This window comes from Sus scrofa, chromosome 15 (genome assembly GCF_054392235.1).
Source record: "Sus scrofa isolate SSC_HxYL_T2T_F1_AM1 chromosome 15, Sscrofa_HxYL_maternal_Yorkshire_Landrace_v2.0, whole genome shotgun sequence".
In the NCBI taxonomy this organism is placed as follows: Eukaryota; Metazoa; Chordata; class Mammalia; order Artiodactyla; family Suidae; genus Sus; species Sus scrofa.
The window spans coordinates 69,419,950-69,564,128 of NC_139397.1; the positions used below are offsets into that span (position 1 = coordinate 69,419,950).

General features: G+C 43.0%; 1 long non-coding RNA gene across 1 annotated transcript in view; it reads right to left on the reverse strand.

The window, feature by feature from the left end:
• Positions 1-142,734: 142,734 nt before the first annotated feature.
• The window catches only part of LOC146395899 (uncharacterized), a 4,592-nt gene continuing 3,147 nt past the window's right edge, over positions 142,735-144,179 (reverse strand). Inside the window, exon 3 of the long non-coding RNA XR_014830393.1 lies at positions 142,735-144,179. This exon is cut by the window's right edge and continues 922 nt beyond it. This is a non-coding gene — a long non-coding RNA (uncharacterized LOC146395899).

Consider the following 144,179-nt stretch of genomic DNA (forward strand, 5'->3'; position numbering starts at 1 on the left):
TGTTTCTTTTAAAATGTTTTATGTACTCAAAATGTCACCCAATGGTATTTTGCTAACAAACCATAGAAACAAATGGCGAAATTCTTAAATACAGCTCCAAAAAAGTTAAATTCCATCATGCAACACATATAGAATAAAATTTCTACCTGCAACTACTTTTCAGCTGAGGGTGGTGGCTTGTTACACAAATTTTGAGTAGGTTCTCCTGAGAACAGCAAACAGGCCAGTAGTAAACTCTGCACTTTTTCAGGGTGACTCAAGTACATCTTGTCTCAATGGAGGGGATCTTGTCACAGCTGGTCACGCAAAGGCCAATGATCCTGGAGTGCAGAGAAGGCAAGTGGAGAGAGATTTCAAATCTGTCTGTTCTGGTCTATGAGGGAAACATCTGCCTATGAATGTGATCAAAGGCTGACTTCCTGGAGCAAATTGTTCCTCTTCCTGTTGCTTTCCTAGGGGGCCATTCTGGATACTTCCTTATGTGTCCATCTCTATGTCTAATTGGCCACCCGATCCTGTAGAACCCACTTCTCCGTAGCCCTGGACTTTGCTCCTTCCTTCTCTCCTCACAACCATGGCTTTAGACCAGGCCTATGGCATCATCTTCTGAACTTGCTGCACTCACCTCCTCTGCCTTGCCTGCTCTAGCATCACTGCCTTCACTTCTTCTCCTTGCTGCAGCCACAGAGAGCTTTCTGGAATGAAGAAACTAAAAACCTTTAGTTTAAAAACCTTTAGTGGCTTCCAGTTCTTGTAGAGATGGACTAAGCATCTTATAGAGATGGACAGCTCCGTGTCTCCCACTGATTGCAGTTAAAATCCCTGGAGAAAATGCATTGAGTAGCTACTGAAGGGCACGGAAAAGTAAAATGATAGCAGGCAGATTGGAGAGGAGAAAAACAACTCCCAGGACCACAGGACTGGTAGCAGAAGCAGTCACAGGAAGAACTTGACAGAACAGGGAAATGAAAGCCCTGGATTTCTAGCCAGTGGACCAGAAAGGATGGTGCCTGGAAGCTAGAAAGTTCCAAGAAGATCAAGACACTGATCCTTAAAGTTGTGTATGAACTCCTGGCTCAACCCTGAGCTGCATACACATAGATTTGACCCCAACTGTTGGACAGGAGAATTTTTTTTTTTTTTTTTTTGGTCTTTTCAGGGCTGCACTCATGATATATGGAGGTTCCCAGGCTAGGAGTCAAATTGGAGCCGTAACTGTGGCCTATGCCACAGCCACAGCAACGCCAGATCCAAGTCACATCTTCAACCTATGCCACAACTTGTGGCAACACCTGATACTTAACCCACTGAATGAGTCCAGGGATCGAACCCAAATCCTTATGGATTCTAGTTGGGTTCTTAACCTGCTGAGCCACAGTGGGAACTCCTGGACCTGAGAACTTACCAAGAATTTGGGGGCCGAATTCTCTGAGCCATGAATCCAAAAAACCCATGGTGAAAGTTGCCCAGCAAGAAATTCTTGGACAGGAATTCCCTCTGTGGTGCAAAGAGATCTGTGGCCTCTGGAGCACTGTGACGTGGGTTTGATACCTGGCCTGGCCCAGTGGGTTGCCGCAGCTACAGTGAAGGAAGCAAACGTGGCTCAGATCTGATCTCTGGCCTGGGAACTCCATATGCTGCAGTGTGGCCTAAAAAAAAAAAGGAAGAAAAAAAGAGAAAGGAAAACAAGTTATTGGACAAAGAATTGTTAAGAATATGTCTAAAATTTAATTTGAAGCTGTTTTGCCATTTTTAATGGGATACATTCAAAATAGGTTTTATCGAAGTTCCCGTCGTGGCGCAGTGGTTAACGAATCCGACTAGGAACCATGAGGTTGCGGGTTCGGTCCCTGCCCTTGCTCAGTGGGTTAACGATCCGGCATTGCCGTGAGCTGTGGTGTAGGTTGCAGATGCGGCTCGGATCCTGCGTTGCTGTGGCTCTGGCGTAGGCCGGAGACTACAGCTCCAATTCAACCCCTAGCCTGGGAACCTCCATATGCCGCCGGAGCGGCCCAAAGAAATAGCAAAAAAAAGACAAAAAAAAAAATAGGTTTTATTTGCATAATCTAACCAACCACCTCTCTAGGTGGTAATAAAACCCCTTTCCTACCTTCTGTGAAATAAAACTACCTTCTGTAAAAACTGCCACTCAACATCCTTGAGTGAGGGGGAAAAAATCACAAGGTGATGTGTTTGTGGCAAAGATGGCAAACTGTCCAATAAAAACTACTCACCCTTCCACAGCACAGAGCTATTGCTGGGAATAGGTTGCCTGACCTAGAGTCCATTTCTCAGCTCCTCTTGATTCCAGGTGGGACCATATGGCTGGCTGGTTTTCACCAAGGGAAGGCGAGCAGAAGTGATGTCAATTCCTAGGAGGCAGCTAAAAAAGCAGGTGTACGTCTCTATTCCACTACCCTATCTGCCAACTGGATGTAGAAATCTCTTTGAACCTGGGAGAAGGGAGGTGTCCTTGATGATCACAGGGAGGAAAGCTGCCTGCCAGCCAGTGACATTCACATTCAACTATTACTTGAGAACAAAAGAAAGCCTAATCTCGTAGACTTTTTTCTATAGCAGCTAGCATGACCCTAACCACAACACGTGAGCATTTGGCTGGGTCACTGACAGTGATGGCAGAGAAGAGCTTGTGGATGGGGGAAGTGGAAAGCAGTGAGGCCAAGGGTTCTATTCAAGCCAGAAGGAGCCTTTAAGACAGAGAGCCCTGGAAAGCCATAGAAACTTTGCTGTGGGCATAAGAGGGCCTACCAGTCACAGCCTAGGGAGTTGCAGCTAATTTTATGTAAATCTCCATGGACAGAGTGGCCTGAGCTAAAATGCAGCTCTTCTCTGTTGCTTTTTGACAGCAGAATGCACTTTGCATTCCAAAGCTGGCCTTATACCTGGGGTACGGAAGGACTCTCTCGAACGCTATTTGGAGGCAAAGATCTTTTGCAGCAAATGCCTGTGCAGAATAAAAAGATCCTTTTGTAAGGTGAATGAGTGTTGCCTAATGTGTGTGTTTTGGTAAGCTTACGCCACTTTTGTAAAGTGGGGCTCGCCCAAAATGAGAAAAAAAAAAATCTCATTTTAAGAGCAAATATAATTGAACCTTCTTTTTTCTTTTTTTCCTCAAATTTCTACCCGCAAGAACTCAGGACAGGGATGGACCCAGGGAGAACCACATTCTTCTCTTTTGCAGCTTGCTTTTCTGAAGGGCTGTTGAAAGAGTTCCTTCTTTGACCTTGATTCACACTTAGGAAATTACTTTTGCTATGGGAGCAGTGGACCAGCCCATTCTCTCCCATTCATCTGGGAAAGTATTCAATGTCGGTTCCAGTGATTTATGGAGGAAATAGATGTCACCTGCCCTGGAGCTAGAGGACAGGCACTGACCTGGGAGCAAATAAGGGGAGAAGGGCGAGGCCAAGATGCTGCCGCATCTCCCAGAGGATCCCTCACAGAATCTCCCCAGCACAGCAGGGACGCACACCAGCCCCCAGGGACGGGGCTGACCTGGCCCCATCCACAGGGCTCCTGTGCACTGACTGGGTGACACCTGGTGGTGGGACATACCCAGGGCCAATAGAGCCTCAAGTTCTTCCTTCAGCTTCTGAATGTACTCACCTCCACGTCAATTGCAGAATCTCTGTTTCCATAGCTGACCCCCATTTGTTCCCGACACCTGAGTAATCACTTCACATCTCTGCTCCCAGAGACCCATGGCCCTCCATTGCTAAAAAGGCTCTTGGACGTCAAACGCGCACATTTTTTGCCATGTGGTATGACAGGAGATTCCTCTCCCTGCTCCTCCTTTTCCTCCTCCTTCCCCCTTCTCCCCTCCATGAACATTTGTGTAAGCTATGCCTTCAGCCTCTCATTTTCCTGTGTTCTTTGACTTTCCCACTTGGAAGGTCTCTGCCATCGAGCATGCTCAGGCCCTGGAGTCCTGCTTGTTTATGCTCTTCCTCTGTCTACCCCATTCCAATCTGATGCTCATAATTTTTTTTTTTTGTCTTTTTAGGGCCACACCTACAACTTATGGAGGTTCCCAGGCTAGAGGTCTAATTGGACCTACAGCTGCTGGCCACAGCCACAGCAACACCAGATCCGAGCTGCATCTGCGACCTATACCACAGCTCACAGCAATGCTGGATCCTTGACCCACTGAGTGAGGCCAGGGATCGAACCTATGTCCTCATGGATACTAGTCAGATTTGTTTCCACTGAACCACGATGGGAACTCCTTAATTTTTTAAATGTTAAGTTGATGACCGTCTCTTGTGCTCCACAAACTAAAATGAGCCAGGCTTACTATTGATAAGTAAATATTCATAATGATACGAACTATGAGTTTTCAGAACTGTTTTTTTTTTTTTTTTTTTTTTTTGTGCGTATTATGCTTTACTGTAAGAGTCTCAAAATCTGTGCTAGTAAGTTTGCCTTTCCCAGCCAGCCATGTGCTTGTGGTATCAGCAGGTTCTTGTGGTGGGGAAGACAGGAATTAGGCTTCCTCCTCCCAGCGTGGAGGAGGGAAGGAGCTGCTCCCCTCTGGTCTCTCCCTCCTGCTGGCTTCCTGCCTATAGCTTGGGTGCTAGCCCTCTGCTGTGCTCTGAATGGAGGAAAGGCTATCGTGAGCCACGCTGATCCCCAGGCCCCTGGGTACTGGTCCCCTTCGTGCCTACCTCCCACTCTGAGGACAGCCTGAGAGCCACCAGACAACTTCCAGAGATGGTGGCTTTGGCATCGGATGAACTAGGGTTCAGATCCCTCTTCTGCTGCTCATTCTCCTCTCTAGCTGTGTCGCCCTGGAAGGCCGATCACCCTCTCTGGGCTTCAATTTCTTCATCTGCTCAATGAGGACAATCTCTGCAGGCCACCCACCCCACCCCAGTGCTTTGTGCATGGTTGGTGGAGAAGAAATGTTTATTTTTAAAATTTTTCTCTCTTTTTGCCTCCATGGTAACCACATCCCCTCCTTCTGCCCAATCCACCCCCCACCCCGCTCTGGATGGCCTCCTGGGCCACAAACATTCCCTTCCCTTCTCTTCTCTGTCTCTCAGCTGGAGTGGGCTGGCTGTTAGGCTCTCATAGTTCATTAGCAGGCAAATGGACAGGTGATACTTCCTGCTGGCAAAATAAGCAGCTTGGGAGCAAGCAAATGTAAGGGCTTAATGCCAGGGTGAGGCAGGAGGGGGGGCGTCTCGGGGAGGGAACATCAGTTAATATAACCTAAAACAAAGGGGTGTGCTTAACATAACCGCTGTCTGACAGCTTTCCCAGCCCGGAGACCAAAGCAGGTTTGATGGGGATGCGGTTGAACAAGAAGGCATTTGGCAGCATGGGGACCCTCTAGCAGCGCGTGGCTGGGGTCGGTTGGGGGGCGATTGGGTGTAAATAGGCATGTAGTGGTATAAAAAGTAAGCAGAGATCACAGAAAGCAGATTTCAGAAAGGGATGTTGTACCAACTTCTCTTCGTTTGCTTGTGGCTTTTTCAACTGCCATCCTCTCAAAAGCAAGAGTGATTCAACCCCACCCCTACTGGAGTGGGTTCTCCCCTGGGACATGATAAGCCAATCCAAGGTGTCCGCTTTGCCCACGGTGATACTGGTGGGACCAGCAAGGAGCCCCTCTCCTCTGGAGCCAAGACCCCAATCCCACTCCCCCTCTCTGCCCTGGGCCCCGTCTTCCTGGACCCACATCACCAGCCCTGCATATCTGACCACCTGCTCTGTGACTGCCCACCATGGAGGTGGCCCTGTTCTGTTTTGCTTGACAAACACAGGAACAGATGGATGGGGCCTGCCAACAGCCAGGGCCAGCTGTCCCAGCTGCCTTCTCCTGTACATGTCCCACCACCTGACACTCGCTCTGTGAGCTTTAATGGGGGTGGGGGAAGACCCCACGGAAACAGTGACCAGACTGAATGTCTTGCCAACTCCCTCTCCTCCAATCAGCTGTAGACACTGACTTCCTCGCCTGCTGAGCCAGGAAATAGGAGTGTAAGGCCATGGGACAAGGCAGGAGATAAGGGACAATCTTAGACAAACAGAAAGTCTATTGTCCCAACTATTCAGCGGCTTGGTCATTTGTTTTTCTTGCCACCATCCTATCAGGAACATCCCAGGTTTTTCGGGTGTGTGGATATTGCACAGGACGCCCAAAGACCCCAGGGGTCACCCAAAGCCTCCAGCTTTATGGGCAGTGCAGGCCTGTGGAGCCAGGGACTGTTGAAATGAATCACTGATTCTGCTCTGCTCTCCCTCCCCTGAACCCTCCCAGGGTCAGCAGGTCCTTGTTGGTCACAGTCACCTTTGTCCACAAGTACCTCCCCAGGTGCCACTGTCCTGGGACAGCTATCAAGGAATCTTAATAGAATGAACAGAAATGCTTCACTGGTGTCTGGCTTAGCTCCCAACAGCCAAATCTCTGTAGTTTCATCCTGGTTGGAGAGGCCCTGGTGGTGACTTGGGTCCTCATGGGTGTCAATGGCAGTTTTCCTGGGCCACAAAAGCAAATGCCTGTGGGGGTGGCACTCTTCCGATAGGGCTCTTTCTGGCCCTTCCCCCACCTTTCCTCTCCTTCCTCCTTCCTTCGACTGAGGTTTCTGGCACCAGCGTCTGAGTGGATGGCCCAAGAGGACTTGAGTGATGCTGGGTTTGCTCCCTTCCCATTGTTCCTCCCTCAGACCTGTGTCAGTGTCCCAAGACCAAGCTCAGGCTCCTTGACTCTCAGTGCCTGCAGGTCAAATGCCCTCCTGTTGGTCCTTTGTCCCAGAAATTAGGGGATAGTTATAGCTTCCCGGCCACCAGAGACTGTTTAGTTCCTGTGGAAATAAACTCATGACTTGGTCCAGTGGACGAAGTTCTAAGACCCGGTGGAAAAAACCAGTCTGTACAGGCAGATCTTGCTTTATTGTGCCTCACAGATACTGTGGTTTGTTTGTTTGTTTGTTTTCTTACAAATGGAAGCTTTGTGGCAACCTTGCCCTGGGCAAATCTATTGGTGCCATCTCTCCACATTGGCTCACTTTGTGTCTCTGCGTCACATTTTGGTAATTCTTGATATATTTCAAACTTCATCATCATTATTATATTTGTTATGGTGACCCTTGAGCAGTGATTTTTGATGTTACTACTATGACTCTCTGAATGCTTATATGATGGTTAGCATTTTTTAGCAATAAAGTTTTTTAAAATTAAGATATACACTTTGTTTAGACATAATGCCATTGCACACTTAATAGACAGTATAGTGTAAACATAACTTTTCTATGCACTGAGAAACCAAAAAAATTCACATGACTTGCTTTATTTGCTTTCTTGTGGTGGTCTGGAACTGAATACACAGTATCTCTGAGGTCTACCTGTAGATTCTTCTTGTTTAGAGAAGTTTCTTGACTCCTTTAGAGAGTGAGAAATGTTTCTCATCCAAATGAAAAAAGTCATTAACAAATTTAGGGTTGTGTATGGAGTTCCTGTTGTGGCTCAGGGGTAATGAATCTGACTAGCATCCGTGTGGATGAGGATTCGATCCCTGGCCTTGCTCACTGGGTTCAGGATCCGGCGCTGCCATGAGCAGTGGTGTAGGTCAAAGATAAGGCTTGGACCCGGTGTTGCTGTGGCTGTGGTGTAGGCTAGCAGCTGCGGCTCCGATTCGACCCCTAGCCTGGAACTTCCAAAAGCCGCAGGTGTGGCCCTAAAAAGACAGAAAAACCAAAACAAAAAAATAAAAAGCAAATTTAAGGTTGTGCTTTTGTGAAGCTCTTCTTCTTTCTCTCTGCTTCTGTTATGTGAAGAGGGTAGCAGGTAGGATAAGCAAAGCAAGCAGAATCAGACGCTTCTTTCTTAGCTCTCTCAGTTGACAGGACCTCAGGGTATGTTTCCGAAGATGGAGGGCAGCAGGCTGGAAATCCCAGAGTCATCCTTGAAGACTTGGATGCCATAACTGTTCGGGTGAGTTGGAAAGGGCATTCTAACCAGATCAGATGAAAAACTAAGATTAAAGAGACTAAGAGTAAGGTTGGTTAAGACAGGTCCAACATTGCTTTTATACATTTATTTTTATTTTTTTGTCTTCATATTTTAATCATTTTTATTAGAGAATCTTTGATTTGTGATTACTGACTGGAAAAAATAAATGCTTTCAAAATCCTTTTTTTGTTAATTTATTTTTTTATTGTTATTTCTCCCAACACACTTTTTTTTCCCCACTGTACAGCATGGGGACCCAGTTACACATACATGTATACATAATTTTTTCTCCCATTGTTGTGCTGCGTTGTAAGTATCTAGACATAGTTTTCAGTGCTACACAGCAGGATCTCATTGGAAATCCATTCCATGAGCAATAGTTTGCATCCAATAACCCCAAGCTCACAATCCCTCCCACTCCCTCCCCCTCCCTCCAGGGCAACCACAAGTCTATTTTCCAAGTCCATGATTTTCTTTTCTGTGGAAAGGTTCATTTGTGCTGTATATTAGATACCAGATATGAGTGATATCATATGGTATTTATCTTTGTCTTTCTGACTTATTTCACTCAATATGAGAGTCTCTAGTTCCATCCATGTTGCTGCAAATGGCATTATGTTGTTCTTTTTTATGGCTGAGTAGTATTCCATCGTGTATATATACCACATCTTCCTAATCCAGTCATCTGTCGATGGACATTTGGGTTGTTTCCAGCTCTTGGCTATTGTGAATAGAGCTGCAATGAACATGCAGGTGGCATGTGTCTTTTTCAAGGAAAGTTTTGTCTGGATATATGCCCAAGAGTGGGACTGCTGGGTCATACAGTAGTTCTATGTATAGATTTCTAAGGTACCTCCATACTGTTCTCCATAGTGGCTGTACCAGCTTACATTCCCATCAAAAGTGCAGGAGGGTTCCCTTTTCTCCACACCCTCTCCAGCACTTGTTATTTGTGGACTCATTAATGATGGCCATTCTGACTGGTGTGAGGTGGTATCTCATGGTAGTTTTGATTTGCATTTCTCTAATAATCAGGGATGTTGAGCATTTTTTCATGTGCTTGTTGGCCATCTGTATCTCTTCCTTGGAGAAATGTCTATTCAGGTCCTTTGCCCATTTTTCCATTGGGTTGTTGTTTTTTATGCTGTTGAGTTGTGTAAGTTGCTTGTATATTCTAGAGATCAAGCCCTTGTCAGTTGCATCATTTGAAACTATTTTCTCCCATTCTGTAAGTTGTCTTTTTGTTTTCTTTTTGGTTTCCTTTGCTGTGCAAAAGCTTGTCAGTTTGAATAGGTCCCATTAGTTTATTTTTGCTTTTATTTCTGTTGCTTTGGGAGACTGACCTGAGAAAATATTCATTAGGTTGATATCGGAGAATGTTTTGCCTATGTTCTCTTCTAGGAGTTTGATGGTTTCTTGTCTTATATTTAAGTCTTTAAATCATTTTGAGCATGGAACATTCTCAAGAATTGATCACGTATTGGGGTACAAAGCTAACCTCAACAAATTTAAGAGTATAGAAATTATTTCAAGCATCTTCTCTGAACACAATGGCATGAAAGTAGAAATCAACCACAGGAAAAGAAATGAGAAAAAAACCTATTACATGGAGACTAAACAACATGCTACTGAAAAACCAATGGGTCAATGAGGAAATCAGGAAAGAAATTAAAAAATACCTCTAGATAAATGATAATGAAGACACAACCTCTCAAAATCTATGGGATGCCGCAAAGGCAGTGCTCAGAGGGAAATTCATAGCAATACAGGCCTTCCTCAAAAAAGAAGAAAGATCTCCAATTGACAGCTTAACCCACCACCTAAATGAATTAGAAAAAGAAGAACAAAAAAACCCTAAAGTCAGCAGAAGGGAGGAAATCATAAAGATCAAAGTGGAAATCAATAAAATAGAGATTCAAAAAACAATAGAAAAAAATCAATAAAACCAAGAGCTGGTTCTTTGTAAAGGTAAACAAATTTGACAAACCTCTGGCTAGACTCACTAAGAAGAGGAGAGAAAGAACCCAAATAAACACAGTAAGAAATGAAAAAGGAGAAACCACAATGGATACTGCAGAAATACAAAAAACCATGCAAGAATACTATGAACAATTACATGCCAACAAATTTGACAATCTGGAAGAAATGGACACCTTTCTAGAGTCTTTAAGCCTGCCAAAACTGAATCAAGAAGAAATAGATAAACTGAACAGACTGATCACTAGAAATGAAATTGAGTATGTCATAAAAACACTCCCTACAAATAAAAGTCCAAGACCAAATGGCTTCACCAGGCGAATTCTACCAAACATACATAGAGGAACTGGTGCCCATCCTCAAACCTTTTCAAAAGGTTGAAGAAGGAGGAACACTCCCAAAGACATTCTATGACACCACCATCACCCTAATTTCAAAACCAGACAAAGATACCACCAAAAAAGAAAACTATCGGCCAATATCTGTGATGGATGTAGATGCAAAAATTCTGAACAGAATTTTAGCCAACTGAATCGAACAACATATAAAAAAGGTCATACACCATGACCAGGTGGGATTCATCCCAGGTTCACAGGGATGGTTCAACATACACAAATCAATCAACGTCATGCACCACATTAACAAAAGAAAAGTCAAAAACAATATGATCATCTCAATAGATGCAGAAAAAACATTTGACAAAGTCCAACATCCATTTATGATAAAAATTCTCACCAAAGTGGGTATAGAAGGAACATTCCTGAACATAATCAAAGCCATTTATGACAAACCCACAGCAAATATAATAATGGAGAAAAATTAAAAGCCTTCCCACTAAAATCTGGAACAAGACAGGGATGCCCACTCTCACCACTGTTATTCAACATAGGATTGGAAGTCCTAGCCACAGTAATCAGACAAACAAAAGAAATAAAAGGCATCCAAATAGGAAGAGAAGAGGTAAAACTGTCACTGTATGCAGACGACATGATACTATACATAGAAAACCCTAAGGACTCAACCCAGAAACTACTTGAACTGATCAACAAATTCAGCAAAGTAGCAGGATATAAGATTAACATTAAGAAATCAGTCGCATTTCTGTATGCTAAAAATGAAATATTAGAAAAGGAATATAGAAATACAATACCCTTTAAAATTGCACACCAAAAAATCAAATAACTGGGAATACACCTGACCAAGGAGGTAAAGGACTTATATGCCAAGAACTATAAAACATTAATCAAGGAAATCAAAGAAGATGTAAAGAAATGGAAAGATATTCCATGTTTCTGGATTGGAAAAATTAATATTGTAAAAGTGGCCATACTACCCAAAGCAATCTATACATTCAATGCAATCCCTATCAAATTACCCACGAAATTTTTCATAGAACTAGAACAAACAATCCATTTATATGGAACCACAAAAAACCCAGAATCGCCAAAGCAATCCTGAGAAATAAAAACCAAGCAGGAGGCATAACTCTTCCAGACTTCAAGCAATATTACAAAGCCACAGTCATCAAGACAGTGTGGTACTGGCACCAAAACAGACATGCAGACCAATGGAATAAAGAACGCAGAAATAAACCCAGACACCTATGGTTAATTAATCTTTGACATAGGAGGCAAGAACATATAAAATGGGAAAAAGACAGTTTATTCAGCAAGAATTGCTGGGAAACTTGGACAGCTGCATGCAAATCAATGAAACTAGAACACACCCTCACACCATGCATGAAAATAAACTCAAAATGGCATTTACTTTTAAAAATCTTATTCGACTTGTGTTGTTTCAGTATTCTTTAGTAGAACTATTAATTCCACTATGCTTATGATTTATTGTTTAAATGCCTTAATTTGGTTTATAAAAGGATAATTGGATGGAAGAACAAGTGATTAGGAGTTCCCATGGTGGCACAGAGGGTTAATAATCCACTGTTGTCTCTGAGGCTGAGTGAGTTTGATCCCTGGCCTGTCGGGTACAGTGGCTTAAGGACCTGGTGTATTGCTGTGCTGTGGTGTAGGTGGTAGCTGCTGTTCATCTTTGATCCCTGTTCTGGGAACTTCCATATGCCCCAGGTGCAGCTGAAAAAGGAAAAAAAAAAAAAAAAAGAATAAGACAAGAAAAACAAGTGATTATTTTCTTCTCTTCACTACATCAAAGCTACATAGTCTTCAGCCAAGACACTGCTTACATAGTGTAGGCAGGTCCCAACTGCAGAAAGTACCTGAGAGGAAATTGTCAGTTGACAACAGATGCAAACTACATGACTCATCTCCAGTAATAGCTTCAGTGTTATTTGATTTTGCATTATCAGTATGGTTGGTGAAATAAAAATGATTTTCCTCTCCTGCTTGGCTCCAAGCAATTAATATCTGATTAGCTAGCATTTGCTGACTGTCTGGAACTCTATTAATCACTTTCATGTAGACTCTCATTTAACTGATCAAGAACCCTGTGAAGTAGGCATTAGCATCTCTACTGTGCAAGGGAAGAAAGTGAGGCGAAGGAAAACATGAAGTTATTGCTCAAGGTCATGGAGCAGGCCAGTATGGGCTGGGTTTCTGTCCCACAGCTGGCCAGACTCAAGAAGCTGGGCACTCCACTAAGTGAGGGAGTTTTTCAGCTTATGCTCCCATCAAAAGTTGTCCTTTGTCTGCCAGAGTTTCTAATAGCTCCTTCTTAATCAACAATGTACTATTTTTTTAACCATTTGATAGATGATTACATCTTCCCGCTAGTTTAAAAGGTCACTGAATCAAGTTTGATCCATTTCTGTCCCAGAAATGGGACAAGATGTTATCCAAGATGTGAAACCGTTTGAATATCTAAGATGTTAAATGATTCAATGCTTCAGTAAGAAATGTTTTATATGCTGCTGTCCTTTTTGGTCAGGATTACCATTAAGCCTCACATCTCCAATTTGGACTGTGACAATGTCCTTCCAAAGTAGCATCTCAAAGCAAAACAACAAGTCTTCTAATCCTCCAGATTAGTGGGAGACCCATCCACCCCATTCTTAGAAACTACCTCCAATGGCATATTCTAGAATTCTTAGGTTGTACACCATGTCTGAAGATGAGTTCTAATTATTCTCATTTCTTGGCTTGGGCCAGTACTCTCTTTTGCCCTTGGAAGGTGCTGCTGCCCTGTTATTAGAAGAGATGTGGCTTGTTCTCTCTCCCCTCTGGCAGCCATCCTGACCAATATCTAAATGTAAACATAATGCTGCCTCCAGATCTATAATGGCCTGGGTAATGCCCAGCCAAGGACAAGCCTCACAACAGTATGGGCTTCCAGGGTTACACCTCTTTAGGGTTGCGACTCTTGCCTGTCATTCATTCAGCCAATTCCTTGGGGTCCAAGCCTATCCCACTATTGGGCACAGATTCTGGTGCTGGATGTCTTAAAGCCCAGAACCACTATTCCCTCTTCATGTTATGAACAGCCCTCACTGTTCATTGATGCTCTTTGGCATGTATTTATAGCTCATAAGTCTACAAGTTGACTATGATTTGACTGATGTTGGCTGGATCAGCTGAGCTTGACTCCAGGTTGCAGGTTGGTTTCAGATCTCTCCACATATCTGTCATTCTTTTGGAGTCAGTCAACCATCCCAGCCATGGTCTTGTCATGCAGAAGTGCAAGAAGCAAGTGTCAGAGGGCAAGCATATCTCCAGCCTCTGCTAAACATTCCATTGACTGAAGAGCATCACACAGCCATGCCCAGCAACAACGGCGAAGGAAGTATGTTACTCTTTCGGCGTGAAGGGTAGAGCATGAACCCTTGCTGAACAAAATTCAAACTAGCACATCATCTAAATGACTTCACACAGCCTTTTCTGAATTTCTGCCTTGGTGAATGTTATTCCAGGGTATCTAGTGGTCTTGGTAATTTTGAATGCTGAAAGACAGACTTTAGGATCCCAAGCTCTTTCCCAGGCATCTGTTCACCTCCTAGGTACAACTGTCTAACCACTCTTCAGTAAATTCTAAGCTCTTTAATACAAGCTTTGACTCATCACCTGCCTGCCACACTGAAACTCAGGTCTGGTTCAGGCAAAAGGTCATCCCTAAGAGGTATAGCTCAAAAGAGGTGTTGTTGTGATGGATCTGAGCTTTTTATGCCTCTTTATTTGAGCAGAGTCTCAAAATATCTGTGATTATTTTGCCACTTTGCTGCTTGCTACCCAAAGTATCATTTTTTATTTGTTTGGAAGTTAATTAATATGGAGTTGAATTAATTACAGAGGAGTAAAAATTATGGCAGCTCAACCATGTTTATCGTCTATTTGTCAGCCATGTTTGCAGAGTTGACCAGTAGTAGATGATATTTAAACTGTATAACATAATCATATCTATATGTGATCAAGTTAGATATTAATAAGTACATATTTATTCCCATTGGTCATCAAGAGTCTACCACTGATTTAATTTAAATTTGGAAAGATTGAGCGGAGGAGGACATTACTTAGATCCATGACTACAGACAATTCATTTGGTTTAACTAAGTCTGAAGATTGATACTTACTAGTAAATAATTAGATTATGTATATGTCTCTTTTTTCATATGGTAAGTTTGATAAGTCAATTGTAATGTCATCAGCCAGTAAGTTAATCATGCGTGCTACATTACCAATTAATTCATTTACAGTCTCCAATGATTTCCTCCCATAACTGTGGGTGATTCTACTGAGAAAGGTCAAAGAAGATTGGAGGGCAGGCGGTGGTTGGGAGTGGGGGAAGCCCTACCTTGTTCCTCTTCTACCTGCCAAATCAAGATTCAAGGAGTGCTCAGATTTTTAGACTTTCACTCCCACACGGGCAGCTGGCACATGACACAGTCATACAATCATAGCCCTGGTGTCAGAGACTAGGATGTTTGTCCTCACAACACTACTTCTTATTTCTGTGCTTTAAGTCACATAAACTAGCAAATCCTAGATTTTGCCTCCATAATTTATGTGAAATGAGGCCATACAGCTGAAAGTATTTCAGAAAAGGTGAGGTGCCATGTAAATATTTATTTTGGGTCATTCTCAAGATTGTTAACATCCACAGGAAGTTTTTCATCAATTACAGTTTTTAAAGGAATGAGTGCACTTATCTTGTTTCTTTTGTATTTGATTATATTAAAATGGGAAACATAGGAAATTTATGGAAGCTTATTTATATCAAAGCTTTTCTTCTGCCACACTCCCTGCCTGTTTGTGTTAAAATATATTTTGGTCATGGTTTAGTCTTATTCTTATCCTGGATGATATAATTTAGTTTCTTTGGTGCAACAAATGTAAACAGTTTCACATCTCAATAGAAGGATGCAATGGGTTGGCCCCACTTTCACTTATTCTTGGTTTCTCCAGCTCCTGAAATAAGTGGCCCATTGTCAGGCTCAAGTTCCCAGGCCAACCTTGACTCAACTTGAGCAGGGACTGGCCTTAGTGCTATGTCACCCTTGATTAATCTGGCCAGAACAAGGCTTCGACATTGGCCAACTATCCTTTTGAATGTTGAATGTTTAGCTTGCTAAGTGGCCATTCAGTCTCAGTGTCCTCACAGAGCTTACAGTCTTGTGGGAGGAATTAGCATGAAGATGAATTTCTACCATATTAGAAATATGCATGGAGCACTGCAACAGCACAGAGGATGGGGGGCCCTGGCCATTCTTGATGGGGATTATTCTGTGTTCTTATAAACTTGGGAGACAGTCCAAGCCCTCCCACTTACTCCCAAGTCATTCTTTCTTTAGGCAAAACACCCCTTTCCTCCTATGCTGTGTATTCCCTCACTCTCCTCTGAGCCCCTTCCTGTTGGTCTATATCCTCTTATAAGATGGTGTCCGGAGAACCAGAAGCAGCCCCCTGGGTGTGCTGTTTCCAAGGTCAAAGAGAGTATGCCAGCCTCTTTATTCTAAATTCTGTAGGTCCACATATAGAGATTAGGACTGAATTTCTGGCCAACACCCAGAGTGGTGCCTGAGACCCCCTTCCTTGCATTTTCACTTCTCCCTAGGTACCTCACTTCTCCCTATGTTTGTGCTATTGATGTTCAGCCCCAAGGTCAGAGCGCAACTTTTATCCCTATTAAATATCTTCTTGTTATCTTCATCTCTTCATTTCTTCCTGTCAAGATCAGTTTATAGCCTGATTCCGTCATCGAAATATTAGCTGTAATTGACTCACGGATTGGCTGAGCTTGCCTTTTCTATCTTTATCAATATCATCAGGTTTTAACTTTTTCTACCCCAGCATCTGAGAGCTATGATTCTCCTCCATCAAGAACACTGATGACTCAAAGTGTAGGCGAAAAGAGAGGTGAGGAGCAGGACTACCTAAATATTTGGGTGCAGGCACATGTCAGTTGATTCCCCACCACCTTCCTCTCTGACCTCTGCTCAGAATTCTGATCAGCCACTTAGAACTGCTAATTCAAACTGCATTAATGATTATGTTGATACAGTGGTATTGGCTCACCACTCCAGAGTGGCCTCCATCTCCTATTTGGAGAATATGTATGTATGTGTGTGTGTGTGTGTGTATGAATTCATATATATATACACACACACATATAATCATCAACTAACTAATCTTCTTGGCTACGTGGTAATCATAAAACAACTTGTTAAATGCCTTGTTAATCCACAGCAATACACTCACACACACCCCCTCCTCCACAGCTCTTTCATGTAGATTTCAGAATTCAGTACTGGTAACTGCTTTTGAAATGTAGAATTTAAAAGACCCAGAGGGTAGACAAATTTGTTAAGAGACCAGAGCCCTCCTCACGTGCTCTCCCAGCTCTTTTCACAGCCAAAGCAGCATGTGGAGGTAATTATATAACTTCAACATCCTAGAATAGATTTTCATATTAGAATGATTTTCTCTGATATACATGTCTCCTCAAGACTTCTTCTGGCTGGGTTTATTACTTCTATTCCTTTTAGTCAGCTATATGTTAGCCTTTTTCATTTCCTCTGCAAAGTCAATAAAAACATAATTGCAAAAAAGTTCTGGGAGAAAAGGCTATCATCCATTTCATTGTCTAGGTTGCTTAAGAAATGTTTATTTCTGGACCGGGAGTTTCTTATTTGCATTGGCTCTGCCTTTGTGTATATATCCACTGCAAGGCAAAAATCCTTTTCCTGATTTGGTGAGCCTTGGTGGCCTTTGAAATGAATGCCCAGTGACAGATGCTGAACAGGTGGCCACAGTGCCTGAAATTAACCCTTTCAAGCAATGAGTTTGCTCCCTGCCACCAACAGAGCAGGAGGCAGTATTTATCACATGCCCACGTGAAAAGCATCTTTAGATGATGATCCCATATGTTAAAAATATGCCACGTAGTCTTTGGAAAAGGAGAACAAAAAACCCAAGAAGGAAATTTGTTAATCAGATAAATATTTCTTTATTATCTACTACATTTAAAATAACATCCTGAGCCTGAACCCTGCAGCAGTTACCATGGTATGTTCAAGAAAAAAAAAAAATGCCCTTGAGGAACTTAAAACATGGTTAAGAAAAGCTTTATATTAAAAAAACAGTGTTCTGTTTATAAAGATGACATATGTTTATTCTAGAAAACTTGGAAAACATATAAAAATATAAGGAAGAAAATGTAAATCACCCATATGCCACCACCCAGAGGATAGTCACCATTAACATTTGGTATAGTTTTTAAAAATGTGTATATGTTTAAATTTCTTTTTACACCATGGAGATCACATTATACACATTAAATGTGCCTTTTCCACCTCTTAGAATGATACCATTTCCGAAAGTCATTAAGCATGATTTAAAATAATCTATGAATATGAAATATTCCATCATTTGAATACACAGTAATTAATTTAACAAATCCTTTTTGGGCATTATGTTGATTAAAGCCATTGGCTATTACAAATAATATTGCAGTGTATTTTTTGTGTACGTCTATAAGTAGGCCCCTAGGGGAATTTCCTAAATGTAAATTTAATGAACCAAAAAATAGAAATATTTTAAAGGATTTAAAAAATACACATGCAGGGTTTGGGCCAGTATGGTTTTTCTCATCAAAAAAGCTGTAGGAATTTATGCACACCCTGACAATGAATAATGATATTTATTTGCTTCATCTGTAACCCACCCTGGATGTTATCATTTAAAATTTTTTTGACAGTTAATGGTTAAAAATGATGTTTGTTAAAATATTACTATTAAAATTACTATTTCTAAATTAAAATTACTATTTCTTTGCTTACTACAGAAGTTAAACATGATTTCTTATTTATTGGTCATTTCTTTTTCTTTTTTGTAAACTGTGTTTTTGTGTTTTAGTCCCCTGTTCTCATGAGGTGCTCATAGTTATCTTATTGATTTAAATATTTGTGTATACTAATACTGTCATTCTTTTGTGTCTCATATGTATTGCAAATATTTTACCTTTTAAAAGTTTTTTTTTTTAAGCTTTCAGAAATTTTCCATTTTTACATAATCAGTGCTCTCAGAGTGTGAGCCTGCCTTTCTTCAGTCTGGCTCTGTACCTCCACCATGTCTGATGGATCTGCCAGTAACCTGGTAATCATATATAGTCTCTGGCATGTAAATAGCATCTAGCTCTAGGTTCTAGTCTCAATGTAAATGTCTTCTTATTTTTATACTCCTTTTATCATTTTCCTTAGAGTATATAGAGTATATAAAATATACAGTATAAAGTATATACTGCTATTTCAGTTTGCCTTTATTTAATTTATTAAGTCACACATCTGCATTCATCTCTCCTTAGGTGGCAGTGTGAGATTATCATATTTATGTATGCATATATTCAAATTATATGAGGATTTCTAAATGAGTGGGAAAGGTCACTGTGAGCTGGGATGATCACAGGGAATCACAGAATAAATAATATCTGAGTGAAGACTTAAAAGATGAATAGGATTCAAATTGATAGAGTAAATTTTGCTGGAGACTCCTGAGTTGGACAAAAGCATAGAGACACATGACATCAGCTGAACCTCAGCACATTAAAGAGAAGGTCTCTGTGCCTAGGGAGAGGGCGTTCATGGTAGATGAGTTTAGAAAGGTAGGTGGGGACCAGATGATTGTGGGTACTAAATACCAAGAAAGGGAGTTTTATAACACATCAGTTGGAAGGTTCGCATGGTGAAAGATGTGTTCCAAAAGGACTGGGAGCAGCCCCCAAAGGGAAGACGCTGTCTTACCAGTTCCAGGGAGACAGCCAGCTTGGGGCATCTGCAGGAGGGCTGGTGGGGGTGTCCATCAACTTCCTAAATAAGCATCCGAGCCAGTGTACACACACACAGAGCCTGACTGAGACAAAGATGAAACTCTTAGGGAGTACTGGGGGATGAAGGAGACTGCTATAAGCCTGGATCTCAAGAATTCCATTGCTGGTGTGGGGAGGAAGTGGACATTGCTTAAGGAGCAGCATGGAGCCTGTTGCCATAGTGTTCGGAGCAAAGGAGGAAGGAGTTAGAAGGGGACAGGTGGCAGACAGGGACATCCCCATCAGAGGAGACAGAAGAGGAGGCCGTGAAGGGACGTGTGGCTGTTCCAAGGCAGGACATCCTGCACAATTAGAGTTCTAAGTTTCCACAGCCAGCTTTGACATCACAATTACTCAAGGAAGTGATGGAGCAAACTGTCAGTCTTAATCAGCCATGCCCATGCTAGCCTGAGGCTTGGCTCACATTCAAGGTAAATGGAAACATGAGAACCCAGTACTGCTATTTCAGTTTGCCTTTATTTAGTTTATTAAGTCAGATGTATAAGCTAAAATTACTCAGTAAAAGGAATGGCCACACCTCAAGGGGATTGTTTTGGTGTTGTCTTGTAGTGGGAGACTGACCTTTAGCACTAAGCATGTGCCCAAGTAATACAAGTACTTTTACTATAAAAAATAAGAAAATGCGTTGGTTTCTTTTTTTATCCTCTACATAATATGTGCTCATTATGGGACATATAGTTAAATAAAAAAATTATATATTTTCACCACCCTCAAATATTAACATATTGGTATATTTTCTCACTCTTTATATATATGTATAAACATAAAATATATAAACATATATTTATAAATGTTTAAAATATAAAAATATATAAACATTAAGCATGTATACACATAAACAATAAAAATAGGATTCCACTGTACATGCTGTTTGGCAATCCAATAGTAACAGTAGAAATTCAAAGAAGCCAAGATATTCTCTCTTTGGCAAAAATACTAAAAACAAACAAAATGTAATTTTAAGGAACCCTTTTTTTGCAGATATTCATAGCTGTGTGCATGAGGTGAGCAAGGAAAGCAATGCTTCCTCTGTAAGGAAGGTAGTTCTACATTTCACGCTCACCGACTTAGGGAGTGTGCAGAAAGCCATGCAGATTTTTTGCATGACCACAGCTGCCTTGGAAATCATTTCTGTGATACCTGAGAAAGAAGAATGAGGCCCAATACATATTCTGAAAGAACAGCCAGCCATCATAGCAGAAGGCAATAAACTTATAGTCACTTTAAAGTCTTTAAATAAAACGAGAGCCTTAGGAAAGAATGCTTGAATCCATCCCCATAATTCCTGTACCATCACGGATTAGTTTCTAATGAATGAGCTGTACTTTGAGGTCATTCATTTATTTAATGAATAGCAGATACTGTCCTAGGTGCTGGTGTCACTGTCACAGAGCAGAAAAACTTCCTACCCTCTTTGAGTTTACCTTCTTATCACAGGAGGCAAGGAATAAATAAAATATTTGATATGCCAGTTGGTAAAGAGCTTAATGGACAAAATTAAGTAGAGAAGGACATTGGGAGTCCCGGTGATGATGGGTGAAGTTTTAAATACTGAGGGTCAGAAAAGGCCTCACTGAGAATGCGAATTTTAGCAAAGCCCCAAAGGAGGTGAAGGAGAGAGGTCTTGAGGCTACCTGGGTAGAGGGAAGGGCAAGTGCAAAGGGATCGAGGCAGGAGTGTGTCTGGAGCATCTGAGGAACAAAAGGCTACCTTCAGGGGATGAAGCCAGAGAGAATACAGGGAAGGCAGGGTCTAGTGAGCTACTGAGTGATCTGGGAAAGCTCAGAGAGATTTTGGACAGGGGAGGCCAGATGCAGACTTAGGGTGACCCTGGGGGCTGGGTGAAGACCAGAGGGCATGGAAACATACAAGCAGGGGCACTAGAAAGGAGGTCAGAACTGGGAGTGGCAGAGGAACCACTGGGGAAGAGAATTTCCAGGGATGAGGCCACGAGCCATAGGGTCCATTCTTCTCTACCCCTGTGGAAACTCCCTCACCACCCACCCTGGAGGATGGGGCTTGAGCTCTTTACAGCCATGTGCAAAGTGTCTCTTGGTGAGGCTTATGGATGAGTGGAGAACCAAAAAGAGAATAAGGAGGATCCTGATGATGGAGACCCTTGGTCAGGGCAGCATTAGGCAGGCATGGTAAGGGGGAATTTGGCATCCTCACCCTAGGAAAGAGACCAGCACAGGGACAGGCAGCAAACACAGGCATCAGCTCCCTAGCAGGAGGGAGGGCAGCTTGCAGATCCTACATCTCGAAAGGAGCCCTTGACCCTTTGGGGTCCCTATGTCTCTTCTGATCACCTCCCCAACACGCATGCTTCGTTCTGTCATCTGTACCCCTAGGGACAATCTGTTTGATGCTCATTATGGTTTTACTTCTCTATAATTCAGCTTCAGAGCTGGTATAACTCAGGCACGGTATAATTCATCAGTCGAGCTCTCAGTTTGGGTCCTAGCTGCCAAGGCTACGTAGGCAAAGATGTTGCCCATTTTTTTTTCCTATTGCTAAATATTGACCTTTTCTTCAAATTCTTCTCTACTTTCCAAATATCTATATACTTATGTATCTCTACAAGCAAGTATAAATGAGGAGAGAGAGGGAGCAAGGATCAACCAGGTCACATCATAGATACAGCTATGATTCATTTGAAATTGATACAGATTCACTGTATAATCCAAGTCACCTTTCTGCAAAATGGAAAAATAATTCTGTTTTCTACCCTATTGGTCCTTTGTTTCTGAGGGTCTCTGGTGGGCCCTTGAAGCTGTCCAAGAGACAAGGATGGACCCCAAAACACTTTCTTCACTACAGGAAAATGACTTTCTTACTGGTTAGGCTGTAAGTTCCACAACATGACTACTGATATGTGGGATCATTACTACTTTTATATGTTCTTAAGACATCTGTATTAGTTTCCTAGGGCTGCCATAATGAAATCACACAAACTCGGTGGCTTAAAAAACAGACATTAATTTTCTCACAGTTCCAGAGGATGTAAGTCTGAGATCAAGGCTCTGGCAGATTTGGCATATTCTGAGGCCTCTCTTCTTGGCTTGTAGGCAGTCCTCACATGGTTTTACCTCTGTGCAAGCATGTGTGTCCTGTACCCAAATCTCTTCTTCTTATAGGAACATCAGTCATACTGTGTTAGGGCCAACTCTGATGGTCTCATTTTAACTTCAGTAGCTCTCAAAGACCTTATCTCCAAACATGACACTATTCTGAGGTACTGAAGGTTAGTACTTAAACATCCACATTTGGGGGGGGGAGGGATGATTCAGCCCTTAATAAGCTCTAATCATTTATTTGACAAGTATTTGCTGAGCCCTTACTGTTTCTTAGGCAGTTAGCTCAGCTGACCAGGACACAGACAAGGTCAATTTTGTCATGTCAATGGATCACTTGCTTTAGACTCCATGCCTTTCCCTGACCAAGGATAGACAGGAGTGTGGAAGAAAGGGGGTAGTGTTTCCATAACTATTGCTGAAACAGCCCTAAGCAGGAGACCATCTTCAGGAATAAAGACAGATGTGCTCCAGGTAGAAGAAAGCTGCTGAGGTCAGTGGAAGAACCCAGTACTGGCATGGGGTGTCAGAGATGAAGGCTTTCATTTTCCTCTTTGGGTGCATGCCACTGTCCTTGAGCTCAGAGGACACTTGGGGAATATGAGTTTATAGATCTTAAAATGAAGGGGCCATTTGAATACTTTGATAGTGTTGGTGATGACATGGATCAGAGCTTGGACTGACTCAACTGTGGCCATGTGATTAGTAGCTGCTAATGGAATGATGTAGGATGGTGAGTGGAGGGCAGTGTCTGGCAGTGGGTGGGCTAAATGAGGGAGCACCTGAGACATTCAGCGGCAGGTGAGGAGAATACTAACCTAGATGCAGAAGCAAATGAACACAGTGAAACAACACGGGTCACAGTCATGGGCTTACTTTTATTTATCCTAAACTTTTCATATTTATTGTGCCTTGATCTTCCCAACAAACTTATTGAGAAAATAGAGCAGGTGCTATTGATCCAATAAGTTAAACGAGGCAGTGAGGACCAGAGTGGTCAAGTGACAGGCTGAGGCCACACACCTGATTAAACACAGAGCTGTTTCCTGATTTCCTTTCCTGAGCTCATTCCCCGTCAGCACTGAGGCCAGCTGCTATGTTTGTCAGCAGTAATTTAAAAAGGAGCCCAGCCTGTCCTTTTAGGCTTTGTGGGAGAAAGTATTTTTGCTGGGTCTGAACCTTGCCCATCGTATATCAAGAGAAATGCTGTAGGGGGGTGAACCAAAAGTATCTCTTACCCTGAAGATGACTTCTGCCTGGGTCATGGCAAAGCCGAGGAAGCCTAGCCTCCCTTCCATCCTTAATGCCTAGAGTATTAAGACAGTCTCTTGCCTCTAGGCCATACCCTTGGCCTTTCTTGGCTACCTAGACTTAAAGTCTCTCCCAAGTAAAAGACAGTATTTCCAACTTAACTCCAAAGCACAGAGCCCTCTGGGGAAGCTTGCCTTGACCCCCTAGACCTGGGGCAGGTGTCCATTCCTTCTGCTCCATTACTACTAGCACTCTCTGGCACCAACAGCCTTGATTGGCAAGCTGCCCATTGACCTTTCTGAAGTCCCTGCTGGACTGTGTGCTTCTCCTAGGCTGCGGACAGTGCCTCTTGATCACCAGGTTCCCCCCACCCCCCACCCTGCCCCAAGGTAATCACACTTCTCAGAAATACTTACGGAAGAAATAGAAAGAGGAAACAAGAGGGTTCGTGAGAGTTTACAAGATCTTTACACCTGTCTTCTCAAAGTTCTAATCTAGTTGTAGGGGTTGGGTGTGGAATTGATAAGTCTTTACTGGAGCTGACCCATGGTGGCTCAATTATGACTACAATGCCCTAGGAAAATGGATCAAAATGCCAGGTTGGGAGAGGCAAATAAGGACCACCCCAAGGGCTACTTACCTGGAAGGAAGGAGGGATGGGGATTAGAGGCACAGTTTCCATGACGTTGGATGTTAAGTGATGGGAAGAATGAAATGGAGTTCCAGTGGAACTATGGTAAGAGCTATTGGTCATGATGAAGGCTAAGAAGGTTGTCAGGCCTGCTGTAGCTCATCTTGCAGCTACACATGATATGACCTGTGCAGCTCAGAATTTGAGTTTTGAATATAAACTGTTATAAAAAGACCAGGTGAACCAAATCTAAACATGCAGAGTGCAAATTCCTAAAAATTAAAAAATGTGATGACCTTTTTTCAGGCCCCAAGTCAAATGGCATTCCAAGAGGACATTGATATATATGGTGATTGCTGCCATTTCCTAGTTCTAAAATAGAGCTGTTCCAGCCCATGTCACACAGGGCTATTATGTAGAACAAGCCATAAAATATGACAGTAAAGCACTTTGCACAGATAAAATGCTACACAACTGATACTTACTACCACTTCCCATCATTTAATGTCTGAAAATAAATGCCTACCATTTATAATAATTTTATGTGACTTTGATGGCTGTTGGCTCTCACCAAACATGAAAGGAGAAACTGGGCTATGTGTGGAAGCCACCAGTTGCCTTGTAGGTGACACTGCCTTATTATAACAAGTTTATTTAGATTTCTCACATTGAAAAAAATTGTTTTCATGTCTGGCGGGTTTTGAAGGTAAATAAAATGTTTTACTCATGCTTTCCCTCATAGACTCTGTCACATAGTAGTTAATATGATTTTGTCAAATGAATTAATTATTGCATATGGTTCAACATGAACTAAAGCTACAAGCTTCCAGGTAAATGAGAAGCCATCAATATTGTCCCGACCTGTTGCTTTATGACTGGGGTAAGGTCACTGGCATTGTTAGGTAACTAATCCAATTTATTTTAGTGTTGTGCTTTTCTCTAAATAATAGGGCTGTCAGGCTTGAATCTTTGCCCCTCATGCACTATGAAAACTCTTCTTTTATGTTCATGATCCAATTAGCCATTTTCATGGGAAATATCAGCACTATTTTGTTGGTCAGATTAGATTTTTTTTCATGCCGCCCCACCCATAAAAAACACTGCCTTCCATACTGTGGATATCAAATCCCTCATCCCTCAAGAATGGGGTTTGTCCAACTTAATACTCCATGATTCCATCAGGAAACCCTCAGTCTAGTCTGCTAATGGAATAGATTGACTTTGAGAGAAAATCAGAATGGGGAGGGAGCTGCTGAGTGGCCTCAGCCATTTAATACTGTTCTTGACAATGCAGTTCACTTTATGCTCCTTCCTGAATCATAGCCTCCAATATGCTGCATATCCCTGACAGCTGGGGCACCATTTGCTGAGTTGAGGCAAGATACGCCTTTTGCAATCACTCTGTCTCACCCACGTAGGAAACCATTCACCTTCTGCTGACCTAGCAACCAAATCATAAACTCTACTGAGAAACTGGGGGTGGTGAGGAGAGTTAGAGAGGGAAAGAACAAAACTGCTTTCTGCAGGGCCATCATCCAGATTGGCCTATTGGCCAATTCATGGCCCCTGTGGTAGACCCCCATCTGCAGTTGCCTAAGAAGGAGAGCACAGAGATTTAGCCGTGGGGTGATTTGTTTTCATATTTGAAATGAGTGTCTGTTTCCAAAATTTAACTTGCCATGGCTTGACAAAATCAGAGGACCGTTCAAATACTGTGCTCCCAGTAACCAGACCGGTAGGGAGGAGAGAGCTGTAAGTGGTAATACCACACACTCTTACTGGGATCAGGGCCAGTTCTAGCTCTTCATTTTGAGTTTAAAATAAAAAAGATTGACAACATGAAAAATTAATATCTAGCACTAGCCAACAGGTTCATAAAAATTAAGTACTCCCTCTTCCTTCTGTCTTCTCTGAGTGGCTTCTCTTTTTGGACTCAAACCAGATCTCCTTGTCATTAGGCAATCAATACAACCAGTGGCAGCCAGAAATGCTTGGAAATGGCTCTGCTCTGATTTCCTGAAGCTCTCATCCATCTCTCTCTTTCTTCCCTCGTTCCTGCTGAAATAGATGTTTGCTTATACAGAAGGCTAAGATTTGTGGGACAAGGGCATGAGGGCTGTGTCCATTTGGCTTAAATTTAGGTCTGTGGTCACATTCTAATGAGATTTGCTCACTGTAAATCTTCGTTTATAGGACTAACCAAAGCCTGCTTCAGGAGGGTTAACATTGGCGGGTTTCATGAATGTTGGGAAATACAGGTACAGAGCGGGTGTTGAAGGAACTCTCAAAGACAGCAGCCCTCTGATGTGTTGGCTTTGTCAGAAAACGAGGTGGAGAAAAGAATAGGTTTAAAAAAGAGCTCTCATAGCAAGCAGACAAGACAGTCAAGTGTTGAGGGAAGGGGGAGGGAGATGGAAGAGACACTAGGCTTTTCCTTCTTTATTATTGCTTCTTCCCTCCTTGACCCAAGACTAGGAGGCATCATTATGGCTTTGCTCCTCACGTACACTCCCGTGCGCTCTCCTGCATTGCCAGTTCAATCCTGCCTTCTGTGGTTTAAAGTCAGCAGGTGAGCTTGGAATGTCAGAAGTGTAACACCTCCTAAGAGGCAGGCTTGACAGAAGTGACTTATGACAGAGACTCCAACATGAGGACCTTCTTGGGACCACAGGCTTTCCCAGCTGGATGTACTTGCTTCTCCACCTTCCCGGTCCAGCTGAGGTGGATTCTCTGGGACATATGTGAGAAGTCCACAGCAGTGGGATCTGTCAACCCTTGCTCCCTGGGCTCCTAGAACGAGCCTTGGCAATTCTGTGCCCCTCAGATCTGGGTCTTCCTCCAACCTATTTGGTTGGGTTCCTCCTCCAGTTCCAGTTTTACATTTCATTCATTTCCCCAGTGAGTCTGAAGCCCAGGTCTGAACCCTAGATGATTAAGATGGGGCCTGACAAGCCCCTGGCCCTGCCCACCTAATCCCCCCACCAGGGACACGTGCCCCTGAGATGACCCAGATTCAAGGTACTTGTCTCCAATGTGATGCTCTTTCTGTTTATTGTGAGACTCTAAGAACCAAGAAAGAACCACTGAACGGAATCACATCTTATCCAAACTCAGGTGCAAAAACCTCATCCTGTTTTAAAAGCCTCTAGTTCACTGAGGTCAAATATTTCAGGTCCTTGGAAGAGAATATGAATGCTGGTATGAGATGTATCATGATGAGTGATTTCATCTGCTTAATTTGTTTTTCTTCATTTGTCAGCAGAAAACTAAGGTTTATGAATAGGAAGAGGCTTAGATGTCTTTGAGAGGATGTTGCTCTGTTTCAGACATGGCCTCTCAGCTGTGGCAGTGGAAGTGGAGTACTGTCGAGTGGAGGATGAAGGACAGTGCTTGGAAAGGCCAAGAGGATCCTTGAAAAACAGAACCCGAGGTCATGCTGTCCCATTGCTCTTTTGCCCTTCCCTGCCTGGGGTAGCCTCATGAGGCAGGGCATTCCATTTCCTGCTGCAGTGCCATTCTGACGTGCACCGGAGCTCATGCAGAATTCATAGGTGGGGTCACAGTCCCCCATCAGACTTCTCTAAAAGACCCTTGTCACAAGCTCTGGGTTTCCCAGACCATCCACACATCTGATTAACTGGCTACAGATCCCAGGGCTTTCCACTCCCCTCTCAGTTTTGATAATTCATGAGAATGACTCACAGTACTCAGGAAAGTGCTATTCTTATGATTGTAGTTTTATTACAGAGGATGCAAATTAAGACCAACCAAATGAAATGCATAGAATGACGTCTAGAAGAGTCCTAAACCTGAAGCTTCCAGGTCCTCAGGATGCATCACCCTCCCAGCACATCAATGTATGATTAACAACAAGGAAACTGAGCCCAGGTGTCTGGAATTTTTATGGGGATTTTACAGGGGTTCAATCACCAGCCATGTGATTGAACTCCATCTCCAGGTCCCCTCCATGTGCATGTTCTTTCTGGTTTGGCCAGCCCCTATCCTGAAACTATCTAGGGGCTCACCATGATTCATCTCATTAGCATAAACTCAGATGGGGTCCCAGGGACCCATCGGGGACAAGATACTCCTATCACTTGGAAAATTCCAAGGGTTTAGAAGCTCCCTCCCAGGAACCCAGGCCAAAACCCATGAACTCTTTATTGCCTTTCTCCTCTCATGGAAAAGCCTGACAGTCTGGCCTCAATCATTGGCTTTCACTCCTAATTATTTATAAGTGGGCTTCCTTTCACAGAGCCTAAATTCAAACTTAAGAACAGGAGTTTCTAGAGTTCCTGTTGTGGCTCAGTGGAAACGAATCTGACTAGTATTGATGAGGACACAGGTTCGATCCCTGGCCTCGTTCAGTGGGTTAAGGATCCAGTGTTGCCATGAGCCGTGGTGTAGTTTGCAGACATGGCTTGGATCTGGTGTTGCTGTGGTGTAGGCCAGCAGCCATAGCTCCAATTCGACCCCTAGCCTGGGAACATCCATATGCCCTAAAAAAACAAACAAACAAAAAAAACAAAAAAAAGGAAAAAAGGACAGGTGTTCCTACCATGGCACAGTGGGTTAAAGGACCTGGCATTACTGCAGCTGTGGCACAGGTCACAGCTGCTGCTCAGGTTCAGTCTCTGTCCAGGGAACTTTCATATGCCGTAGGTATGGCTATAAAAAACAAAAACCTTAAGAATAGAGGCAAAAATCACATTTATTTTATAAGTTTGCTTTACCATGGGATTCATTTTAGCTCAAACTCTCCAAGGCATTTAACATCCAGTAATAACTCCACTGGATTGTATGTTAGCTATGAGCCCGTCCTGCACATGGAGAGCCAAGTGCAAGGAGCAGACTGCCTGGTTCCAATCCCAGATCCATTGCTTCTTAGCAGTAGGAACTTCCAAGACTGCCCTCGAGCGTGTGGCCCTGGGCAAATCTTTTTTATAGGATGCCATCTATATGCCCCATGAGTCACCTAGAATCATGGTGTCACCGTTTTTCTGGTGTCTGTTAAAGAGATACTCTGCTGAGCAGCAGGCATGATCTGCTTGGTGGGACACCCAACCTCTTGAATGTGGGAGTGGCCAGGGGTCCTGGGACAACAGGTCTATGAGCTCCTTGGGCATCTGGTCTCCACCAGGGAGTGTGTTAAATAATGGGTTGGAGTGAAATGAGGACTAAGACCCCTGCGGGTATGGGAGGACCAAGGCCTGGAATAGATCAGCTTTCCCCTGTGCTCCCTCTACCCATCCCAGCTCACCAGACCTAAGGGTGCTGCTGGATACTGGGCAAGTTACTTAATCTTTCTGTGTTTCAGTTTCTTCATCTGTAAACTGAAGATAATAATAGTACCGATTTTAATAATTGTTAATAATAACCTCCTAGGGTGAGTAGGACAAAGTGAATTAATATGTATAAAGTGCCCAAAATAGAGCCTGGCACAAAATAAGTGCTTCTCAGATGTTAATTCTTTTTTTTTGTCTTTTGTCCTTTTGGGGCCACACCGAAGCATAAGGAGGTTCCCAGGCTAGGGGTCTAATCGGAGCTGTAGCCACTGGCCTATGCCACAGCCACAGTAATGCCAGATCTGAGCTGTGTCTTTGACCTACACCACAGCTCACGGTAGCACTGGATCCTTAACCCACTGAGTGAGGCCAGGGATTGAACCTGAAACTTCGTGGTTCCTAGTCAGATTCATTTCCGCTGTGACATGATGGGAACTCCTTCAGATGTTAATTCTTTTTGCTTGTGGTTGCTGACTTTTTTTAAAAGTTGTTATTTATTCAGATCTTACCACATACATTCTTTATTTGATCTGTGTTGCATGCAGATTTGTTTTGGCTGCACCTGTGGCATATGGAAATTCCCAGCCCTGGGATCAAACTTGCACCATAGCAGTGACCTGAGCCACAGCAGTGACCTGAGCCACAGCAGTTACAATACCAGATCCTTAACCCACTGAGCCACCAGGAAACTCCCTGTTGTTGTTAACTTTTAAGTAATCCACACAATTGTACAAATCACTTTTTTAAAAATTCACCTTTTACTGAGAGGGAAACTGAGATTTCAGAGAACTAAAATAATTGGTCCAGGAGTTCCTGTCGTGGCCCAGCAGTTAACGAACCCAGCTAGCATCCATGAGGACGTGGGTCAATGCCTGGCCTCGTTCAGTGGGTTGAGGATCAGATGTTGATGTGAGCTGTGGTGTAGGTTGCAGATGTGGCTTAAATCTAGCATTTCTGTGGTGTAGGCCTGCAGCTATAGCTCCTATTCAACCCCCAGCCTGGGAACCTCCATATGCTGCGGGTGTGGCCCTAAAAAGACAAAAGACCCCCCCCCAAAAAAAGAAAAATTGGTCCAAAGCCACACATACATTTGGTCAGTGTCTGAGCCAGAGTTTGAATCCAATTTAGCCTGACTCTGAGACCTTCCCTTTTTAACATGTACTCGTAGCTCAAAAGTTTGCTTGGTTGAATTGATATCTTTTAAGAAATCAGGAGTTCCCACTGTGGTGTAGGGGGTTAAGGATCTGGCGTTGCTGTAGCTGTGGCTTGGATTCAGTCTCTAGCCCGAGAATTTCCATATGCCTCAGGTGTGGCCAAAAAAAAAAAAAAAAAGCATTACTAATTCATAAACGTAATTTGTGTGGTCTGATATTAGTATGAAGGCTTTCTTTTTGGAGTGCAGGCTCCAAAAATAAAGCTGGTGGATGCAAATCCTGGCCGCTAGAGAACTTCCTAGAAGCAGGGTCTGAGTAGCAGAGTGGGGCCTATAATGGCAGGCCATCAGCAAGCATGTAAACACTGAGAGAATGACCCTACAATTCTTTCTCAGCCCAGCATCCAGTGCCAAAACCTGCCTTGCCTCCAGAACTATCTGAGCTTCACTTAACCTTTCTCCATAGGCTCTGCCAAACACTAGAGTTTCATTTCTGCTCCCCTGGCCCCCCAGAAATGTTTAACCATCCTTACTCTTCTGCCTTGGCTTTAAGAGAGTGGCATTCAAAAAAGGAACCCTCTGCCGGCCCCTGCCCACCCCTGCCTCCTCAGGCAAGCTGCAGTTTGGGGAGGAATCAGTGTTAGTGGGCAGAGATGAAAAAGAAATAGGTAATTCCAGAAAGAGCCTGAAGGAAGTGTCAGTGAGAGAAAAGGCACTTTAATGTATAGCAGAGAAACATAGTTGGAAGTTACAGGAATCCACCAAAGTGAGCTAAGTCATGTAAATGTGGGATGAGCCAAATTGGGCTTAGGGCCTGGGGCAAAGCTAAGAGTATCTGTGCCAGGTCTGGATTCTGAGCATCACACTGAGGGATTTGGAGCAGCAGGCTAGGGAGAAAGGCAGGGAAAGGAAGTCACATCCACTGCAATGAAAAGCAAGTTTCCCAACCAGGGAACCTCCCTGTTGGAATGATGTCAGGGGCATTGCCACTGAGTTCAGTAGTTTAGTAGCTGAGGCAACATGGCCTATCTGTCATTGAAAGGGTAGCACCTCCACTATGATTCTGACACAGATGGAAAGGAATGAGAATGTATTGCTGACATTGTTTTGTGACTTAGTGGGGGTTTTGCAGTGCAAAATAGTTTCAAATGATTTGACAGGAGAGATGATTCCTCTTCTGAAAACTGAATGTGATAATAACCACAAAAATCCACCCATTCTAGCCTTCAGATAATTGGCGCCCAGGTTAATTGAGATTTTTCACCATGTTAGGAATAGCGTAAGTTAGCGTTTTTGTTTTTGATTCAGAGGTGGTTATAGAGACCTTTTCAAAGAGGTAGGGAATGACGCTGGTGAGAACAGCTGTGAATGGGAAATTTCAGGACACTGGGAGCCAGTGCTAACGAAACAGAATTAAGCTGAGAACAGCAGTAGGTAATTTCAAATGGCTCAGGTCATCTAATTTCCCTCCATGAGGGTGTGACACAGCTTTTCAGCAGACCACAGGATCTGCAGCTCCCACTGCCTGAGGGTCAGCCCAAGGTCATACTGGTCAACTGGAGGCAAAACAAAGACCGATCACTAAATCTCTTACTGATGCGTAGCTGGATCCATTGATGTAATCTAGCCACAAGTTCTGGATGTTTTCCATCCCTCACTTGATTCAGAATTGGGAAGCTAACTATGATATTAGTGATATTTGTCCTTAGGGAATCTTTGCCTCTTCTTTTTAGGTTCCTTACAGGACCCACTGGTGTCTCTGGACCCTGAACACTCCACTGTACAGAGGCCTCCATTCTCTTAAAATCTATTCATTTATCTTCATGTTTTGGTGACTTAATATATTGCGTTCCTATCCCCAGATATATCTTTATGTTGTTAATAATAATCAGGTAGATTATTAAATTAATAAAAATTGTTAAATCAGAAGGGGGAGGGGCAATAAGAGGTACAAATTATTGGTTATAAAATAAGCTATAAGGGTATATTGTACAACACAGGGGATATAGCCAATATTTTATAATAACTATAAATGGCCTATAACTTTTAAAAAGTATGAATGACTAGGTTGTACACCTTTAACTTGTATAATATTGTACATCAACTATAATTCAGTTTTTAAAAAGGAGAAAAAAAATCAGGTGGAGAAGACCACAGGAGGGGATTTGAGGAGGCCTCCTCTCTCTGTTCAAACCTCACAAAGTTAAAGTGCTGAGAACTCTGGATTTGAAGCCAGGAAGTTCAATTTTTAGTCTCTGCCACCAAGGTGCTGTGTGACCTTGGGCAAGACACTTCACCTCTCAGGGTCTCATTTTCCTCATCTGAATTGAAGGAGAAGGGTTTGATCTTTCAAAATCTCTTTAAAAAAAATCTTCCAAATGGCACCAGTTAGCATGGCTTTGGTCCAACCCCACAGACCAACCCAAGGGCTGCAGTTACTTTGCCTTTGGGTTGGAAGGAGACCTAGGGCAGGGCTGGTGAGAAGGAAGACAGGGGAAGCCAATGAGAAACATCACAGAGCCATCCACTCCAGCCCACATTGCATGGGAATGTGGTTGTAGACGTCACAGGCTTTAAAGTGACGAAGCTTTTGCCTTCTCTCATCACACACCCTGGGGGGCAGCTCTGCTTAGCACAGGCCCAGAGGAATATTTGCTGGCCTATGATTCATTCGGAAGCCAGAGATAAAAAGGTTATGAAAATGAATATCCTATTTCAAATGTTCTTTAAAACAAAGTTTGCCCCTCTCCCTGGCCCTAAGGAAATAATACTTTGCTCCTCTAGTGACTACAGATTCCACACCAGAAATCCCTGCTTGAGAAGCACTTTTTCTGGTCGCTATTAGGCATTTTGCAACAGTTGGTGATGAAGTCTTGACAGCTGCTGTTTACATCATAAGTGGAGAGAGGTGAGCTGAAATGGAAATGTTTTTGCTTCTTTTGTCTTGCCATTAAATAGCAGTTCCCTTCAGCAGAACTTTGTCAGGTCAAAGACCTCTGCTTTAACAAAACCTAACACAGGCCCTGAAATAAGACCCATATGAAGGAAGAAATGGAGAACTTTGAACTAAAGAGGAAGGGAGGGCACAGGTGGCTTTGCTGACATATAGGCCACCATTGTTCTTCCTTCACTGGATTCAGAACCCTGCTTTCCCCTGGAAATTACTCAGTGGATGATCTGAAGCACAGCCATGCCTGTGGGGAAAAGGCTTATTATACAGGGCAAGTCAATAACCAATGTCTGTCTTTTCCACCTGGCAAAGGGCCCACATCAGATGCCTCTCTAGGGTGTTCTGAGCAGATCAGGCAGAATCTCAGGCTGGGAGAGAGGACACGCTCTCCTACATCGTGCTTTGCCCTCATGACCTGTCATCTCGGATTCGCCGCTGACTTATTTCTGCTCTTGCTAAAGTCCTTGGGCATGTGGTCCTGGGAGGACCTTTCTCTTCAGCAGGCATAGCCAGGGAGCTGCACAGACGCTCAGGGCCCAAAATAGAAAGTCTGCAGGCACTCTTTGCCCCAAGGGGCCTTTTTCTGCCCGGAAAGAGCCTGCTTGCTCAGATGCTAGAGGGGGCAGGCTTCTCTGAGAAGGCCAGGTGCCTTGTGGGGCTAAGTCACCACCCTCGCAGATCCAGTAATCATTTCAAATCTGCCAACTGCAGTGTTATTCCTAAGCCCTGGCTTCCCCACCCCCAACCTCCAACCCAATATGAAAAAAAAACAAAAAACAAACAAAAAAAAAACGTTGATTGCTTTCTAAGATTAAACAAGCTCAATGCACTGATTTTAGGATTTTAGGATTTCTGAGGGTAAGAGAGGTGCTTGGCTATTATCAACCTCAGACCAAGCTTTTAAAGGGAAAGAAGGGAAAAGCTTTAAACAAACAAAAGCCTCTCTCCTGTTCTGCTAATCCACCTTGAGATTTGATGACTCATGTTGGGTTGCCTTGGTAACCATGACATAAGAAGAGAGAGAGAGAGAGAGAGAGAGAGAGAGAGTGTGTGTGTGTGTGTGTTGGTGGGGAACCCTTTGGTACTTCCTTCTTGTGCTTTATCCCATGGTGCTTAGAGCTGACCCTGCTTGTACAACCATTGCCCTTTTCACACCTGGAATCATTTTGCTATCGCATGGCTTGACTATGGGCTGCTTGTCATTGGCCATTTTCTCTGGGTGAACAGTTCTGATGGATGGGGTGTCTGGAAGTTTTCCCAAGGCATCACAAGTGTGATTAGAGGCTCTGTGAGCCCTTCTCCATCCCTTCTGCAGCTCTCCTGATGGGGATGATGGTGGTCCCATCAAACCTGGCCACTGCAGCCACACAGTGAGTTTGGTTCTTGGAAAGTCTAGTTTGTTCTCTCAGGCTGTGACTCTGCTCCTGTGTTATGGCACCAGGTGGGCACATTTGACCAAAGATCACAGAGCCTGCCTGTCTTACCACAGTATCACTGCTGGGGAGGTAGGGAGATCGATGTCTGGGTTCCCAGCCTGCTTTCTCTGTCTCTAAATCCAAAGAGAAACTCCTCTAATCACTGGTTTTTCCTGAAATGCTGGCTGCAGAGAAGCAGCTCAAACAGTAGCTTGTTAAGATAGACCCTCTCTTTGAAGCAGAATTTGCAGTGATGGCTAACCGTTCAGGTGAAATCACATTACAGCAAATCCTTTCACGCAGAAATGCCTCAGCAAAGCTATTCTGTATCCCTGGAAGACCTCTGGATTCAGCAAATCCTCTGCAATTAATGATCCTGTGCGGTGACCATTATATGTGGTTCTAGTCCAGTAACTGTGAGCAATACCATGAAAGGCTCTGTACAAGGAGATTTGTCGGAGAATAACTTGTATCCAAGAATAAGTGGTGTTAATAAGACGAAACATGGAGCGGTCAAAAAATTGACCACTTGCAAGGAAAGTGACTTTGAGCATGTCCTGAACGCTATGAATTTCAGTTTATTTTATTATTTTATTTTAATTTTATTTTATTTTTTATCAAAGTATAGTTTACAACCTCAGATTAGTTTCAGGTATACAGTACAGTGATTCAGTTATAGTCATTCACATGCACCCGCGCACACACACACATACACATTCTTATTCAGATTCTTTTCCCTTATGGGTCTTACAAAATATTGCCTATAGTTCCCCTGGCTATTACTTAGCCATAAAAAAGAATGAAATAATGCCATTTGCAGCAACATGGATCTGGAAATTATCATACTAAGTCAGAAAGAGAAAGACAAATACCTTATGATAACACTTATATATGAAATATTTTTTTAAAGATACAAATGAACTTATTTATGAAACAGAAATAAACTCATGGGCATAGAAAACAAATCTATGGTTACCAAAGAGGAAAGGGGGAGAAGGGTAAATTAGGAGGTTGGGATGAACATATATATACTTCCATATATAAAAGTTTATTTTTAGGGGTAAGGATAGTATTACCTTTCCAGGTCACAGTGAGTGTTCAGGGAAAAGGGTGTGGGAAAGTGCTTTGTGACCTGAGGTGTGACCCTCCATGGCTTCAGGCTAGATTTGGATTCCTGACCATCCAAGTATGTCCAAACACTAGACCTTGGCACTGCCTTGTCGGGAGACTTACAGTGTCTTCCATAAACGTTATCAAAACAAAAATTGGAATTTTAAATAAGAATCCCATGCCTTATAGTTAAGGTATGTGATTTCTAATCCCTTGGTATCTTGCAAACAAGAGAATGAAGATGTATGAGGAGAAAGAGATAGAGTAATACACTCCCCGGCACCTCTTTCAGGCTGTTACTAATGAGGCAGTCGAGTGTAAAAATTAAGTGTAAGGAACAAACTCTTGGACTTGGAGAACAGACCTGTGGTTGCTAAGGGGGAGGGGGAGGGAAGGGGATGGACTGGGAGTTTGGGGTTACTAGATGCAAACTATAGCATTTGGAGTGGATAAGCAATGAGATCCTGCTGTATAGCACAGGAAACTATATCTAATCACTTTTGGTGGAACATGATGGAGGATAATGTGAGAAAAAAGAATGTATATGTGTATGTATAACTGAATCACCTTACGGTACAGAAGACATTGAAAGAACACTGGAAATCAACTATAATAAAAATTTTTTTTAAATTTTTTAAAAAAGATAAACATAGGGACTTGAGGGAGTTTTTGATGTGGTGCAGTGGGTTAAGTATCTGGTGTTGCCATAGCTGTGGCTAGGGAACTTACCTATGTTGCAGGTGTAGTGGGAAAAAAAAGTGTAAGGGCTTAAAAATCCAATCCCCCTGAGTTCCTGTTCAGCTTTGCTCCCTCCGAGTCTCTGACATTAGGTAAGTCATTTACCTTCCCTAGGCTTCAGTTTTGTCTCTTGTAAATGAGCCGTAATCATGACTCATGGGTTTCTTATGACATTTAAGTAAGCCAACGCATGTAAACACTTACCCCACTGACAGGCACTCAGCAAATGCTCACAAATGTTAGTTATGAATAATTCCCCTAATGGGTTTGTTTCCTAATCCCTTAATGTTTCTTTTAAATAAGGTACTTTAAAGATATCCACTTAGTTTGGGTTTTTTGGTTTGTTTTTGTTTGTTTGTTTGTTTGTTTGTTTTTGCTGTGTGTTGAAATTATTAGAACACACAGAAACACACATATTATCATACCTTTTTCTTTTTTCTTTTTACAGCCGCACCTGGGCATATGGAAGTTCCCAGGCTGGGATAGAATTAGAGCTGCAGCTGCTGGTCTATGCCACAGCCATGGCAACACTGGATTTGAGCCACATCTACCACCTATGCTGCAGCTTGTGGCAATGCCGGATCCTTAACTCACTGAGAGAGGCCAGAGATCGAACACACATACTCATGGAGACTAGTCAAGTTCTTAACCTGCTGAACTACAACTGGAATGCTATCATTTCTTTTTATGATTTTTGAAGTTATGGGACTTTGCACACTTGTGAAACTGTGCCTAGCACGGCACGAGTATTCTAGAAGCCTAAAACACTTTAATGAGGACATACTATAAAGTCTGTAATGCCAGTTGTGTTGGTTAGTTTTATGTGTTAACTTGACTGGGCCATGGGGTGCCCAGGCATTTGGTCAGATACTCAGAGTGTTTCTGTGAGGAATTTGGGGATAGGATTAACATTTAAATTGAAAGGCTGTGTAAGCAGATTGAGGAGTTCCCGTTGTGGCCTAGCAGTTAATGAACCCGACTAGCATCCATAAGGACTTGTGTTGTGGATGCAGCCTTAAACAGACAAAAAAATAAAATAAAATATATTTTAAAAAAACAAAGCAGATTGATCTCCTTGACATGGGTGGGCAACGTCCAATCAGTTGAAGGCCTGAATAGAACAAAAAGGCTGACCCTTTCTTGGGTAGGAGGGAGTCTCCTCCTGCCTGACTGCCTTTGAACTGAGACATTGGCTTTTTTCCTACCTTTAGACTTGAACTGGAACACCGAATCTTCCTGGGGCTTGAGCCTGATGCCCTTCAGGTGGGAACTAAACTGCCTGCTCTCCTGGGCCTCTGACTTGCAACGCACCCTGCATACCTTGGGACTGGCCCACCTCCATAATCACGTGAGTCAATTCCTTATAATAAATATCTGTGTCTCCGTCTCTCTCTGTTTCTCTGGAGAATTCTGACTAATACAACCATGCCCAAGCATTTGGACTGACTCTGGTGAACATTGTGGGGCCATTGATGATCACTGCGCAGCAGAATTCCTGATCCTTTCTGAGCTTTAGGAAGACAATCCTAGAACAGTCTGCAGAATAGATTGCATGGGCGGGCGTCTGGATGCAGGGAGTCTATGGCTCTGGTGCCAGAAATAGAATTGTGGCAGCAAAAATAGAGGGGGGATATTTTGAGAAGCATGACAAAGGTGGGGCCTACAGGATGGATCCTGAAGCTAATTGGAAGCTGGGAGAGAGGGAGGAGTGAAGGTGAGCGTCAGGTGTCCAGGTCAGTAGTGTGAAAAGGTGATGCTGGTGTGGAAACAGGAAGTCAAGGATGAGAAGAGATGGGAATGGAGGACCAAACGTTCATTTGGACCTTTGGGTTTGAAGCGTGAGATTGACTGAGGGATAGTTGTGTGGAAATGTTTATGTAGAGCCCGAAGAGAGGCCAGAGCTTAAGTGAAAGTAAAAGAATTCTCTGGCTCAGTTCTTTCGAAGCCTGGGGCTCTCTGCCTACATCCTGGGTGTGAGGGAGAGGGAGCTCAAGAGAGAGAGTGGGAAATGGGGATGGTGGCATATTCAACTTCCAAGGGGGAGCATTTAGACAAGGGTGAATTGGCTAGGAAGGCATGTGCTGCAAGCCAGGGAGGAGGACAGACTCGAGGCTGCGGATTCGTAATGAGGACCGATCAGAACCCTGTGACATTCTCTAAAGAAATGCAAGGATGGGAAATCAAGGAGCAGGCAGAGGCCTGGGTCCACAAATTAGTCACTTACCCCCTTGCCCAGGTGTGACTGAACATACAACGGCTACAGAGATTCACACCTTTGGAGCAGGTTTGTGTCTTGCCCAGGACAGGACCTTCCCTCCTGGAAGCCACGTGTAAAGGTGATAGTTTACTGAGAGGTTCAAGAGTCAGGAGTCGTGCTTGTGCCCTACTGTGTGACATGGGGCAAATCATTTTTACTTTCAGACCCTCAACTCTAAAGTGAAAAGATTGATCCAGGGTATCTCTAGGATGTCTGAATAAAGTATCATTTTCTTACATTTAAATTTTTCCCTATTGTAGGAACAAAATTCAATTGCTTTAAACAAAAAAGAGTGAGAGAGAGACATCGAAGACCCCAAACCCCACCAAGTCAACTGGGTTTCCTCCCTGGTTTCCTAGCCCAGCCTAAGTCAGTGTCGGGTCTTGCCTAAATCACCATGATGCTTTGTTTCAAAATCTTTAAGACGGAGGAGGGAGGGGGAAAGGAGCGACAGTGCACCTCTTTCCTTTCCTGCTTGTGATTTTATTTGGAGGAAAGGTTGTATGGGTGTACTTGTACATAGGAGGGGAGGAAGGATAAACTTTATTTGATCCTCATCTCACAATAATTCCATGGGGTGTGTAGACCAGGTATTATTTTCCATATTTTATAAGTTAATAATAAGACAGAGACCCAAGAGGTGAAGACACTTCCCTCTACTCACACAGATAACTCATTAAACATTTACACCTTCTGGGCTCAGCTTCCATGGAGACAAAGAATAAAGCATTGACTAGCTGCATGATCTACATGGCTGTGGTTTTATCCCCATTAAAAACAAGGGCACCCCATTCTGTAACTCACTAGGTCCTTGTGTGTCACACATGCTAGGATGCTGTGTCAAGGTCTCTGCATCCTCCTTTCCTATTAGAGGGGAACATTGGAGCCTTTGCCCAGGTTCCCATTGGGCCAAGGGTGTGTGAGCCTCTCGATGCAGAGATCTTGGGCAAGAGATGCCAATTTCCTCTGGCAGGTATAGCAAGAGAGTTGGCTATAGAAGGTGATTTTGCCTCCAAGACCAAGAGGAGGCAGGGGGCACAGTTAGGTGGGAGGGATATTAGGATTCCCACCAGGGTGCTTATTGGGGGGAATTATTTTTAAGCCAGCACCACCTTCAACAGCAAGCTCGCTGTTAGGGACATTTTCAGCATCTTTTCAGCTGACATCTCCCATGGGGGCCCGCAGGTCTATTTGTCAGTTTTCCCCAAACTGTCCTTGCTATTAAAATGCTCATGCTTGTGAATTGAGGGTAAACCAGACTATAAAGAGAAAAGGATGAATGTCAATGTAAAGTGTCTGTATGCAAATTGACAAACCTGAATTTTTGTGTCCCTACTAGGCTTTCCTGTAGGACCGCTCTGCCAGGGTGGTGGAGGGCTTGGGAGCATGGTTGCAGAGCCAGACTGGCTCTGACACTCTTTAGATAAGTGACGTCTTAGCCTCTGTGTGCCTCTCTTTCCTAGCTATAGAATAGAAATGAACCTGCTTCATAGTGTTATTTTGAGGACGGAATGTCCTAATTCACATAAAGTGTTTTAGATCCATGCCTGGCACACCATAAAAACTTAAAATATGAACTGTTAATCGGTGCTTATTATTTATAGGCAATTAGTTCAATCTCACACAATGTCTCCACATCGGTTCTTCGAGGGTCGGTGATTCCGACTGTAATTCAGCCTTCCTTCTTGAGAGCCTGACATCAATTTCCTTAGACATTTCAGAGGCCACCAGGGAAGAGACTGTTATTATCTCTTTTTATCAATGAAAAACTCTGAATGAAAAATTAAGTATCAGTTTATTCCAAGTTGTCTTATACAAGCAGACCTCATTTTTATGGCTCTTTACAGATATTGCATTTTTCTTTTTCTTTTACAACTGGAAGGTTGTGGTAACCCTGTGTCAAGCATGTCTATCTGAGCCATCTGGCCAATAGCATTTGCTCACTTTGTGTCTCTGTCATATTTTAGTAATTCTCATAATATTTCAAACTTTTTCATTATTGCATGTTCTGGTGACCCTGTGATCAGTGATCTTTGAGTTACTACTAAGACTTGCTAAAGGCTAAGTTGATGGTTAACATTTTTTAGTAATAACGTGTTTTTTGATTAAAGCATGTACTTTTTTTAAAAATATATAATGCTCTTGTACACTTAATAGGCTACATACAGTATAGTGTAAACATAACTTTTATATGTGCTGGGAAAATGGAAAGTTTATGTAATTTGCTTTATTGTGGTGGTCCTGAACCAAACCTGCAGTATTTATTTCTGAGGTAAGCCTATGTATTTGTAACTCTGAGGGAAGTAGAATCCAGCACCTTCACTGACCTAACTCACCTTATTGTCAACCCTTGGCAATGACCTGGGGCACAGAGGGTTTCTCATCATGTTCAGAGGTCCTGTCCTATCCTTTGAAATGCAGATGCCCTTTTCAGCTGAAGGTCATGCTTGAAGACTCCCAATTTGCTTTCCCTGAAGGTCTCCTTAAACTTGGAGTCCTCACAATACTTGCCTGTGTCCAGGTAGCCCTTTACCAACTATGCCCAAGTTCACAGTCAACTGGACCAGTGCTGATTCTCAGGAGGCCTGAGCAAAGGAAGTGACTGTGGCCTTCTCTCTTTGACCAAGGGAGGCTCCTACATGTCCAGCCAAATCTCTGCTGTTCTTCAAGGCAGAGGGAGGGGGATTGTTAGGACCTCTATTTTTTTTTTTTTTTTCTTCAATCAGAATATATGTTCTGGAGTTCCCATTGTAGCTCAGCAGGTTAAGAGCTCTAAATAGTATCCATGAGGCTAAGGGTTCGATCCCTGTACTCACTTAGTGGGTTAAAGATCCAGCGTTGCCACAGGCTGTGGGATAGGTCACAGATGCAACTCAGATCTGGTATTGCTGTGGTTGTAGAATAGGCTGCTAGCCTGGGAACTTCCATATGCCGAGGTGCAGCCATAAAAAAGAAAGAGAGAGAGAGGAAGGAAGGAAGGAAAGAAAGAAAGTAAAAAAGATACGTGTTCCTTATAAAGAAATAAGTTTAGGAATTCCCGTCATGGCTCAGCAGAAACTAATCCTAGGAACTATGAGGTTGTGGGTTCGATCCCTGGCCTCGCTCAGTGGGTTCAGGATCCGGTGTTGCCATGAGCTGTGGTGTAGGTCACAGATGCGGCTCAGATCCCACATTGCTGTGGCTGTGGTGTAGGCCGGCAGCTACAGCTCCGATTAGATCCCTAGTCTGGGAACCTCCATATGCCGCAGGTGTGGCCCTAAAAAGACAAAAGACAAAAAATAAAATAAAAAATTTGAAATACCTATTGGCATATTTTTTATGTGGGAGTCTTCAATGTAAAGTAAGTTTACATTATTCAAATAAACAAAAAGAAGAAACCAAAGTTTGGCTGTAACCCTACAAATTTATTTATTCAGTACTCATAAATACCCATCAGGTTGAAAAAACAAAACAGAAATCTGAGAATTCTATATTATGAGAAAGAATTACTGGTCCTAGAGGTGACCAAAGGAGGAAAAATTTTTGCCGTTCAGTTTCCTTTTTTATTTTTGACTCCCAACAAAGGCAACTTCAATTGGAAAAGATGTAGGCAGACTTTATTCCTGTTTTAAAAACAAAAAACACTACACTTGGAGTTTTCTTGTGGAGCAGCAGGTTAAGGATTCTGCATTGTCACTGCAGGGGCTCCAGTCTCTGCTGGCGTGAGGGTTCAATTCCTGGCCTGGGGAATTTCCATGTGCTGTGGGTATGGCTAAAACAAACAAAAACCCCAAAGACACTACACTTAAAATGAGAATTAAATTTACTGTATTTAGGGCAAAAAGGTGAATGTTATTGGGGTCAGTTAGTGACTACATCACACAGGAAGGTGTGATCACATGACTGCATCATAGGAAGCCATGATTCCAGCCAAGTTCGCTGGGGTGGTCAGGTGAAAGAAAGTGTTGGCCACAGGCTGGAAATCCGTGGACAGATATATGTGCTGTCACTGAGGCCTGGGCGCTTTGGGATATGTCTGGCACAGGGTATTAACCCTCTTCCTGCACTCCCACCCTCCCTACAAGAAGGCAGAGGCCCTGGGTAGGGAGAGCCTGCATCTGTTGCCTTGTAACATGTAGTCCTTGAGTTTTCTGTGCCTGCGCTGCATGAGGCCATGTCACGTCCCATTTAGCAAGCCTGGATGAGAGCAGGAGACATCTGGCCTGTGGTGGTGGGTGAAATACCATCTGATTCAGAAATTCTTTCGTGACTTCCTCCAAAACCAACTGCCTCATTCGTGTCTCCAAAAATAAAAATAGCAAGGGTTAGATCCATATTCCTCTCCTCTTGCTTAGGGATGCTGTGATTGAGTGATGGCTCAAGAGATCGGACATTAAAAAAGAGGCAGAGGACAGAACACAGACAAAGGGGTCGAATTGGAGCTGGAGCTGCCAGCCCACACCACAGCCACAGCACCTCGGGATCTGAGCCACAGCTTCAAACTACACTACAACTCATGGCAATGCTGGTTCCTTAACCCACTGCATCCTCACGGATGCTGGTCAGATTCTTTTCCACTGAGCCATGACGGGAACTCCTCTCCCTTAATTTTATTGAACTTTATTCTTGCACAAATGCTTGGATGGAGAGAAATGCCTTATTCTAGAACAATCCCCACCAGAGACCCTGTTATAAGAGGGGCACCTTGTCTGACATTAGACGGTCAATGTCTCCATTCCTAACAATAAAGCAAACCAACACCACCCAGCCCTTGATCTAACAGAGGCCGTTCCCTTTTAAGCAGAATCTAGAAAAGGCAACAGCTCAGTAGGGAGCGTGAGTAATATGACGACCAAATCTTTGACCTTTGCTGCATTCCTTCCACGCAGTGAAGGGCTGGGGAGAACCTGTTTGATTCATTTTCAGCTGGGTTGTTTCATGTGGGGGTTTGCTTTCTATCTCTTGGACCTTTTCTACATAGCATACCTGGTGCACAAAATCCACCTTTCATCAGAGGGGTGGTCAAGGCAGAGTTATGGAGGAAGGGCCAGGTGTGGAACCACAGTGTCTGGATTTTGCAAGTAAAGGTCCATTCAATTGGATACCTCTCACTGAGATCCATCCCAAACGTTCTTTTAAAAGAACATAAGTTTTTGAGAGTTCCCTGGTGGATCAGCAGGTTAAGGATCCCACATCATCACTGCTAGGCCTGGCAACTTCCACATGCCATGGGTGCAGCCAAAAATAAAACATAAAGAAATAAGTAAATGAACATAAAGTTTCTGAAAGGGCCACACAGATTCAGAATCAGGTGTGTCAAGCCTGTGTCACTCCAGGTCACTAGAATGGGGGTTAGGAAGCTCAGGGAGCCATGAGAACCTAGAGTTTGAGACAAGAAAGATCCAGAATCTGGGAACTCTGTGTGTGACTACTAAAGTGCCAGTCCCAGGTCCTGCAGAACCCAAAGCACCTGCAGTCTTGCTCACAGTGCTCTTTTGTCTCTGGGGCACTGTTTTCCCTCTTGGAGCACTGGTATCTGGGATCAGAATGGCTGCTTAGAATTAGAACTCAGTTTCCTGGGAGTTCCCGTCATGGCGCAGTGGTTAATGAATCTGACTAAGAACCATGAGGTTGCAGGTTCGATCCCTGACCTTGCTCAGGGGGTTAAGGATCTGGTGTTGCCATGAGCTGTGGGGTAGGTCGCAGATGCAGCTTGGAGCTAGCATTGCTGTGGCTCTGGTGTAGGCCAGTGGCTACAGTTCCGATCAGACCCCTAGCCTGGGAACCTCCATGTACCGCGGGAACAGCCCAAGAAATGGCAAAAAAAAAAAAAAAAAAAAAAAAGAACTCAGTTTCCTTCTCTGTGGTCAACCATAGACCCCAGACCACATTTGAACATGAAATTCCAGGTCCCCAGACATACAAGAGGTAGTAACCATGTTCCGTGCAGGCTGAGTGTGAATCTCCTTCTTAAAGGGCCCCCAGAGCAGACAACCACCTGCCTTTAAGGGAGTGGATCATAGCTGAAACCCCGTGCTGGGAACTGTTTCTTTTTTCATTCCTTTCCTTTCCTTTCCTTTCCTTTCCTTTCTTTTCCTTTCCTTTCCTTTCCTTTTCTTTTCTTTTTTCTTTTTAGGGCTGTACCCATGGCATATGGAGGTTCCCAGGCTAGGGGTTACAGCCACTGGCCTGCACCACAGCCACAGCAACGCCAGATCTGAGCCATGTCTGCGACCTACACCACAGCTCACAGCAACACCGAATCCTTAACCCACTGAGGGAGGTCAGGGATCGAACCCACATCCTCATGGATACTAGTCAGATTCATTTCCCCTCTGCCACGATGGGAACTCCTGAACTCTGTGATTTTTAATGTCTGCCCTGGGGACATTACTTACCATCTTCGCATTTGTCCATGAGTTTTTAGAGGGTGGAGACTGCTTTTATTCAGCTTTGGATTTCTAATTATTAGCTTCCAGTAATTTTTTTTTATAGTTGAACTGTGCCTATATCAAGTATGCAATCTTTAATCCTCATCTCGCTTGTTCCCAGCTCTGCCCAGATTTCTGGTATCAGAGTGAGTAACATGGTGTAATAGAAATGTGTCATTTCAGTTCCCCATGGCCTGATGGTATGTATAGGGTGAAAACCCATAGAAGAATGTGAGGAGTTTCTTTCTTTCTTTTTTGGCTGAGAAAGTGGAGAAAAGAAAGGGGGGATGCAGAGGAAGATGAGAGGATATGTAAGAAGTCCTAGCACCAACCAAAAATGTAGAAGCATTCCCAAACCTGCTATTAAAGAACTCAATAGCACATTACATGTAAGACATGTATGCAGTATGAGGCCACAGCTGCCTTGCACAGATTTGCAAGAGCTTCTTGTTAAATTTTCAGGAATTTTGCCAGTCCGTTGACATCATGCTGGTAGCTTGAAATTGGCTGTGACGAGAGGAGTTACACCACAGAAATTGGCAAAGGCTACAAACCAAGCCACACAACCCCCCAAACCAATTGTCAAATATTTACTAGTGCACCACTGAGTATATACCCCCACACTCTGGGTGCAAAGAGGAATGAAAGCATTAATGCCAGCCTATATATTACTCAAAATGGGCTAATCTGTCCTCAGTCTTGAGTCTTGTCCATTTGAATGGGAAGGCAGGATTGGGAAGCTGTTCACAACCAGTGAGTGCCTTACCATTTCAGGGTTCTTGGCTTTGACTGGCTGACTCGACTCATTAGAGGCTCATCCTGGCCTTAGAGTGGAAGAATAGCACGGGTCAAAACCAGACTGTGGAGAAGGTCAGCACACACAGAAGAGGGGACTCTTATTGGTTCTGAGATACTGTAAATTAGGTAGTGAGTTGCATTCCCACAATGATGTTTTGAAGGGAAAAATAACAAGAACCCACTCTTAGATCATCTCATATACGAGGAATGCTTCTTGTTTTTTTTTTATTATTTTCCCACTGTACAGCAAGGGGGTCAGGTCATCCTTAGATGTATACATTGCAGTTACAGTTTTTTTCCCCCACCCTTTCTTCTGTTGCGACATGAGTATCTAGACATAGTTCTCAATGCTATTCAGCAGGATCTCCTTATAAATCTATTCTAGGTTGTGTCTGATAAGCCCAAGCTCCCGATCCCTCCCACTCCCTCCCCCTCCCATCAGGCAACCACAAGTCTGCTTCTTAACTGAGTTGGGAAGACCCCTGGAGGAGAGGCCTGGGCCCATGCTGGTCGGGTGCTGGCAGGGGAAATGCCCCAAGGGGGCTCAGTTGGAAGGTCTCATTGTAGCTTAGAGGAATTTCTCTAGGAAGCCCTTCCCTCTGCCTAACCATGGTGTCCATGGCAGTGTCTTCTCAGGGATCCTGCATGGAAAAAAGGAGGCTTGAGGATTACAGCAGCTGCTTTCTTCATGTCCTCAGGGCAGGACTCCATCTTTCCCACTGCTGGGGGCAATGACCATGGCATTGGACACATGGCCCTTCTGTTGGGGTGAGGAGGGAGCTGAGGGATGCTGGTGGAGAGGGCAGGAAGTTCCAGGGAGGAGGCTTGGTTTGGAGACAAGCTGCTGGCGTCAGTCTAGTGATGCCTTCTTAGCTGAACCTGAATTTTGGAACAATTGCTGGATAGAGCTGGAGAAGGAGGACCTTCCTCCACATACACATTGTAAGTTATTCTGAGCCGCAAGAATGTGTCAGGTAAATACAGGAGCCAGGCAAACTGAAGACGCAAGACAGTAGCTCCGCTGTGGCTCAGCGGGTTAAGAACCCAACATAGTATCCATGAGGATGCCAGTTCAATCCCTGGCCTTGCTCAGTGGGTTAAGGATCTGGTGTTGCCATGAGCTGTGGAGTAGTTTGCAGACACAGCTCAGATCTGGCATTGCTGTGCCTGTGGCATAGGCTGGCAGCTGCAGCTGCCATTCGACCCCTAGCCTGGGAACTTCCATATGCTGCAGGTGTGGCCCTAAAAAGAAGAAGAAAAAAAACAGCAAGACAGAAAAAATAAATATGAGGGAGGACCAGCCTGCTGTCTTTCCAGAGAAAGGAGAGGAAAATATTTGAATAGTATCTGCTTACTCACAGGCATGTTCTTCAAACCTCAGTGATTCTAAGCACTTGCTCAAGATTTTCACCACCTCCCTGTCCACCCACTTCATTATTTCTTTAGTATTTGTCTTCAAAATAACTCACTTTTGAAAAAACAAAAAAACACAGTGTCTTGTTAAAAATGATATTATTAAATTCACGGCTTTGATATGCCAGTTTAATTTTTTCTAATACACATTATTATAAACACATGACTATTAAAAGAGAAACTCTTCATCCATCTACCCCTGAAGCAATTGGGAGGCCACTGTGTGCAGCTTGATGGAAAGAGCAGTCTCCCTGAGCCCAGAAGTTACTTAGAATGAAGCCACAGGGGGACCTGGCTTTGGATTTCTGTCATTCATGAATGCCTCTTGCTCACCCGCCCAACTCACACACTTGTCAAAGTTCTCATTTGGCATCAGACACATATTTTTCCCTTTTAAAAGCCCTTGAGCACAGCATGAGCAAGACACAGAATGTCTGTTCTGTTAGAGCAGGTGGTGGGTGGTGGTGGTTTGTTTCATTATTAAGAATGGAACCTGTCTAATGTCATACAAGGTACCCTTCCTAAAACAAGGTCTCTGGTAAGGATTGTTCTAGAATAAGGCATTTCTCTCCATCTAAAGCATTTTGCGTCAAGAATACAGATCAGTACAATTAAGGGGAAAAGGTATTTTCATGTGATATGTATTTTCATGTCATCCTTCCTTTGTCTGTGTTCTGTTCTCTGTCCTCCTGTCTCATCCTACATCTCTTGTATGTTCCTAACTCTTAATCCTTTTCTGGTTCTGTCTTCTCTTTATCCTAACCTATTCTTTTAATATCCTAAAATTACGAATCTGGTTTCTGTCTTAAAAAAAAATCATAACAAGGAACATTTCCTTTGTAGAATCTTAAACCTGATGTACAGTTTTTGGCACCACAAATGGCTTTTGGCAGGGGGTTATAAGAACTATTTTCCAAATGTGAACATGATCCAACAGCTTTTGATGGTGGGCCTGGCTGCCTGATTGGATTATACTTCCACTAGAGGGCGCTGTTCCCCTTATATGGCAAAAATTTAATGCCAATAATAACAATAGAAATGCTGGTTCCCTTTTGGAAATAAGTGCCCCTGAACCCAGCTTTGGGGAGGTAAACATCAAGGTTATGAAGCCAGTTTCAGAGAAAACACTTGGTTTCAGCAGCAAATTCGCCCAATACTGTAGACATAATGTCAATTCACAGGGGAGCTGGTGAGAGTTGCGGCATTATTCCTAATGCAGCGACTATCATGAGGATCCTTCCACCTGGAGCCAAGGGATCCTTCTCAGTAATGTCAGAGTATGGTCTGTACCAATCATCTTTGTAGGATTAATCCCAGGCTTTTAAAAAATTTGTTTTAAGCTGGGCGAGACCTCAATCATTAGCTAGTCCTAACCCCCCAGGACAAGGACAGGGGCGCAGAGAGAAGGGGCAGTTGGTCCAGACTACACTGTGTTCGGTGGGGGTGACGTTAACACCCTCTGATACCACATCTCCAGTTTCTTTGGTCTTTACCCACCTATGTCTTCCTTACAGATGCGCTCTTCCAGCTTCCAGTGGTGTCTTTTGCCAGTGGGATTTTTAGAAAGTCTTTTCTGATCTGACAGAGTTCAGTGTAACTCAGACCTTGTAATATTTTACTACAGACCCTGGGTTATGGCATCTTATCCATGCCTGTGGTTATTGCAAATTTTTCTTTAATAATCCAAGATATTGAATTCTAATCAATGACTTGCTTGGGCCCTTCAACAGTGAGCCATCGTGAACTAGAGCCCAGAATGAGGGGACTGTCCCAGCAGCCAGAGACTCAGGTTTTCATCCAAGCAACACCTGAAAGGATGAATTACTTTGGGCAAAATTACTTAATCTTCTTCTGGCCTTTATTTCCTTTCCATAAGATCTAGCTAGTAGCATAGCACATTTACCAGCCACAGACTGACTTTATCTGCATTTTCTTACTCATGCCTCAGAATAACCCTGGGAGATGTAATCATCCCCATTTGACAGAAAAGAAAACTGAGACTCAGAGAGGCCCAGTCGTTTTCTCAAGATCCTACAATGATATGCAGCTGACCCAGAAAGTGGGCCTGGAGCTCTCCGGTTTTGAAACCTTTCCTCTTAAGCACAGAATGAGGCCTTTGGTCAACAAATATGCACTGAGAAACTTCTACACCCTCCACAGGTCTTGCTGACTCTGTAGCCTGACATCCTCATCTCAAACCACAGAGAGAATACCAGAAGGAAATAGTTTAAGAAAAATGATGTGACACTGAAGCGGCAGCGTGGTGTTATCAGGGGCGTGAGCGTGCATCCCTTCTCCCCCACACACTGGATGCTATTTTAACCAGGTCACCTCACCTCTCCAGGCTTTTCCTCAGCTGAGAAATGAGGGGCTTGGGATGAACTCTGGCCTTCTGGCCTCACGTGCTGCATTCTCAGGCCCTAAAGCCCAAACCTGAAATTCCTTTGTGCTCTGACTGCTGCCACAGGATCTCCAGTTCCACCCTGAATTTTTCCAGTCTAGGTTCTGGATTATTTTGTTCCTTCCTCCTGCCCCTCAATTTCCTTACTGCGGGAGCTCCGTCCTCCTGCTTCCACCCCACTGGAGCTCTGACTCCAGTGAAGCTGCCAAAGCAGGGGAGGCTCCATAGCATCTTTCTTGCTCAGGAATTCATAAGTCTGATGTGCTGCCTGCATTCACCGCAGCGGAACCAGGCACAAGAACAGACTCTAAGCCAGCCCAACTCAATCCAGTAAGACCACAGAGCTCACTGGTGGTGTCACATTGAGGCTCTGAAGATGCCACTGATGCCGTCACTCTCATCATCCGAATGATTGAAAATGTATTTCTAAACAGAACTGAGGGGCCCGGCTAAATCAAGCCTCTGTGCTGGCCTTAAAGTCCCCATTCCAAGTGCACCATGTTCTGGTCCACAGATGCTTCTCAATAGAGCTTCCTTATTATGGCTGATAACAACTGTCTGAATAAACAGAAAAGAAGTTCCTATTCCATGAGAGAGAGAGAGAGAAATCTCATTCAAACCAAGAGAGAATGAAAATTGCTCTTGTTCAGCATCTTTTACAATTCTTGCTTTCCTTTTCTGCTGGAAATGAAGCCAAGTTTAAAAGCTTATCTTGGTTTTATTTTTTTTTTTTCCTCCTCAAACCAAAATAGAACAGCTCTTTAGCTGGAAAATTCATAGAAGCTCAAGTCAACTGGTTAACAACACACCACACGAGCACACACACACATCTTAAAGTCCTCATTATATAAAAATCTCAATCATCAAAAATTGACGAGAAAAACATGCCAGTAGACTCCAGTAGACAATTGAGCAGAGGATATAAACAGATGATTCATAAAGCAGGAGATGCAAATGGCAAGAATAATATGAAAAATATTCAGCATGCATGTAATAAAAGAAATCCAAACTAAAATGACAAAGAAGGTGGCTGCTCATCGCATTAGAAAAGACTTTTTTTTTTTTAATTAAAGGCAGTTTTTGCTTTGGGGTAATGGGTTCCTGGAAAATACATATGAAATCTAAATATATAAAAGTCTAACAGTAAGTCATACATTATGAGAGGCTGATATTAGCTGAGAGGTAATACTACTGGGCTCTCTAAGAATAGAACCTTCCTTAAGGCTCTCTCCCCCTCTGCCCGTTGTATTCCAGTTCCCCCCACCCTCCATCAGTATTACCATCTGTGAAGCAGATCAAGAGACATGGTCCTAGCCTTGGATGTGAAGATTGTGCAAACCTGTCCTTCTCCTTATTTTTTAAGTTCCTTGTCTTCAGATTTAAAATTCCATCATCTCCCATGGTACTGTTTTTCTTTGCCCCCAATTTTGTCTTTATTCATAAACATGCAGAAACAATGAGAATTAGACATGTAATGTCCTCAAAAGCATCCAATCCAAGTGGTGATTTTCACAATAGAAGAGAGTAAGGCTTTCATATCCTGAAGGTGGGGAGCTCTTTTATTGTTTCTGTTTTTCTTTGGGCTGAAGGTCAGTATCCACATGGCACCTGCTTGCTGCCTTTGTTAAAAGGTTGTGTACTTGGCCACCGGGCTTTGCAGGTTAGAGCCATGGCCTCTCAAGTGTGTAATACAGAATGGTCCCTTGGGTGAAATAAAAGCATATTTGGATTTCTGCTCTCTACCTTGGCTTGTCCTTTTTTTAATTTCCATTTTTAATACCATTATAATGTACAGGCTGGTACCTTGGTTTATGTATTGGGGGTGCATGATCAAAATTGCTTTGCTGGTAGGATATTGTTATAAAAAGGTATGTAGACAACTAGATGAGAGAGCAGTGTTGATATGTCCAATCGTATGCAGTTTGGAAAGAATTAATTAGAATTAAGGGAGGAAACAAGAGGGGCTGTGGTCATAGGGAGTGACCAGCAGAGCTCACAGTAAAGGGCAGAGATTGCCTCCTAACCGCAGAAGCCATGCTGATTCTCAAACAGCTGGAACCTTAGGCTGAATCACAAGGACATACTGGCATGCTGGGAAAGAGGCCAATGTTTTTAAAGGCCATCTTGCCAGTAAAGACCATTTGTGGTTGCTCAGGTCATGTCCAGACACCGTAGGCCCACGATTCCAGGAATCACCTCCCTGGAGCATGCCAAGCCGAGGGTCTCATTGAGCTGATGCCAGCTGGGCTCCATGGTAGGGAAGCCAAAGCCAACTGAGGGGTGTGGAAATGAAAGCATCCAAGCAATCTAGCTGTGAACCAGGGACAAGCAAATGACCTAGAGGATTTGGCAGGCTTGTCAAAGTGAAAGCAGGTGGCACCAGGGGCCTGGGAGCCAATCCCTGTGCCAGACGAATTGTACATGGTGGAGGAAAAGGGGGAGCATAACTTGATGCTTGGGATGCCCTGAAGTAGGCTTGGCCCCATGGAGTGGAACATTGGGGAGAATCTGACAGCATGATTCTGAGCTTCATTTATGTTTCACTTAAGGACCACAACCTCTGGACAAGCCGGTGATAAGTTCATGCCTTTATTCAAAAAGAGAACCGCAAGGGGAAAAGTATAGATATATCAGCCCAAATTTATCATCTCTGTTGGATGAGGAGACCCAGAGAGCTTCCCCATTATCTCTGGGTGTCCCAACAGCTGCCCTTATGCTTTTCAACACTACTTTCCTGGGCTCCAGCCTCCTGTGGGCATTTAGCTCCCCAGATCATCTGGGGAGGTACCGTTGTTCCAACTTTAGTATCTCTTCATGGTGCTGGGATGTGAGGCTGGCAGAGCTGAACTTCACTCTTACTCCTTGAAGCAGGTGCACACTCACAAAAAGGTTGAAAGCCAAGTGGAAATCAAATTTTTGGCTTTATTAATGGGTAGGCTAAGGAACCCCCAAAGTATTGGGCTCTCTGGGGGAGCTGGGGTGGAGGAAGTGGCTTGGGCTTCAGGGCAAAGGGGACTCCTCCTGCTTCTCTAGTTGCAGACCTTGAACCTACCTGTCCACCTAGACTATAGCCCACCTGAGAACAGGGGTGATGCCTGTGTCAGGTGCAGTGCCCAGCGCTATGCTGTGAACATACAGACCCACTAGATACTGACTGAATCACAACTCATTTCAGTTTAAAACCGAAGCTTTAACATCTGCTGTGCTCTCGAATTTGAGGGAAGTGATGAATTTAATCTAGAGCTGATTTCCTTTTAAAATATTTATAGGAACTCTGAAATTTCCTAATGAGATCTGAAAATGCTATTTTTGTTTGTTTTTGCCTTCTTTTGCTTTGTTGTTATTAAATATTTTTGAAATAATTGTAGATTCACATTCAATTGTAAGAAATAATAGAGATCTTTGTACTTCTACCCAGTGCCCCCAGTGGTAACATTTTGCCAAAATATCACACTATGCCACTTCAGGACATTGACATTGTTACTGTTGAGATACAGGACATTTCCATCCCTGTAAAGATCCCTCATATTGCCCCTTTTATTGCCATATCCCCTTCCCTCTTGGCCCCACTCCTTCCTTAATCCCCTCTGGCAACCACTCTTCTCCATCTCCTGACTTTGTCATTTCAAGAATGGTAAATATCTACAGATGTGATAAATTCATTTGAGTAATAAAAAAAAATGGAAAAAAAGAATGGTATATATCTTGCAATTGGATAAATAAATCCTAGGTAAATAAATAAATGATCCTAGAGATCTAATACACACTATAGTTAGTATAGAAAACAATATCGAACTATAATCATCAAACTTCCTGTGGCGATAGATCTTAATTATTCCCAACACAATAAAGAAATGAGAATTATATGATAGAATAGAGGTGTAACTATTTCTACAATGTCAATTATTCGACATTATATAAATGTATCACATCAACATGTTATCCACTTTAAATTTATGCACGGTATATGTTGAATATATTTCAATTAAAGTGCAAAAGAGAATGTCGTGTAAATGGAATGATACAGTATGTAACCTTTTGGGATTGCCTTTTTTGTAACAGCATAATTCTCTGAAGATTCATCCAGGTTGTTGTGTGTTTCAATAGTTTGTTCATTTTTATCGCTGAAGAGTTTTCCATGGAGTTGTTGAATCATAGTTTAGCTATTCACATATTGAAGGACATGTGGGATGTTTCCAATTTGGGGCAATTACAGAGATGCTATAAACATTAGTGTACATGTCTTTATGTGAACATAAGCTTTTATTTTTCTAGGATAAATGGAGGGCAATTATTTGGGTTGTATGGTAATTGCATGTTTAGTTTTTAAAGAAACTAGTAAGCCATTTTCTAGGGTGGCTGCACCATTTTATATTCCCACCAGCATTGCATGAGTGATCCTCACTATCCACTGCTGTTGCCTTTTTTTGTTTTAGCCATTCTGATAAGTATGTAGTGATATTTCAGTGCGTTTTTAAATTTGCATTTTCTCAATGGCCAATAACATTGAACATCTTTCTGTATGCTTATCAGTATGCCTTTTCCTATGAAATGTCTCTTCATGTCTTTTGCCCACATTTTAGTTGAATTTTATGCTTTTTTAAATGTTGAATTTTGAGAGTTCTTTATATATTCTAGATGCTAGTCTTTTGTCAGATATATGATTTGGAAATATTTTTTCCTGATCTATAGCTTGTCTTTTCACCCTCTTCACAGGGTCTTTTACAAAGTAAAAGTTTCTAATTGTGACTAAGTCCAATTTATCAGTTTTCCCTTTTATGGATCCCACTTTGGGTGTCAACTCTATGAACTCCATAGGCCATGGGACTGCCAAAAAAAAAAAAAAAAAAAGAATGACTATTCATTAAGTCTTTGGGAGGACTGTTGAACTATTCTAATCCCTCACATTGGTTTCCATCATATCTTTCTCTTTTTGCCCAATTTCTGTCTCAACAGTAGCACAGCGCCAGGCACTTACGAATACTTGGTAAATGTAAAGTGAACAAATGAATGGAATGAATATATGAATGAACAAATTATTAAATGAATGAATTAATTCATAACTGAAGTAAGGTCCAAATGAATGAATCACACACTTTATGCATCTGCTGTTGTAGCTTCCAATTTCTGTGTTTAAGGACAAATCATTTTAGGCTCAGGGGGTCCTTCTTGGATTACACTTGATGAAATTATTAAATAAGCAATCACTAACTTGGGCATCTGTTCCTTGCCAGGCACTGTGCACAGCATTTTTAAAATATATAAACATGTATCTTTGGACTTGACAAGGTTACTTCACAATTTACACACTTCAGTGCAGTTTCCTTTTTCTCTTTCACACGTATTATGAGCATCATTCCATGTGCCACACGCAGATCATTATTTTTAACAACTGCATAATATTCCATTGTATAGATGGACTGTAATTAATTTAACCAGTTTCCCTCAAGGGCAGTTTCAATTATTTTTAATTTTTCATGATTACAAACAATACCAGATTGAAGCTACTTGTAAAATTGCTCACATCTACAATTACTTTATAGGCTAGATTTCTGAGAGCAGATTTTTTTTTTTTTTTTTTGTCTTTTTGTCTTTTGTTGTTGTTGTTGTTGTTGCTATTTCTTGGGCCGCTCCCGCGGCATATGGAGGTTCCCAGGCTAGGGGTCGAATCGGAGCTGTAGCCCCCGGCCTGCGCCAGAGGCACAGCAACGCAGGATCCGAGCCGCGTCTGCAACCTACACCACAGCTCACGGCAACGCCGGATCGTTAACCCACTGAGCTAGGGCAGGGATCGAACCCGCAACCTCATGGTTCCTAGTCGGATTCGTTAACCACTGCGCCATGACGGGAACTCCTGAGAGCAGATTTTTTGATGATGTATATACATTTAAAAATTTTGATAAGCTACTTCCACATACTCTTTTAAAAAATTTATGATTATTATTATTATTATTATTTTTTGGGGGGGGGCATTTCTTGGGCCGCTCCCGTGGCATATGGAGGTTCCCAGGCTAGGGGTCTAATCGGAGCTGTAGCCACCAGCCTATGCCAGAGGCACAGCAACGCAGGATCCGAGCCGTGTCTGCAACCTACACCACAGCTCACGGCAACGCCGGATCGTTAACCCACTGAGCAAGGGCAGGGATCGAACCCGCAACCTCATGGTTCCTAGTCGGATTCGTTAACCACTGCGCCACGATGGGAACTCCTAAAAAAATTTATTATTAAAGTATGGTTGACTTACAGTGTTGTGTTAATTTCTGCTGTATAGAAAAGTGATTCAGTGATATGTATATATATTCTTTAGAATATATATATATATTTTTTTCATACTCTTTTCCATTATGGTTTGTCACAGGACACTGAGTATGGTTCCCTATGCTATTCAGTAGGGCCTTATCATCTTACTAGATATAGTAGTTTGCCTCATGCATAGCATTTTTACAATTGGCTTCTTTTTTTTTTTTTTTTTTTTTTTTTTTGGTCTTTTTAGGGCTGCACCTGTGGCATATGGAGGTTCCCAGGCTAGGGGTCCAATAGGAGCTGTAGCCACTGGCCTACACCCCAACCGCAGCAACATGGCATCCATGCTGCCTCTGTGACCTACACCACAGCTCACAGCAATGCAGGATCCTTAACGCATTGAGCAAGGCCAGGGATTGAACCCACGTCCTCATGGATACTAGTTGTGTTCATTAACCACTGAGTCACAACAGGAAGTCCTATAATTGGCTTCTTAACAGTTCACTGAGAATTTCCTTTAAAGAATAGGTCTATGTCCTGAATAAAAAATAATAAGACAATAATATGTTCTAAATAAATTATTTCCAGGTCATATTTTATAAATCACATATTCTAGGTGAGACAGAGCCTGGGACATACTATGCCTGATATTAGGCACTGGGAAGGGAGTGATGAACATGATAAATTATAGCTCTGCCCTTATGGAACTTAAGAGTTTAGGGAGGGAAACAAACCAGAATAGTAGATAGTAGGAGGTTGCGATGAGTTCTAGGGAAGACCAGGCTGGTCCTGGGATCCAGGGGACCTTCTTTAGATTGAGTGGTGTTTGAGGAAGAGACATTTAAGCTGAAAATCTCCACTTTCAGATGGGTTACATGGGCCATCATGTTTAACCTTCCAAATTTCCACCTCAATGGGACTTGCTTGGCTTAACATTGCCCCACTGAATACAGTCAACACTGCAGAGGGTGTTGCCCTCCCAAATGTGTCTACCCTGCTTTGTTGTATTTCTGCCCTTTTCTCTTGAGAAACAGTCCATGAGTTTTACAAGCATTTCCCTGGAAGGATAACTCTGCTTCTCATTAATGGACTGCTTCATTTGAAATCTTGGTAGGTATTGAGTAACTGCCACTTCTTGTCGTCTTGTATAAAATGTTAATTATAACTTTATTTAGGGACAACTTTTCAATATACAGAGAGATAAAGGAAAATACAAAAACTGTGGGCTATGTCCACTGAATGCAGCAATATATTTATTCATAAGCAGCGGACAAGTCAAAGGAACTTAGGAAGTAGACCCAAGAATTATTCAGTTCCACAATGAAAATGTGTTATTTCTACCTTGTCCTTGATTTTGCCTTTGGCCTGAGATTGAATGAACTGAATGCCTGGGCTCAGAAAGTTGCTTGGACTCTCTCTGCCCATTTAGCCTGCATTAACAAAAAGAGATAACTGATGCTAAAAGTGAAGGTGGGTAGCGTAAATGTAAAACTAATGTAAAATTTTTTTCTGGTTAGATGAAGTTTTAAAAACAAATTGCAGTCTCAGCATGAAATTGTCTTTTGGCTGAATATCTAGCTAATGGACATAAATGTATACAAATATATAGATATTCATGCAAATAACCATGAAAATATATGTTCACGTGCATACAGAACCATTTGCATTAGTAGATGCTTGCCCTTGGGGCTAACAGCCAAAAACTATTCATTCTTTCCATGGGAAAAACAATTTTAAAGTTCATTAATTATGCCTAAAATTTACATTTTTATTTTTATTCCAAGCTTTGATTGCAGTCTATTAATAAATGAAAATGTGCTTGCATTTTTAAGTACTTCTGGATTTCACAAGCTTTGTTTCCAAAGAGGGCAGAGCTCAGTCAACACTTTAATTTACTAAAGGAACAGTCAAGGGAAAAGTCTTTATTAAATAAAGAAATTGTCTTTGAAGAAGTAGTTAGTGTTGAATAAATGTACTTAATGCCTACTGAGCCATTTTCCTCTTTTTCTTTTAATTTATATTTTTATCAAAGTAAAATAGAATTTTTTTTAAAAAAAAATCAAAAAACACTGCAAAGCTTATAAAGCAAAAGGCAGTAGATTACCCCGTCACTCCCCACTCCCAAATCATTTAATGTCTTACAATTTTTCTTGAATTTATATACGTATTTTTCAGTAATGTATTTACGGTGTTTTATTTTTTTCAATTTTAGGAGTTATTTATTGAATTCGAAATAAGATAGATTTAATCTTCCTTTACAATTTTTACACCTTTTATCTCTTCTACATGGCGTATTTCACTGGTTAGGAATTCCTATGTGATATGGAAAGAACTTTGCCTTATTCTTGATCTTAGGGGTAAAATTATGTTCATTCCTTCTTTATGAAGTATGATGTTAACGGTAGGGTTTTGTTGAGTCCCTTTGTCAAATTGAGGAAGTTCCCCTCTATTCTCGGTTTACTGAGTTGTGTTCGTTTGCTTGTTTTCATCATTAATGGGTGTTGAATTTTACCAATTTTTTCCCTACATCTCTTGAGATGATCATATGACTTTTCTATCTTAGTCTGCTGATATGGCTGAAAAGGGAAAGCATTTGAAGGACTTGAAAAGGAAATTGAATATATTAGATTTATAGAGTGTGAGGTGTTTATTAAGTAAGTTGGATTTTGTTTGAAGGAGCTTTGATTGGAGTTGCCCAAACATTAATCAAAGACCATCTTAAACATGATTGTTGAAATTTGCAATATTTAGATATAGAACTTGGTAAGTCAAAGACTAAGGAAAACTAGATTTTTGGATATGTATTATAGACAAGTTAACTATTAATTAACATTTCAAATAGCAAAAAATAGTTTTTCCTGAACATAGATGGCTGCCTTTATATTAAAAAACAAACACCGACCCAGAAGAGGAAACTGAGACTTAAGAGAAGATAAGCAATTTGCCCAGGATCACAGAACTACTAGATGGCACATTTGCTTGCCTCCAAAGCTGAAGTGCTTAACCATTGGAACTACATAGTACAACCTTAAAAAAGTTAAAAAAACAAACAAACAAACAAAAAAAAACCTTCTTGGATATATATAGTTTAAAAACCCTTTTGAAGCTGGTTTAATTTAGTGTATCCCTGCCGCTTAGTAAATCTCAAATGTGAAAGGAAAAGTACAGGGAATCCCAGGAAGAGACTTTGACTTTGTGTGCGTTTTGCTTATGTTGAATGTTAGGCACTCCTTAGGGGTAACGTTTAACTATAGGTAGTTATTGTTGGAAATTAGCCTATTATTGAAATGAGAAGGAACATATATAAAATATAATGATAGCCCTTGGGGAATGTGACCCAGCTAAAAATTCAATGCAGGTTAATGCAAGGGGGGACAGAAGAACAATAGAATATTCATTAACTGTTTCTATTTATGCTTCTACCCACAAGCCTTAATACTTAATTAAAAGCCTCTTCTTTGATTATAGCACCAAGAAATGAAAATGCATTTGCAATTCCCAATTAGGTTTAAGCTTGTGTCTTGAATTTTACACCAAGGAGCCTGAGTCAACACAGTCCTTTTTATGGATTAAAAACGCCAGTGAAGGAGCCTCATTAGGGAGGGTGTAGAGAAAAGGGTACCTTCCTACACTGTTGGTGGGGATATAAATTGGTACAACCACTATAGAAAATAGTATGGAGGTACCTCAGAAAACTAAATATAGAATTACCATATGACCCGGTATATATCTAGACAAAACTTTCATTGAAAGATACATGCCCCCCTATGTTCATTTCAGCACTAGTCACAAGAGCCAAGACATGGAAACAACCTAAATGTCCATTGACAGATGAATGGATTAAGAAGGTGTGGTGTGAGAGTTTCCTTCATGTTGCAGCAGAAACAAATCTGACTAGAATCCATGAGGATTTGTGTTCCATCCCTGGCCTTGCTCAGTGGGTTGGGGATCTGGCGATACCGTGAGCTGTGGTGTAGGTCTTGGATTCGGCTGGGATCCCACAGTTGCTGTGGCTGTGGCGTAGGCCAGCAGCTGTAGCTCTGATTTGACCTCTAGCCTGGGAACTTCCATATGCCCGGGTGTGGCTCTAAATTCCAAAAAAAAAAAAAGATGTGGTGTATATACACAATGGAATGCTACTCAGCATTAAAAAGAACAAAATAATACCATCTGCAGCAACATAGATAGAACTAGAGACTCTCATACTGAGTGAAGTAAGTGAGAAAGACAGATATGCTATGATATCACTTGTATCTGGAATCTAACATACGGCACAAATGAACCTATCTACAGAAAAGAAACAAACTCATAGACTTGGAGATCAGACTTGTGGTTGCCAAGCAGGAGGAGGAAGGAGTGGGATGGACTGGGAGTGTGGGGTTAGTAGATGCAAACTATTGCATTTGGAGTGGATAAGCAGTGAGATCCTGCTGTGTAGTACAGGGAAATATATCCAGTCACTTTTGATGGAACCTGATGGAGGATAATGTCTATCTGACTATATATATATGACTGGGTCACTTTTTTATACAGCAGAAATTGACAGAACATTGTAAATCAACTATAATAGAAAAAATAATCTTTGAAAAAAAAATTTTTTTAAAGGGCATGGTTGAGAAAAGAGGCTGGGCTTTCAGTTCTTATAGACCTGGGTTTTGGGACTGGCTTTTTTTTTTTTTTTAATTGGAGCCATGCATTGATGGTTATGGAATTAACCTCTCACACTCAGATCTTGTGAAATAGAAATAATTGTGCCGACCTTTTAGAACTACAAGGACTGGAGATGATCTGGTAAATCACTTAATCAGGACTTGGAACAAGCAAGGGCCTCCATCCATAAACAACAGCTATTATTATCATTTTCATTGTCTTCAACAATGAAGAACTTAACCAGGGCAAATAAATTGACATCTAGAAGAAAATACAAAACTAAAACAAAGCATTAATCTTTACATTATGGCGTGTGTGAGTGTAAGTGTATGTGTGTTTGTAGTACTGTAATTATTGACCAAAGGGGAAAAAAATCTACCAGATCCATTATCTTTCGAAAGGAGCAAACACACCAATGGGTGAAGGTGTAGGATCTGGATAAATTTATGAGTGGAGACCTTCATTCATTCAATGGTAACTAACCATAGGCTATATCCCAGACACTTTGCTAAGCACTTAGGCAAAGACACAAGTACTGTTCTTCACTTCCTGGAGAAATTCATAATCCAGTGGGGGATGGGGATGGCTACAGGCATATAAATAAGTAAATTGGATACAACCTGCCTCGGGCTATGATGAAAGTGGTGTGGAACGCTTTCTTGGGGGAACTAACATCTGAACAGAGTGGTAGAGAATGAATAGGAAGGAATTGAGCAGAGATGGTGGAGAGAGCATTCCAGATTCAACAAAAGCAAAGAAAAGGCACAGAGTAAGAAAAAAACATGGTATATGTGCTGGAAACAGCAATTTGAGTTGCTGGAGAGTAGGACAGAAACCTGGTTGGGGAAGAAATAGGAGTGTCTGGTCCTTTAAGAAACATGAATGTTATCTTAAATATACTGAGTAGTTTGGGGAAATGGGAGTAATTACTTCCCTTTTAGGACTCTCGTAACAAAAGTACATATTTCTACAAGGTTGTTGTAGCATTCTCTATAACAGCAAAACGTACTTATTGGGTAAAAATAGTCAACTAAACCATGGGCCATGGACCATTCAGATTATTAAATATCAAGCAGTCATTGGAAAAAACAAATACCTTCCTAAGGAATGAAATGGAAAGATCTCCAAGATATATTATTAAATTTTTTAAAAAGATGAAAGAACAGCATGTCTGGTATGATCCATTCGTGTAGGAAAACAACAACAGCACAGACTTTTCTCTCCATTTTGCTTATCTTGGTTTCTTTGTTGTTGAGCAAGTCTGTGTGCCCAATGCACAGGGAGACCAAACAAACCAAAATGTCAGTTTGGAGCAGAGAAAGGTTTATTGGTGGGTCAGGCAAGGAGAATGGACAGCTCAGGCTCAGAAAAGCCAGAACTCCCAATGGTTTGGGGGAAAGAGTTTTTATAGGCAAAATTTGGGGAGGGGCTGCAGTGTGTGTGACCTTCCTCTGACTGGTTGGTGGGGAGGTAACAAAGAAGTTGTTCCAGGAATTTCAATCATCAGCTTTCTGGTTCCAACCAGTCTGGGTCCATGTACTTGTGGTCAGCCTGAAGTTACTGTCCTGCATCAGGATGGAGGCCTTTGTTCTGTCCAACTCAGAAGTGTATCAGACTGTTACACACATCCCCCCATCACTGCACTATTGTTTTTTTTCTTAAATCCCTCATTCCCCTAATTAGTAACTGAATCTGCCTTTTGGAACTCAGGGAAGGTCTTGGAGGCTGAAAACATTTTCCTATAAATCAGGAACTGGGGACAGGGAAAGGCTTTTATGCCCAGGAGGGTCCTACAGGGTCCTGCTCTGTGTCATCTCAATGTGCTCACTTCTTTCTTCTTCCTTTTTCCCTTTCTGTTGGGCTGCATCAGCTGATCCATTTTTCAGGGCAAGATGCCTACCCACTAGATCTACTAAGTTTTAAGTATTACATCTCCAGCCATAGAGAAGTCGTTTAAATACTTTGAGCCTGAGTCTAAAACTATAAGAAAATATTCGCAGTATGAACCAGTGAACTGTAGTCTGAGTGAGAGACCAAAGGAGAAATTGGCAGTTCCTGAGAGGTTAGAGGGTGGGGAGCAGGCTTTATTTATGGAGTTGGAGGAAGGGCAGTTCTTAGAAGAAAGAAGAGATGGTGTTGGACAGGAAAGTGAGAAAATACTGCAGAGACGTCTCTCTTTTTTTGCTTCTTAGGGCTGCACTCACAGCATATGGAGGTTCCCAGGCTTGGGGTCCAATCGGAGCTGTAGCCGCCGGCCTACACCAGAGCCACAGCAACACCAGATCTGAGCTGCGTCTGTGACCTACACCGCAGTTCATGGCAATGGCGGATCCTTAGACGATGGTAGAGAAAAGAGAAGAACATGTTTGTGGAGAAGATTTAATCTTTGGGGGGGAAATGTTGAGGCTGAAATGTCTGAGACATCTGGGCAGAGTGTGAGTTGAGTGCCCCAGGTGGCAAAGATTCTTTGGGGAAGAATTTGGCAGCTTGGAAAGCTGGAGTAGAGAGTAATGAACATGTAGTGGTACCTGGACTACAGAACAAGGTCATGTACCAAAATGGAATGTACATGACTCCCAGAAACCCTCAGATAAGTGACTGCTTATGAGGGGGAATTAGAAACTACCTCACCACCTCCTTCTTTTTCTCCTCCTCCTTCTTCTGTTACCAGATAGGTTCCCTGAAGGATGATGACAGAACCCCCTCCCCCCCAGCCATGGGCAGTGAGAAACAATGGCCTGTGGAAAACAACTGCCTGCATAGATAAACCACCTACAAAGATTAACTTCCCTCTGTCTTGGGACTTGACTCCTACCCCTTCCTGAATTGTGTAACTTTCCCCTCCTTCTTTTTATTGTTCCTACCACAAATTCCTGCCACAAACTCCCACCACAAGTCCTGCCTCAAATCCTTTATAAGCCTCGCATCTCCTTTCGGTTGCTGCTGGCAGCATCTTGAGCTCAGTCCATCCGTTTTAGAGGCCGTTATAAATTTCTCTTGCTTTACTGACTTGGCCTTGCACGTTTCTCCCTCAGCAAACCTAGCATCACCTTGTCCAAGCGCATACTGCTCACCGCATGACAGACCAATAAATTGAGAGATGAGTTGTTGAGGCAAGGAATAGCAACTTTATTCAGAAAGCCCACAGATCTTGGGAGTTCCCGTCATTGTGCAGTGGAAATGAATCTGACTAGGAACCATGGGGTTGCAGGTGCAATCCACGGCCTCGCTCGGTGGGTTAAGGATCCGGCATTGCCATGAGCTGTGGTGCAGGTCGAAGATGAAGCTCGGATCTGGCATTGCTCTGGCTGTGGTGTAGGCCAGCAGCTACAGCTCCGATTAGACCCCTAGCCTGGGAACCTCCATATGCTGCGGCAACAGCCCTAAAAAGACAAAAAGACCAAAAAAAAAAAAAAAAAGAAAGAAAGAAAAAGAAAAGAAAAGAAAGCCCACAGACCAAGAATGTGGTGGACTAGTATCCCAAAGAACCATTTTACCCAAGTTAGAATTCAGGTTTCTTTTGTACTGAAAGGGAAGGGGTGTGATTGGTTGTTGCAAACTTCTTGGCCTTGGAATCTTTCATTATTGTGTCCATGTAGGTCAAGTCACAATGTTGCTGTGACCCTCCAACAATGTTATTCTCTGTTCAGCAACTTTTTATCTCTATATGGATAGAAAAGTGTTATACTTTTAAAGGTCAGAGCCTTGAGAATGGGCTATCCTGCATATTTCAGGCTATAGGCAACATTCTTAACTTGCAGTGAAAGTAATAAAATACAAAGGTTAAAGTAGAAGAAACAGAATCAATATGGAGTCAGATTTGTTCTTCTCTATTAAACTCCCTCTTATTTTTCTTATGTAAATAGACTAGAATGTGACAGGGATAAAAGCCCAGTAGTCCTTCCCATTATAGTTAGTAGCTAAAACTAATCAGCTCAGAACCATCCCAGGTCTAAGAACTGTTTTATATACAAGCACCCTCAAGCTAGAACACTGTTATCTGGCTGCCAGCATTGAGCCTGGTGAGAAGGCACACAGGTACTAACCCAGGTTGTGTGGGTGCAGCCTAACCCAGTGAAGGCTGAGCCCTCAGGTTCCCTGTCTCTCCAAAGAATATGGCCTATCAGGGACTAAAAAAGCACTTGCATTTCCTAGAACCACAACTGGCAAAAACTGTCTTAGGTCAGGTTTCCTGGAAACAGAGATTTGTGTGCAGGAATGTCTTTAGGGAGTTGTTGTATAAATTTGTCTAGTCTTTGTCTCAGGTTCCAGGCATAGAGCTTCAAAAACCCTTGGAATTTCCGGAGTGATAGGAGTGTCTTTGCTATGCTAACGAGGTGACTCAGGGTGGGCCCCTAGATAGCTTTGAGATGAGGGCTGGTTACCAGAAAGACCAACCACGTGAATAGAGAGGTGAAGTTTTGAGCCAGCCAGACCTCCAGCAAGGGAGTGGGGCTGAAGAGTGAGTTTAATCACGTGCCCAATGATTTAGTCAATCTCATCTATATAAGGAAACTTCCTAAAAACTTTGGACCAAGCTGGGCTGGTCATTGTACATCATAAGTCAGACATCCATGTGCCAGGAGTGTGACTCACCTTGATTTCATGAGAAGAGGGCATAGAAACTCTGTCTTCCCTCCCAGACCTCACCCTATGCATCTCTTTATTTGGCTGGTCCTACTTGTGTGTATCTTTAACAATGAAACTGTAATGTTAAGTAGAGTAATTTCCTGAGTTTGGCGAGTCATTCTAGTAAGCTGTCAGACCTGAAGGGGTCATGGGAATTTTTAGTCAGCTGATCAGAAGTGCTAGTGGCTTGGAGACTCCCAAGACTTCTAGCTGTGGGGAGACTTGTGTGCTGAGGGGAGTCACATGGAAGACTTTTCCCTTACCTGTTGGGATCTCCAGGGGCTTAGCAGAACACACAGTTGGTGTTAGAGCAATAGGGTATTAAGGCAGTAGGAGAGCTCTCAGCAACACCTGTAAGAGGATGAAGGAAGCAGTACTGGTCAGAGGGAGAAGTTGAAATGCAATGCTATTGAATAAAGGGCCTCAGCTAATGCCATAAGGGTCTCTGAAACTGGAATGGCCCTTGAGGCATCCTACATTGAAGCCAGAGGGCTGGCCCTTTGACTCCCACATTTTGATCCCCAGGGAGGTGGGGATGGGGGTCGGGGGTGCACAATCTTTGGCACAGGACAGTTCTTGGAAAGGGACTCACTTGTAAGCCATTAGCATCCCACATTTGTGGAAGCTGGGGACATAAGTGCCTTGACCCTGAAGGGGATTTGGAGTGGTAACTTACAGCATCCAATATACCAGCTCAATCATATATAACTATCCAGGTACTGAACATTCATGCTTGGATTATTAAGCATCTACACACACACACACCTTTTCCCCATAGTCTGAAATAAAGTTAACATCATCCCTTGCTCTCCCTATCAAAAGATGCGGAGCCAAATTCTCCTCAGAAAGAATGCATATGATTGCTTCAAGTTTTTCTCACTTATAAGCAAGCCATAACTGTGTTGATAAAAGAATGTCATTCTGTGTGGAGTCTTTTGAAACTTAACTTTTAACTTAGTTGTATATTACTGTAGTTCATTGGTTTTGACTGCTCCATAATATCTGTTTTCCTGACTATGTTACTGTTTACTCATCTCTTCCCCTATTGATGGCCTTCGGGATTGTTTTCATGTTTTTGCTAAGTCATGTTGCTATGAGCATTGTTTATACATGTCTCCTATATGTGTGCAAGAATTTCTCAATATAAGCCAAGGATGCATTGTTGGATAATAATTGTTAATATTCAATTTAAGGGATAATGCCAGTTTTCCAATTAGACAGTCCCATCAACAATGTGAAAGAAAGCCTGTGGCTTCATATCTCTTCTGACACTTGTTATTGTACAATACTTTTTAATTTTTGATAGTTGGATGCTTCATTGTGATCTTGATTATTTATTTCCCTCATGGCTAGTGATGCTGAATATCTTAGACATTTATTGGCCACATTTCTTCTGGGAAAAAAAAAAGTCTGTTTATTTAATTCCTCTTGCATCTTAAACCTTCCCATTAAGATCACTTTCTTTTACCCTTGAAGTTCCTCCAATGGTGTTTTCTTTAGAGAGATACTGCTGATGGCAAACTTTTTTCCACTTTGTTTCTGAAAATGTCTATATCTTTGCCCTCATTTGTGAAACATGGTTTCATCTTGAATAGAATTCTAGATTGGCAGTTATTGTCTTTCAACTCACTGAAGACAGTATTCCATTGTTTACAAATTTCTATTATCGCTGTGGAGAAGTTAGCTGTGGGTCTAGTTGTTGCTTCTTCAAGAGTAACCGTTTCCTCCTGAGTGCTTTTTGTGGATAGATAGGTAGGGATAGATGATTTATCTCCATCATCTATGTTTTGTATAATATAAGAAAGTATTAATGTAGGTATTGACAGATGATTCATCTTGTAAACAGATGATGTAAATGAATGGTGTTATTAAATACAGTACAGTAGCTACTGTAAGTGTATTTTCTCTTATGATTTTCTTAACATTTTCCTTTTCCTAGCTTATTTTATTGGAAGAGCACAGTACAAAATACATATATAACTTACAAAATATGTGCTAACCAACTGTTTATGTTATCATTAAGTCTTCTAATCAATAGTAAGCTATCCGTAGTTAAGTTTTGGTGGAGTCTAAAGTTAGGAGTGGATTTTTGACTGTGCAGGGGAAACCCTCACATTGTTCAATGGTCAACTGTATGTCATATACAAAGAGATTTATTTTAAGGAATTGGCTTACCTGATTATGAAGATCAGCAAGTTCAAAATTTACAAGTAGGGGCACAGGCTGAAGACCCAGGAAGAATCTATATTGCAATTCAAGCTGTCTGGTGCAGAATATTTTCTTACTTGGGGAAGCTCTGTCTTTTGTTCTATTTAGGACTTCAACTGATTGAATGAGGCCCACCCATATTATGAAGGGCAATCTGCTGTATTCAAAGTCCACCAATTTAAATGTTAATCTCCTGCCAGCAGTATATTCTAGTTTTCAAACACAAAGTGTACAAGAATGGTTAAAATTATCACTACTGATGATACCAAGTGTTGACAAGGATTTAGAACAATTGGAATTTTATACACTGCTGGTCAGAACATAAATTGGTGCAACTACTCTGCAAAACTGTTCAGCAGTATTTAGCAAAGCCAGAAATATGCATAGTCTGACCCAGAAATGCCAATCCTATGTGTATATTCAATAAAAAGGCATAGATATGTGCACCAAAAGACAGGTATTAACAGAGCTATTTGTAATAACCCAAATAGGAAACTATCTAAATGTTAATCACCAATAGAGTGGATACATAAATTACGGTATAATACTGCAATAAATACTATGCTGCAGTGATGGAAGTTCCCATGTAGCTCAGCAGGTTCAGGATCCCACCTTGCTGCAGCTGTGGCAGAGGTTGCAACTTCAGTGTGGATTTGATCCCTGGCCTGGCAATATCCAAATGCCCCAGGTGTGGCCAGAAAAAAACCAAAAAACAAAAAACTGGAGGTCCTACTCTGGCACAGTGGGTTAAGAATCTGCCTGCAGCAACTTAGGTTGCTGCAGAGGCAAGGGTTTGATCTCCTACATGGCGCATTGGGTTAAAGGATTCAGTGTCATTGCAGTTATGCTGCAGCTCAGATTCAATCCTTGGCCTGGGAACGTCCATATGCTGTGGGTGGAACCATGGAGAAACACAAAATGAAACTATACTTCATTGAAAATCAATTTAAAAACAACTCCTGCGTGCAATTATAGGATTAAATTCTCACAAAAGTAATGTACTGTCAGACACAAAGTAGTCCATGCTGTATAAAGTTCAAATATGGGCAAACTAATACAGTTCAGCATGATGGTAGTTTGAGGGGTTGTAGTGACTGGAAGAGGGCATATTGCAGGTTCTGGTTTACTGTTAATGTTCTTCTAATTCTGAGTGTGCATATAGTTATGCAAGTGTGTTCACTTGTGAAAATTGAGCTATACATTTTTCTAAAGTATATGCACTTTTCTGTATTTTTGTTTTCCTTCAGAAAAACTTTTTACTTAAAACCAAAAAAAATGTTAGTCTCACCCAAAACACCCTTCTTGAAACATCTAGAATAATTCTTGATCAAATATCTGGGCAATGTGTCTCAGTCAATTTGAAACACAAAATTAACCAAAACAATAGTTGAAGAATGGGAGGCTTGTAGGGGTTCAGTGATTTGCCCCAAGTTCCACCTCACACAGCCACTATACTGTTGTCAGAAGGGAAAATTTCCCCTTCTAGCCCTCTTCAATTCTTATGGCTGGACTAATAATAAAATTGACAAAAGACAGATTAACAGGAGAAAAAGAAACAAAGTTTAATTCCTGCTCATGGGGGTCTTATAAGAAATGGAACCTTATAAGAAGTGGCCAAAGCAGGCAGCTTTTATACTTTTTAGACAAAGAAACAATACATTTTTGAGGAACTGACAGGACAAAGAAACTTAGGTTTGGAGGGGCTTAATTAGTGAAAAATCTAAACAGAGTTTGGGCTTGGGGTAGTCAATTAAAGAAGTAACAAGCTTTGCTTATACAGGCTTCTTGACCTGAATTTCTTATCTCTGGTGATAAGGGTATCTTTATACCTCCAGGAGGTCACCTTTCACAGGAGATTTCTTTCCTGCTTTCAGAGATACGAAAGGGAGGGTCAGAGTGTCTCTCCTGCACTGGCTGTTTCTTAAGTAATTTTAATTAAAAATAATACATGTGCCATGCAGCATATTTTGGGGCTGCTTGTTGTTGTACCCAACACTGTTAAAGTACTCTAGAAGTTGCTCTTTAATGAGAGGAAGATAAGAGGCTGTTACTGAGAGGAGAGATGCCCACGAGGGCAGGAGCATGACCCTGCCACCAGCAGGCCTGGGTTGCACCCACTGCTTTGTCACGTATGAGCTGTGGGACTAGAGAGAGAGGCCTCTTCACCCCTCAGCTTCCTTTCTCTAATCTCCCCTCTAAGTGTACTTAGATTTTTATAAGTTATAAAAATAAACTTCATAAAATTGTAGCGATCAAATGAGATAACATTAAGTAGAGTGCTCGCCACTTGTAACACACTCAGTCCTTGCTAACCTTAGAGTTTCTAAGATAAGACACCTTGCAAGCAATAAACATGGTCATTCACAATGTAATCGAGATATGCCACATCTAAGAGTCTGTCTTGAGAAAAATGTACAAACACTTAAAGAGTAAGTGGATTGGCCCTGAGGTGGCCCAGTCACCATCTGCTTGGTTATACACATGAGTTTTTACAAATTTCTTCAGAGCTGACTTCGCCTCTCTATCCAACATCTAGTTGACATCTCAACCTGCATGTCTCAAAGACATCTAACCTCTAACCCCTAACATGAGCTGTTGGTTTTCTTGGGTTTACAATACCAGAGCTGTTGTCCCATATATCTTCCCCATCTTGGGAAAAGGCCCCTGCCACAGGCTCATCCAGGAATCTAGAAGTCATTCTTGGTTTTTCCTTAACCTTGAGCCCATATCTAACCTAAAGCAGACTTTGTCAATTCTATTTCCTGGTGACTTAGTGGTTAAGGATCTGGCACTGTTGTGGCTCAGGTTTGATCCCTGGCCTGGGAGCTTCTGCATTCCATGACCAAAAAAAAAAAAAAAAAAAAAATTCTATTTCTAAAATATATTTCAAGGTCATCCACATGTCTCCATCTTCCCTGCCACCGTCTTGACCCAGGCCATCCATAATGGTTTCTCTGGGCAACTGGTATACAGTGAGCATGGGATCTCCCAGCACCCAGTCAACTCTGCTGCCATCAAGAGGAAGCATCTTAAATATAAACTAAGACATAACATTCACTTGCTTAAAATTCTTCAGTGGCTCCCCATTATCCTTAGAGTGGGCCCCAAAGTCCTGCATGATTTGCCTATCAATTTACACCTCTTCTTCACTAAGCTCCAGGTATGCTGTCTTCTGCTTTCCTTTTTGTTCTTCAAATCCCCTAAGCCTTTCTTTGACCTCAGACATTTCCACATGCTGTGCCTGCTGCCTGGAACTCTCCCATATCACCTGAATGGCTCCTTCTAGTAACCTTGTTTCAACTGAAATGGTACCTCCAGAAACGCTGTCTTAGCTGCCCCATCTAAAATAATCTCCTCCTCCCAGGCATCTCTCCAACACACAATCCCCCCACTAGGTTGTTGCCTGCACACAGTTGACAACCTTTTAAATCACCTGTCTATTTTGTTTATTTTTTCTTACTAGAATATCATTTGATAAGAATAAGGATTATTTCTGGCTCATTCACCATTACAGCTTCAGTGCCAAGGGAGGTGCTCAGTAAATATGAATTAATGAAAGCAATGAGGACTTTAAAAAAAAAAAAAAAGCAAATTGTACTCTGGAAACACAAGCTTGGAATCAATGCTTCTTTAACTCTCCAAGTTTCAGTCATTGACTTATTTGATTTTTTTTATTGGACTTGTGGAATGGGGATAATCAGCCTCTAGAGATGTCCTCCTAGTCATTTGTGTCCTTATTACAGGTTTCCTAACTCCCAGCTCTTTTTAAGTCCATGTGGGCAGCTTGCTCTATAAAAGAATTTTCTATTGTGAATCTTTTTTTTTTTTTTTTTTTTTTTTTGGTAAATGGGATGACTCATTCCCTAATTTCTTCTGGGCTAGCTTAAAGACAGATATACCTGAATCACATTCATTTGTGTTAGAAAGACTTGGAAATTAATTTGACTTTGATTGTATGGTGACAGCCTTCCTCAGCCCGGCTGACTTGATGATGCCTTAGATGCTCTGTTCCTGCCTTAATTTGCAGGGCTCACCCAGGTTTTCTCTTCCAGATCCCAAGACACACGATTAGCTCAGCCCAAGAATGACATTAGGTTTCTTCCCCAGAGAGTCAGCTCTCTGCTAGCTGAAATGCCACCAAAAGCAATGAGGCTTTGACACAAAGGAAGAATAAATATTCGTGGTAATAGAAGCCTTTGTGATCACTTGTGGTTAATTGGCCTCTGACTCACTCCAGATCCTTTACGCAAATCCACGAATCCATCCTTGTATCCTTGCACTCCTGCTAGCCCTCCAGTGCCAGGCCTGGGCCAGCTGTGTCTGAGGCCAATCCCTCCTGGGGGGCACCCGCTGCCCCTTGTTCTGCTGATACTCAGCTTCATCCTCTCCCACCACCCCCAGGGCCCCTGCGCTGACTCTCCCACCAAGTTTGCTGCAGTACTTGACTCTGCTATCAGCACTGTGGACCTTGGCTTCCTCCGCAGCTTCTGCCTCTATGCAGTCTATATGCTGGCATCTCCTGCGGACGGGGATGAGTAGTGCCCAGCCCAGCTGGTCCCCTTCCTACCACTCCTGTATGTTCTGGCTGCCTCACTGGGGCCCCCGCTGGACAGGCTCCCCCCAGTCTGCAGAGACTGGGAACCTATAAACAACTTTATCAGAGTCGTTCTTGAGGTGGGGATACCAACAATGTGCCAGGCACTGTCCTGGTGACAACAACTTAAAGACACAGTCTCTGCCCTCAAGGAGCTCATAGTCTGGTGAGGGACCCTTACAACAAAGCAAACAATTTCCTAACAAGGATGGTTATGATGAGAGAGAATGTACAGAGTTATTGGAAGCGATCGTTCACCTTGCCTGGGGTAGTTCACCTTGCCTGGGGTAGGGCAGAGAAGATCAGGGAAGGCTTCTCAGAGGAGGTGGACATCTGAACTGGGTCTTGAAGAATGAGCGGAAGTTCTTCAAGGAGAAGAGAACTGAGGGAATGGGATCACTGAGCCATGGAGGCGGAAAGGTATAGGTATGGGAAAGGGTAATTCCTCAGTGCTATTCAAGCCATGAGGAAAGGAGGGAGCTGAAGCAGAAAAAGCTACAGGACAGGCTGTAACCAGAACATGGAAGTGTGAGGAGGTGGGACTTCAGGTACCAGGAATGGAAAGAGAGGACTGAAGGATTTTAAGCAGGACGGTGACACAAGCAGACCTGGGTTTTTGAGCAACAAACCCTCAGTCAGCAGCAGGGGAAGAGGTTAGGTGGGTGGGGGCAGGGTGGAGCAGTTGACACAGAGCTGGAAGAGCAGCTGGGAGGCTGCTGCCTTGATTCTGCTGCAAACCCATGAGCACCCAACCCAGGTGGTGATATTTTAAAGTGATGCAGGAGGCAGAGCCCAGCAACAGCCTTCAAGTAGAAATGGAAGGACACGATGTTGCATTTACAAAAAACAGCAGATGGAGACGCAGAGGATGACGCCATCCCACCTGCCTTTTGTAAATTGCTTGCGTCTTTCAGGACACATAGATGTGCATCATTGTTTTGTTTTGGATTTTTTTTTGGGGGGGGGGTATTGTCCGTTTTGTTTTTTACTTACGTAAAAGTTGCAAATACGGAACAAAGAACCTTTCTCCCAAGCCACTTGATTAAGCTGTCAATGTGATGTTCCATCAACCCTGAACTCTAGTGTATTCCCTACACAAAAGGATATTTTCCTCCAAAACCATAATATTGCCACCAAAGTCAGGAAATTAACATTGGTGCATTGCCACCGTCTAATCTTCAGACCTCATTCAGGTTTTTCTAATTTTCCCATCAAGTCACTTAGGTCGAAAAGGACACAGTCCAGGATGAAACATCATATTTTGTTATCATGTCTGAGTCTCCTGCAGTCTGGAACAGTTTCTCAGGCTTTCCTTGTCTTTCGTGACCTTGACACATTGGAGATTTTACATTGGTTATTTTGTAGAATGGGCGCTCACTGATGGAAAAGGGAGTTAGTCCTTCGTGGTTAGGGTCAGGTTATGCATCTTTGGTTGGAATATCCCAGAAGTGATGCTGAGGTCTTCTCATGGCACACTATTGGGTGGTGCATCACTTCAATATTACTGGTAATATTTCTTATGATAACTTGATAAAGGTGGTATCTGCCAGGCTTCTTCACTGTAAAGTTGTTTCTTTCCCCTCTTTCTCTCTCTTGCCTGTCATTCTGAGGGATGGTAGCTGTCAAGTGAAAAGATGTCCTATAAAGAGGTCCACATGGCAAGGAACTCATGTGTCTGGCCAATAGCCAGGAAGGAACTGAGATGCACCAACAATATGCGAATGAGCTTAAAAGCAGATGCTCCCTCAGTTGAGCCTTCAGATGAAACCCAAGCCCTAACCAACACTTTCATTGCAAACTTGGAGAGACTCTGAGCCAGAGGACCCCTGTTAAAGTGGACCCAGATTCCTGACCTATAAAAACTATGATATAACAAATGTTTATTGTTTGAAGCCATTATGTTTGAGTAATTTGTGAGACAGAAATAGATGACTAATACAAAGTAAACTAATGAATACTATGTGTCAGACACTTCATATATACTGGATTCAACCCTTCCCCTAAAGATGATATGTTATTCTTGCTTTACCAATGAAGATATGGATGATCAGAGAGACTAAGTAGCTTGTCCTGGTCACAGCTAGGAAGTGGCACAGACAGGATTTGAACACATATCTGTCTATCTCCAAAACTTAGCTCTTTTTCAACAAGCTATTCTACCTCCACCCTTAAGACGGGGTTTTCATTTTACATAGTCTTTACCAAGGCAGAAGAGGAGAAGGAAAACTTTTTAATTCTTTTTTTTTTTTTTTTTTTTTTTGTCTTTTCTAGGGCCACACCCGTGGCATATGGAGGTTCTCAGGCTAGGGGTCAAACTGAAGCTGTAGATGCTGGCCTACGCCAGAGCCACAGCAACACCAAATCCAAGCCTCCTTTGCGACCTACACCATGGTTCACGGAATGCCGGATCCTTAACCCACTGAGTGAGGCCAGGGATCGAACCCACAACCTCGTGGTTCCTAGTTGGATTCGTTAACCACTGAGCCATGATGGGAACTCCTTTTTTTTTTTGTCAGTTCTTTGCATTTGTGCAGTATGAATCATACTCAATTTTTCTAGGTAGTTTTAGTTCACCTTTTTTCATGACTCTTTCACCAAGATACTACAAATTGAATTTTGATCTTTTTCTAACTCTTACCACCACCCACTTAGGATTCATTCTTCTGATTTCTCCAGCCTCATCTAGGGCTGGGACAGAGTCATTTCTCAGACCCACCAACCATGACTCACTGCAGAGAATGTGATCCTTTGGAGAGTGGTACAAAAATTGGGAAAATGGAAGGAGGAATGAGTCATGTACCTCACACTTGGTTTTATTGGTTTGTTTGATTAACTTTCCTTGATGACCAACAGAGTTACAGGCCTGCAGAGTTGGCCAGAAGAAACAGTTGGGGGAGAAAACATATGGCAGGACTCAAGCAAGACTCTCTTTGAAATTCCACAGTAGAAGTGGTAACTACAGAGGATGAAGATTGCAAAGTAAATTCTTGACAATGTATCAATATATTTGGCAGAGGATTCTTGTCAATCTCTTTTGCTTATAGGCTTAGTAACAGAGGGATCTCCCCCACCCCCACCTCACCAGGATTTGGGAGAAGGGGAAAATCTGCTGATCTGAAGCAGCTGCTACTAGTGTGACAATTATTTGATGTCTCATGTTAATCTTTAAAATTCATGCAAAAAGATGCCATTATGTTACGTGACAAATGCACATTTGTTCAATACAAAGAGATAATGTCTTCCCCAGATTTTCAAGTACAATTGATATTCAGAGAAATCCCCCACTTCCTTTGGCTTTATACAGCTCTCCCACACACCCTTACACACAAACCCACACCCTGTATGTATGTAGAGAAGGAATTAAGAATATGCATTTTCATGAGGTCCTACTATACAGCACAGGAAACTATATCCAATCTCTTGGTATAGACTATGACGGAAGATAATATAAGAAAAGGAATGTGTATATGTACATGTACATATATATATATGTGGCTGTCACTTTGCCTTACAGCAGAAGTTGCTACAATATTTTAAATCAATTTTACTTTAATTAAAATAATAATTTTTTTAAAAGAACATGCATTTTCCATAACTTACGTTGCTTCAAGGAAGAATGACTTTGTCAATAAAAAACAGCCTTTTGGGGACTCCCTGAACCAAATTATAAACAACCTGTTAAATTACCCAAAATAGAAAATCAATTATCCAGCTTCTGACAAAATTCCAGATTTGTGAAGTAACAGTGATTGTCCTAGAAGATTTATTTTTTCTTTTTTTTTTTTTTCTCTCTCTCTAAGCTTGTTCTACTCCCGGGGATAGCTCTGCTAGTTAATACCCTCTTGGCACTAGGTTTATTTTCTTCCCTTGATTGCCTCTGAATGTACTGTAATCCTCTTTTCTAGTTATTGTCCCTTTCAGTACAGGTAAATCAACTGTATCCAGTCGTGGGACAGATGCCACATGAAAGAAGAAGGTTACAATTGCTTTATCTGAGGCTGTCACTCACCTCTGGGGTTGAGAGGCAGACATTTTTAAGAGTCTAAGGGCTCAGACACATCCAGGAAACAGATGGGAAACAAATGAAGCATTGAGGGATTGGCAAATTCCAGTTGTTTGATTTTTGTCTGCCTGGGAGTGGATGGGACAGAGAAATATAGAGGAATAATAGGGCTATAGGTGGGGGGAGGTTTGCCATTCTTCATAGTCTTCTTTGGGTATGGACTAAAGGAAGGATGTGGGTGGGAGGCATTCATTTTTTTGTTTTGAACTCTTGACATTTTTCTATTACATGCTTTGAATATAAAAGTGTAATCAGGAGGCCCTAATGGATAACTCTGCAATTATGCGTCAATTCATTCAACAAGTACATATTAATACCTGCAGAATTAGACTTGAATGGAACTTCATGCCGAAATAACTTAGAAAATGAAATCCCTCCAGAGACATACTTGGTGCCCTTTCCCAGATCTGTATCCCCAGTGGGTTGGCTGAGTCAAGCAAATTAACACAGTCCCGGAGGATGAAATCAGAGCAGTGGAGAGGTGAGGGTTCACACAGAAAATATGCAATTTTATGGGCAATAGTCTATGTGCAGTACTTTACAAGAAGTTTTTGAAACTCAACTCACTCATTTTTTTTTTTTCATTTATCCACTGAGCATTTATTGAAATCTGCTGTGTGCCAGGCACTTTCCAGGCACTGGGAACGCAGAGATAAATAGGGTGCCGCCCCTGCCTTCTAGCTGCTCCCTGTCAACTGGAACATGCCTATGCTGATGCCCCCCTACACGGCTGGTGGAGACATGTGTGAGGGAACCAGGAGCCAGTTCACTGCATTCCAACATGCTTGAATTTCTGCCAAAGAGAAATTGTATTCTGTTCACCTGTCCCTTTTGAGCTTAATGAAATTCCAGGACAGGCTGCACTTATGTTTTTTTTTTTTTTTTTTTTTTTTTTTTTTTTTTTTTTTTGTCTTTTTAGGGCTGTACCTGCAGCATATAGAGGTTCCCAGGCTAGGGGTCAAATTGGAGGTGTAGCTGCTGGCCTATGCCACAGCTACAGCAACGCCAGATCTGAGCCACGTCTGTAACCTATACCACAGCTCATGGCAATGCCAGATCCTTAATCCACTGAGTGAGGCCAGGGATTGAACCCCCATCCTCATGGATACTAGTCAGGTTTGTTAACCACAGAGCCATGTCAGGAACTCCTGGCATTTACATCTTTAATGAAGAAAGATTCACATGCCCCCAGACTACTCTCAATTCCTTAGGAAATAGAGCGTTCGTCCTCAAAGCTTGGCAAATCAAGCCCGTTATTGGGAAAGTAAGTCTATGACCAGAAGGGTCAAGAAATGCATCCACTGAGTGCCTCTGATCCCTCAAGCCCAGTCCAGAGAAACTTGACCCACATGCCCCAAGATAAACATCTCTTGAGTAGTCAGTCAGTTTTTCAACATTTATTTAATAGTTTCTCTATATTCACAGCATGGTGAAGCAAACACTGTATCCTCACACTTGAAAACTTTCATTTGAGGTGGGGACATGAATAAATGTATTAAATAACAGTAAAAGAAAACAAACAAACAACAAACAAATTTAAATGGTACAACAGACATGAGAAATGCTGCATATGAGGACAAGGAGGTCGCAGAAAAGATCAACAGACGGAAGGAGTTTACGGGGGAAGATTTCTGAGAAGAGATGTGCTTTGAACTAGATTTTTAAAGATCACAAGAGCGGAGTTCAGTGGGTTAAGGACTCAACCATTATCTCTGTGAGGATGCCATTTCGATCCCTGGCCTTTCTCAGTGGGTTAAGGATCCAGGGTTGCTGTGAGCAGGGTGTAGGCCGGCAGCTGCAGCTCCAATTCTACCCCTAGCCTGGAAGCTTCCATATGCCACAAGTGTGGCCCTAAAAAGAGACGAAACAAGCAAATAAACAAAAAAACCACAGAGCATATAGGAATTGTGGAAGGACAAAATTCAATAATATTTACCCGTTGTCTGGGATAATGCCCAGGCATGTAGGAGGCACCAGTGAATATCAGATTCCCTTCACTGCTACTTACATTTGTTATTAATTAATTTGTTATTATTGATTAATAATAGAAACACTGATGGAAATAAGGAACAATGCCCTTCTAACATGTTCTATCTGGAGCGTGAATTGTTAATAACAACAGAAAAATACAGTAAAAAATTAGACTTAAAATGCATAAAAAGCAATCATAAATCTATGTTAGTAGGCACATTACATAGAGATTTAACATATAATAAATATATGTATTTATACATGTAGTATGTGCCAATTATAGGTGCATATGGTATGTATATGCATTACACACATAATCTGTTTATACAGTGTATAAATAAATATATATAAATACCTTATGTAAAGATATAATTTGTGGGAAACAGCATAAAGGGGTCGGAGATATAAAGGAATCACATTTTCTTTAGCTGGTCCTAGTCTGAAGGAGGCAGTGGGTCTGTGGAGGCCACATCACAGCAGAATCTGGAATGAGAGATTTCCAGTCACACAGATGTGTTATTTTAATCCCATGTTAAGGGCCCTTCAGTTGCTAGTTAGACCCACTTAGACTGAAGTCAATGCCAGAAACACGGTGCTGTGTTCACCAGCTAGTCACTTGCCAGAGGCGTGGTGAGGATTGCGGTCTCTGTCATCCATGACATGAATGCCCCACTGAGCATGGCTGTCATCGCTTTACGCAGTCACAGCCCTGCCAGGAGACTCAGAGCTTCAGCCCAGAGCTTCTTTGCCTCAGTGAAGACATGGAACAGAGGAGGCCCTGCCTGGGGGCGGGGTTCTCCCCAGCAGTGTGGGCAGCATGGTCTGGCCCCATCCAAGAGCCTTGCCTTTCCTCAGGCTCAGAGAGAAAAAAAATGCCTGCTGTTCAGGGTTCTGTGAGTAAAAACACACTCAGCCCTTAGGTGTCTTTGTGGAGCTTGCTGGGCCATAGTGGCGAGAGCCAAGACAATCTTTGGCTAAGAAATCCCTTCATTTAAGCTAAACCTACTGCTGCAATTGTTATCACTGTGAAGGAAAATCTGCTTCCGGAGAAACTTCCACTCATCCCAGACTTCTTAATTCCTCTGAGAAAATGTGGACTGGAGAAAGCCACGTGGCAAATCTATGCTCCAACCCTGGTCCTGAGGTGTGTGTAATTGTTATGGGTTGAATAGTGCCCTTGAAAAAGATATGTTTAAGTCCTAACCTCTAGTCACACAGAATGTGACCTTATTTGGAACCCAAGTCATTACAGAGCTAATCAAATAAAGCTGAGGTCATTAGGGAGGTGACCCTAATCCAATATGACTGGTGTCCTTATAGAAAGGGGGAGATTTGGACCTAGAGACACATGCACAGAGGAAGATGATGTGAGGAGATACAGGGAGAAAACGGTATCTACCAGCCACAGAACACTAGCATCACCAGAGCGGGGCTGGGGGGGGGCTAGGCCTGGAGCGGACCCTTACCTAGAGACTTTCAAAGGAGAATAGCAGACACCTGGAATTAGGACTTCCGGCCTCTGGAATATGAGAGTAGATTTCTGTTGTTCTAAGCCATCCAGTTTGTGGAACTTCATGACACAACTATATGTATGGTAGAACACTTTCTCACTAAAAGAGACTAGAATCGTTGGAAAGACTCATTTCCATCAGGACATCTAAGTTCCACCAAGACAATTAAGGATTATTGCAAGAATCCCAGAAAGGGAAAAGGAGCCAGAGACACAGCACGCTGGCAAGTCAGTGCTCTTGGACTGAATGTGGCAGTGGACACTGGTCAGCAACCAGAAATCTTTTTTACGGCCTCCCCTGCATGTCCATTGTCCATTTGAACAGATAAATCTCAATCGTGTAGGACATTTCCTTCCAGAATATTTTCAATTTTTAGCAACTCAGCTCATCCTCACATCTGGAGAGAGGCAGCCATGACATTCCTGGGACACTGGGCACGCTGTCTGAGACAGGTGGGAACAGGGACCTTTCTCTGTCCTTCCCTGGCTGCTGGTTTTTGTTTTTTTTTGTTTGTTTGTTTTGTCTATTTTTGTCTTTTTAGGGCTGCACCCACAGCATATGGAGGTTCCCAGGCTAGGGGTCCAATTGGAACCGTAGCTGCCGGCCTATACCAAAGCCACTGCAACTCAAGATTCGGGCCATGTCTTTGACCTACACCACAGCTCACGGCAACGCCAGATCCTTAACCCACCAAGTGAGGCCAGGGATGGAACCCTCATCCTCATGGATGCTAGTTGGGTTCGTTAACCATTGAGCCACAACGGGAACTCTTTTTTTTTTTTTTAATGCTTAAAATATTTAAAGAAATATTTTATCATTTAAAAACATCAGCCCATGTATTCATACCAACAATATTTCATTTTGATTAGTTTTTTAAAAAAATTTATTGGAATATAGTTGACTTATGATGTTGTGTTAATTTCAAGTGTACAGCTAAGTGAATCAGTTATACATGTGCATATATCCATTCTTTTTCAGATTCTTTTCCCATGTAGGTTATTACCGAGTATTGAGTAGATTTTCCTGTGCTATAGAGTAGATCCTTGTTACTTATCTGTTTTATATACAGTCATGTGTATATGTTAATCCCAACCTTCTAATTTATCCCTCCCCCCATCATTTCCCCTTTGGTAACTGTAAATTTGATTTCAAAATTTTTGTTTCTATTTTGCAAATAACTTCTTTTGTATCATTGTTATTAGAGTCCACATATTAGTGATATCATATGATATTTGTCTTTCTCTATCTGACATATATCACTTAGTATGATAATCTCTAAGTCCATCCATGTTGCTGCAAATGTCATTATTTTGTTCTCTTTTAAAGCTAGGTAATATTCGGTTGTCTACATATGTACCACATCTTTTAAAAAAATTTATTGAAGTAGTTTATTTACAATGTTGTGTTAATTTCTACTGTAGAGCAAAGTGATTCAGTTATACATACACACATATCCATTCTCATTTTGTTCATCACAGAATATTGAGTACATTTCTCTGTGCTGTATAGCAGGTTCCTGTTGACCATTCGATATATAATAGTGTGCATGTTCTGGCTCCTGTTTAATGATGCTGTGGGAAAAGGGAAAGGGTGATGATTACCAACTTGGCTTCCTGAAACTGGGAGGGACACACACACACACACATACATGCACACACAGAAAAACCACAGGAAAAGTGAATTCCAGTAAAGTTGCTGCATGTCAGGGGCTGTGCTGGGGTGAAATGACAGACTGTTATCTGAGTGGGGATGGGATCAGCGGCAAAGGCAATATGAATCACCACAGGTGGGTGGGACGGCTGACGGTCATATTTGGAATTCTAGCCGCACCTCTGGGACTGCAGTCCTGTAAGGTCCGAGGGTCTGATGAGAGTCGAGAAAAATCTATACCAGGTTCTTCAAAGAATGTGATGCAAACAATCAATAGTCCTCCCATGGAGAAAAAAAAAAAAAATATATATATATATATATATATATATATATATATACTTGCCTTAAAATTATTTTGGATATTAAGAATAATATTGAACCATCTGTTGGAACAAAGGAAAATCACACATAAGTCTATAATCCTAATACAACATCTCAAAAAAAATCAAAATATGTTAAAAAAAAAAGGGAATCATTAAGTAAAATACAGTATATCCATACAGTTGGATTTTATACATTTAAGTGGAAATAATAACAAATTTTACCCAAATATTTAGCAAAACTGTTTACCTGAGAGAACGAAAATATTAAATTCTGTGTGCAGGATGATGTGGAAAAGGATGCTCAGAAGGAAATGTACCAAAATATAATGGGTATATTTTACTTTCTTCTTGGTAGGTTTTGCATTTTCTAAGTGTTTTACAGTTTTTAGGAGTTATCTTCTACCCAGTTTTATTTCCTTCTTATTTTTTCCACCATCGAATTAAGTATTTACTTGTTTAGTTCAGCTGAAATTTTTTCAAGAAGGCCATGAGCCTCCCCCGCAGTTTTGAAAAGTTGTAAACAGATAACCACAGGATGTTCAAACTAGAAGAGGTTTTTGGAAAGCAACTACTTAACCTTCTGCGGCGATGGAAACTGAAACCAAAACTGTTTACATCTGTTCCCAGGGCCAGCAGCAGGACTGGGACAGCAGGATCTCCAGAATGTTCGCCCCAAGTGCTTCGTCTTCCGCGTTAGCCATTCAACATGGTGAGTGAGCGGCAAATTCCACCATTGTACCTAAGTTAATATAGACTGTACTGCCCAGGGATATAAAAATGGATATGCAAGGCCTACACATGACATGGACAACTACAACTCACACTCTGTCGATTCAGTTTTTATTTTATTTTTTCTCCTGTTGTAAGTCCTCTGAGATCTACCCTCAGGTAACCAAGTTGTTGCAAGTGCCTGTGCACTGTTTAATCATCACCGAGGCAGTAGCTTTCTTGACCATAGATGGTTATTTATACCAACAGTTCTCCAGGTGTGGCCCAAATACCTATGCAGATCCCTGAGATGCTTTGAGGGGCTCCACAAGGTCAAAATGACTTTCATAATCCAAAGACGTTTGCTTTGCCCTCTCATTCTCTCATCAATTCCCAGTGTTATTTGCCAGAGGCTCCTGCATAATGTGTGAAGGAATGAGAATCCAGCTGTCTACTATTAAGCTCAACATAAGAGAGATTTGCAGAAAGTAGAACAATGCCACTCTTCTCACTACTTTTTTTTTAAAGGAAATATAGCTACTTTAACCAAAAAAAAGAAAAGAAAAGAAAAGAAAATATAGTTCTTTTTCATAAAAATACATTAACTTGAAATGTTAGTATATGTTATTGGACTGGGTTTACTATGGTTATTTTTAAGACAATTATTACATAAATATTTTTAAATATGTGTTTTCATTTCTAATAATGTTGATATCAATAGATGTAGCCCCCATATAAACAAAAGCTCTCTAGGGTCTCAAACATTCTGAAGCATCTTAAGGAGTCCTGAGACACCCTAAAAAAAGCAGGAGTTGGAGTTCCTGCTGTAGTTCAGCAGAAATGAATCTGACTAGTATACATGAGGACACTGGCCTCACTCAGTGAGTTAGGGATCTGGCATTGCCATGAGCTGTGGTGTAGGCCACAGATGTGGCTAGGATCTGGTGTTGCTGTGGTGTAGGCTGGCAGCTATAGCTCCAATTCGAACCCTGGCCTGGGAACCTCCATATGCCTCAGGTGCAGCACTGAAGAAAAAAAAAAAAAAAAAGCCAAAAGCAGTCCCCCCCCCCAAAAAAAAAACCAGAGAAGTACTCCTTGCTATGCCCACCTGAGGGACCTAGGGCCCACACAGCAGTGTCCCCTTGCCCTTGCTGCTGCTCCAGGACTTAGGGCCTTGAAGAGCAGAAAGTTTGGAAGGAACTTTCTGGATTCAGAGGTTGCAGTCCCACTATGACTTCCTTCTGGGTCCCAGGGAGAGCGGGGAGCAGAATGTGGAGGGAGCATTCAAGGAAGAGCAGAGGGACCGGTTACAATGGGCTCTGGTTCCCTGGTATTTGGGGGTCTTGGGGAAGAAGAATGGGAGGAGAAAATAGACAATTAAGAGAAGAAACCTAGAGAATCACTGGCTGCCTCATGCCTATCACTCTGTTTCCAGACTTAAAATTTCTAAATCAACCATAACCTGTTTATCTTTAGCGCTGATATCTGATGTGGTAGAATGTAAAAGAAGTCTTCACAGCCCATGGAAAAAAATCTCTCCAAAGCATGAAATTCTTTGATTTCAGACAGAGCATGTCATTAGACTATTATAGATAAAAATCCCCAATGCAAATTCCTCTGGAGAGCTTATGCGCTGGCTGAGGGATATGATGCCAAGCTTGGTTATGCATTAGAGTCACCTGGGGAGCCTGTAAAAATCTAGATGCCTGGGGCCCTGGGGGTAGAACTGGGCATCAGGATGTCTTAATCTCTCCAGATGATTCCATGGTACAACCAAGGTTGAGGACCCACAGCAAGAGGGAAGTAGAAAGCAAGAACACAGGTGAAAACTGGAAATGGATAGGTGTCGTGATCCATGCACATGGTTGGAGAAAGAATTTTCTGGGTTCAGAGCAAGGTGAAGAAGAAAGTTTATTGAGGCAAGGGATGCTGTTACCATAGCAGGCTGACTTCCTGATAATCAGGGAGAGCTGACCCCAGGTGCAGGGTCGTGTCTGTTTTTATGGCCCAAAGACTAAGGAGAGAGAGGAGAGGTCTTACCATACACCTGCTGACTTGCTGATTGGTTGGGAAGGGAGGGGGTCTTCTGATACACCTGCTGGTTGGTTGGCTGCGTATAAGTCCCCTATAGGGATGGGGTAAGAAGTGGGTCACTTACCTATTCCAGAAGGGGTAGGAAGGAGTGGGCCAAGTTGCTGGGGCAGGAAGGTCCTCAGGAACATTGTAACAATTACAGTGAGACAGGTGGGATGGTAAGGGTCTGGTAATTCTTATCTCAGCCAGAGGCTTTTTGAGTTTGATCTCCATTGAGAGGCCTTGAGAAGCTGGGGCCCTGAGGGTAGAACCGGGCATCAGGATGTCTTTATCTCTCCAGATGAGTTTGAGGACCACAGAATGAGGGAGGCAAAAATCAAGAACATGTGGAAATGGATAGGGACTTATACTGCCTGTAGGAAAAGGTGGGTGTGAAGGGGATACCAGAAAACCAGTAGCGCCTCCACACCACAGCTCCAGGCCTGAGTGGGTCAGCTTCTTCCTGGTACCTCCTGTTTGGAGATGCCGGGGGTTCTCTGAGTTCTCTTTCCTTCTAGTTGGGCCTTTACCCAGCTGGTCCACAGAAGGCACAGTCCTTTGACAGTGAAAGGAGAGAGAATTTGCAGTTTTTCTCTCCAGCTCTTCAAATCATCAATTTTGGTCACAGATCAGGTTGCTGAATCTTGACACATCTGAAACTCAGACTTTGACGTGCTTGTTTTTCTTCCCCCGTCTGACTCACAGGATGAGTCATAGCGAACCTTGTTCAGCTCCCCTGGACCAGGGGAAGCAAGGGCAGAGGAGCGGGCTTCCTCTCCCTGGGAGGGTTGGGCTGAGGCTGAATCCCCATCTACCTTTTCAGCTTCCAGTCCTGCCTGCTGCCTTCAAGACTTATTCCTGTGCCTCCTCCAGCAGAAATGATGGTCAGGGGTCAATAAGCACATGGAACCAGGGATTGGTGGCTGGGGTACCCATACCTTTTCCCTGGCCTCTCGGTTCCCTGAGGTACCTGCAAAAAACCATAACACACACAGACATAGGGAACAGACTTGTTGCCAAGGGGAAGGGGGGCGGAAGTGGGATGGACAGGGAATTTGGGGTTGATAGATGCAAACAATTTCATTTAGCCTGAACAAGCAATAAGGTCCTGCTGTACAACATAGGGAATTATATCCAGTCTCTTGGGGTAGACCATGATGGAGATAGTATGAGAAAAATAATGTACATGCATGCATGACTGAGTCACTTTGCTGTACAGCAGAAATTGGTACAACACTGTAAATCATCTATACTTAAATAAAAATAAAATTTTAAAAATTAAAAAAATCCATAACACTCATAACTCTCACTCTGAAGGAAGCTTTGGAGTGAAGGGGATGATCCAACAAGGTAAGTGTCTTAGCAGCACAGAATTCCAGGGCAGAGACACATCTTGATGTAAAGAAACACGTAGCTCTCCCTGCTCTTTCCCTGGGCAGGGAGATGGGCAAACATCTGGAATGTTTTTGTGTATTCCCGGCTCCTGGAATTGAGGAGGGAATGTGAAATTCTCTGCTTTCTGATGCTACCAGCCTCCCTTCCAGACCATCAGAATTTATCTGAGCTCTGATGACCCCCCTGAATGGATGGATTTATGATGGAGCCCAGAGAAGCAAGGTGATGGAGTGAACATGTTGTACATCCTGGCCTGTGCTGGATGGCACCCACCCCACATGCTGGGATCTGACCCAGGCACAAACTGCCCATCCATTCTTTCAGTAACCATCTACTGGGCATATGAGGCAGACTTGATGGAAGACTCAGGCTGAGGCATGCTTCCAGTCTGTAGGAGCTCACAGCCCAACAAAGGTGCAAAATCCTCACAGGGCATCGTGGAGGGGGCATAACCAGGGCTACCCCAGGGTGCTGTGGGTGTGGAAATGAGGGAGGTTAATGCAAACTATCTGGAGGCAGGAGAGCTCCTGGAAGACTGAGCTGGCAGGGACATGAGCCTCATCAAAGAGCTGGGGTGGGGGGCTGGGAGAAGTCAGTAGTTACAAAGGTTCATGATATTGACCCTCTCCACCCAGAAAGATGGAGTACGGGCAACGTCCAAAGGAGTGACCTTGTCACTGTAATGGTAAGTGCGTTCTTGAGGCGTTGTGCATAGGCTCTGGAAACTTCTCTTGCTCTTGTCCGGGCTCATTGGGCCCTGGAAAGGCCCTCACTCACCTAGACCTCTCACCTCTGGGCCCAACTGTACTTGCTTCTTCCTGGCTCCTGGGTCCCCTCAGGACCTGCTGGCTCAATGGAGTTTTTGGTCACTTTTCCATTGGATGACCACTCAGAAAGAATTTCATCTTTTTTCCTTTTTGCTCAGCATAAGAAAGAGTTCCTGGCGCATTTAGTAAATGTTTATTGAGGCGTTTCTGTGTGCCTGGCTCTGTGCTGGGCTGTGGAGAGAAGGGAATGGATTAGGCAGGCACACCAGCTACAGACTGCAGTATAACAACAGAAGTGCTGTGAGCACAGAGGGGAGCAAATGACTCTGCCCTGAGGGAAACCAAAGAAGTCTTCCTGGAGGAGAAGCTGTGGAACACAAGCCTGAGAGAATGACTGAAGCTGACCAAGTAGAGACAGGAGAAATGGTAACGCTAGGCAGAGGGGGTAAGATGTTGCTGAAGGCACAGCATGTATGTTTGAAGAACATCTTGTTTGGGGAAGGTGTTTACTGTGTGTGGAATGGCAAGAAATTTGGTGAATTTCACTGAAAGGAGGAAAGTTAGCCTGGAGCCTTGAATGAAGTATCACTGAGTTTTATTTCATCCTATTTTAGGCTATTTTGACTTTCTACTCAAAGAACACATGTCCATCGTTTAAAGAGGGTCTTTTCTCAGCCCTTTCTACCCTCCCAACATCCATTCTCCAGAGACCACCACTTCAGTCTCTTCTTCTGGTATTTGCCTCTCTATTTCTAACTTGCATGCTCACCTTGCTGCTCTTGATTTTTCAGTCTTAGTATCTACTGACTTCATACTATGAAAACTGAGGATTATACTTCCTTGTACACAGCCTAGTGCCCCCAGACTTTCACAAGCATACACACCTACACATGCTCCCATTTTCCCAAAATGACTTAATGAATTATGGCTACATCAATATCCAGGGATTGCATTTTTATACCTACATGAGCTTTCTCAGTTGAGCCATTTAATACATTACAATTGCGTTTGTTTTCTTGTTCACCTGTGTTGTTCCTAGAGTTAATCATTGTTTATATTCTTTTCTTGCCCAGTTTCCTCTGTCCCTATCACAAGTCAATTCCAAAACTCTGGCAGATATAAATCTCCTCCCAAGACATCCAAACGTATCCACTGCTGCTTTCACACTTTTTCCTTGGAGACAGCCTCCAGTCCCATCTCCCTGCTGTATGTGCTGCTTCTTAAGGATGCTGCTCCATTATTGTCAGGATTACGATGTGGACATATGGGGGGAGGGGGAACTCTTCTGCCTATGGCAGTGAAATCTGTTCTACTTTCAGAGACTTAAATGGTAAATCCACCAGCCCCACCCTCATCCCATCCCCCTCTTTGTCAACCTACAACTTCTAGAATATGTAGCTGTAAAAAGTCAGCCTTGCAGCCTTGTTTTCTGGGTCACAAAGTACTTCATCTCTCTTTTCAGGAGTCAGAAATCAGTGTTCCCATTTTACGAAGAGAAGAACAGAGACCTAGAGAATATTAACATTTCATGTAAAATTCCAGAAGGCAAATTCCAGTCTCATCTCTAAGGCCGATCTCTGCTTTCTACATGTTATGTGTGGGAGATTCTTATCCAGGTGATCCTGGATAATGTGATAGGTGAGGCAGGATATCAGAATAAAGCGTTTCCTTGGAGTCTCTCATCAGAGAAAATTGCCACCTAAGCTTGCTCCTGGCACAGATGGCCATTATCCATTTACCAGTTTTACTTCCATGATTTACTTTTTTATGGGCATTTTACTCCTCAGTGAGAGAGATTCATGTGGTCATATGACTTTCACAGCCATAAATATTGGAAGCCAGTGACAAAATTTCCATGATGTCCCCCTACCCCCTCCCTGCCCAGTTCCAACACCTTCCAAGAGGGGCCTATGGAGGGAGGGTCAGAGCCAGTTAAGAATCAGCTGGAACAACCTTCTTCCCTTTATTCTCAGAAAGCCACTTATAAACACATTTCAGACCTCTTGGTTTCTTTCAGGTCTTCTGAAGTTCAAGTTCATCTTCAAGAGTGCTGCCATCAAAGCTTCGCCATTTTCAGTCAGATTGCCAGCTTTGGCAAAATAGAAATATGGTCGGTGTTGATCCCTCTAGCTTCATCACATTAGAAAATGAAGCCCAAGAGCCAATGATCTTAACATCTATATGTTGAAACATCAGAACTCTGAGAGCAAGGGGAAAAAACTTGACAGGAAACTCTTGGGGAACTCCCTGTCGTAGCTCAGTGGAAATAAATCTGAATAGTATCCTTGAGGACGCAGGTTCAATCCCTGGCCTCGCTTGTTTGATTAAGGATCTGGTGTTGCTGTGAGCTGTGGTGTAGTTCACAGATAAGGGTTGGATCCAGCATTGCTGTGGTTGTGGTGTAGGCTGGAAGCTGTAGTTCCAATTAGACCCCTAGCCAGGGAACTTCCACATGCCATAGGTGTGGCCCTAAAAAGCGAAAAGCAAAAAAAAAAAAAAAAAAAAAATTAGAAAGAAAGAAGGAAGGAAAGAAAGAAAGAAACTGCTTGGAAGGAGAGGACAGGGGTGACAGAGGACTTAGGGGTGCAGAAGAGGCAAGAAGCGATGTTGCTGTGAGATATCTCAGTGCAGGCCCTCATCAGCCACACCCAGAATGTTGGGCATGCAAACATCTGAAAAATAACAGGAGAGGAGGTTTGAATACCTGTTGCTTTGTGCTGTGTGTGTATGTCCATGTGTGCCTGTGTTCTGCTCAACACAACTCTGAGAATCAGAGCAGAAACATCAACTGAGGCACTGTGATACTAGTCCCACCCTGGGGACCCAGAGGAAAAGAATAGAACAGTCGACCCTCTATATATATTTCTCTGGCACCCACAGCTTCAACCTACCTTGAATCCAAATTCTCAGATGTAGGATACAGAGAGCCAATGGTGCTATGCCTGATTATACAGGGGCTTGAGCATCCACAGAATTTTGTATCTGTGGGGTTGCTGGGACCATCCTCCACTGACAGGGAGGGCTGACTGTAAAAGCTGATGTTTTGCCTCTTACTTGGGGATCAGCTACTGTGGTCACAATATAATTTGCTTAGCCAACCTCTCAAGAGTCAAACACAGCCAAAGGAGTTTACTGCAGGGAATTGTAACTTCGTAAAATATGCACTTCAAACCAGGGGGAAAGTGAGTCTTTCCCCAGTTTAATCCCAGATCATCCTCACCCAACTGTTCGCCTGCCTCTTTCTTATCCCCCTTCTAAATAATCAAGTACTTAAAGAAATCTTCATCTCTACCCTCAACTAGGTCAGGTCCTCCATTCTATGCTCCTTAGCACCCTGCCCTCTTCCTGTGAACACTTAGCATAATTATAATTAGATGAGTAATAGTAATTAGTACTTAATTTTTCCCCCCTTGTCTCACTGCTTTATGCCCATTGCCTTTCATACTAAATAATTGTCAAATTAATGAATTGATGTTTCACATCTAAAAGTCATTATAGGCTGCAGAGAGTTCCTTCAATCAAGAGACAGAGACAGGGAGACAGGACTAAGATGGCAGAATAGAAGGTCTGGAGCTCACCTTCTCTAATAAAAACCACAAAATTACAACCAAATGCTGAACAACCTTCAACCAAAAGGATTGGAAACTTTCAAAAAGATATCCTACTCCAGAAGACAAATAGGAGGCCACATCAAGATGGTAGGAGGGGCAATTATGTGATATAAGCAACCCCATACCTGCCAGGTGGGAAGCCCACAGACTGGAAAGTAACTGTATCACAGAGACTCAACTACAGGAGTGAGAGTTCTGAGCCCCACATCAAGTCCCCATACCTGGGGATCTGGCATTGGGAGAAAGAGCCCCAGAGCATCTGGCATTGAAGGCTAGTGGTGCTTGTGTGCAGGATCTCTAGGGTACTGGGGGAAACAGAGACCCTGTTCTTGAAAGGTGCACATAGGCTTTCATGTTTACTGGGTCCCAGGGCAAAGCAGAGACTGCATAGGAATCAGGGTCGGACCTGACTGCACTTCTTGGAGGATCTCCTGGGAAAACAGGGGATGACTGTGGTTCATTGTGGGGGAAGGACATTGGAAGCAAAGGTCTCAGGAATATTCATCAGCTTGTGTTCCTCTAGAGGTGGCCATTTTGGGAAAAATCTGGCCCCACCCATCAGCACTGAGAAGGTCCAGGCCAAATAATAATCCAGGTAGGATCACAGCCCCACCCATCAGTAAACAGGCTGCCTAAAGACCCCCCCAGGCACCAGAGGGATAAGAATCAGCTCCACCTACCAGTGGGCAGACACCAGTCCCTCCTATAAGGTAGCCTACAGCAAGCCCCTGTAACAACTTCAGCCACAAGGGGGGCAGACCTCAGAAGTAAGAGGCTACAACTTTATTGTCTGCAAAAAGGAGACCACACCAAAAACCTATAAAAATGAAAAGGCAGAGAACTATAATGCAGATAAAGGAGAAAGAAAAAAAAAAAAAAAAAAAAACAGAAAAACAGCTAAGTGATCTGGAGATTATCAGCCTCCAGGAAAAAAGACTTTGGACTGATGATAGTGAAGATGATGCAGGACATTGGAAGTAAACTGGAGGCAAAGATTGATAATTTACAGCACACACTGAGCAAAGAAATATAAGATTTAAAACTTAAGCAACCAGAGATGCAAAATACAATAACTGAAATAAAAAATTCGTTAGAAGAAACCAATAGCAAATAGAGGAGACAGAAGAACGAATAAGCGAAGTGGAAGACAGACTAGTGGAAATCACCAATGCAGAACAGAAAAGAGAAAAGAGATTGAAAAGAAATGAAGACAGTTTAAGAGAACTCTGGGACAACATTAAATGCATGAACATCCGTATTAGAGGGATGCCAGAAGAAGAAGGGAGAGAGAGAGGGACAGAAAAAATATTTGAAGAGATAATAGCTGAAAACTTCCCTAACATGGAAAAGGAACCACTCACTCAAATCCAGTAAGCACAATAAATACCATATAAAATAAATCCAAGGAGGAACACTGTGAGACAAATATTAATCAAACTGACCAAAATTAAAGACAAAGAGAAAATACTAAAAACAGCTAGAGAAAAGAAATAAAAAAAAAAATACAAGGGAACCCTGATAAGGTTGTCAGTAGATTTTTCAGCAAAAACTCTTCAGACCAGAAGGGAGTGGCATGATACACTTATGAAAGGAAAAAACCTCCAACCAAGATTACTTTACCCAGCAGCTTTCATTCAGATTTGAAGGAGAAATCAAAGGCCTTACAGACAAGCAAACGCTAAGAGAATTCATTACCACTAAACCAGCTTTACAACAAATAATAAAGGAACTTCTCTAGGCAGAAAAGAAAAGTCCACAGCTATAAACAAAAATACTACAAATGACAAGGCTCACCAGTAAAGGCATATACACAGTAAATGTAGGAAATCATCCATGCATAAATAAGCTACATATAACTGAAATTGTGAGAAGAGGAGGACACTGGAGATGGACTTGCAATTAAGAGAACAACTTAAAACAATCTTGTATGCATTTAGACTCCTATATCAAAACTTCAGGGTAGGAGTTCCCATAATGGCTCAGCAGAAATGAATCCCACTAGGAACCATGAGGTTTCAGGTTTGATCCCTGGCCTTGCTCAGTGGGTTAAGGAAAAAAAAAAAATGAGAGCAGAAATCAGTGAAATAGAAATGAAGAAGATCATAGAAAATATCAATGAAACAAAAAGCTTGTTCTTTGAAAAGATCAACAAAATTGATAAACCCTTAGCCAGACTTTTCAAGAAAAAAAGAGAGAGGACTCAAATCAATAAAATTAGAAATGAAATAGAAGTTACAACAGACATCACAGAAATACAATGGATCATAAGAGACTACTACATGCAACTGTATGCCAATAAAACAGATGACCTAGGAGTTCCCGTCATGGTGCAGGAACCATGAGGTTAATGAATCTGACTAGGAACCATGAGGTTGCGGGTTCAATCCCTGGCCTTGCTCAGCGGGTTAAGGATCCGGCGTTGCTGAGAGCTGTGGTATAGGTCGCAGACACGGCTCAGATCCCACATTGCTGTGGCTCTGGCATAGGCTGGCAGCTACAGGTCCGATTAGACCCCTAGCCTGGAAACCTCCATATGCCGTGAGAGCAGCCCAAGAAATAGCAAAAAGACAAAATAAATAAATAAATAAAACAGACGACCTAGAAGAAATGGACAAATCCTTAGAAAAATACAATCTTCCAAGACTAAACCAAGATGAAATAGAAAAGATGAACAGACCAATCACAAGTACTGAAGTTGAAACTGTGATTAAAAAATTTCCAGCAAACAAAAGTCCAAGACCAGATGGCTTCACAGGCAAATTCTATCAAACATTTAGAGAAGCACTAACACCTGAAAATATTCCAAAAAATTGCAGAGGAAGGAACACTCCCAAACTCCTTCTATGAGGCCTTTATCACCCTGATACCAAAACCAGACAAAGATACCACAAAAAAAGAAAATAACAGGCCAGTATCACTGACAAACATAGATGCAAAAATCCTCAACAAAATACTAGCAAACAAATCCAATATATTAAAAGGATTGTACATCATGATCAGTGGGATTTATCCCAGAGATGCAGGGATTCTTCAATATTTGCAAATCAATCAGTGTGATACACCACATTAATAAACCAAGGAATAAAAACCATATGATCCTCTCAATAGATGCAGAAAAAGCTGTTGACAAAATCCAACACTGACTTCTGACCCCAAAAAAAGGCCGTATATAATAAACCCACAGCTAATATCATTCTCAATGATAAAAAGCTGAAAGAATTCCAACTGAGATCAGGAACAAGACAAGGATGTCCCCTCTCACCACTACTATTCAACATAGTTTTGGAAGTTCTAGCCACAGCAATCAGAGAAGAAAAAGAAATAAAAGGATTCCAAATTGGAAAGGAAGAAATAAAACTATCACTATTTGCAGATGAGATGATGCTGTACCTAAAAAATCCTAAAGATGCTTCCAGAAAACTGTTAGAGCTCATCCATAAATTTGGCAAAGTCACAGGATACAAAATTAATACACAGAAATCAACTGCATTTCTATATGCTAACAATGAAAGATTGGAAAGAGAAATTAGGGAAACAATCCCATTTACCATCGCATGAAAAAGAATAAAATACTTAGAAATAAACCCATCTAAAGAGACAAAAGACATGTACTGTGAAAAGTATAAGATGTTGATGGAAGAGATCAAAGATGGTACAAACAGATGGAAAGACAAACCATACTCTTAGATTGAAAGAATCATTATTATCAAAATGACCATACTACCCAAGGCAATCTACAGATTCCTATCAAATTACCAACAATATTTTTCATAGAACTAGAACAAAATATCTTAAAGGTTGTTTGGAAGCACAAAAGACCCAGAATAGCCAAAGCCATACGGAGAAAAAAATTACAGCTGGAGGAATCCGGCTCCCTGACCTCAGACTATACTACAAAGCTACAGTTGTCAAAACCATATGGTACTGGCACAAGGACAGAAATGTAGATCAGTGGAACAAGATAGAAAGCCCAGAATTAAACCTATGCACCTACAGTCAACTAATCCATGACAAAGGAGGCAGGAATATACAATGGAGAAAAGACAAACCCTTCAATAAGTAGTGCTGGGAAAATTGGACAGCCAAATGTAAAAGAATTAAATTAGAATACTTCCTAACACCATACACAAAAATATCCTCAAAATGGATTTAAAAACCTAAACATAAGACCAGACATTATAAAACTCTTAAAGGAAAACATAGGCCAAACACTCTCCAACATAAACCACAGCAATATCTTCTCGGATCCACCTCCTGGAGTAATGACAATAAAAACAAAAATAAACAAATGGCACCTAATTTAACTTAAAAGTTTCTGCACAGCAAAGGAAACCCTAAACAAAACAAAAAACAGAACCCACAGAATGGGAGAAAATCTTTGCAAATGGAGCAACTGACAAAGGATTAATCTCCAAAATTTATAAACACTTCAATACCAAAAAACCAAACAATCCCATCAAAAAAAATGGGCGGAAGATCTAAACAGACAATTCTCTAAAGAAGACATACAGATGGCCAAAAAACACATGAAAAGATGTTCAACATCACTCATTATTAGAGAAATGCAAATCAAAGCCACTATGAAGTACCACCTTACACCAGCCTGAATGGCCATCATCAAAAAGTCTACAAACAATAAATGCTGGAGAGGGTGTGAAGAAAAGGGAACCGCATTACGCTGTTGGTGGGAATGTAAATTGGTGTAACCACTGTGGAAAATAGTGTGGAGATGCCTCAGAAAACTCAAAATAGAACTACCATTTGATCCAGCAATCCCACTCCTGGGCATCTATCCAGAGAAAACCATGACTCAAAAAGATATATGTATTCTGATGTTCATTGCAGCACTATATACAATAGCCAAGACATGGAAACAACCTAAATGTCCATCAACAGAGGAGTGGATCAAGAAGAGGTGGTGCATATACACAATGGAACATTACTCAGCCATTAAAAAGAAAGACATAATGGCATGTGCAGCAACATGGATGGACCTAGAAATTATCATGCTAAGTGAAGTCAGTCAGACGGTGAGACACCAACATCATATTCTATCACTTACATGTGGAATCTGAAAAAAGGACAGAATGAACTTCTTTGCAGAATAGATACTGACTGACAGACTGAAAATTCTTACGGTTTCCAAAGGAGACAGATTGGGATGTGGGGGACTGCACCGAGGGTTTGGGATGGAAATGCTATAAAATCAGGTTTTGATTATTATTGTACAATTATAAATGTAATAAAATTCATTGAGTAATTTTTAAAAATAAAAATAAAAAAATAAATAAGTCATTATAATATGTAATAGCAAAAATCCAATTCAGAGAGGTGTAAAGGGTAAATTTTCCTTTCATTCTAGGATGATATTGTTTCCTTTGCATGTCTGTTTTCAAATCTAAAAGCCCAAATGACAAACCTAACCAGCGACTGTGCACTTAACAGGGCAGCAGGGACATTTCTGGACACATAGGTGCCCTTAATGTATGTAACAACATTTGGTGGCTTCAATGACTAAGCCACTCTTGAGTGCTCATTGAGTTAGTTATAGATTTCTATTTAGAGTAAGTTCAGCCATAATGACAGCCACAGTCATCACCATCACAGCAACTCAAAGAAGCAGCTTTCATCCAGAGAACTAAAGGCTCTCATTTAGTCTGCTCCACCTGCCTCCCTCAGACTGCCCTTGGCCATGCTAACACACCTCCCAGCACCTTCCTGTCCTGCCTTTTGCTGGAACCCTCTCTGACATCCCCACCCTACATCATCACACCTTATCTGAACCCCTGTAGCCCCTCCACCCTTAGCAACATGATCACACACACAGTCACCCATTTGTCCAATAGGTGGGTGTTGTACAGCATCAAAAATGTGCCAGGCACTGTGGAAAGCATTTGAAAAGATTTTGAAATACATTGTGACTTGTTATTTCACAGGTGCAAGTTCCATGGAAGGGACAGAGATGGGAGTGAGGACTGTGGTATAGTTTAACCCCCAATGCCCTCAGAACGATGTCCAGTAATAGAATTAATAGATGATGTTAATTTTGTGTCCCGAGAGTAATCAATTTAGTGCTTGGCAGAGAGGACTGACTAATCCAAACTGAAAGGGCACTAATATGAAATAAGCCCAAACAGGGAACCATGACAAGGAAGAGAGGAGGCGAAAGAAAGTAAACAGAAACATTCCCAGGAAAGGCTAGAGCTGGGAAATATTAGTCTGGGGTGGTCCACACAGCCTTGTTCCCCAGACACTTTCACGTATTAAGTTTTGACTGCTGCTTTTGTATGACTCCACTGAGCGAGGTGGTAAGGTGCAAAAGAGGACTCATTGCAGAGAAAGCATCCTGAGATCTGAAATAAAAGAAGCATTGTCAGCTATTATGGGAGTGGGTGGTGCCAGCGCTGCCTTGGAAAGCAGAGCTGCAAGCAGGGCACAGAGTCGTGCAGTGCTGGCTTCCTACTATCACGAGCAGCAAAGTCTGAATGGACACAAGAGTCCAAGTTGCTGGAAATGCATTGACTATTCAATGAGCATCTCATGGTCCATGAGGCTTGCTGAAATTCATTCCGGTTCTCTCTGACTTCCTCATGTGAGCCTGCATCTGTTCCTTGCTTCCTGAAACAAGCTCACTTAAGAGACAGGTCAGCCCTGGGATTGTCTGCTCCAGAGCAATCTGTCACCTCTGCTCAGGCATTGAACCCACTTTTTTCATTAAAACAAGACCTTGAGAACAGTGAGGATTCTAATTCTCCCTCCAGTTGAACAGTTGACTATATTACTGCTATGCCAGAAAGAGCCGAGCATTTGATGTTGACCTCTGGAAGATGTCATCGAATCTACACATTGTAGAGTCTTTTTTGGTTCCTATTTGACTTAAAATATGTTCTCTCTCACCCAGTAAATCCCTCCTAGAGGCATAGTACATGCCAGGTCACTCAGTGATCAGAGCAGAAAGACAGCAAAGCCAAGCACCGCAGTGTGCAGTGTGGATAGATTTCCAAGATTTGGAGGAGGTGGGGGGAGGGAGAGGGAAGGGGACATTTTTCTGTATCCAAGGCAACAGAAACCTCTTTAAATTTCAAACAGTCATCAGTTAAAAAGGCAGATATCTAGAGTTGTAGGAATACCACTGATAAAGCTCTCCTTAAAATTGAAAGAGCAGATGGAGAAACAGAGTTCTCAGCATTTGGTGTGCTCCTGGCCCTTACAGAAGAAAGAGCGCATTCTACCATAAAGAGACATGGGGAAAGTTCTGCAAGGCAAAGAGGGATAGCGTTGATGAACCAGGATAAAGACATCTAAACAGTATGCACAAAAAACTAGCCAGGGAGGGAATTCCCTTCATAGCTCAGCAGAAATAAATCTGACTAGTATCCATGAGAACGCAGGTTCAATCCCTGGCCTTGCTCTGTGGATTAAGTATCCGATGTTGCCGTGAGCTGTGGTGTAGTTTGCAGATGTGGCTTGGATCTGGCGTTGCTGTGGTTGTGGCTTAGGCCACTGGCTACAGCTCCAATTTGACCCCCCAGAAACCTCCATATGCTGTAGGTACAGCCCTAAAACAAACAAACAAATAAACAAAACTAGCCAGGGAGGTGTACTGTGGTTCTGTCTGGCCAAGAGTTTGCCACTTTCTTAGGAGTAAATTGAGGTTATCATTAGAGTTCTATTAGGGATTACTGTTACTTGCTGTGTGTATGGTTATTTGCATCATAACTGTGTAGCAAATTGTACAGAATCTCAATTTCCTTCTCTATCAACTTTCTTGTCTTAACTTTCTTGTCATCATTAGGAAGTCCCAGTTAATTTTTTTTTTTTTCCTTTTACAGCCATACCTGTGACATATGGAAATTCCTGGGCTAGGGGTTGAATCAGAGCTGCAGGTGCCAACCTATGCCACAGCCACAGCAACACGGGATTGGAGCCTCATCTGTGACCTTGCTGCAGCTTGTGGCAACACTGGATCCTTAACCCACTGAGCGAGGCCAGGGATCAAACTCACATCCCCATGGACACTATGTCAGGTTCTTAACCAGCTGAGCCACAATGGAAACTCCCCAATTAGGTCTTTTAATCCTCCACCAAATGACTTCAGTTTTGACTGGATCCACCAGTCAATGTGGAATTGAGACCCCAGAGTTAAAGTTATAATAACATAGTTTCTATTTGATGTTCATCACTGGGATGCTCTACTTTGTGCAGCATTCCTTCATCTTGGACAACACTCACATTCGTTGAACACCATTGATTCACCCTCTGGTTTCAGGCAAGAGGTTAAGGTGGGAAGTGGCTGAAAAAATACCATCCAAGGATGGCACATAGGTGGTACACATGCCACCTGGCCCCCTCCTTACTCAGAGCAGACATTGCTCATCCATTGGAAACTTCTTCCTGCCAAGTCACTGTCTCACAATTTTTTCAGTGTAGCTTCAAGGAAGCCACTGTGAATCAATTGATGTTGGTAGATAGGAGAGAACCTACCTGCCACCCAGTCCTATCTTACGTTGTTGTTTTCCAAAAGTAGAGGTTGAAAAAGTAGAAAAATCATGTTCAGAGAAAAGCGCCAGAGTGTATCGCAAATATATTCTTCAGAGTAAAGGTTCAGAATATTAATAATGTTTAGACACCAGATGTGAGTGAACCAATTATACTGACAGAATTGAAACAATACTCCAAGTATTAGTCACATTTGACTATTATGTTACATATATGTGAAATATATAAATATTTACAGATATAAAAATAAACACATATGAAAAGAAAACAAAGTCTGAGTTAAAAAGCTCTTCCAAGTAGAATTAGATGCTCTCTAACCTGTGAAGAATTCAGTTCTGGTTGTCGTCTTGGTTCTAGAATCTGGAGAAATAGCCGCCAGTGCAGTTTTCAAGATGTATTCTTATCTGAGGGTGCCAGGCATTGCACTGCAGCCATGAGTCAGAGACCTTGGAGGGAAGGAGACAGTGCTAGTGGGTTGGTGAAGAGGCCTCCTTAAGGAGCCATGAATTGGCAGCTCAGCAGAGGGGAAGCTGGTTTGAAGATTCTGAAGGAGCAAGGGAAAGGCTCAGAATACAGGTCAGGAGATGAAAGTACTGCTGAACTTTTCTCTCCACATCCCTCAACCTGTCTGACAAGCCAGAAAGATGTTGTGGGCATGAACTGAGCCTCCCACTGCTACTGTCCAGTTCTTTCAGAGAACAGAGATGGTAGAGACGTCAAGGGACTCTCAGAAACAACCAGAAACACCAAGAGTCACACCAAGTAGCACCATAACATTTTAAAGCTGAAACTGCCTTTTCTGATCTGCCCTCAGCCAAGTTTTCTGTGCACAGATGAGAAAATGCAACCCCAGAGAAGTCAAAAAGTTAAGCCAAGTTAGACAACAAAACTGGGGTGAGGACCCGAGAAACCTGGCCCTTGACCCCCAAATTCTCTCTTCCTGCCTTTCCATAGACAATGGCCTTGAAAATCTAAGATCTGGGGACCTCCCAGCTCAAGAGATGGTGGCCGAGTTGCTGGGTCATTGAGTTGTCACCAAGTTGAGGAATCATCCTTTGTGTGGAGGTTCCTCTTGGCGATGCCCTTTCGCAATCTCAGTGGAGGTTCAGCATGAATCACTAGCGCAAGCCGGTAACGTGGCAGCTTCAGACCGAGGTTATGAAGAAGTAAATGTGCAGGGAACACTAATAGCTCGTTGACACCCCTGCTTCCTTGAATGAGGTATTAGGCCTGAATTATTACAGCAGGAAATGCTAAACTGCTATGGAAAGAAAAGGTGTGATTACTCATGTAAGTGTTAAAATTGCCATTTTTCACAAAAGGATTAATCACTAGCTACAGAACCGGGCTGAACTTGATATAAAGCACTTTCCTCTTCCCGGTGAATTTTCCCTTTGGGCAGTAGAATTATAATAGAATTGTGTCACCCTTTCCAGAAATTAAAAAGAGGAACTAAAGAAACTCTAATCTAGAGAATGCCTTAGGTCTATTATGGGTTTCGGAGGTTTCCTCACCAAGGCTGGTATCAGTGTGTGGCAGGAGAGGTGCTTAGTAAGGAACATTTAAGAAGGAACTCCCTCTCTCTGGGTCATGCAAGTTCAAGGTCAGTACCAAGAACAAAGTCTTCCTTAAATTTCATGTCTGGGAGCCTCCCTCGCTTCGCTTTAGTCTTGTCCCCAGTCTTCATTTGCTACTTGACTCCTGAGAGTCCTAGATGGGTATGGGAAAAGGCAGGATGTGTCAGTGTAGCATGACAGAGGGGACATTTCAGACAAAGTGACATGAATGTGGTAATGTTGGGGACCCTAAGAGTCAAACAGTCAGGGTCCTGATGCTCGGCAATCGGCATGTAAGGGTATATGGACACTCAGTCTGCAACTGGAATACCAGGGCCAGAGGAATGATCCGCTAGGCTATGGGTCCCTTGGGTTGAAGTTCAAGTCCAAGATCTGGGTGAAGAGTGGTGAAACAAGGGAAGAAGAGGTCTGGGTGGGAAGATAAATAGCACCAGGAAGGCTGGGCCAGCTACAAGTGGCAAAATCTGAATTGTTGAGGCAGGACCCCAGGCACTAGGAACTGAGCTATGGCAGTCAGAAAGGCTCAACCTCCAGACTGACTCCCTGTTAAGCCAGAGGAGCTACAGACTTAGGTGGGTGGAAGGTGATGAGCTGAGCAGACCATGTACTTATATTTCTCTGCAGCTGGTTCCTTTGCGCTGCTTTAAAGCTAAGTGCCTGCCTCAGTCAAAGATGTCAGCCTTTGTTTAATGTTAGAAAATACTATGCGTATGGGAGTTTCTTTTGGGACAGCTTTATTATAGAATCAAGGATTAAATTTATGGTAGGAAGACACTAGAATAGTGTTCTAGTGTAAAGATGTTTAATCTCGTATTCATAATGTGCAGTGTATATGTGAATCTTCTCCACTAGTGTGCAAAATTGTATGGGTCTATTTATTTTTATGGAAAGAAAAATTCACTGGACTGTGAAATTGGGGTCATGAGGAACTCTGACCTCAAAAAATATCCAAACTTTTCATTTAGGATGAGAACTTGACACACAGAGATGAGGAGAAATTTGAGCTCCTTATCAAGGGCTTTGTGTTGTATTTGTGTATCTCGAACACACATTAGTCACTCAAGGAACATCTGCAGAGTGGATGGATGGATGGATGGATGGATGGATGGATGATGGCTCTCTGCTCTCAATCCACTTATACTTTCACCTCATCCCCATCACTCCCCAGTGGTCTCTCCAGCTCCGGCTTAATGAGGGAATGTGGAATGCCAAGCTAGGTAACCTCAGGAATTAAAGACAAATGTATCTGATGGCAGTGCAGGGGAACTGGGGGCCCATATCACAGAAGCCTGGCCTCCAAGAGAGTCCTTCCCTAGGGTACCATGAGCTGTTCCTCCCTCCTCCCACTGGCTCTTTTCAATAGAAGAGGGGCATGGTGCCCCAGGCTAAGGCACTTGACCCTGATCTCTTAAAGTCAACAGTCCTTCCTCAGGCTCTGGGAATGTTCTATCTTGTCTATTTTTCAAGAGAATAAGAGAGGACAAAGTTTCATTTTAGAGGAGAGCATCTATCTTCTAGCCACTAAAAAATGACTTTTTATTGTCACGTCATGACACCCATTTTGAGTCAGATGTCTGTCCTCCCACGGCTCCAGTTTCCACCTGGTGGGGTCAGTGAGAGTGGCTGCAGTGACCAGCAATGAGGAAGGGTGCTTTGTTATTTTCATTGACTGATTAATCAATGATGTCTTCTTCCTTCCTTCCCTCTTTCCCTTCTTCTTTCCTTCCTCCCTTCCCTCCCTCACACCCTTTTTTCCTTACTATGGGCCATTGGACTAAGTGCTGGCAGTACACAATTGAATAAGACATGGTCCCTGCCCTTACACAGCTCAACAGTCTGGCCATGGACAGGGTATGGCAGCAGCCATGGGAGGGAGTTGTCCATACCACTCAGAAGGTCAAGGGAGGCCACAAGGAGGATAAGTAAGGACTGAGATGAGATTGAAAACACTGTTTCCAGGCAAATAGGTGAAGCTGGCCAAGAAGAGAAGCACATGAAACAGTGGGGTCTTCAGGAACTATAAGTAACTTAGTGTGACTGTCTCAGCCAAGGGTGGAGAAAATGGGTCAAGAAAATGTAGCCAGGAGTTCCCGTCGTGGCGCAGTGGTTAACGAATCCGACTAGGAACCATGAGGTTGTGGGTTCGGTCCCTGCCCTTGCTCAGTGTGTTACCGATCCGGCGTTGCCATGAGCTGTGGTGTAGGTTGCAGACGCGGCTCGGATCCCGCGTTGCTGTGGCTCTGGTATAGGCTGGTGGCTACTGCTCCAATTCAACTCCTAGCCTGGGAACCTCCATATGCCACGGGAGCGGCCCAAGAAATAGCAACAACAACAAAAAAGACAAAAGACCAAAAAAAAAAGAAAAGAAAATGTAGCCAGAGATGGTGCCAGATAATCAGAGGCCAATTAATGTCCATGGTGAAATTATCAATTTTAATAATCATCACAATAAAGATAGCAGCCACTATTTAAGAGGCCAGGAAAACCCCCAAGTTTCTGCTTGGGAGGCTGGTGGATAATTTTCAACCAAGCTGAGCTATTCCTATTTCCAAAGGCCTTCTGATACATTCATTGCCATGGGGAGCCCCTCCTCATCAACCAAGCTTTTCCTCATCAGGAAGAGAGAAGAGGACTGATAGCATTTATGACTTCAACCTAGTTGTAACCCAGATTGGGACTTAAACCTATGCACCGGGACTTGAACCCAGCCTAAACCCAGATTGGGACTTGGTTCCATGTGCTGGGACTCAAACCCAACCAAAACCCAGATTGGGACTTGGTCCCTGTCCTACATGGTGGGAATTCCTTCAGAGCACCCATCATACACAGCACAGTGGCCCTCGCTGCAGTGCAGTGTGGATAGGGAGACAGCAGGTGGGTTTTTAGGTCTGCACAGCCAGGCCCCAAGCTCTGGACCTCTGAGCAGTTACTCTTGAAATTTAATGAGAATGAAATTCCAGGAGTTCCCACTGTGGCACAACAGGATAGACAGTATATCTGTAGCACCAGGAAGCAGGTTTGATCCCTGGCCCATCACAGTGGGTTAAAGAATCTGGGATTGCCACAGCCTGGGAACTCCATATGTCTAAGGGCAACCAAAAAATAAATAAATGAAAATAAATAAATTTTAAAGAAAAAAAATTGCCACATAACCTAAACACCAAAGAAAGGAGCACTCAAAAGCGAAGAGCTCATTAATGAAGGATGTAGGGGTTTACTCAAGTTTAAGTAGCTTAAGATTTGGAAGAGTCTCATTTGATCTTAGCTCTGTGCCTTGTTCCCTCAGAAGTTTTAAGAAGAGATTTTTTTGTTTTGTTTTGTTTTAATGGAATAAGAAGATGGCACCTTGATGCTACTTTTAAATATACTTAAAAAAAAATCCCATATGTTCTATTTAAGAAATATGAGGTAGTTAGAGAAAAAAAAAAAAAAAAAGAAAAAAACAACACACACACCAGGATTCCAAATCCTGTTGTTTCACTCACTAGCTACGGAACTGGAAGCAACTTACTTCTCTGTGCCTCAGTTTACTCATCTGTAAAATAAAAGATTTAGGCTGGATGATTTTCATAAATGCCCAAACTGTATTTATTTTATTTTATTTTTTGTCTTTTGTCTTTTTAGGATTGCACCTGCAGCATATGGAGGTTCCCAGGCTAGGGGTCTGATCGGAGTGCCCTGATCACCCCCAACCAGAAGGGTAGTTCGTTCCTCTGTTATGAATCCCCTCCTCTTCCCTGCCCACATTATCTTCCTGAGCAGTCTAAGCCCCAGTTTATTCCTTCATAGCACCCACCACAACTTATCATTGTATATTTACATGTCTGTTTTATACAGAATGTATCTCCCACCAGATTGCAAGTTCCATGAGAAAAGCTTATTATGCCTTCTTTGTTTACCAGTGCATGTCCTGTGTCCTAGCACAGTGCCTGGAACGTAAAAGACTTTTGTTTTCTTGTTTTTTTGCTTTTTGTCTTTTTGCCTTTTCTAGGGCCGCTCCCGCAGCACATGGAGGTTCCCAGGCTAGGGGTCTGATCAGAACTGTAGCTACTGGCCTACACCAGAGCCACAGCAATGCTAGCTCCAAGCTGCATCTGCGACCTACCCCACAGCTCATGGCAACACCAGATCCTTAACCCACTGAGCAAGGCCAGGGATAGAACCCGAAACCTCATGGTTCCTAGTCGGATTCGTTAACCACTGCACCACGACGGGAACTCCAATAAAAGACTTTTGGTTAACACCTGTTGCAAAAGAATCTTTCATTTTCTCTCCTTTGATCGTTACAGTGGCTACCACTGATTAATGACTTCCTAGGGACCAGACCTTGCGCTTTGCATGGACTTCTCGTAAAACCCTCCACATGGCAGCTGCCATCTGTTTTGTAGATGAAGGCACTGAAGTTCAAGGAGGTTGTGAAGTCTGTGTACTCTAGAACCTGGACCCAACCTCATTTGACTGAGCCTGAGCCCTGAACCCTTGCCTTTGGATCCTCAATGAATTGGGCTAGACACCTAGTAGGTCCTCAAGGCGTGTACACTGACTTGAGTCTCCGTGTGGAGGATCCCACATGATAGATGGAGGTCATATTTAGGACCCAAGAGGCTAACACCCTGAAGATCCAATGCCTGGGGTGTGTTCTGAAGTCTGGAGTCAGGATCGGAAGAGTAGATAATCTCTTTCTAACAATGAGATTCATTCTCATGTCCGTGGAGAATTTAACAGAGATCCTTTCTTCCACCGTAAGAGGGTATGACTTCAAACTTTCCTCAAAATGCACATTTTTAATTAGAGAATTTTACGTGGGTTGCCAAGCTTCTGAGAATTAAAAGGACACTTGTGCCTGGGGAATAGTTACAGAGACTGATCCCTGGGTAAGTGCATAATAATAATAAAAACAAAATACGCAGAGAGCAACTGAAATTAAACCCATGGGAAAACATTTCACTCAGTTTCAAATACCTAGAAAATGACTTGGCAGCTACAGAATAAAGACAAAGAAAAGAAATGAAAGCCAGTGCCAATTTGCTTAATTTTGGATTCTTTTTCCTGAGAGAATCCTCTTGAGAATCTGGAGTTGGCAAAGATATTTGAGACAGTCGTATCTAAGACCCCCTTCTGCAGATGGAATGGTGAGGCCCACAGCGGTTGTGTCAAGATCAAAGCAGGGTCAAACCAGATAAGCCACAAGTGAGAGAAGAAGGGAGAGAATATCTAACTGCATCCTACAGCTGCCACCCTCGTGGACTCTTACACTGCAAGAAATTTGCTGGTGGTAAGGAAGGTGGGAGGTAAGGTAGGAGGACAGCTCTCTGATAATGGGGTTCTTTGCTTTGTTCAAAGGAAAATTAACATACTAAGGAGAAGATCTGATGTTTAGGAATAGAGAGTTGTTTATTGCTGTTGTTTGTCTCCAAGACTTGATCTGGTCAACTGGGGCCCCTTCTTTTATCCTTGGGACCCCCAGCCCTCAGACACTGCTGTCACTTATGATCCTTTTAAGACTGGGATTGGCATCAACTATCCTGAAATGAAAAAGAATCAGAACAATATTAATGTGCTTAAAGAAAGAATGGACCACTGGATGGGAGAAAAGGGTGGTGAGTGTGTGTGTGTGTGTGTGTGTGTGTGTGTGTAGGTGTGTAGTATGGTGAGCATTAAAATATACAACTTAAAGGTTAGAATTTTCTGGTACCTTCAGTGCTGTCAGGGGAGAGGGGTGCAGGATCTGAGGGATGCTATAGAGATGATCACCAGAGATATAGGGCTGGGATATAGCTGTATTTTATAATTTTTTGTGATCTGTTTTTCTAAGCTCGATCTGGTTCTAAGATCACCAAATAACCCTCTTATAAGTAGTCCAGTGACCAGACACCTTTCCAAGCTCGATCTGCTTCTGTGATCACCAAATAACCTTCTTATAAGTACTTCAGTGACCAGACACCCTGATTCTGGGAAAAGAATGTAAGCATGTACACAGGACTGCTGAGAATTAGTTTGAGCCTCAGTGAAGAAAAGAGATTTGAAAGTCCCAGCAAGAGCGGATGATTAACCATGTTAAAAACCTTTACTGGAGTTTTATACTGACTTGCAATGGGTCCAACCCAGGCCCCCTTCCCAGCCAGGGGGCTCCAGTAATTTGTCCCCAGCTTCCACTCTCTCAGACACAATCATCAGATCTGTATGAAGAGAAGCACTCCAATCTATGCAGAAAGTGATTACTCTTGTTATAAATAGATAAATTGCTGGTGTGCCTTTTGTCCACTCAGGGGATGTGAGTTATTGAGAGAGAGTCTTCAAGAGTGTGTGGAACTCATAGGTGAAGGCCAGGTCCCAAAGCCTGTTAATACTCGGAGATAACAACTCCCACCTTAGACATGTCTTGACATCTGGCCCTTCTTCACCAGACACTCCCTTCCTCCATCTCTCCCCATGCTTTTTCAAGTCCATCATCCTCCCCAGAGCTACCTGCTGCTGGCTGATCTCTCTCACGGGGCAATCCCTGGGGCCAAATGAACATCCCCGAGAACAGGGCTGGTCCTGACTTTGTCTCTCAATTCTGTGTGGCTGTGGTCAAGGCTCTTCACCTTATACGAGCACCAGGGAAATTCCACCCCTGCACCTTTCCCATTGCACAAATGACATCAGGTATGGGAAAAAGATGTTTAAAAGCATCAGCCAGTTCACAGATGTGATACACTACTAACTCTCCCAGCTCACTTTCTATACGTGCTCCATCTACACAAATCATAAAGAGCCTCATCTCCAGCAGCTTGCCTTTAAATGGGCAAATGTCCAAGACAGATGGCCAGATGGCAGGAAATCTGAGGGTGACCTTATTTTGGCCACCCTGGTGTTTTATTACCAAAAAAATCTCCAGTCATTTCTGTAAGCAAATCAAGATCTTTTCTCCTAAATATAAGTCCATTTCCTCCTTGTTCTTTTAGCAATGTAGGAAATGATCAGGAAGGATTTAATTCACAAAACATCTTCATTCCCTTAGAGACAGTCCTAATGGTACCTTCATCTGCAAACAAGTGAGCAAAATTTCTAATCATCTTGATTCCCATAGTCCCTGAATTTTACTTTGGGTCCCATGTATCGTTTTTATTTCAATAGCTAAAAAAGTCTGAGTACCTGGAACCATTTTTCTTTAGGATCAAGCAACATAATTTGTGAATCTCTGTTTTCTTATGGCTCTTCAATTAACACACCATTATACAGCCATTCTGGACTAAATAGTCACTTGCCTAGATATTTTATTTATTTATTTATTTATTTTTACCTTTTAGGGCCAAACCTGTGGTATATGGACGTTCCCAGGCTAGGGGTCAAATCAGAGCTACAGCTGCCAACCTACACCACAGCCATAGCAAAGCAGGATCCGAGCCGAGTCTGCAAACTACACCACAGCTCACAGCAGCACCAGGTCCTTAACCCACGGAGCAAGACCAGGGGTCAAACCCACAACCGCTCAGTTACTAGCCAGATTTGTTTCCAGTGCGCCACAAGGGGAACGCCTCTTTATTTTTATTTTATTTTATTATTATTAAAGTGTAGTTGATTTACAGTGTTTCAACAAGTTTTATTGTACAACAAAGTGACCCAATCACATACATTCCCTGTGCTGTACAGTAGGAGCCCATTGCCCATCCATTCCAAATATAACAAAGTAGTCTCTTTAAATGTTATCTGTAGTGTAATTGTCTCCGTTGTCATGGTAATAAGGTATTTATAATATAATTAAATAAACTCCTTATATGGCTAAGATTCTAGGGGAGAAAACAAGGAACTCTCTCATCTTTCCCACTGACTCTTTTAGAAGGCCTGACAATTAATTTCCATTCCGGACACTGTGTGGCCCCAGCCTGTACAAATCTTCTAGTTTATATACCTACAGCGAAATAGTGTTCACAAGGGGGCTGGTGCTGCTAAGGACAAAACGTGCTTATGTAATAAATCTTGGCAGGAAAGCAAAATAATTCCCTACTCACAAAATATTTTTCTCAGTCCATTCTCTCTGCTATTCTGAAAAAATCCGGAAATCAAACTAGCATTCGTTATTTTTAGTCCATCCAAGATTTTACTCACTTGAGGCATGTGGGCATGGAGCTATCTTTAGAACCATCAACAAAATGCCTTGGAATCACAGATTATTAGAGTCTGGGCAATTCTCTAGTTGATTTTTTTTTTTTTTCTTTAAGTGTAGGAGCCTCAATATGTAAAACTGAAGTGGAATGGGGGACCTGAAGTCTTGCCTGCTTGGGCTCCCCCTTATCTGCTCTTTGGGCACCACCATATAATCTTAGGGCTCCAAGGAACCACTAGAAAACCACTGATCTAAGCTGATCCCTTCATTTTGCAGATGAAGCAACAGAGACCCACGGGGATGAAGTGAATTGCTTGAAATCCCCCAACAGTTGCTGATGAAGCCAGGAAAAGAATTCAAGCTTCCTGACTTCCAATTCTATGTCCTCTCCATCCCACAGCACATAAGATACAATTATAACTGAAATTGCTTTTTTCTTATTTTTAGCCAGAAACATTCAGCTGAGAAACAGATGACTGGTTGGGGAAGTTTGCCTACTGGAAGCACGAGGAAATCCAATGACAATTGGAAATACACAGTAGCTCTTTTCTTTGAGTGGAGAGTGAAAAGTGCAAGGGAAAACCAGCATAGGACTTATTTTCTACAAGTCAGCCCATTATAATTTGCCATGGTTGTGCTATACTGAAGGAGTTTTGCCCTGCTACTCACTACCTGTGTGACCTAGAGCAAATCACTTAACTTCTCTGGGCCTTGGTAGCTCTTGTCCCCTCTGAGAACACAGCAGAGGCACTGTGCAGGCCATTGAACACTGTGGTGACTGGTATCTTTCCCAGGACAGCCCCTTCTTTCCTTCCTTCCTTGTCTCAAAACTTCTTGTAGAACCAGAACATCCTTAATCTTACATTTTGTATATTTTTTTCTGTAGGTATTTTGTGTGTTGAATAATTGTCTTCTCACCAGACATTAATTTTTTTTTTTTTTTTTTTTTGGTATGACTGTGTCTTAAGTCTTTAACCTGTATTTTGCTTTTATTCCTCTCTAAGTTTTGTCCCACTTACAATGCAGGAAACCAAACCCCTGCATAAATTCTCCCTCTGCTATTTCCAGAAGCCCTAGCTGGTCTCATAAGAGCTTCTGTACAATCTTCTCAGCTCCCTTTTTCTCCTTTCTCTGCTCCAAGCCTCCCTATATAGCACCATGCCCATTTGGCCCCATCTCATCTGCCTGGCACCACTGGCATTTCTATTGGGCACTGCTATGCCCTCTTGTCACTGCTTCCTGCTAATTGCAGAAATACTGTAGTATTTTTGCAGAAATATATAGCCACCTATATATATTTTTTCCTTTCTCTGATGTATGTGTAAGAGTGTATATGAGTGTGTGTTTACAATTTCCCCTTCATTCCCCCAGTATTTATTTATTCCTCAGGCTACTGGATGTCTAGATAGGATTGTGTCTACACCAAGGAAGGAATAAATATCACGCAGAGGTGGAAGCACTGACCAATAAGACTTTGAATCTTTCCTTTGGGGGAGAAGGTAAATGCATTTTCATTTGTATAAGGATGAGTTACATGACACCAGGTAGGTGCATGCTATTGTGGCTGATGTTATCTAAAAGTTTAATTATGGAAAGAAGGGTGTTTATGGCTATTGGGTAACAAAGAGGTGGACTATTGCTCACTCATCACCTCATTTCAACCCCCTTTAGTTTGCCTTCCTGAGAACAGGAAGCTAAAATTACATTTCCTAAATCCCCTCCAGCTGAGGTGCTTGCGTGAGACATGTTATGATGTAAGCCTGAGATAGATTTTCTACCATGTGCCTCCTTGATATCTGGTAACATTGAGAGGGTCTCTAATGGTCTAATCTCAAGGCTCCACCCATTGTGCCTTGGTGGATAAGACCCCTTAGCCAAATAGCCCTTCCTATCCTGGGCCTGCTTGTCCTTATGAATTAGGTTTCAGTTTCCTGCAGCCTATGAATTATTCAAACAAGCCAATTACATCTTCCTATGGGAACCAGGGGTCACCCCACCCTCTTGTTACTACAAAGCCTGCCTTGCACAGACCGTTTGTTTACTCTGTTCCCAAGTACAACCCCTGGGTGATCCTGCGTGGTGTGCAGTGCCCTCCTCTCCCAGACTGTGAATACATGTGACTGAGAAACTGCCATCAGTCTCACATGTCCAGTGTTGGTGTCATTTCAACCGTCTTCATTACCTGAGGGCAGCACCCCCTCCTTCATCAAGTGGCTAAAGAAGATGTGAATAAAACACATCATTCTACCAACTAGATGCTCTTGCCCAAGAGGCCCAAGTGAACAGAGTGGGAGTAGCAACATGTGGAGAGTACGGACAGACAGACTACAGACAGAAGCCTCTTGTATTCTAGGGTGGCCATGGAGGAAATTTTGGGGTCCATTCTCTAATAACATAGGTACGGGGATGTGGAAGGTGGCGACACTTGCTTTTCCACTAGATAGTCCTGTATGCTTGTTAGGCTTTTCTCCTGGCTCTTTTGTATCTGGTTGCTCTCTTCCTGGTTAGGAAGACTCTAGCCTGGTTCTCTAAATTTCTAGAAGTTCTGGGAGTTTCTGCTGTGGCTTGGCAGGTTACAAACCCAGCTGTATCCATGAAGATGAGGATTCAATCCCTGGGCTTGCTCAGTGGATTAAGGATCTGGCATTGCTGTGAGCTCTGGTATAGGTCACAGATATGGCTCAGATCCCACGTTGCTGTGGCTATGGTGGCAACCAATTGGACCCCTAGCCTGGGAACCCTCATATGCTGCAGGTGTGGCCCTAAAAAGCAAATATATATATATATTCTATAAGCTAACTAATGTGTTTTAATAAACCACTTCCTACCCAAAGTACTTGAAGTAGATTCTAATGTCTGCAACTAAAAACTGAGTGATACAAGTGACTTAATCATATAGGATTGCATTTTTTCTCACAAAACATAAAGTCTGGAGGCAGGTAGTACTGATGGTACAGGGGTTAGTTCTAGAGCATCATGTTTGCCAGGACCCTTCTACCTTTCTGAAATGCATTCATCCCTGTGATTGCAAAGGTAGTTACTCCATCTTTAGCCTCATGTCTACATTCCAAGTAGGAAGAAGGAAGAGAATTGGGGAAGAGGTGTAGATCTGTTTGCTTTTGCTGAGTAACAAAGCACCAAATCTAGTAGCTTCATAGAACCCCCATTCTAGTCAGCCTAGTAGTTCTTGGTTTGGGCCAGCTCCTCTCATCTCTGTTGGGCTCAGTGATGCAACTGCAGTCAGCTGGTGGATTGGCTGGAGGCTGGATGATCCATATGGCTCATTCATGACTCTGGTTATTGGCAGCTGTTGGCTAGAGCAATAAGAGTACCTAGGTCACATATTTCTTATTATTCAGAAGACCAGCCCTGACCAGGGGTTCCCAGGAAACCAGACGGGGCAAGCTCCGTTGTGCCATCGAATTTCTTTTTGGGTTGATCTGTTTGCTATTGTCCACTGACCAAAGCAAGTCACAACCCAGAGTCCAGGGGTAGAGAAGGTATCTCTGCCTCTTGATGGAAGGAGTTGCAAAGTCAATTCCAAAAGCATAGCAATGGGAAGATTTTCGGCCATTCCTATAAACTACCACAGAGAAGCATGAAATCGGGAGACCAGAACTTTCCCAGAAATCTCTAGTAGATGTCTAAGATTTGTCATATGATCATCTCTAATAGCAAGGGAGGGCAGGAATGTAGTTCACCTGGGCTGCTCCTGCTCCTGGAAGAAAACTGTAGTCCTCTGAGTAATAAAGGGTGGAGGAATGGAAATTATGTTGGTGTGAAACAATAAGAAATGTATAAATATTGGTCTCTACCCCTGGTTCCTGCTAATATTTGGTCTTCGACCCTAGTTCCTGACACAGAATTTCTAAAACCTTGTAATTTCCTGAGTGGTAAAAGTATCTTTTGTTCTAATGAGGAAACTCTTGGTGGGATCCTGGATTAGGAGTGGTCACTAGAAAGGCCAAGTCATGATTAGAAGCTTGGAACTTCCAGCCCTGTCCCCCATTCTCCAGAGAGGGGATTGCAGGCCTGGCAGATGAATTAATCATCAATCATGCTTACATGTTGAAGCCTCCATAAGCATCCCCAAAATACAGTGTTTGGAGAGTTTCCGGGTTGGTGAACAGACTTGTGTGTTGAGGGGTGGTGCATCCCAACTCCACAAGGACAGAAGCTCCTGCACTCAGGACCCTTCCAGGCCTTGCCCTGTGTATGTCTTCATCTGGTTGTTCATCTGTATACTTTATAATACTCCCTATTATTTGATGAGCCAGTAAATATCAGTAAGGGTTTCCCTGAGTTCTGCGAGCTGTTCTAGCAAATGATAGAATCTCAGAGGGGGTCCTTGGAACCCCCCATTTGTCACCAAGTCGAGCAGAGGTTTCGAGTAAGCTGGGGACTCACTACTTGCAGTGGTTATCTGAAGTGGGGGGCACTTTAACCTGTGGGACTTTAACCTGTGGGATCTGCACTAACCCCAGGCAGTTAGTGTCAGAATTATTTAGTGTAGAAAACCTCAGAGTATTCTTCCATGTGAGTAAAGGAACACAGTGTGTTTCTTCCAGAAAGTTGGATATTAGCAGCATCTGCCATACATAATATGAGGAGCTCGGATGGTGACACTTCTGTGAAACTGCATTCTCCTCTTTTCCGTTGGCAGACTGGGTGGTGGACAGACACCATGGCCTCCACCTGCCACTCCTTGGCAGCAGCTTTGAAACTGTGCACCTCTCCTTGAAGCCTCTAGTTGTTGGTTCCCCAGACTGGCTTAGACATAACAGTTAATCAAGCTTGGACTCTTTGTTTCCCAAACTCACACAACACACATCTCACTCCTACCTCCCCCTCCCCCCAGGTAGGAACCACCAAGCACATGCATTAGACATTGACAGAAGAGTAATGTTGCTGCAGTGCAGTCCCATTCGTGGCACAGCCCTTGAGGCTGATTAGGATGAGTCCCGCATGTCATTGCTAATCCTGCTGTTTCATAGTCATGAGCGACAGAACAAGACAACTAGCATCCTTGTGATCCAGAGAATCTGGGTTCTTTTATGCAAGACACCAACCTCTTGCTTTGTGTGCCCTTGTGAAAAATTGAAATGTTCTCAAAGTCTGGAGACAAACTTCCCAGTGAACTGCATCTGAACTTCTTAAATTCTTTTTTTTCCCCCTTGGTTTAAATCTCAGTGGAGCCAGAGATGATCATAATTTTCATGAACACAAACTAAAGGTTTTGTTGCCTGTTGAGCAAAGGCGCTGCTTCCTCTTGCAAAAGAACTGATTCCTATTCTCACTGCGTTGGCGTTTTCATTAAAATTTCCATTATCCTCTTCATTCCAATGCAGTTATAGATGAAATTGGCCTGACTGTTTCTCAAGCGAAATCATTCCTGACTCGAAATAATGAGAAAGGGATATAGGGGAAGAGTTACACTTCCCTAAATATAGATCATCTTGGTAAGGGAAAAAAAACTTTTTGTCCTGGACTTCAGAATCATTTTAGGTCAGTATGATTAGCTTCATCAGCCATACTAGGTCCAAATCTGGGTTGAGATACAGTCACAGTGGTAAAGGTAGAAGGGATAATATTTAAAGATGCTGTAATACTAATGGTGACCTGTTTGCTGAGAGACTTCTCTGAACCAGAGCCTGGCCCTAGCCCTGATCTGTGCAGCCCAAGTCACTCTATACACTACAGGCTGGCCTCCAAATGGCCTTCTCAGGGAACTGGAGGGAATAGGTGTGTCACAGCCCAGTGTGCTAGTTCTGGCTCTGCCTTGTGCTAGGTGACCTTGGCCAAGGACTCTGCTCTCAGAGCCTCAGTTTTGTTATCGGGAAACCAGCGCTAATCCAATGTAATGACCCTTCTCCATCCTCGTATTTTATAGGATATCTGTCAAGTTGAATGTACTTGAAAGTGCTTTGTCAACTGGAAAATTCTATTCCAACATAAGAAAGATGGATTGCCAACGGTCGTAGACAAAAATTGGTGTGTGAATCAGTCCCCACCCCCCCAGCATGACTAAAGTCAAGTCTCTCTGCTCTTCTCGGAGACCAGTGTCAGCCCTGTGCTTCCACATCTTTATGAGGAAATAAGACAAAGGAAGCATTAAGCCCTTGGCTTCATAGAGAAATAAGAAGAGAAGGGCTTTCACTTTATTTTGTCTGCACTTAAGTTCTCTTGAAAGTTTTGCAGCATACATATATGCATAATTTTATAATTAAAATATATCTTTACAGATTTAAATATTTTTGTCCTCCAAACATAGTTTGGGCGTGAAGTACACGTTAATTATTTCTAATCAAGGACTGACATTTCCCAGAAGATTCCCGAAATCTAGAAAAGATGCCAAGAGCACCCAGGTTATTCTGAAGCAGAGCCTGTGTTTGTCAGGCACTTCTAGCAGCTAAGGGTCGTATGCCCTTCCCCCACCTTTATCTCAGTGCGCGGCCAGCAGACAGGGGGCTCAATGGCTGCATTATGAGGATTTATATCCACTGTGAACCAGCGGGCAAACGGAAAAATGTACATTTTGGCAGCTGCTTTTGTGGGCACTGACCTCGTAGGACTCATTCAGTCTCAGACCTCACCCTGGGAGCGATTTCCCCACATCCGCTATAATTTATTGACAAGGGTTGTTTCTCTTTCTGAGGCTGAAGGAATTGCCCTGTGCAATTTTAAACAAAGCACCGCTTGGGTCAAAGCAATGAACTGAATCATCATTTCCTCACACCATCAGCCCCGCCCAGGGCAGTGTTTTTCCCTCCATCGTCTCTCATTTTTGAAGATGCTGGCAGCATAAATCATCTCTAGACACTTCCCATTGTCCCTCTGTCAGCCCGAAAACAAAGACAAGTCACTGTCTCCCCAGCCTTGACCCAGCTAGGCAGCCAGGACCTCACAGCATTGTTCCCCCAGCGCCTGGTCCGAGCCATTGTTTCGAGATAAGCATTTCCAATATTACATGATGTTAACTTAGAAATGTACAGGTTTCCAATTTCCTAGCTGTCACAATATTCAACAGACTGCATCCTTCTACATTTTGGACAGACTAATGGATTCACAGGATAGGATCGTTGTTACTATTTCTAGGGAACTTCAGAGTATGGCTTAGGTATGATTACCTATCCAGGTTACCATTATAAGTTCATTTTACTCTAAGGATGGACAAATGCTACTGTCCGAATGTTTCTCGGAATACCACTAGGCATTCTATGAATGACCAGGTAGTCTGATTATCAAAATCCCATTAGATCTCACTCGATCCTCTGGGAAGTTGGGATGTGAGGATGACTATATTAGTGACGTTACCATTTGGGGAGGATTTCTAGGTACCAGACAGAGAGAGCTAAGCACTTCTATCAACGACCTCCCAATCCCCAGGATGATCTTTTGAGTTTACGGTTATTATTTCCATGTCCCAAATGATAAATCACACAATTCAGAGAGGGACCCATCACACGCTGAAGAGTATGGGGTCAAGCACGTAAAGGCACAGACTGATGTTCTTTTAGAATTCAGTGCATCCCACTGCCTGGTCTCCTCTCCCTGCCCCCGCCTGGCCTGGGGTCCTTCAGCACGTCCATGGCTGTGCTCACCCTGCTCCCTCTGTCTGGATGGCCCTTCCTCTCCCCTCTGCCTGGGAAACACAGTCATCGCTCAAGACGCAGCTCTGGCACCACATCCTCTAAGAAGCCATATTACTGTCTCTCCCACCCCTACACACCCTGTGGACAGGACCCTGTGGTTCTTCCGCCCCACTCTTCTCTGCTCCCCAGTTTATTACCAAACCCATGACATGTGATGTTGGTACTGATCTTTTTTGTCTCTCTTCAGTATTAAACTGCCATCTTTTCAGACTAGACTGTATCATCTTCTTCCACACATTCCCACAGCCTAGATCAGTGCCTGACACTTAGTAGGTGTTCACTGTACATGTATTGCATTGATGGGCAGATGGCAAAAGTGATGAGTGGAAAAAATACCTTCTAGAATTTAAGGGAATCAGCATACAGGCAGTCAACGCTGTAATGTGTATTTGCTGTATTCTTTGAGAATATTCAGCTCTGCTCTAGAAGACAAGAAAACAGTAAAATGGATGAAACTCCTGAGATATGTGAGATATAGATAATGGAGAACGAGTAGCTCATGAAACATTGACAAAAATGTGTTAGGTTAAGTAAGTAAGTTAGGAATCCATGAGACAGGTTAGACATGGAGAAAGCTAGTAAAGCATGTATTGCTCAACATAGAAAAGGCCAGAAGGACAAAGAGGCAACAAATATTCATGAACCTTTAGATGAATGTGAGGAATATGAGACATTCAGTATTCATGTGGTCTTAAGTTGACACCCCCCCGCCCCCAGTAGTGTTACTATTTCTGGTATCATGTACCCTTTGCCTAAGGAATATAGATAAAATCCATAGTGGCTTTTCAGGCAAATCGGCATTGCTATTGGTCAGGGGACTTGCTGTGTATCTCTGTGATACAGCAAGCTTGGGCTGGTTTCAGGCACCTTTGGGCTGAACCTTCTTGTTTAAATCTCATCTCATCTGTATAACTCGCCATCAGTGGGGACGGCTGTTGAGGAAGAGAGAGAGAGGATGCATGAATAGTGGGCCACAGGATCAGGTAATGTGGCCCCTGCACCCTACCTTGAGTGTAGTTCCCTCCCTACCACATCTGTCCCCTCTTCTTCTAGCTGTGTTTTTGAAAGGATTCGATTAGCTATATGTTTCAAGCATATTAATTTAGGGTGAGCCCCTCTATGCCATGATCTCAGGGGTATCTTGCCTAGTAGCATAATTACAAGCTACCACTGCATCAAGGAAATTCCCAATGACAAGTATATGTCCTGTAAACCCCTCTAGGGCTTCCTTCCCTTGGAGGCCAAACATGGCAGCTCCCTGTCAGACTGACTGGTCTTTTCTCCAATTACTATAAGAAAAAAGAAAATTCAAGGTACCGGAAATCTTTATATCCAGATTGCACAGCAGAAATATTGAGATTATAGGAGTTCCCTGGTGGCCTAGCGGGTTAAGGATCTGGCATTGTCACTGCTGTGGCCCAGGTCACTGCTGTGGTGCAGGTTCAATCCCTGGCCCTGGAACTTCCACGTGCCTCTGGCACGGCCAATAAAAATGAGATTATAGACACGCTAAACATTCAGTACTCAGGCATGAGTTGTAGTCCTATTTTTATGCAAAATACTTATGACAAATTTTAAAGGAAAATTGCCTAACTGAGATGCTTTATGATTAACTGCTGCAAATGTGAGAAACTCTGAGTCTTCTCTCCAATTATGAGTAAGCAATTTTATTTTTTCTCAGTGTCAGGGCAACCCAAGTCCACACAAATAGGCCCTTGCAGAATCCCACAACTTCACCCTGTGTAGCCAGTTTGAATTCCTATATGTGTGGCCCAATAAAAAGTTATAATCTGACTGAGTGGGTTGTTGGCCGTCTGAGTCCATTCCTAGCATGTGATATTACTTCAGACTTTCATTCTTGTTTATTGGCCATCGATAGTATTATGAGTCTTGTTTATTACTGCTGGTTTCACACAGCTCAACTTCATGTATAAAAAATGTTCTCTCTCCTGAGTCACATTTAAATTTATTCACATCGAGTTCCAAGATTCTTCCTTTCTTTGGACAAGATCTATATTAAATGAGTCTGTAGAGCCACTGTTTTCCCCCCCTCATCCTAGCAAATGGCCCCTTCAAAATGGGTTTGTTGAGCATCACATTGTAACTGTGCTTGTGAAAGCTCCTCACAACCAAGATCTACTGGTTCAGGAAGTGAAAAAAGAAAAACGAAAGGAAGGAAAAGAAAAATAATTATCTCCTTTTGATCTTGTATATTGAATTTACTTTCGATCTTCTAATAACAGTATGATATTCAGTCTCTGCCGGAATGGAGTTGTGACATCTAGGGCTTGGAGGGTGTGTGATGCTAGAAAAATAGCCTTATGGGGCCTTGGGGACCATTGATGTGTCTCTGACCCTGTGGAGCTGCTTATTGTCAGTGCATAACAGAGTCAGGGCACGTTTTATATGTACTGGTGAAAACAAACAGAACTTGGTGGTACTTGGGACTTTTCACCCGAAGATCTCCATGGGTCTACAGTACTAGGACCAGGCAAAACTTCCGCTGGAAGATTTCTCCTTTGGTCTTAGGGTTGTCTGTTTACAACCCAATTAACATTCTTGAAGCTGGGAGGAGGACCAGTCTCCCTGCATGCTTAGCTCAGGCCACTGCTGATGTAATATGGAGCCCCAGTGAGCTGGCTTCTCTCTAGACAATGGGGAGAAAGCCTGAGCTAGAGGGCACATCAACCCACCCTGGACTGGAGCCTAAGCTCCACTCCCTAAGCACCTGCAGGAAAGCAGCATCCAGTCCAAAGCCCCATGCTCTGGCCTCCCACCAGGGAGCCAGCGGCTGACCCCCAGCCCCCACCCCCACAGCCAATGGCTGCCTCGCCTTCCCCAGCATCTGCCCAATCGCTCTTCCCCAGCTTGAGAACCCTTGGAGGACAGTCTTTCACTGTGCGCTAGCTCGCTGCTCGCTCGGTTCAGCCCTCAAACTGAAATCTGCTGAGGAGGCAGTGCATTGTCTTTACCTCACATTAAGATGCAAATAGCTGACATCAAAGGCTTTCCTGACAGCTGGTTTTGCAGGGGCGCACTCTGGGCTGTGTGAGGAAAGGGAAGTGCAGAAGTGGAAGTGGCGGAGTTGAGGGTGGGGGGAGGGTCCTTCCACATAGGCTGAAACATTTCATGTTGTCTTCTTCGATCAGAAATTCTTTGGCATTACAGCAGAAATTATCAGAACCTTGTAAATCAACTCTACTTCAATAAAACTTAAAAAAAAAAAAAAAAAAAGAACTTCTTTGGCGGGTGTGGGTAGTGCAGGTGAGGGAGGGTGCAGGAGTCTGTTGGTTACTTACTGCTCCCTGGGTTGAATGCCGTACATTTTACAGCCTCTGTTAGACTCTCTGCCCTTCTGAAAAGGTCATTTTTAAGTGACCAGATCTAATGTGCACAACCTGAAGCGTGTTCGCCTTGGATTGCATCTGCCTCCCACACCGTCTCTCTGTTCCTCTGGGATTTCTCTTGCTTCCAAGATTAATGGTTACGATTTTTAGTTTGTTTATGCAGAGGCTGACCTGACTTCTCAGGAAGTGGGTTAGGCCTCAGAGCATCTCTGTTCCAACAGAGTGTGGGGACAGAATGTGAGGCGCGGGTGGGGGTGGGGTGGCAAGGGGGACCTCCCTCCACTGCTCCAAGCAGGAGAGAGGGGTCTGGGGTCATTGTTGCATTGCTCAGGCTCAGAAAACATAGTGGGCAGGGCACTCGCCTTCTACCAGTTTGCTTAGAAAAGTGTGGTTTCTTAACTGTTTCAATTCTGCTGAAGAAAGTAGCCCTTTATCAGGTTAAGCCTCAGCTCTCCCAGAGTTTGTGCATTTCCCCCTACCCTGGTGTCATCCTTTCTCTCCTTTTGGTGCACCTCATCATCATCCTTCTCAGATACTCAATGCCCTGGCTTTTCTTATCCAATTATGCTCACAGAGTAGGACTTGAAACATGTTCAGGTTAAATTAAAAATTACCCAAAAGGGCATCAGCTCTCACCTCTTGCAGGGTATTTTATTACATTTGAACAAGGATCAAAAGCTTAAATGAAAAGAATTAGGGGGAGTTCCCGTCGTGGCGCAGTGGTTAACGAATCCGACTAAGAACCATGAGGTTTCGGGTTCGATCCCTGCCCTTGCTCAGTGGGTTAACGATCCGGCATTGCCGTGAGCTGTGGTGTAGGTTGCAGATGCGGCTCGGATCCCGCGTTGCCGTGGCTCTGGCGTAGGCCGGTGGCTACAGCTCCGATTCAACCCCTAGCCTGGGAACCTCCATATGCCGCGGGAGCGGCCCAAGAGATAGCAAAAAAAAAGACAAAAAAAAAAAAAAAAGAATTAGGGAGTTCCCATTATTGCTTAGTGGGTTAAGGACCAACGCTATCTCTGTGAGGATGCAGGTTCAATCCCTGACCTTGTTCAGTGAGTTAAGGATCCATCATTGCCTCAAGCTGTGGCATAGGTGGCACATGTGGCTTGGATCCAGCCTAGGTTGCAACTGCAGCTCTGATTTGACCCCTGGCCTGGGAACTTCCATGTGCAGCAGAAGTGGCCATAAAAAGGAAAAAAAGAACTAATCTGGGTGGATTTCAGCTACTGGTATAAGAGAGGAATAACCCTGAAGTCATAGTCTCTGGAGATGACTTGAGAAGACAGTTGAAGCCTTGCACTATTCTTCATCATTCCCTCTATCTGTGATGATGCTTCTGAGATGCACTTGATTATAGCCCTTGCTTTCTTTTTTTGTTGTTGTTGTTGTTGTTGTTGTTGTTGCTATTTCTTGGGCCGCTCCCGCGGCATATGGAGGTTCCCAGGCTAGGGGTTGAATCGGAGCTATAGCCACCGGCCTACGCCAGAGCCACGGCAACGCGGGATCCGAGCCGCATCTGCAACCTACACCACAGCTCATGGCAACGCCGGATCATTAACCCACTGAGCAAGGGCAGGGACCGAACCCGCAACCTCATGGTTCCTAGTCGGATTCGTTAACCACTGCGCCACGACGGGAACTCCAGCCCTTGCTTTCTTAAAGAAATCATTTAATCCAACCTTCCAGACCATGCCTGAAATTCTTCTGGAACATTCTTGTTTTGTGCTTAATCAGTAGTTCCAAAATCAGAGAATTCAACATCTTCCTAGCTGGGCTGGCCACTGATAGACATCCCTAAATATCAAGAAGTTCTCCTCTGACATTTACTCTCTGGTTCTTGGTTCTGTACTTGAAGCCTTGTGAGTTAAATCTCTCTTACATGCAACATTCTTTCAAAAGCTGAACACGGGAGTTCTCATTATAGCTCAGAGGGTTACGGACCCAATGTTGTCTCTGTGAGGATGTGGGTTCAATTCCTGACCGTGTTCAGTGGATCTGGCATTGCCATAAGCTGCGCTATAGGTCGCAGATGCATCTTGTATCCAGTGTTGCCTTGGCTGTGATGTAGGCCTGCAGCTGTGGCTCCAATTCTACCCCTGGCCTGGGAACTTCCATATGCAGCAGGTGCAGCCATCAAAAACCACCAACAACAAAAGATTCTTATAAATTGGGACTTATACTGGCCAAGTAAATTGAACTAAAGACCCACAGAGAAGATAGGCTTCTTAGGGATGCAATGGTTTTTAAATATGGCCACAGGTCCACTGACATATCTCCTATTATGAGCTAAGGTCTATGTTTCTTCCTCTTGAATCTGGATAGGCTGTGACTGCTTTGACTGATAGATTACTGTGAAATGGTACCATGTACCTTTCACCTAGCCTACTAGAATTCTTGCTCTTGGAGCTTCAGGCTGCTATTTAAGAAATCCAACTACCCCGAGCTGCCATTCTGTAAGGAAGCCCAAGCCACATGGAAAAGCTCCAGCACACAGTTCCAGCTGAGCCCAGCCTTCAGGTCATCCCAGCCCGGACACTAGACACGTGAATGAAGAAGCCTCTCGGTGATTCCAGCCTCCAGACATCTGAGTCACCCCCAGCCATTGCAGTCCTACCAGATGAGGCTCCATATATTATGGAGTAGAAACAAATCAGTCCTGACATAACTTGTCCAAATTCCTGACTCAGAATCAGTGAGTGTAATAAAAAAGATTGCTATTTTACACGGGTTTGGGATTGGTTTATTACATAGCAAAAGATAGCTGGAATAAAGATCAACCCTTAAAACACCTTGGCCATGGCTGCTTATGCCCTGGAGTGACATTAACAATAAATTCCCTTACTCCTTAAACTTGGCTATTAAATTGATTAATCTTGAGGGTTTTTTGTTTGTTCGTTTGTTTTGTTTTTGCTTTTTAGGGCTGCACACACAGCATTTGGAAGTTCCCAGGCTAGGGGTCAAATTGGAGCTATAGCTGCCAGCCTACACCACAGCCACAGCAACTTGGGATCCGAGCTTAGTCTGTGACCTACACCACAGCTCACAACAACACAGGATCCCCGATCCACTGAGTGAAGCCAGAGATCAAACCCTCATCCTCATGTATACTAGTTGGATTTGTTTCCGCTGCACCATGATGGGAACTCCCAATCTTGAGTTTTAAACATCAACTTCCTTCAGAGTACTGGGGAAAAGCAGAACTCTCATAAACTGCAGGAAGTAACCACAGATATAGATAAGGCATCAAAAATAATGCCAAGAGGATTCAAGTCTCTAAATATTGTGTCTGAGACCTTACCGCTTTACATTATGCCCCCAGTGCAAACTGATAGTTGGAGTTCATTTATTCAGATAATTAAAACTTTTGGAATCCTCACCCCATCCTCCAGTAGTAGTCATACCATCTTCAGCCTTGCATCTTCAGAGGGAGGGACGTCAACTTGGATGGGAAATCCAGGTAAGTCCTACAGAATTCTGTGATCTAAAGTGAAAGTGATGATAATACATGCCTTGCAAGATCATGATGAGGTTGAGAAATCAAGTCAGGACCATACTCAGCACCCCTGCATGCTCACCATTCCTCTCCACAGAACCCATCACGGGGCTTTTATACCTTCAGCCAAGTTGTTGAAAGAAGGATGGGGCAGGACAGAGATGAGCGCAAGCCCACTCCTGGTGATGATCTCTGAGGCAGTTACCAACTCTTTGGGTTCCATAACTGAACCAGCTTCAAATATGAGCTCCACAGAGGCAGAAGTCTAAGTCCATTTTCTCTACTGATATCTCCTGTGATTAGAACAGTGCTCAGTAGGAGTTCCCATCGTGGCTCAGTGGTTAATGAATCTGACTAGGAACCATGAGGTTTCGGGTTCGATCCCTGACCTTGTTCAGTGGGTTAAGGATCCGGCATTGCCATGAGCTGTGATGTAGGTTGCAGACGTGGCTCGGATCCTGAGTTGCTGTGGCTCTGGCGTAGGCCAGTGGCTACACGTCTGATTAGACTCCTAGCCTTGGAACCTCCATATGCCGCGGGAGCGGCCCAAGAAATGGCAAAAAGATGAAAAAAAAAAAAAAAAAGAACAGTGCTCAGTAAAGTTTTATTCAATAAATGGATATAATTCTGTGAGTAGCTCTCTCTTTAGCCTTGTTCTATGCCCGGATATCCAAGCTGTGGGTCCTCTGACCCAAGGCTGGACCTGCCTCCCTCCTCTGAGAGTCTCAGCCCAGGGATACTGAGCACAAAAGGTCACATATAGAGTCAGGAAACCGACAGCTTCCTCTGCTACACCTATTTTCCACTTCCTAATTACTGAGATGTTTAAACTATAACATGAATAGCCACATTAAAGCCATTTGTTATATGTAAAGCAGGGGCATAACACATTGATAATTAAGGCCTCCCTCTGTGCCAACCTACACGCTAGAGGTATAATTAAGTGTAAGTACCTCTTGGTTTGCTAGCCATTATTACTGGGCTTAAACATATATTCAACCAGTTATTAGTGAAATTCTATAGTGTCCTGAGGAACCATTGTTTTAATAAATGGAGTTGGAGTTTTCCAGCTGCTACCACACTTGCTCAGGTGATCTTGGGCCATCAATTGGTGATATAATTTTCGGTAACTGTGTATTCTTCATTTTAAATATGGAAAACCCAGATCTTGAACACCATGAGGGATATAAGAACAGCTTCCTGATGCTCTTTTCTGGTTTGCTTAAATGCTTTCACAAGGCTTCACTTCTACAAGAAGCTCTCCCTAAGCACACTCTCTGTATCTTTTCTTCCTGGGGACAAACATGCACTGTTTCGAAAAAGGAGTCAGCTCCTAACGAATGATGTGCTGAGAAATTAACCACCTAAAGAAAGGGGGATTGAAGGTGAGAGGACACTGTAGAATATGGCAGGCTCTGTACTAGAAATTTTACATGAATCATTCTCTTTAATCCTTGCAGCACATATAGGAACCTTTAACCCCGTAGAGCAAGTGCTATTGAAACAGATGTAAAAAGAGGGCAGAGTCTCCAGGATGTCAAGGGGGAAGCGTGGAAAAGTGAAAAGAGGCAAAGGGGAAAGGAGAGAGTTTTCCAAGCAAAGGAAACCTCATGTGCAAAGATCTGCTGGCTTGAAGGAAATGAAAGAACAATGTGGCTCAACCCCACCTCCTTCCAGAAAAGACTGGAAGGAGCTCACAAGGATATAAAAGCCAGAACAGGAAGGCATGAATCAAAGAAAGGAACTTAAGAAGGAAAGAAAACAAGGATGGAGATTTCCAATGGAGCCAAGAGTAAGACGTTAAACAGTGTGATCCATAATGATTGTGTACACTTGTTGCAAGGGAGCCAGGGATTCGAGGCTAAACTTTCTAGGAATCAACCCTGAAAGGAAAAGCTGGTGCCTCTCCAGCCAAGGCTTCCTCAGGGAAAGTGCAACCATTGGACCAGAGAGACATATAACCTCTAACTAAACAGGTCAGGCTACTACTCTCCACCGATGGGCAGCCTGGAAAGCACCCCCATGACGGAATGCCATGTCCATCACCCCAAAGCACCTGGTATGAAAGTAGTTCAGCCAGTAACCAACAATATCACCCACGTAACAGCATCTAGGAGCCCCATTCTTGGTCCCTGTGACTTAATCCCAGGGAAGGTGTTAAAATAGCCCTCCCTCCAAAAGACTGAAGAACTGCTTATCCTTCAAACAACTGTCCCTGGAATAGCCTCTTGCTGCCAAGTTTTTAGAGTAAATTAGTAATAATTTGCAAACTGCACTTTCTTACAAATAGTTAGAATTCAGCTTGTCTATACTGTTGATTAAATATAGACCCTCGTGCCTTAACATACAACCAGACTGAGGGCAGGGTGTACCCGGATGAAAAAGCCATCTCTTTTCTTCCCTCCTTCAAGTTCTACCTAAATCCTGTTCTGTCTTTGTAAGCTTTGTATATTTCCAAACCCCAAATTATTCCCTAATCTCTCAGCATGTTTGGTCTTTTAAAGGCATTTATTGCATTCGATCTGGTGCTGGGCCCCTTCAGAGTTTACCTCCCCGGATGCGACCAGCATGATTCCATCCTCACACTCAGGGTCAATAAAAATCTCACCTAGTGAAAACAACACCTCCTGAATCTCAGGGTTCTGTTGGAACAGAACCTGTTCTTCACATCAGTCCCCTTTTCTGAGTGTGTGGATTCGGCCATTTACTCAGAGGATGTATGTGGTGGCCTTTGATTTCTTCATGCAACAGTTTGTGTTGAATCTTGAGCTTCTTTGGTCTGCGTGAGACCTTCTGTGACCTCTCCATCTACACACTGAGGTCATGGGTAAAGGTCACATCCTTTGAGGAAACATAAGAACAGATGGGACGAGGAACTGGAAAAAAATGTAATGCAGGAAACAGCCTTGACCTCTGGCCCTGACGAACAGACTGGATTAGAGACGCTTGTAAGACAACCACGCCTGATGTTGTCTTAACACACAAAGGCTAACATTCATTGAGCCCTTGACATGCTGTAAGAATTGTGCTAGGCCTCTTTAAAGATTTTAGTAGGCGTGAGTTACACCGTTGAACCATCACAATAATTTGTGCACTGTGACCATTTTTTTGGAGGTGGACACTAAGACTCAGAGGAGTTAAGTAAACCACTCAAGGTAGCATAGTTAGTAATTTGCAGAAAAGGATTTGACCTCAACTCCATCTGACTTCACAGCCCAAGCCTTTTCCAGCTGAGAGGTGGTAAAATCCCAGTTTTGCCCTTTAGGAGAGTCGGACCCTGTCACTTAACCCTTTAGTCACTTAAGCCTCAGTTTCCCCATCTAAAAAGTCAGATGTAATATAGGACATACCTTATAGGATCGTTTTGAGGACAAGAATGATTATTTTAAACAATTAAGTTTTGGGAAGGTTTCCTATACAGCAATAGCTAACTGAAACAAAAGTTAGTATATATTTGCTGTACAGCAGAAACTGACAGAATGTTGCAAATCAACTATAATTTAATTTAAATTTTCTTTTAAAAAAATTAGTATGTATAGGGAGTTCCTGTTGTGGCTCAGTGGGTTGCAAAGCCTGACTAGTATCCATGAGGATGAGGGTTTGATCCCTGGCCTCACTCAACAGATTAAGGATCTGGTGTTGCTGTGAGCTGTGGTATAGGTGACAGATGCAGCTTGGGTCCTGTGTTGCTGTGGCTGTGGCATAGGCCAGCAGCTGTAGCTCTAATTTGATCCCTAGCCTGGGAACCTCCATATGCTGTGCGTGTGGGCCTAAAAACTAAATAAATAAATAAATAAATAAAAGTAGTATGTATAACTGAGGTGTTGTGGTAACAAAATCCTAAACTGTGTGGCTTTGGAGCAGACAATAAGCAGAAGGCTGAAAACTATAAAAGTCTGGAAAAATGATGACCCATATGAAATAGTGCAAAACAACTGGTAAAACCAGTACCTGTGGTAGGTTGGAAGACAGAAAATGCACCTTGTGAACTTTTAGATTTGAATAATAAGATTTCAAGGCAGAACTTGCAAATGTCTACTGCTAAGATGGAACTGGTTTGTTCACAAGCTGAATTGAGAGGGACTATAGAGGGTGCAGAACAGGCTAGGATGAAAAATAAAACTTTCTTATCACCAGTGAATCAAACCAGTAAGAGATTAAACTCAAGGCACTGCCAGTAAGATATAAGATTAGAGTCAAACACAAATCAAGGTTGTGGTTATAAGCCCTTTGAAGGAATTAAAACATTGACTAGGATACTGTCTCAGCTAGACAAAAGGGCTTCTAGGAACCTTAAAGATACTGTCCCGTAGCCTGACTGCCATAAGTGGCTGAGGAATAGTCTACAGAGTCAAGCCTGTCTCCAAAAGAATTGGTGAAATAGAGTAGATTCAAATCATATCCAAAGTAACCCCAGGAAAATTTCTAAAGGAATTGCAAAAGCCAGAGTACCATCAGCCTGAACTAAAAGGTTCTAAATTAAAGTTGTTTGAAATTGTCAAAGGTCTCTGAGTCCCCAGTGCTTTACAGCAGGAAGAAGACTGAGGGCGTTGCATATTTTCCTGTGCCCTCATTCCAAGTGGTGAAGGAGGGTGATGGGAAAGGAAGACATCCCAGAGGGAGGAGCCATAAGCCAAGGAGAACAGTGCACAGGAGAGCCAGCGCCATGGCCATGACCGCTGCCCAACCCCAAAGTTAGGAAATGGGCAGTGTGTGTACTGAGCAATTTCAAAGTTGTCCAAGTCCTATGCCTTCTCATCTTTTCCCTCTTCAGATGGCAACCTTGATTGTGGTTTATCCTGTGCTTATTTTAACATTGTGTGTTCAGTGTGTGGGAGGCAGATAACTTGTATTTTTAGTTTGTAAGCCTTTGGATCAAGAGGAACCACATTTGGACCTGTCGTTAGTTCCAAGATCCTAGACTTGAAACAGTATCTGATGCCGTGATGATATGCAACTTCTGAAGGTCTTTGGGGAGGAGGGTGAGCATTATTGCATGTGAACATTTGTGGCCAGAGACTGGCCTGTGGTTTGCTGATTGCAACACCGACCCCCATTCTCTACCCATTCCTGTGTCCAGTGTGGACTTGGCAGCTCCATCCATCAAGAAGTGGAGTCTCTAGTTTCCCTGGTGGCTTAGCAGTTTGTCACTGCTGTGGCTTTGGTTACTGCTGTGGCATGGGTTTGATCCCTCGCCTAGAAATGTCCTCATGCCAGGGGCAGGGCCAAAAATAAAGGTGAATTATATTTCCCCAACCCTTGAGTCCAAGTCACCACCATGCCTGGGACTTCTAGTGCTCCTGGCTCTCTCCTCTGGTGGGGGTCCTGGGGCTAATCAGTTCTACAGTATTTTCTAAGGACTCGAAGCCACTTTTGAAGGTCCCTATTGTTCCCTGTGACACCTAGCTAGCCAAAGTGGAGGTAGGTTGTCCCAAAAGGGACAGAGCTGGCTAAAGAAGCAGAGTATTCAGACTCACATCTTAAGTCTGAGTGGGTGTTTGCCTGGAGGAGTAGGAGAAAGGGACATCTGTCTTGGCACATATCAGGACAGAGATGGTACAGTACAGAGGAAAGAGCCAGTGGTGACAGTTGACTCTCATCTTAAGTCTGAGTGGGTGTTTGCCTGGAGAAGTAGGAGAAAGGGAGTCCCAGAAGGGGGAATAGTTGAGCAAAGGTACGGAAGCCCAGAGAGGAAAGGGAGGGAGGAGGGCCATCAGTCTGAGGCTTTGCACAGACCTGGGTGTTGCTCTGGCAGAGATCCAAAGAGAGCAGTGCACGAGGGTCATGGAGCCATGGAAGGGATGGCTCTACCTGGACTATTCAGTCTCTGCCAGGGTCGTCTCATCCCACAGCCCTGGCTCTCAGGATAATAAACAAACAAACAAACAAACAGTTCCTGCCTTGTGGAGCTGCCAGTCTAGTGGTAGAGACAGAAATGGCAGCAGAAGAATGACATCTTCTGGCACAGGCTACCCAACTCATACTTGGAGGAGCAAAAAAGTCAGGGCATCTACGTCTGAAAGCCTAGCATATGGCATGGGAGTAGGGACCTGTGTGTGTATGTGTGTGTGTGTGTGTGTGTGTGTGTGTGTGCGCGCGCGCGCGCGCGTGTGCGCACGTGCTAGGTGTCAGTTGGCAGAGGAAAAGAATGGGCCAGATCCCAGAGGGTCTTGGGAACCGTATCTATTCATTCATTCAGCAAATATATACCGTGCTCCTATAATGCCACACACTGTGACCAAAACATGTTACAATACTAGGTTTTTATTCTAGTAGCATGTAGCAGCCAGAGTTCTAAAATGGCTCCAAGTTTGTCACCCCTTTGTACCTTCAGTGTGGGCAGAAAGTGGGAATATGAGGGGATAACACTTCCATGTGACAAATGATTTTATGTTACATGGCAAAAGAGATTTCGAAGATGTAATTAAGGTTACAAATCAGTTGGCTTTGCTTTTATCAAAAGGCAAATTATCTGGGTAGGCCTGTTGTAATCATATGAGCCCACTATGTCTGAGTTGAGAAACCCAGGCAGAAATTCGACATGTGGAAAGTATCCAATGCAAGGAGCTTCTCCACTGCTGGTTTTGAAGGAGGATGGAAGTAGCCTAAAGGAGCTGAATGTGGCACCCTGTGGACAGCCAACAAGGAAAGAGGAACCTCAGTCCAGTCACTTCCAGGAATTGAATTCTATAGATAACCTGCATGGGCTTATAAAAGGACCCTGAGCTCCAGATAAGAATGCAGCATAGCCTACACCTTGAGTTTGGTCTTGTGAGACCCTGAGCAGAGAACCCAAGCACACCATATACCCAGACTTCCAACCTAGAGAACTTTGAACTGGCAAATGGGGTTTATTTCAACTTCTAAGTTTGTGATAAGTCATTATAGAGTGATAGAAAACTAATTTAGGGTATTTCACCACAAATTCAGATTTGACTAATGTTTGAGCATCTTCTTTGCACGAGGAGTGGTGTTGGGAATGTTCATATGTATTAAATTATCTAAGTATCCCTTTAATCCTTCGTGAATGATGCTCCTTTTCATCCACATCACCAGCACAACCCTTTTCCAGCATGAAGCAACTGTGCTGTTGGATGGCATCCCCAAAACAGTATCCAAATCAAACGATAATTCCCTGACTCTTGTTATGATGGTTGGTATAGAGAAAGACAGGGGGCCTAGGCCTAAGACAGTTAGTGCATGGCATTCACTGGGCTGAACAGTTGGTTCAAGAGTGAGCATATGATGTAAATCAGTCTAGTCAGAGTGAGGTCCAATCATTTTTGCAGCAACTGGGAAAGAGAAGTTCTCTATCTTATTCTAGGCAATATGATAAACAAACTGGGAGGCCTGGAACTGCCACAACCATTTTTCTAAGAGGGAAGCAAATGATAATGAGACTCCAAGAGAAATACATCTGGACCCTTGATCAAACCATGCCTGAAGCTTCAGCCACTAACAAACTTTTTAGAAGCCATGAGCTAAATCATTTCCTCTAGTATTTAAGCTGTTTTGAATTGGGTTTTCTGTTCTTTGCAAGCGGAATCATCCCGATACATTACTCTTTCTACTGGATAGATGATGGCAAAATGAAACTCAAGGAAATTATTCCCAGCAGTCACAAGGGAATAGTAAGTGGTAGAGTTGGGATTTAAAACCCAAATCCTTTAATCCCAATTCAGTGTTCATTGTGTTACACAAAGTGTCTCACCCAGCTCGTCTCTGTCCCATTCTAACTGGTAGAATACCTTTACCTCTCTAGGAAAAAAAAAAATTATTCTTATCTTAGGAATTCCCTCTTCTCATCATTGTTGGAAATGGATCCCCATCTTCACAACCTAAATGTCTCCACATCTCAATTTCCAGCACCATTTAAATCCAATAAGGGCAGAACTCTCTCTTTTTTTCACTCACAGATTTTTCCTGCAATGGATCACAACACTGCTATCATATGTAAATAGGCACAGATCTTTCTGGTTAGGTGGAGAATGGGGCTTAGACCAGCACAGCAGGTGAGAGAAAACCCGCCTTCCTTGTCTCTAAACACCCATAGAGCTGGTCTAGGTCTCTGAGGAATGTCTCCGGAGGTGGTCAGGGAGTAAACAAAAGAGAAAGCTCAGACATCAATAAGAAATCCCACTGTTTAGCAAGAAAATGTCCCATTAATCACTGTCAAGACACCCCCCCCCACCTCCCACGGGACTGGCATCTGAAAGAAAATTAAGTAACCAAATACAAATTCCTTCCTGTCAGTGGAAGGCAATATTATTAGCAAATTAGCAAATATATCCATCAGTGGTAAAAGAAAATCAATGGGCTTTGGAGGTTTACAGACACAGGAAAAAGGATCGAACTGGCCACACATCCCTTACAGAGCTTGATGTTTCTTCCACAGGAATGAAGGCATGGCCAGCCTCACATCCCCAGCTCCAAGTCCCCATCGGAGGAAAGGGGGGGCTTCACCACATTCATTGCTGGTCAAAGAGCCTCCTCACCCTGGGCTGGTGGGGAGGCTTTTGCGGGGGAGGGCTATCCTTTTGAAGGCATTCTGGAATATGTGCATGGTGGAGGAGGGTGGACCAGAAGGCCCCTGTTGATGTCACCTTCCAACATTTTCCCTGCACAGCAGGGAGTGGCTGGGCAGCCAAGGACTGGATGCACCTTCAAATGACTAAGGGGGCAGGAGGGCATGGTCCAGGGTCCTGCCTTTGGAAAAGCGGGGGACATCTGCACTGTACAGAGAATAGTGATAGAACAAGGAACGGCCCCACCCAGCCTCTGGGCAGTGAGTCAGCTGGTGGTCGGGGAGAGGAGGATTTGCTTTACCATATCTTCTCTAGCTTTCTTTTTTTCTTTTTAAGAATCTGATAAAAGTTACGGACCCTGGAGTTCCCGTTGTGGCTCAGTGGTTAACGAATCCGACTGGGAACCATGAGGTTGCGGGTTCGATCCCTGCCCTTGCTCAGTGGGTTAACGATCCGGCGTTGCCGTGAGCTGTGGTGTAGGTTGCAGACGCGGCTCGGATCCCGCGTTGCTGTGGCTCTGGTGTAGGCTAGTGGCTACAGCTCCGATTCAGCCCCTAGCCTGGGAACCTCCATATGCCATGGGAGCGGCCCAAAGAAATAGCGAAAAGACAAAAAAAAAAAAGTTACAGATCCTATTGTTTAAATATATATATATATATTTCACACATACTTTGGAGGGCCAGTTACTCCAAAGAACCCCTTGTCTTAAGAAAAATCACTCTGCTCCGGAAACAGGTCCACCTGGCATCCTTCTCGATGAAGTGCAGCTAAGGGCATGAACCTGGCACTCTGCATCGGGGTGGCCCAGGTCGCTTTGAACTAACAAAGGAGGCCTTAAATCATGGAACGGAGCAGAGCCTCCTTCCGACATCTGGAATTTTAATGAGGGTATGGAAGGCAGAGCCAGAAAGCATATTTTAGGGCTCCTAGGAAAGCTTTTTTATAAGCATCTCGGTTAAATTTCCAAGCACACAGTAGGCACGCAATAAAGATTTTTGAGAATTAATTTGTTTTGTTGAGAAACAGAGACCTTTAGCAATGACCATTGCCAAGACGCCTCTACCTCTGGGGACTTGGGAAATGCAGTATCTCTCTTACCCCCAATTTGGCTTAATTGTCTCGTTTTTTGCCTCTTCTAAAGCCTGGCTTAAGTTTCAGGTGCCCACATGACTCTCAGAGGCTGGCTGGCCCCCTCCACTTCCTGGGGTGCAGCTAACACAGATAGAGGGGCAGGCACAGCCAAGAACTGCCAACCCTTCACACACCTCGCCTCACAGCCCACCTGCCTTTCTGGAATCTTGTTCTGTCCCAAGGGACAAGTCCCTGATCCAGTCTGGATGCAGCATGATAGAAGGGGAGGAGACAAAGTCTCAAAAGAACCCATCTTTCCCCTCTTCAGTTCCAGCTCTCACTGAGCAAGGCCCTCACACCTAAAGTCGGCCCTCTCTTCCACTTCCCTGCCCATGTCCCAGAGGTGGGATCCACGCCATGAATTGCTCCTGCAGTGGGAGCACTCCAAGGGGGACTCTGCTTGGTTTCCCTGTATGGAACCTCCTTTCTGCTCAGAACAGACTCTTCTCTGCCCTACAGCCTAGCTGGCTCAATCCCTGCTCTGGGTCTCCACCTCCGTAAGTGGGGAGGGGGAGAGGGAGGAGAGCTAGAAGGGTAGTAGGCAGCTCACTTGCTAATGGTGGCCCCTCAGGCATCTAGGAGTGGGAAACACCTTCCTCACTTCCCTCCCAAGGGGTGCCTGTCCCTGGTTCAATGGGGAGCATCGTCTGAGCTGCAGTGAACACAACCATGTTCCTGGGTCTGAGGCAGGAGAGCTCAGTTCATTGCCTCCTGGATAGTTGGGTGCTCTGGTGACCTTCCTGTTCCTTCCCTGGTATGGGATTTCTTTCCCCTTAGGAAAAATGGCACTCCTTCCAACAGTGGTAGATCCAAGACCATGAGAACCTGAAAATAACTGGGAATTCCTGTTATGACTTAGCAGGTTAAGGATCCGACATTGTCTCTATGAGACTGCTGATTCAATCCCTGGCCTCACTCAGTAGGTTTAAGGATCCGGCTTTGCCTAAAACTGCAGCATAGTTCTCAGCTGCAGCTCTGATTCGACTCCTGCCCTGGGGAACTTCCATATACTGCAAGTGTGGCCATAAAAAGAAAAAAAGCAAAAAGAAGACCTAGCCTGGGAACCTCCATATGCTGCGGGTGCTGCCCTAAACCCTAATCCTAAAATAACTCTGGAAACTGCCTCCCTCAAGCTCTTTGAGAGATGAGGAAACCGAGGCCCAGCGTAGTTAGGAAAGACAGTATATTTGCAACATTTCATAACTACCCACCTGATATTCACATGCTTCCCAACTCTAGGCTCCATTGCTGCATCTGGGTCTTTCCATTTTTAAAAAGTGTTCATAATAAGCAGATTTGCTGAGAGAACTAAAGGTCTAGGTGGAGCAGGGTTAAAAATTATCTCGCACAGATAGAGACTGTCCCAGAAGGAGGGGAGACTCTGTCACAGATAGGGTGTGGTGGACCAGAGCAGATGTCACAGATGGGGTGTGGTGGACCAGAGCAGATGATAATTGAGAGCATGTTAAACAAGAACAGCCAATTAAGCTAATTCTTGCTTCAGACACTCTCTGTGGAGTTTATCATATCTTCTTTTGTATGACTAAACTGAAATCAATGTTCTGGACCCGTCACTGTGAATGTAGATATTATTCAAATGGAAACGATAAGCCTTAACATGTGAGTAAGAAACGAATGAGCAGGGAAACTGATTCGTTCCCACAAGAATGATGCAGGTGACCATGTCCCTTTGGGAGCTGGTAAAATTTCCAGATGAGTCAACCTAGTTCTAATGTACCAGTTAAATGCTAAAGAAAAGTTGAAAAGTTAAAAAACAAACAAAACAGGAGTTCCGTCGTGGGCAGCAGAAACGAATCTGACTAGAAAGGATGAGGTTGAGGGTTTGATCCCTGGCCTCGCCCAGTGCGTTAAGGATCTGGCATTGCCATGAGCTGTGGTGTAGGTCACAACGCAGCTCAGATCTGGCATTGCTGTGGCTGTGGCGTAGGTGGGCAGCTGCAGGTCCAGTTCGACCTAGCCTGGGAACCTCCATATGCTGCGTGTGCTGCCCTAAAAAGATAAAAGACAAAAACAAAACCACCCTTGTGATTTAGCTAATAGAACAATCTCATCAGGAGCACATCAGGCTCCCAACAGCTTTCCTTTATTCTAAAGATGGCCACTGTCACCATCACTATCCAGCAGCAGCTGGCAAAGGACATTCTTCATGCTTCCATAAAGACAGGTCGTCTTTTGCTTCTCACTCTCTTACCCACAAATACTTGTCTGACTCCAGAATTTTCAAGTAACTTTTCACTTTGGCCTGCAAATTTCCTGGTAAGTTTTTATCTCAGGAGAAGCCGCCACAAGGGCAAGGGAAGCTGGTTCTCACTATCCAATCCCTCAGGACCCAGCTTGGGACAGAGTCAGGCTTCTCCACAGGGAGGACTGTGGGTTTTGGGACATGCTAAGAGGATGCCTGCAGCTTTCATCCTTCACCAGCTTGGGAGTGAGGAAAGGCACAGCTAGGAGTTCCCCTTATGGCTCAGTGGGTTAAGAACCCAAGATAGTCTCCATGAAGAGACTCCCTAGCCTGGCTCAGTGGGTTAAGGATCCAGCGTTGCTGTGAGCTGCGATGTAGGTTACAAACCTGGCTCGGATCCCATGTTGCTATAGCTGTGGCTGTGGCATAGGCCAGCAACTGCAGCTCCAATTTGACCCCCAGCCTGGGAACTTCCATTTGCTGTGGGTGCGGCTGCAAAAAGAAAAAAAAAAAAATAGAGAGAGGCATATCTGGAGCACCTCTGCCTGGCAGCCACGTGCTGCCCTCCCACCCCTCCCCACCACCACACACACTGGTGGTGACTCTTGTCGTCCTAACTAGGTTTTGCATCTCATCTTCTTTAAAGGCAACCCTGAGGCTTTTATGAACATTGTCTTAAAGAAATTTGGGGCTTCAAAAGTAATCTGAGGATCAAAAGGGGGGTTGCATGCTTTTGAGGCAGCATCAGGAGAGCTATAGGCTAACTTGGGTGCCCCTCACTTATTTTATTAAGTGTCAACACTTATTTAACACCCTCCCTGTTACCAGACACGGGTACAGAGTATGTGAGTTGGACAGAGTCCCTGATTTCTAAGAGAGTTTGCAGTCTAGTGGGGAAGACAGATAGATAAGCCTGTCTTTGCAACTTCTGACAATTGCTAGAACAAAGAATAAACATTATAGGGAGCTCCCTTCATGGCTCAACGGTTAATGAACCCGACTAGGATTCATGAGGATTCCAGTTCGATCCCTGGCCTCTTTCAGTGGGTTAAGGATCTGACATTGTCATGAGCTGGGGGGTAGGTCACAGACTCGGCTCAGATCCTGAGTTGCTGTGGCTGTGGTTTAAGCCAGCATCTGTAGCTCCGATTCGACCCCTAGCCTGGGAACTTCCAAATGCCCCTGGTGCAGCCCTAAAAAGCAAAAAAAGCAAAAAAAAAAAAAAAAAAAAAAAAAAAGAGTATACATTGTAGGAGCACAAAGGAAATACTTTTTGCTCTTACTATCCCCATGTTACAGATGGGGAGACTAAGACACAGACACAATGAGATACTTTACCAAAGTCCTGTGGCTAGAAAGTGGCCGAGCTGGCATGTGAACTGTGGGGGTGGTCCGGTCCCAGATTCCTTGCTGTCTGCCAGCACCCTGCTGTCTTACAATTGGCGGCTGGAGGATCCAAGGGAGCAAGCGTTCAGGAAAGTGAGGATCTTTATCCAGAGCCTGGAAGAGGGTGGGTGGCTTTTGGATACACAGACTTGGAAGGAAACACATTCCAGGGTAAGTAAGCAGTGCTAGGGAAGCAGGGCGGCTAGTGTGCTTGGGACTATTGTTTCCTAGTCAGCCAGCAATCATCCTACTGCCTCAGCACAAGTTCAGGTTCAGAAAGAATGACTTAACTTGTCAGAACAAAGGGCCTGAATAAAGGGTCAAGTATGAGGGACAAACAATGGTTGCAAATCTAGCCTTTGAACTTCAGTTTCCACAACTTCGATTCATTCTTTCTATCTCCATCTTTAGTTGAGTCATTGACTCAAAAAGAAGGTGTGGATTTGATAGGAGCAAGCCGACACTAAGATACCGTAAGTAGGGCAATTCAAACCATATCCTGACATGGCATAGACCCAAAGGCAGAGATTGCCCTACAACCTCAAGGTTTGGTATTTGCTGATCTATGTGTGTGTGGGGGGGGATGGTAAACAGACCACATTTATTTTTATGTATACCAGAACAGAGAAGACAATGCTGGGAGACCTCCGGTAGTGCTCTCTTCCTCAAGAAAAATCTGACTTTATTTGAAAAATAAGATCTCTGCTCTTGCTACAAGGGTGTCTCCTGAGGCTTCAAAAGCAACCCGGTCATAAGGGTAGCACTCTTCATAAGCAATGAGGTTAATCCATGAGGGTCGGCCCTGAGTACTGAGCATGAAGAAACTACATATTTCTTTGAACTGATTCCTGATTTTCTTTATCTCCATCTCCTGAATTGGGACTCCTGAATTAGGAAGCCTGAAGGATAGGTACATGATCCCACAAAAGCTGAATCAGGGCAAGTGAAGATGTTTCTGGCCACTTGTCTTCCAGGCTGATGAAGGGAGGCTTCTTCTGATGCATACACCAGCCTCCAGCACGTGCTCATGGGCTCTGGGGGAGGCAGGGCGAGGGGTGTGCTTGTGGTGCCAGGAGTTCACATTTGAATAAAACACAGTCCAAAAATCAGATCCCCAGGTTTGCCATCCCCATCCCAAGAGCCTGCCTGGGGAAGAGGACGAGAGTGTCAGATTTGTCTCCAGGCAGACATCAGTATAAATCCTTGCTGAGCACATTCTAGCCATGCAACCCAGAGGAAGTCCAACTTCAGTGAGTCTCAGTTTGCTCATATGGAAAATGGATAATGTAACATTATATTTAAAAGGATATTCGAGGAGTTCGCTGGTGGCTCAGTCGGTTAAGGATCTAGCGTTGTCACTACTGTGGTGCAAGTTTGAGCCCTGGCCTGGGAAATTCTGCATGCCGTGGGCACAGCCAGGAAAAAAATAAAAAAGAATTTGGAAGAATCAAATACCATGATGTAAAGCACTTATCACAGTGCCTAATGTGTAACAGATGCTCAGAAAGACCCCCAGTGCCCTTGCCTCTCCTCTCTATAAATTCATCCATATTCTGGTAATGCTATACATTCTGAGCACGTAGTACTAGAACCATTCCTCCTCTGCTGGACAAGAAGGCAGCCCTGAAAATCAGAGACCCAGCCCTTGTAAAGGAGGAAAGAACTAGCACAACGTGCCAAAAGTAGAATTGACATCAGAGCCTGTGACAGGAAACACTGGCAAGAGAGAGACATTAAATTTAAAGGATGTCATGTATTCAGGCCTCCCGAAGGCCACTGTCTGCAAAAGCAGCCACCCTGCCTCTGGACAACGTGGCCGCCAACAGGACCCTCACATGGGGACCCTGAGCTTGTCGTCACCCTCATCAGGCACCAACCAAGAAGGATGGGTTTTCTGATTCAGAAGGACAGTGGTTATTGCTAATACATCTCCTAAAAAATATATGAGGTTCCAGTGTGGTTACAAGTGAAAAAAAGGGCAGTCCCAGGCAGCTACCTCATAGCAATTTCTTGAAGGGTTTGCTCGCATCTTCCCAAAGAGAATTGCTGCAGCCTCTGCTTAGGTCTCGGGCTGTCAGAGGATGAAACCTGAGTGTGGAGGCTGGACCGTGGAAGAAGGTCCCTAATAATTACCCTCCCCCACCCTTCACCTCGGAAGGTGGGAGAAGCTACACCCTAGGAGGAGATATTTGGGATGGCTCAGCGACTTTTCCAGAAATGCCACAGGTCAGGCCCTCTCTATCTCACACAGAAGCAGAGCCCTCTGAGAGGAAGGCAGGAGGGTCGGGCCTCCATTCTATCAAAGTCAGGGCCCTGGGAGGAGAAATTCGGGATGACCAGCCCTCTTTTTCAGACAGAGATGTAACTGTCTCTAAGGTGAAATGCCAGAGGGTCCACCCTCCTCCTTCAACAGACAGAAAGCGCCGAAGAGGAGACACACATGCTCCATGGCTGACAGGCTTCATCAAACGGAAAGACATCGTTCCCAGAGGAGAAATGCCTCACGACCAGCCAGCACCTCAGACAGATACACAGTGCCCTCGAGGTGCATGACTTGGTGTTGGTCCTTGCTTTCGGACCAAGAGATGGAACTCTCTGAGGACTGCCAGGTGGCCAGCTCTCTCAAGAGTAGGAGTCACATATGCAGATAGGACCAACACCCAATATATATCTTGTTAAGTAAAAAAATGCAAGTTGCAGAATAATGTATACAGAATAGTCCCATTTTGCTTAGAGAATAAAGACAAATAAAACTATGTGTGTGTATGTTTTTACAAGTCTAGAAAGATACACACAACTGGCAGCAGTGGTCATCTCTAGGAAGGAAGGCAGGATTTGGTGGGGTAAGAGCAGGAAAGATTATAGAGAACGTCTTTCTACCTCGATAGCTTGTTCCATTTTGCTGGACATGTATACACTGAGAATATTTTCATGTTATTTTTGTATTTATGGATATGTAGTGCAGGGCTAAGGAGCTGGGGAGGATGGTGAGAGCATCTATCACAGAGCCATCCACTGTCACCCTTTGGGTGACCTCTTGTGCAGAAGTCCCCCTATATTACATGCACATGTAAAAATAGAGATACATGATACATGGAAGTGAAGTTCATGTTTTCATTTGTTCATTCAACAAACATTCTTGAATTCCAGTGATGTTAAAGATCCAGGGTACAGCCTTAAACTTAAATTCCCTGGTGTATGTTTGTGAGGGTAACAGACAATAAGCATATAAAAATATATAATTTCAGGAGTTCCCGTCGTGGCGCAGTGGTTAACGAATCCGACTAGGAACCATGAGGTTGCGGGTTCGGTCCCTGCCCTTGCTCAGTGGGTTAACGATCCGGCGTTGCCGTGAGCTGTGGTGTAGGTTGTAGACGCGGCTCGGATCCCGTGTTGCTGTGGCTCTGGCGTAGGCTGGTGGCTACAGCTCCGATTCGACCCCTAGCCTGGGAACCTCCATATGCCGTGGGAGCGGCCCCAAAGAAATAGCAAAAAGACAAAAAAAATAAAAATATATAATTTCAAGTGGATATACGTTCTATGTAGAAGGTAAATGAATGTTCTTACTATAAATGCAACCAGTGCAATCTAACCAGCAATATGGAGAATCTTTCCATTTTGGGAAATGTGGATCCACAGCAGTATTTCTAATGACTGTGCGTTCCATTGTATGGATGAATCATGGTTTTTTTACACAACTCACCATTAATAAATCCTTGAGTTGTTTTTACTACTATAAGCATCTTTGTGCACTTTTTATCTCCTTCAGATAGTAAGTGGAATTGCTGGATGTTTCAGTGGTAAAAGAAGAATTTCTTAGTTCCAGAAGTGCTGCCAAGAGCAAATTCTTTTTCTCTAGTCACATGGATCCTTACCTACAAGTCCCTAAGGAGTCCTGTGTCTCCATCATTCAGAAGAGAGACAGCAATTCTGTTTCAGCAAGTATAGCACTGATGACACAGAGTGGAGGGCATGGCCTGTCACATTGAATTGGTCCTGGGGCAGGACCTGACGGCTGTTTTCTTCATTGGTGTAAACTGGGCATTAAGAACATTGTCATGGTTCTGAAGGAAAATGTCCAGGCATTTGTAGACTGAGATACAAGTAAACCAACAATCCTCAAAATGCTCAGCATGCTGATAAAATTCAAATATGTCTTTGCACCTAAATTCAAAGCATTAAACTATCAATAACACACCATCTCACAATTTAGCACCTACGGGGTCAACTAATTTAAGTAATCATCATCTGGTGGTCGAGGACAAACAAAAAATATTATTGTTTGGATGGTCCAAGGATGTTGAGGTGGATTTTCATGAAGATCACTACTGATATATTAACAGAAAATACTCATGTCTCTATAGATTCAACATGTGCCATTCACTATTTTAACTACTTTATAGATATTAATTCATTAAAATCCCACAAAAAACCAGTGAGGTAGGTATTTAATATCCTCAGTTGACAGTAAAACAGAGAGATTATGTATATTACCCAGTATCACATAGCAAGTATGTGACAGAACCAAGATTGAAATCCAAATAATCTGTTGCACATGGGTTATCAAGGGAATCTAATGATAATGGATAAAGCAAAAGCAGAAATAATATGCTGTAGGGTTTGTAACAGATGTAAAAGTATAACGTATGATAACAGTAGCACAAAGAATAAAAGGAGTGTATCTGGAAGTAACTGCTGTCAGGTTCTTCACAATGCAATAAATGAAATAACATTATTTGAAGGTAGACTGTGATTAATAATGATGCATATTATAGACCCGAAAATATTTTAGAGAGGTATGCTAATAAGCTGATAAATGGGATAAAGTGGAATCATAAAGGTACCCAGTTAATGCAAAAGAAGGCAGAAAAACAGAAATAAATAATAATAAAAGAAAAAAAAAGAACAGAGAGGGGTTCCCATTGTGGCTCAGTGTGTTAAGAAACTGACATAGTGCTTAAAAAAATGAAGGCTTCAGTGACAAGCAGGTGCCTTCATTCCTAATTCAAATATAAAAATGAAAACAGACAACAAAACAAAAGCAAGCCCTAATAAAGGGACCACACAGGATTCTACAAAACTAATTTCCGTTCTTAAATGACCTAAATATGAGTGAAAGTACACTGCACTGTATACTATAGTCACATCAATGGTCGGTGTATTCAAGACCAACGAAATTCAGTGGCAGGAACAGTAGGGAAATGAAGTATGCATTAAAAAGTGGTGATTCCTTCTAAAAAGTGATTCATTCTAAAAAATAAATAAATAAATAAAAATTAAAAGATAAATGAGAAACCGACATAGTACCCATGAGAATGCAAGTTAAATCCCTGGCCTTGTTCATTAGGTTGCAGATCCAGCATTGCCACAAGCTGTGGTGTAGGTCCCAGATGTGGCTTAGGTCTGGTGTTGCCATGGCTGTGGCATAGGCTTCAGCTGCAGCTCCAACTTGACCCCTAACCCAAGAACTTCCATATGCCATAGGTGCGGCCATTAAAAAAAAAAAAGAAGAAGAAAGAAAGAAAAAAAAAGAGACAAATAGAAAACAAATAGTAGGATGATAGACTTAAATTCAATGCTATCAATAATTACATTAATTGTAAATGTCTAAACACACCAATTAAAAGAGATTTATTGGAAAAGCAAGGCCCAAATATATACTGTTTAAATGAAAATGCCTTTAAATATAAATACACAGGTATGTTAAAAGTAAAAAGATGAAAAAAGATACACCATTACACTAATGAAAAGAAAGCTGGATTTCAAAATAAAGAATATTATTAAAGATAAATAAGGTCTTTACTTAATGCCAATGAAGTCAGTTCACCAAGGAGGTCTGTTGAGGCGCTGCTGTTGGGTACATACATATTAAGGGTTGTTATATCTTCTTGGTGAATGCACCAAACAATGAAGCCTAGAAAAACATAAGCCAAAATGGAATAGAGCTGAAAAAAGAAATAGACAAATCCACAACTATCAAGGAGGTTTTGACATTCCTTTCTCAATAATTGATAGAACAAATAGAAAATCAGCAAAGATATAGAAAACTTGAACAATTTGGTCTAATTAACATGTACAGAATATTCCATCTAGAGCAGTATGGACATAATTTTCCAGTGCACATAGAACATTTGCACAGACCCTTTTCTGGACTGTGAATTAAACCTTAATGAATTTAAAAGAATTGAAATCACACCAATTATTCTTGCTGACTACAATGCAATTAAAATAGAAATCAATATCAGAACAATATCTGGAAAATCTTTAAATATTCAGAAATCAAACAAATTAAGTTGCCCATCCGAGAATGAGATAATTCATCTTTATTCAGGCCTTCTTTGGGGTCTCTGGGTTGGGTTTTACTGCTCTCTTCATCTATCATGCATATATTTTAAAAGCTTATTCTAGGCATTTCATCTTATTTCATTTTATAGTGTGGTTGCTTTTGCAAATGGGGTCTTTTATTACATTGTATTTTCTAACTGGTTATCATTTGGCTCTAAGAACATTGATTTTGCTTTTAAAAAAATATATGGCCACCTTATGGAACTCAATATTTCCAATAATTTTATTTTATTGAGATTTTCAACTACGTGATCAGATTGTCTATCAATAATGATAATTTCCCCCTCTTTTAAAATATTTATCATATATTTCTTCATTCTTTTGTCTGAATGTATTGACTGACACTCTTGGAACCATGTTCAATAAAGCCGTGGTGCCCGGGTCATTGTTTTGTTCTTGGTCTGAAGGGTGTCTTGTATCTCACCCCTCACCCAGCATGGTTTCTAATGGCTGCAGTGAGCTTATGGGTTGTGAAGGCAGACACAGCACAGTTACCCTGAGCAAATGAAACTGAAGAACTTAGTTCCATGCAGCAGTGAACAGACTTGGCGGGGGCGGGGGTGGTGGAAGCTGACGCAACAATCATAAACTCCAGCAGAGGACCAGGACTGCTTGATCCCAGAAACCCCCTGCCACATAAGAGGCTCTCCAGATAGTTTCTTTGTTGGCCTTTGGAGAAGGAGCAGAGCTGAGAGCGTGATTTCGTGGGTGTGCAGACACTGTCAGCCTTGGAGACTGAAATCCCTCAAGGAGAAGCTCTTTTGAGATCTGTGGGGTTTTGTTCTCTGAGTTTTCCTCCAGAAAAGATACTACCACCAGGGGTAGCTTTTCCGGCTTTTCAGGCATTAGCTGACAGAGGCCCTGGGGTGAGTTGAGGAGCATAAAGACTGGGAAAGGCACTAGTTGGTTGTCAGGAGTCAGGGGGACTCAAATACAAACTTTCCTTGTTTCTCAGCATTGTCTGAGGCTTCCCCATCCCTTCTCAGGGCCCCAAAACATTGTCGAAACTTGGCAAAGGAAGTTCACACCTCTGAGGATCTTCTGGGTAGCTTGATGAAATAGCCAGGGTGGTCTTTGGTGCCAGAAAACGCTGGCCATGTCTTCAAAGCCTTGAGGTGACACCGCCACAGCGGGAATCATAAAATCCACATCACAGGAAAGGCATGGAAGAATTCAATAATACACATGAAATTCCTAGCCCAGTCCTAGGCACATAAATGCTTGTCACCTCTTGTATTCAGGAGATGGGAGGGCGGAGTTCCTGTTGTGGCTCAGTGGTAATGAACCCAACTAGTATCCATGAGGATGCAGGTTGGATCCCTGGCCTCACTCAGTGGGTTAAGGATCCAGTGTTGCCAAGAGCTGTGGTGTATGCCGGCAGCTGCAGCTCCTATTTGACACCTAGCCT